The sequence below is a fragment of the Mauremys mutica genome, chromosome 26, assembly GCF_020497125.1.
Source record: "Mauremys mutica isolate MM-2020 ecotype Southern chromosome 26, ASM2049712v1, whole genome shotgun sequence".
NCBI classification, from domain to species: Eukaryota; Metazoa; Chordata; order Testudines; family Geoemydidae; genus Mauremys; species Mauremys mutica.
The window spans coordinates 5,070,966-5,213,190 of NC_059097.1; the positions used below are offsets into that span (position 1 = coordinate 5,070,966).

Genomic DNA, 142,225 nt, shown 5'->3' on the forward strand with positions numbered 1-142,225 from the left:
ATTCAGTCCTTTGTACTAGAAACCACTTCAGTTCTCAGCTGAGTCATGGTGACAGGCTGTCGTAGATACGAGCTTCAAGTGTCCCTGTGATGGAATGTAAATGTCATCTTCACACCTTGCCCCTGGTGGAGAATGGCTATTTGACCAGCTGTTTGCCTTGCTGTCTCTGAGGAACTTAAGGTTAGGGTTGCAGCTTTTTCAGTAATATCATACCGTAAAATCTCATCACTTTCCATACAATGTTGCTACACATTGTAACAGGAGTATCAGAGGGGTAGCCGTGTTAGTCTGGATCTGTAAAAGGAGCAAAGAATCCTGTGGCACCTTATAGACTAACAGACAATTAGCAGCATGAGCTTTCGTGGGTGAATACCCACTTCTTCAGATGCAAGTAGTGGAAATTTCCAGGGGCAGGTATATATATGCAAACAAGAAGCAAGCTAGAGATAACGAGGTTAGTTCAATCAGGGAGGATGAGGCCCTGTTCTAGCAGTAGAGGTGTGAAAACCAAGGGAGGAGAAACTGGTTCTGTAGTTGGCAAGCCATTCACAGTCTTTGTTTAATCCTGAGCTGATGGTGTCAAATTTGCAGATGAACAAGCTCAGCAGGTTTCAGAGTAGCAGCCGTGTTAGTCTGTATCCGCCAAAAAAAAAACAGGAGTACTTGTGACACCTTAAAGACTAACAAATTTATTTAAGCATGAGCTTTCGTGAGCTACAGCTCACTTCTTCGGATGCATAGAATGGAACACACAGACAGGGGATATTTATACATACAGAGAACATGAAAAGGTGGAAGTATGCATACCAACAGGCAGAGTCTAATCAATTGAGATGAGCTATCGTTAGCAGGAGGAAAAAAACTTTTTGAAGTGATAATTAAGATGGCCCATAGAAGGTGTGAGGAGAACTTAACATAGGGAAATAGATTCAATTGGTGTAATGACCCAACCATTCCCAGTCTTTGTTTAACCCACAGTTAATAGTATCTAGTTTGCATATTAATTCAAGTTCAGCAGTTTCTCTTTGGAGTCTGTTTTTGAAGTTTTTTTGTTGCAAAATTGCCACCTTCAAGTCTGTCACTGAGTGGTTAGAGAGGTTGAAGTGTTCTCCCACTGGTTTTTGAATGTTATGATTCCTGATGTCAGATTTGTGTCCATTTATTCTTTTGCGTAGAGACTGTCCGGTTTGGCCAATGTACATGGTAGAGGGGCATTGCTGGCACATGATGGCATATATCACCTTGGTAGATGTGCAGGTGTATGAGCCCCTGATGGCGTGTCTGATGTGATTAGGTCCTATGATGGTGTCACTTGAATGGATATGTGGACAGAGCTGGCATCGGGCTTTGTTGCAAGGATAGGTTCCTGGGTTAGTGTTTATGTTGTATGGTGTGCGGTTGCTGGTGAGTATTTGCTTCAGGTTGGGAGGCTGTCTATAAGCGAGGACTGGCTTGTCTCCCAAGATCTGTGAGAGTGAGGGATCATCTCTAAGGATAGGTTGTAAATCTTTGATGATGCGCTGGAGAGGTTTTAGTTGGGGGCTGTAGGTGATGGCTAGTGGTGTTCTGTTATTTTCTTCTTTAGGCCTGTCCTGTAGTAGGTGGCTTCTGGGTACTCTTCTGGCTCTGTCAATCTGTTTTTTCACTTCAGCAGGTGGGTATTGTAGGTTTAAGAATGCTTGATAGAGATCTTGTAGGTGTTTATCTCTGTCTGAGGGATTGGAGCAAATACGGTTGTATCTTAGAGCTTGGCTGTAGACAATGGATCGTGTGGTGTGTCCGGGATGGAAGCTGGAGGCATGTAAGTAAGTATAGCGGTCAGTGGGTTTCCGGTATAGGGTGGTATTTATGTGACCATCGTTTATTAGCACAGTAGTGTCTAGGAAATGGACCGCTTGTGTGGATTGGTCTAGGCTGAGGTTGATGGTGGGATGGAAATTGTTAAAATCTCGGTGGAATTCCTCGAGGGCTTCTTTTCCATGGGTCCAGATGATGAAGATGTCATCAATGTAGCGCAAGTAGAATAGGGGCGTTAGGGAACGAGAGTTAAGGAAGCGTTGTTCTAAGTCAGCCATATAGATGTTGGCATACTGAGGGGCCATGCGGGTACCCATAGCAGTGCCACTGACTTGAAGATATATATTGTCCCCAAATGTGAAATAGTTGTGGGTGAGGACAAAATCACAAAGTTCAGCCACCAGGTTAGCCGTGATATTATCGGGGATACTGTTCCTGATGGCTTGTAGTCCATCTTTGTGTGGAATGTTAGTGTAGAGGGCTTCCACATCCATAGTGGCCAGAATGGTGTTTTTTCCTCCTGCTAATGATAGCTCATCTCAATTGATTAGACTCTGCCTGTTGGTATGCATACTTCCACCTTTTCATGTTCTCTGTATGTATAAATATCCCCTGTCTGTGTGTTCCATTCTATGCATCCGAAGAAGTGAGCTGTAGCTCACGAAAGCTCATGCTTAAATAAATTTGTTAGTCTTTAAGGTGCCACAAGTACTCCTGTTTTTTTTTTTTTTTTTTTTTTTTTTTGAAGCTCAGCAGTTTCTCTTTGAAGTCTGGTCCTAAAGTTTTTTTGCTGGAGGATGGCCACCTTAAGATCTGCTATTGTGTGGCCAGGGAGGTTGAAGTGTTCTCCTACAGGTTTTTGAATATTGCCATTCCTAATATCTGATTTGTGTCCATTTATCCATACAAACGGACTTCACTAAAATAAGACAGGAGATCTACGTTACTCACTTCACCTCTCTACAAAGGAAAAAGGACTGTAAGCTGTCTAAACTCCTACCTGCTATGTGGGGCCACAACCGTGGTACCCCTAACCCACCCAGCAATATCGTCAATCTATCCAACCACACACTCAGCCCAGAAGAAAAGTCTGTCCTATCTCGGGGACTCTCTTTCTGCCCTGCCACCCCCACCAACATGATACAGTTCTGCGGCGATCTGGAAGCCTACTTTCGCCGTCTCCGACTCAAAGAATACTTTCAGGACAACACTGAACAACGCACTGATACACAGTTACCCTCCCACCAACAGCACAAGAAGAAGAACTCAACATGGACTCCTCCTGAGGGTCGAAATGACAGTCTGGACCTATACATTGAATGCTTCCGCCGACGTTCACAGGCAGAAATTGTGGAAAAACAACATCGCTTGCCTCATAACCTAAGTCGTGCAGAACGCAATGCCATCCACAGCCTCAGAAACCATCCTGACATTATAATCAAAGAGGCTGATAAAGGAGGTGCTGTAGTCATCATGAACAGGTCTGACTACCAAAAGGAGGCCGCCAGACAACTCTCCAATACCAAATTCTACAGGCCACTTCCCTCAGATCCCACTGAGGAATACACTAAGAAACTGCATCATCTACTCAGGACACTCCCTACGCTAACACCGGAACAAATCAACATACCCTTAGAGCCCTGACCAGGGTTATTCTATCTACTACCCAAGATCCACAAACCTGGAAATCCTGGACGCCCCATCATCTCGGGCATTGGCACTCTCACTGAAGGACTGTCTGGATATGTGGACTCTCTACTCAGACCCTATGCCACCAGCACTCCCAGCTATCTCTGTGACACCACTGATTTCCTGAGGAAACTACAATGCATTGGTGACCTTCCAGAAAACACCATCCTAGCCACCATGGATGTAGAGGCTCTCTACACAAACATCCCACACACAGATGGAATACAAGCTGTCAGGAACAGTATCCCTGATGATGCCACAGCACAACTGGTTGCTGAGCTCTGTGCCTTTATCCTCACACACAACTATTTCAAATTTGATGACAATATATACCTCCAGATCAGTGGCACCGCTATGGGCACCCGCATGACCCGACAATATGCCAACATTTTTATGGCTGACCTGGAACAACGCTTCCTCAGCTCCCGTCCACGCACGCCCCTTCTTTACCTACGCTACATTGATGACATCTTCATCATCTGGACCCATGGGAAGGAGACTCTGGAAAAATTCCACCATGATTTCAACAGCTTCCACCCCACCATCAACCTCAGCCTGGACCAATCTACACGGGAGGTCCACTTCCTAGACACCACGGTGCAAATAAGTGATGGCCACATTAAGACCACCCTATACCGAAAACCTACCGACCACTATGCCTACCTTCATGCCTCCAGCTTCCATCCTGGACACACCACATGATCCATTGTCTACAGCCAAGCACTGAGGTACAACCGCATCAGCTCTAACCCCTCAGACAGAGGCCAACACCTACAAAATCTCCACCAAGCATTCTCAAAACTACGATACCCGCACGAGGAAATAAGGAAACAGATCAACAGAGCCAGACGTGTACCCAGAAGCCTCCTACTGCAAGACAAGCCCAAGAAAGAAACCAACAGGACTCCACTGGCCATCACATACAGTCCCCAGCTAAAACCCCTCCAACGCATCATCAGGGATTTACAACCCATCCTGGACAATGATCCCACACTTTCACAGGCCTTGGGTGGCAGGCCAGTCCTCGCCCACAGACAACCTGCCAACCTAAAGCATATTCTCACCAGTAACTGCACACCGCACCATAGTAACTCTAGCTCAGGAACCAATCCATGCAACAAACCTCGATGCCAACTCTGCCCACATATCTACACCAGCGACACCATCACAGGACCTAACCAGATCAGCCACACCATCACCGGTTCATTCACCTGCACGTCCACCAATGTAATATATGCCATCATATGACAGCAATGCCCCTCTGCTATGTACATTGGCCAAACTGGACAGTCCCTACGTAAAGGATAAATGGACACAAATCAGATATTAGGAATGGCAATATACAAAAACCTGTAGGAGAGCACTTCAACCTCCCTGGCCACACAATAGCAGATTTAAAGGTAGCCATCCTGCAGCAAAAACACCTCAGGACCAGACTTCAAAGAGAAATTGCTGTGCTTCAGATCATCTGCAAATTTGACACCATCAGCTCAGGATTAAACAAAGACTGTGAATGGCTTGCCAACTACAGAACCAGTTTCTCCTCCCTTGGTTTTCACACCTCAACTGCTAGAAGAGGGCCTCATCCTCCCTGACTGAACTAACCTCGTTATCTCTAGCCTGCTTCTTGCTTGCATATATATACCTGCCCCTGGAAATTTCCACTACATGCATCCGACGAAGTGGGTATTCTCCCACGAAAGCTCATGCTCCAATACGTCTGTTAGTCTATAAGGTGCCACAGGACTCTTTGCTGCTTTTACAGATCCAGACTAACACGGCTACCCCTCTGAGAATTGGAGATAGTTCACCTCCCAATGACTTCAGAAATATCTACTTCAATTATCTTTGGTAAACGAAATAACCAGTCATTTATTTTCTGATATAGCTGTAAAACTCATCTGAAAAGTTTTCAAAATAAATCCCTGTTTAAAAATGTATCGTGTGTACGGTACCTTCTACAAATGAAACCGACAGCTATCTCTGAGTTGTGAAGAATATGTATTAAGCTTATAACAACCAACGAGAATGCACTTTTATGTAGAAAACCATGATTAAATCGAGTCTTCCTGACCAGTGGTTTAAATACTGATTTCAATCAAATCCACCCTGCCCGCTGTGTTCTTTCCCCTGGCCCCTTCATTCCCCCAAATATGTTTGGCACCGGGCCCACAAAAGGTTAATCCAGCCCTGACTGGGCTGACGGGATTTTGCAAGGGCTGCCCGGCGAGGCATTGGTGGAGAAGATGCCCCCCACTCCCCAGTTGCTCGAAGCAGACACAAGACGTCTGAGGCCTTCGCCAGAGCACGGCGTGTGCGTGTGCGTGTCTGTGATAATCCTCTTTGCCAGATCTTGGCTCAGGTGAGTCTCTTCACAGGTGCGTGGGTGCTGGGAGGGGCCCCACTGGAGCCAGCTTGCACCTGGCCTACAGCTAGATGCAATTATCCAGGAGCGAGTCAGCAAGCCAGACGTGGTCTGCAGGGCGGAGCTGCCAAAAAACAATCTCCTTCGCCCGCTGGGAGCTGCTCTTAATGTCCCAACTCATCGGCTGGAGGGAGCGTGAGCAAACCACCTCCTGACATTGCCCCATGGCCACCTACACCGTCTGGGTGACCACCGGGCAGGGCCTGGCGGCCAGCACCTGCAGCGCTATCTCCATCACCCTGGTGGGAGCTCACGGGGAGACCCCCAAGCACCGGCTGGATCATGAAGGAAAGGACTTTGCTCCCGGAGCTGTGAGTATGAGTCCTCCCTCCTCCACAGCAGCTGTCTCCTGAGGATCTCCCAAGGGGGAAATTTCCGAGAAGAACACCTGCAGCTCTGCATTCAGGCACTCTCATGCTTCAGGGCTTCAGATGGTTTTCCATAGGGGTCAGGAACAACCTCCCCCCCTTCCCTGCTCAATAACTGGTCGGGTGCATTCTGCTTTTTTTTCCTCCCCCACCTTCCTCTGAAGCATCGATGCTTGGACACCCGGCGGGGTGGCCGGCACCCAGAGAATCCTCTTCCTAGCTGCCTGGCTGGTGTGTCTCCCTCACATGTTGGGGTCCGACCAATCACCACATTGGGGGTCAGGAAGGAAATTCTCCCCCAGGTCAGGTTCCTTGAGGGCGTTTCCATCCTCTGCGGCATGGTTCATCTGCTGGCACCATCTGGGCACACCAACCTAATCAATCCCCTGCCATTGCAGGGACTGGCCAGAGCAGCGGATCCAACCGGGCCACTGTCCAACAGTGGCTGACACCGGCTGCTTCATAAGAAATTGCAAAAGACCCCTCAATGAAGGGCTAAACTGCCCCCATTTCCCTCCTGTCCCCTATTGTTCAGAGCTCTGAAGCATGATGATTTCTAACCCATACAAAGCCCTTAGAAACTAATGAACTAGGGAGGATAATAATTTGCCTGTTTAGACTGTGGCTTTTCGGTATGTGTCCGTGCAGCACTGGACGCAAAGGGGGCCCTGATCTCAGTCGAGGTTTGTGCAGCGCCTGGCACAACAGGGGCCTGACTCCTGATTGGATCTCGCCGTGCTACTGCTCTACCCACAATAGTGCTGCCCTAGATCTCTTGTTCTCCCCCCTCCCCGCTGGGAGCAGAGGCGTGGGGCTCTCGACCTTTTGCCAGCCGTTGGCTGGGTTAGATCTGGCAATACTGCTGCGCTGACCCCCAATCTCTGGGCTCCGTCTGAGTGGTGCCCCTGGAGGTCACTTCAGGCAGAACCCCCATGAGCCAGGGCGGTTCCCCTTTTGCCCCAGAAGCCGGAGCAGAAGAGCAATGAGCCGTGTGCAGGAATTAGGGGCAATCCCTGGCATCCCCCAGCGCTGTGGGGGGGTCTAACCCTGCTCCCCTGGCCCTCTCCCTCCCCAGGTGGACATATACCAGGTGCCCAGCGCACAAAGCCTGGGGCCGATCGTGCTGATCCGACTGCACAAGGAGCCCTATTCCTTCTTCCCCTCGGACGGCTGGCTCTGCAACTGCGTCCAGGTGACATCGCCCGAGGGGGACACCTACCGCTTCCCCTGCTACCAATGGATCGAGGGGTACCGCACCGTGGAGCTGCGAGAAGGGGCAGGTAGGTCCCCCACTTCACACAAGGGATCACAGGCCCTGCCTGCCCTCTGCCCCCTCCTCTCCACGCCCCCAACCCGAGCGCCTCCCGTCCACTCAACAACTGGTCAGCGGCGAGCCCTGGCGCGCCCTGTCCCCCCGAACATGGTGATTCTGGGGGGCGGGGGAAATTTCCCTGTTGACTTGATGGATGTCACCATGTCTCCCATGAACGTTCATGGATTCTCACATGGATCAGTAACTGGTTAATAGCTCGACAACGGAGGAGGGATGAATGGGCAGTTTTCCCAGTGGGGAGAGGTAAATAGTAGGGTCCCCCTGTCACAGAGTGTGGGGGAGTCAGGGCCCTGCACCCCTCCACTTCCTGCGATTCACGGTGACTCTCAGCCAGCCCGTAACACAGAAGGTTTATTAGACGACAGAAACACAGTCCAGCACAGAGCTTGTAGGTACAGACAACAGGACCCCCTCAGTCAGGTCCGTCTTGGGGGGCAGGGAGCTTAGACCCCAGCCCTGGGGCTCCCTCCGTTCCCCCAGCCAGCTCCAAACTGAACCCCCCCCCCTCCAGCCGTCTCCTCCAGCGACACATCCCGGCTCCTCCTCCAGCCTTTGTCCAGCTTCCCAGGCAGAAGGTGTCACCTGGCCCCATCCCCCTCCTGGCTTGGATTACACGCTCCGGTATCATCCCTCAAGTGAAGTCACCCCCCTGATATCCCATCCCCAGGGCAGACAGTACCTGCAAAACTCCCCCGCAACATCCCCAGCTCAATCCTCCCTGCTCTGTCACACCCCCGAGGGTCTGTCCTGGGACCAGTGCGGTGCAACACATTCATAAATGATTTGGAAAGGGTGTATGTGGGGAGGGGGGGGCGGAGAAACAGAGAGGGGGCGGCATTTGCAGCCTCTGTCAGGGAGGTCACAGGCTCGGTGCTCTGGTACTGCTCTGGCATACTCTGCTAGGGGAAGCATCCTTGGCTTCGATGCCTCCTGGGACCGACCTCGGAGCCTTCAGCACCCTGGTCTCGCCGGGAGCTCCCTGAAGGATCCAACCCTGATTTCTCTTGCTAAACAGAATCCATGGGCTGACTGGGTGTGTTGTCTTCCCTACCAGCTATTAGCAAGTTTCAGGGCGGCAGCCCTGTTAGTCTGTAGCAGGGAGGAGTCCTTGTGGCACCTGAGATGAACAAAGCCAAATAAATGTGTTTGTCTCTAAGGTGCCACAAGGATTCCTCCTTCTTTTAGCTATTAGTAAGTCTTTCTTCTCCCTGCCAGCCAGGTAATTTGCATCAACTGAGACAGGAGCCTGCTCCCGACTATTCAGATCCTTAACCACTACCACTTCCAAGGCAGTTCTCTGTTGTAAAGAGATACCATCCATTTTCACCAGCAAGTTAGACTCAAAGTTCTGTGGTCCTTCCCTTACCGACCTCTGCTTCCACATGGAATCCGACGTTAATTCCACTGAGCGACGACGAGTCATATCCAAAGTGTCTAGGGATGAGCGTATACCTGCCCGTCCCTGCATTCTCCAGAGCAGGTCCAACTTTAGGCCGATTCCCCTGAATCAGGCCCCACGCCTGCACCCTAAAGAAGAGCACCTAACTTTTTAATTTTTACTCACCGCGGCGGTCCGGGCGGCAGCATTTTGGCAGCAGGTCCTTCCTTCACTCACTCCGGGTCTTGGGTGGTGGGTCCTTCAGTGCCGTGGAAGACCCGGAATGAGCGAAGGACCCGCTGCCGAAGACCTGGACCGCCGCAAGATATTCGAATCGGGCCCCCCCACTTCCTAAAGCCGGCCCTGCTCCAGAGATTAACTGCCCAGCCGTTCTGCTCTGCAGACTCAACTGCCCTCTGAACCCGAGACACAGACTGTCCACCCACCGAATCAGCATGGAGACATTCCTCTCTCAACAACCTTGTTTGCCCAGCAAACTGGTCGAGCACAGCCACTTGGTTATAGGGCTGTTCAACTTTCTTAACAGCTCTTAGGTTCATCTGAGATCTTCTCAAAGCCATCCCCACTGGATCTTTCAACAGGAAAGTCAGTGGATCCATTCACCACAGAACATTTCTGGCTGTTAGGAACTGAAACTGCCTTGGTCAAATCACTTCCACACTTTTAGTTCCAGCAAACTGCTTGCACAGATTACCGTGAGGATTCCTTTCCCTGGGAGCTTCTCAAAGCATCAATTCACCCCCTCACAGAAATTCTGCCCTTACCCTCTTCACCTAGGGCTTGCTCGAAAGGATCACTTTCCTGAGCAGCAACAGACTCTTTCTGGGTTTCACTTAAATCCAGGATCACCTTTGGCTCATCGGCAGGGTGGTTTCCTTTACTCAGGCAAACCAAAGCAGCCAAACAGAGAAGACTCGGTCTCACCCCACTGGCTGACCATAAGTCACACAAACAATTCCTGTAGACACTCCCGTTTCCCAGTGCCACTCACTATGGTGACGAATGGTTATGAATGCTAATGGGAAGGGGGTAGGTTTGGAAGATAAAATAAAAAAAGACCAAGTTAAAAATCACTTTAAAAAGTTAGATGTCTGCAAGTCACCAGGGCCTGATGAAATGCATCCTAGAATACTCCAGGAGCTAACAGAGGAGGTATCTGAGCCTCTAGCTATTATCTTTGGAAAATCATGGGAGACGGGAGAGATTCCAGAAGACTGGAAAAGGGCAAATATAGTGCCCATCTATAAAAAGGGAAATAAAAACAACCCAGGAAACTACAGACCAATTAGTTTAACTTCTGTGCCAGGGAAGATAAATGGAGCAAGTAATTAAAGAAATCATCTGCAAACACTTGGAAGGTGGTAAGGTGATAGGGAATAGCCAGCATGGATTTGTAAAGAACAAATCACGTCAAACCAATCTGAAAGCTTTCTTTGCTAGGATAACGAGTCTTGTGGATAAGGGAGAAGCGGTGGATGTGGTAGACCTAGACTTTAGTAAGGCATTTGATACGGTCTCGCACGATATTCTTATCAATAAACTAGGCAAATACAATTTAGATGGGGTTACTATAAGGTGGGTGCATAACTGGCTGGATAACCGTACTCAGAGAGTAGTTATTAATGGTTCCCAATCCTGCTGGAAAGTTGTAACAAGTGGGGTTCCGCAGGGGTCTGTTTTGGGACTGGCTTTGTTCAATATCTTCATCAACGACTTAGATATTGGCATAGAAAGTTCGCTTATTAAGTTTGCAGATTATACCAATCTGGGAGGGATTGCAAGTGCTTTGGAGGACAGGGTCATAATTCAAAATGATCTGGACAAATTGGAGAAATGGTCTGAGATAAACAGGATGAAGTTTAATAAAGACAAATGCAAAGTGCTCCACGTAGGAAGGAACAATCAGTTTCACACATGCAGAACGGGAAGAGACGGTCTAGGAAGGAGTACGGCAGAAAGGGATCTAGGGGTTATAGTGGACCACAAGCTAAATATGAGTCAACAGAGTGATGCTGTTGCAAAAAAAAAAAAGCAAACATGATTCTGGGATGCAGTAACAGGTGTGTTGTGAGCAAGACACGAGAAGTCATTCTTCCGCTCTACTCTGCGCTGGTTAGGCCTCAGCTGGAGTATTGTGTCCAGTTCTGGGCACCACATTTCAAGAAAGATGTGGAGAAATTGGAGAGGGTCCAGAGAAGAGCAACAAGAATGATTAAAGGTCTTGAGAACATGACCTACGAAGGAAGGCTGAAAGAATTGGGTTTGTTTAGTTTGGGAAAGAGAAGACCGAGAGGGGACATGATAGCAGTTTTCAGGTATCTAAAAGGGTGGCATCAGGAGGAGGGAGAAAACTTGTTCACCTTAGCCCCTAAGGATAGAACAAGAAGCAACGGGCTTAAACTGCAGCAAGGGAGGTTTAGGTTGGACATTAGGCAAAAGTTCCTAACTGTCAGGGTGGTTAAACACTGGAATAAATTGCCTAGGGAGGTTGTGGAATCTCCATCTCTGGAGATATTTAACAGTAGGTTAGATAAATTTCTATCTGATCTAGACAGTATTTGGTCCTGCCTTGAGGACAGGGGACCGGACTCGATGACCTCTCGAGATCCCTTCCAGCCCTAGAGTCTATGAAAACCAAGACCCCAGTAAAAGAAAAATGGTTCTCCCGATCCCAAAAGACCAAGCCCCAGACGCAGGTCAATATACAAGTCAGGTCTTACCCACAAATCACGCTGCTGCCAATCCTTTAGAATCTAAAATCTAACGATTTATTCATAAAAAGAAAGCAATATATACGAGAGCTGAAACTGGTTACAGGAATCAATTACACCCAGTAATGGCAGAGTTCTTGGTTCTAGAACGCTGGACGGCAGCCCGGGGCGCGCTCGAATGCTGGGAGGCGGCTGGCGCCCCCCCCCCCATCCCAAGACCTACACCAGCAATGCTAGCGCCAGGAACTCAGCACACGCCCTGCAGCGCCCCACCTGCACCAGTGCACCGCAGTGCTGGGGGCTCTCGTGCCCCAAAGCCCCCTGCATGCACCCCCCCCGCATGCACCCTGATACTCCCATATACCGACCCTCCTGGATACCCCATGTAACCCACCCCCTCCGCATCTCCCCAGACCCATCTATTGCCAGGGCCCTGCAGGCACCCGGGTGCCCCCTGCACGCACCTTGACACCCCCACGTGCCCCGGGCCGGGCCGAGCCGCGGTGGGGTCCGTGTCCCTTTAAGAGTGGGGCTGGGCTGAGCCGAGCCGGCGGGGGGTGGCTGCGCTCCCCGCTGCAGGCTGATGCCGGAGCCTGGGCTGAGCGCCAGGCTCATGTCCTGCACCAGCTCCGGGCAGGGCTTTGCTGCGGCTCCCCCAGTCCCCCCGGGCCGGGCCGCCCCCTGCACCTGCACGGTAGGGGCGGGTTGCATGAAGCGGGGGAGGACCCGGTGGTGCCGAGGGCTGAACTGGTGTGGGGGCTGCTGGAGGGGGAAGCTGGGGAAGGGGTGGCACGGCCTCAGCCCCCTGGGGCTGCCTGCCCCACGGAGGAGGCAGAGGGGCGCAAGCCGCAGCAGGACCCCAGCCTGGGGAGGCAGGAGCAGCCCCAGGGGTGCTGGGTGCGTGCTGGGCAGAGCCCCGGGAGAGCCCCAGCCCCACTGCAGGCAGTGCTGTAGAGAAAGAGCCCACGCCCTGTGGCGGGCGAGGGGAGCCCCAGGCAGGGGGAGCCGGGCCACCTGCACCCACCTCTCACGGCCGCTCCATGCTGCTCCCAGTACCAGGGCTGCCCAAAGGATTCCGGGGTCTTCGGCGGCGGTGGGCCCTTCCGTTCCGGGACCTGCCGCCGAACTGCCCTGAAGACCCTCGGTGGGGGCCCCCCCCCGCCGCCGAATTACCGCCGAAGCGGGACCCGCCGCCAAAGTGCAGCTCGGTCTTCGGCGGTAATTCGGAGGAGGGGGACTCCCGCCGCGGGTCTTCAGGGCGCTTCGGCGGCGGGTCCCGGAACGGAAGGGCCCCCCGCCGCCGAATTACCGCCGAAGACCGGGCTGAACTTCGGCGGCGGGACCCGCTCCGTCTTCGGCGGTAATTCGCCAGCAGGGGGTCCTTCCGCCCCGGAGCGGAAGGACCCCCTGCCGGTGAAGACCGGGAGCGGAAGAAGCTCCTGCGCCCGGCCCCGCAAGAGTTTTCCGGGCCCCCTGGAGCGAGTGAGGGACCCCGCTCCAGGGGCCCCGAAAAACTCTCACGGGGGCCCCTGTGGGGCTCGGGGCCTGGGGCAAATTGCCCCTCTCGCCCCCCCCCGGGCGGCCCTGCCCGGTACCAGCCCCCCTGCTGCAGTTCTAGCACTGCCACTTTCCACTTCCTGTGCCCGGTGCTGCCCCGCCCCACCGCAGGGACCAGCCCCCGCCCTTCCCCTTGCTTGTAGGAGTTCAGCGCCGGCTGGCAGGCCAAGCTTCAGAGCGGAGCATGGGCCCCGCCCGCTGGCACCATGGTAACCCCTAACTAAGGCACTGCTTTTGGAAAATGTGCTGAGGGGAAGCGGCTGCTTCCTTTGAACCCCACTAGCTACACACCTGGTTCCCAGGGCCTTTTATATTCTCTCTCTTATGGGCGGAAACCCCTTTGTTCTCCTGTGCAAAATCACAGCAACAAGATGATGTTTGTAGCCACCTGGGCAAGTCACATGTTCATGCATGACTCAGTTTGCAGGTAGAGCAGCCATTGCTCACATGCTACCTCGAACGTCCCAGGAAGACTTCTCAGATGTGGATTGGAGTCTCCCAAGGTCCATTGTCAGTTAAGAGTTTCTTAACTGGGCACTTAATCTGCAAATTCCTTTCTTGAGAAGCTGACCAAATGCTTCCCTAATGCTACTTAGCATCAAACACACTGAGATACAAGTGCATAGCCAATATTCATAATTTCAACTGCAAAAATGAGACACACATCCAGATAGCCAGCAAACCATAACCTTTCACAGACACCTCACACGACAATCTTTGTACAAGATTTGCTGCAAAGATATAACAGTGGTTGCAACCATGATCGATACGGTCACAGTTCATGTCAATAACATCACAATAGGCACTGACTTTTGTTTTTGCTGGTGAGTGCTTTCGAAGAGGTGTGTGTGGGGGCGGGACTTTGCTAGCTTTGGGGAGAGGTTGTTTTCAACCTCTTTATACACATCTTTCTTGTTCTAGTTACTGAATGTGTCTATTGTTGGTATCTTTACTATTTTAATAATGGTTACGCTCTTATGAACTACGTATTTACGTTCTCCTGAATTATACTATATTGATATCATTGCAGTCACTTACAAGCTGTCTTCACCAACGTCCCGGTTTAAAGACATTACATCTCACCGTAGCTTTCTGAATGAAACTGTCAGCAATTTTATTTACATCTAGTTCCCTGGTATGGTCTTCATGCACATTAAGGACAGCTACATTATTCAGTTGTGTCTGTCCCGTTGATGATTGGAGATTATTTTTAAGTCACCTGAAGCTGGAGAATGAGTTCAGGATGATACAGGCCCAGTGAGCACGATACTTATAACTGTGCATGGGGCTGCCAGGTTACTGCAAGTGACTCCAAGATCTCTTTCCTGATGAGGGGTAGCAGGTAAGTTAGACCTCATCATTTTGTATGCGTAGTTGGGATGATATTTTGCCATGTGCAGTACTTTGCACTTAACATTGAATTTCATCTGCCATCGTGTTGCCTAGTCACCCAGTTTTGTGAGATCCCTTTGAAACGCTTCGCAGTCAGCTTTGGGCTTAACTCTTTTGAGTAATTTTGTATTGTGTGCAAATTTTGCCACCTCCCTGTTTACCTCTTTTTGCAGATCATTTAGGAATATGTTGAATACGACTGGTCCCAGAACAGACTTCCGGGGGACACCATTTGACACCATTCTGAAAACTCACCATTTATTCCTGCGCTTTGGTTCCTGTCTTTTAACTAGGGTGCCTGGGAATGCTTTCAGGATCATCTAAAGATCCTTAATTTAATTTAATGAGAAGACTTTTGTGATCTTAGTCACCCTGCCTCTGTTTATAAACAAACAATCTCACTGCCCCCAGGGCAGAATGGGGAGCAGCACAGCACAGATCACATTCCACACTCAAGCTCCACCTGGGGCTAGGGCATGTGCTGTGACCAGACCACAGGTACAAAACTCCGGGGGTGGGGGGGCAGGAACCACTATGGCTCATGGGTGCTGAGCACCCCTATGTTTTTTGGCATGGGTGCTTGAGCCCCGGAGCACCCATGGAGTCGGCACCTATGGCTCCTCTCATGGATCAGTAACTGGTTAAAAGATCGACAACAGAGCAGAAATGAATGATCAGTTTTCACAGTGGGAAGAGATAATTAGCGGAGTCTGTCCTGGGACCTGTGCTGTGCAACATATTCATAAACGATTTGGAAAAGTGGGGGAGCAGGGAGGTGGCAAAGTTTGCAGCCACCACTACATTACTCAAGATAGTTAAGTCCAAAGCAGACTGCGAAGAGTTACAAAGGATCTCCCAAAACCAGGCGAGTGGGTGACAAAATGGCAGATGAATTTCAGTGTTGATAAATGCAAAGTTAATGCATGTTGGAAAACAATCCCAACGATAATTCAAAATGATGGGGGCTAAATTAGCTGTTACCACTCAAGAAAGAGATCTTGGAGTCATGGTGGATAGTCCTCTGGAAAACATCCACTCAATGTCCAGCGGCAGTCAAAAAAGCAAACCGAATGTTGGGAACCATTAGGAAAGGGATAGATAATAAGAAAATATCATATTGCTTCTATATAAATCCATGGTAGGCCCACACCTTGAATATTACATACAGTTCTGGTTGCCCTATCTCAAAAAAGATGTATTGAAATTGGAAAAGGTACAGAAAAGGGCAACAAAAATCATAGAATATCAGGGCTGGAAGAGACCTCAGGAGGTATCTAGTCCAACCTCCTGCTCAAAGCAGGACCAACATCAACTAAATCATCCCAGCCAGGGCTCTGTCAAGCCAGGCCTTAAAAAGCTCTAAGGAAGGAGATTCCACCACCTCCCTAGGGAACCCATTCCACTGCTTCACCACCTGCCTAGTGAAACAGTTTTTTCTAATATCCAACCTAAACCTCCCCCACTGCAACATGAGACCATTGCTCCTTGTTAGAAGTAGACATTCATAGAATATCAGGGCTGGAAGGGACCTCAGAAGATCATCTAGTCCAACCTGCTGCTCAAAGCAGGACCAATCCCCAGACAGATTTTTGCCCCAGATCCCTAAATGGCCCCCTCAAGGATTGAATTTACAACCCTGGATTTAGCAAGCCAATGCTCAAACCACTGAGCTATCCCTCCCCCCTTCTGTCATCTACCACCACTGAGAACAGCCGAGCTCCATCTTTGGAACCCCCCCCCCCCCCGTCAGGTAGTTGAAGGCTGCTATCAAATTCCCCCCTCACTCTTCTCTTCTGCAAACTAAAGAAGCCCTGTTATCTCAGCCTGTCCTTGCAAGTCATGTGTCCCACCCCCCTGATCATTTTTGTTGCCCTCCGCTGGACTCATGAGGAGTATGGAACAGCTTCCATATAAAGAGAGATTAAAAAGACTGAGACTGTTCATCTTAGAAAAGAGATGACTAAGGGGGGATATGATAGAGATCTAGAAAATCATGACTGGGGTGACTAAATCTAGAAAGTGACTACGGAAGTGTTATTTACCCCTTCACATAACACAAGAACCAGGGGTCACCCAATGAAATTAACAGGGAGCAGGTTTAAAACCAACCTAAGGAAGTATTTCTTCACACAACGCACAGTCAGCCTGTGGAACTCCTTGCCAGAGGATGTTGTGAAGGCCAAGACTATAACAGGGCTCAGAAAAGAACTAGAGAAGTTCATGGAGGATAGGTCCATCAATGGCTATTAGCCAGATGATCAGGGGACAACCCCATGCTCTGAATGTCCCTAAACCTCTGACGGCCAGAAGCGGGAACTGGATGGTAGGGGATGGATCACTCGAGAAATTGCCTGTCCTGGTCTCTCTGTCTGAATCTCCTGGCACCGACCACTATCAGAAGACAGGATATTAGGCTAGATAGGCCATTGGTCTGACCCAGTCTGGCCATTCGTATGTTCCTATGTAATGGCTCTTGATTGTCATCTCCTGGGCTGGCTAATGGATGGTTACTTGGAACTGGTTTCGTGTAAACACTTGGCTTGGGAGGTGGCCTCTCCTGGCCTGTTTTGCTTCCCCGCCCTCACACGAGGTGATGCTAACGTTGCATCATGGTTACAATTGACACTTCTCTCTGTATTCGCATACACATGTTCACAACCACAGCCTGGATGCCTTGCTCACAAGGGCCGGGCAGTTCAGAACATCACACGGTTGCATAAAATACCTTACTCAGGATATTTTTATGGTCAAATAACACTGTATACAAACAGTTGATTGAACTTATGGGGGGGGGGTATTCAAACCTTCTGTTCTCCCCGGGGAGGAGCACCTGGACCCTGATTCTTACACCCCATCCATCATTCATGCATGTCTGTCCTCAGGTTTGCACTGTGCACATCTGGCCAACATAAGGGCTGTCACCTGCACATCTGTCCCTCCAGAGGTTCGCCCCATGCAATATCTGTCCACATATACTGTGAGGCTAGCCGGCCCCGTCCACATCCGTCCACAACTATATTTCATGAGGTTTGCCATGGGCACATCTGTCCCCATCTGTCCTGGCCCTGGTTTGCCACAGGTCCTCCATGAGGTTCGCCACATCTGCATCCGTCTATTTTCAGGTTGGACACATGCGCATCTGTCCCTGATAACATTTGGCACCCTGCACATCTGGCCACATCTGCCCCAGGGCAGGTTTGCCCCATGCATAGCTGTCCACATCTGCCCTGCGAGCATCTGACACTGCCCCTGCACCCCTGCTCCCTTCTCAGTACCCTCCCCCACATCAGTGAAGATGTAACGATGCTGGCTTTGGTGGGACCCAACTGAGAGTGCCAATTCAGGACAAATTGCTTAGAGCAGGGCAGTTACAGCACAAGGCTGGGGGTCCTTTGCACACCCAGTCAAACCAAACCAGCCCAACAGAGAAGACTTCGGGTTTACTCCACTGGCTGACCACAAGTCACACAAGCAATTCCCTTAGACACTCCCGTTTCCCAGTGTCCCCACCAGTACCGCTCGTTATGGGGACGAATGGTTATGAAAACCAATATCCCAGTAACAGAAAAAGGTTCCCTCGATCCCAAAGGACCAAGGCCCAGACCCAGGTCAATATACAAGTTAGGTCTTGCCCACAAATCACGCTGTTGCCAATCCTTTAGAATCTAAAATCTAAAAGTTTATTTATAAAAGGAAAAAGATCTAGATGAGAGCTAGAAGTGGTTACATGGAATTAATTACATGCAGTAATGGCAAAGTTCTTGGTTCAGGCTTGTAGCAGTGATGGAATAAGCTGCAGGTTCAAATCAAGTCTCTGGAACATCCCCCGCTGGGATGGGTCATTCAGTCCTTTGTTCAGAGCTTCAGTTTGTAGCAAAGTCCCTCCAGAGGTATGAAGCAGGATTGAAGACAAGATGGAGATGAGGTAACATCACCTTGTATAGTCGCTTCCAGGCGTAAGGACACTTCTTTGTTCTTACTGTGGAAAATTACAGCAAAATGGAGTTTGGAGTCACATGGGCACATCACATGTCCATGCATGACTCAGTTCTTTACAGGCGGCAGCCATTGCCCACATGCTGTCTTGAGCGTTCCCAGGAAGACTTCTTATGTGGATTGGAGTCTCCCAAGGTCCATTGTCCATTAACTGTTTCTTGATTGGGCACTGACTGAGAACAGTCCCTTCTCAAGAAACTGGCCAAATGCTTCACTGAGGCTTCTTAGAATCGAACACATTGAGATACAAGCACAGAGCCAATATTCATAACTTGAACTACAAAATTGATACACCCATCCAGACAGCGTAATCCTAAGCAGCAAACCATAACCTTGTCTTAGACACCTTATCTGACCCCCTTTATACAAGATTTGGTGCCAGTACAGGACCTTGGTTGCAACAATGATCTATACGGTCCCAGTTCATGTCAATAACATCACAGAAGAGAACCTTTTTTGGGGGGAGGCAGCCTGGTACACCCCCATTAGAGAAAGCAAGCGTCCTCCCTGATTCCCTGGGGGAGCAGCAGGAGGTGCTGTTTCTCACTCTGTTTGGGACCAGCCATCCTCCCGCCCACACACACAAACACGGCAGGATGGGCCCATGATGTGGCTAACACCCAGGTGTGCCATTGGCTTTCAAACTCCCTCTTCTCCCTCCAGCCAAAACCGTGTCTGAGGATGCCCAGCACCCGCTGCTGCTGCAGCACCGGCAAGAGGAGCTGAAGGCACGGCGGGAGGCCTACCGGTGAGCCGGGCGGGGGCGGCAGGGCTGGTGAAGGGGGCTGGGATGCACCCAGGCAGGACTGGGGGATGAGGAGGGTCAGGCTGATAGAGTCATAAGCCCTGTCCGGGGGAGGACGATAATAAGCTCCGGTTCTGCTTTCACTCCCTTCCCCTGCCTCCCACTTTGGGCTCTCAACTCCCCTGCTCTAACCACTAGACCCCACTCCCCTCCACAGCCGGGGAGAGAACCCAGGGGCTCATGGGGACCCTGATTCAATCCTACACCCTCCCCTCCCAAATGTCAGGATCAGCCCGGCTGTGCTGCAGCCTGTCTCTGTTCTCAGCTGCTGCAGCACCTCCTATCAGTGACCTCTGGAAGGGCAGGGTCTTTTCCTTTGGTCTCCACCTGGGAGGGGTGGGCAGGCTCCAGCCACTGGCAGAAGGTGGGCGAAGAGCTTATGCTGGGCGAGACTCATCTAAAACCATATCTCTGCCCCATCTTACCCCCCTGGGTAGGCCTTACCACCCCCCACTCTCCATCAGTCTCCCACACCTGCTCTGGGGAGACAATGGAAGAGTTAACCCTGTGGCATCGGCAGCTCAGGGCTTCTCTGAAAGCCCCAGCACCCAGAGTCACGGGGTTATCCTGGGGAAAAACTCAGCTTCTGTATTAAAAGCCAAGTCACTCTCCAGACATTGTGTGTGGGGAGAGCAGCTCAGAAATCTGACCCCCACCTACAGGGATTGACTTCCAGATCCTGAGATTTCACTCAATAACCATTTGGGGTCTTACTTATTCAGGGGACGGGGCTGGTGCATGATCTACGAACCCCTGGGGTTTGCAACACTATTTAAACGAGCCACTTAGGGCATTTGAAGGGAGTCGAGGCAGTTCTTGGAGCAATGGGCTCAGGCTCTCTGCAGACGCAGGCAGTGCTGCTGAGTCGGTCACACTGGCTGCCCATTTTGGATGGTTCCTCTGTAACTACACAAGCTGCAGACGGTTTTATTTTTGCTAGGAAGCTGAGCAGGCGAGGGGTTTCTTTGCCCATGGGGAGCCTCCAGCCATGCCTGGGTGAGGCAGAGGAGGTCTCTGGAGGGGCCCCTGTCTGCGCTCTCTCGGGCATGGGATGGTGAGCCCATGTGTGTCTCCCGGCAGCTGGAAGGAATATGCCCCCGGGTGGCCAAGGTGCCTGGACGTGGTGACCGTGGATGAGCTGGACTCCAATGACAAGTACAGCCTGACCAAGACCACCATCTTCATCCTGCGCACCATTAAAACGTGAGTGTGGGGGGAGGGGACGCTACCCTGGGGCCGGCCCTGAGTGGAGCAGCCTGGGGCAGTGGGGATTTGGAGAGGGCTCAAAGGGGACCAACCCCCTCCCTAGGTACCCCAGCGGGGATGGGTTGATCTGAGAGTCACTCCAAAGAGGCCATCTTCTAGCTCAGATCCTGCCCCCAGAGCAGGACTCACGCCTGCCTCTGTACCGGACATCCCCAGCCATTCCTCTCGGTCGCTATGTTATTCCGGGCCCTGGTGACCCACAGTGAGAGACAACCCATGCCCCAAAGTCCTCCCGGTCTAAACCCTCCTCTCTGACTTAGTTTCCCCTCTGACCCTCTGTTTAGACCTCAGGTCACCAGCTGCACAGTGGTGGGAATAGAAATCATGGCTCCCAAGTGACCAACCAACTGAAAACCAATCTATCTATCTATCAGACTGGGGGCATGATCAGATACCTCTAGTCTGCTGCTATTCCCTGCCCGACAGTGCCCAAAGGGGGTGGATTGGGGCCATGGCTGGCACACATTGTGGTTATGGGGCCTGGCAATACCCTCCCTTCAGTTGGGTATTTGGCTGCGTCTCCTTTCTCTTGACTGGCCGGGTCCATCGGTCTCTCCTCTAAGGGTCTCTCTTGTCCCCAGGGAGCTGGAGCTGAAGCTGAAGGGTTTCTCCTTATGCACGGGCTCCTGGGAGAAGCTGGAAGACATCCGGAAGATATTCTGGTGTAACAAGAACCCCACTTCAGGTCTGTGCTCCCCCAGTGCACGGGCATGTCCTGCCCCCGGCCCCCCGACACAATCTGACCCTGTGCCCACAGACATGGGGTGAGATGGCCCTGCTGACTCCACCATGGGCAGGGCTGAGGGCTGAGACTCATTGTTCCTCCTGGGCTGACCTGAGCACTGGGGCTGGACGGTGAAGGACAAATGGGCTTTGTGAGCCCTCTGCAGCCTCCCTGGTTCCATCTGTAGTAAGAGGAGGCCCTAAGATATAAACCTTGGTATCAGAGGCCTGGTATGAGGGCTGAGGCCTGAACTAAAGTAATGGTCAAGACTTTGCTAACATAAAGCTGTGAGCCAGAGGCAGGCCCTGCTCACAGAAGTTGGCATGAAAAGGGCTGATGTTGCATAAACATATCTCCACATAGCGTATTGAAGCGTAAACACGGTACCAGGACACACCAATACTGCACATTCCACACAGATAACGAGGAACAGACGGACCCATCCCAATGACAGGGGCAAAAGGGTAATATGATGGATAGGGTTGTTTTGTTCGAACCAACGTGTACAAGGTGTGAGGCGGCACCTGACTACGTAGAGCGGTTGTATCTTGCTGCGTAGAAGGGTCGCACCTCAATACGTCAGGAGTGATGTGTAACTTGTTTGTACCTGTGTATAAGAATGTACCCCTGGGGCGGTGTGTCCTGGTACCGTGTTTATGCTTCAAGGTACGACCCCTCTACGTAGTCAGGTGCCGCCTCTCACCTTGTACACGTTGGTTCGAACAAAACATCTCTATCCATCATATTCCCCTTTTGGCCCTGTCATTGGGATGGGTCCGTCTGTTCCTTGTTATCTGTGTGGAATGTACAGTATTTCTGTGTCCTGGTACCGTGTTTATGCTTCAATCCACTATGTGGATATATGTTTATGCAACATCAGCCCTTTTCTTGCCAGCTTCTGTGAGCAGCTTAACTTTGCTTTATGTTAGCAAAGTCTTGACCATTACTTTAGTTCAGGCCTCAGGCCTCATACCAGGCCTCTGATACCAAGGTTTATATCTTAGGGCCTCCTCTTACTACACCATCCACATGGGAGACTGGAGGGCAGCTCTGGCTGGAATCAGGATCTGTCCCCCAGCAGCTAGTTGGGGATCCCACCACATCTCCCATAGCTAGAGGGGTGTTGCATCTCAGTGCATCTCATGCGGGCCGGGATAAAGCACAACAACCAATATGATTGCAAGCAAAATCGTTTATTGTGTACAATGCATCATATTATATAGGCTTCTCCATATTAGCAAACGTCAGACACACCAACATCACATTGCTGCTGATTGGTTCTTTGTCTGATACACACACTTTTCACATGCATGGCCCTTTGCTTACTGGTTTCCCATTTCCCATGCAATCCATCTGATTATGGACTTGTTTATCACCTTGAAACCGATCCCAGCTAGGCCACCTGGCATCTGTCTCCCACGGGCTAGCTCTCAACTTTCTCATAACAACTTTATCTAACTCCTCTATTCTTGTTGTCCTGCTGCTGTAACTTTCCACCAAGGCAGCATAGGGATGATGTAACCCCACATCTCCCCCTCTTTTCTTAAAAAGACATCCAATAAACCTCTCCAAGCTTCATTGCAAAAGGCGTACAAAACAGGGCAAGCAAATAAAAAAAACAACTCCCAACGCAATTATTCCCATATGGAGAAGAAAAATAACCTAAGTGGGCCAGCCAAGGCCATTAAGCCAATCCCACAAAGGATTATAATCACGCGTAAGCTTATACATATTATCCTGCAATTGCTAAAGCAACGCATACATAAAATGCAAATAATCAAATAAATTTATACAACACATACCTTCAAAATTCTTACAACCATGTTCTTGCTTTCCAAGACTATTGGTATGCAAATTTTAATAACCATTCTAAAACAAAAAAATTGGCCAATAAAATTTCTCTCTTACTTAAAAAAATGCTTTAAACTTTAGCATATCACATTTTTCTTCTGATGTATCCAAACACTTTGTATTCTAAATTAAATAAAACCAGTATCTGCATTTCAATCTAACTCTTTAGCTTAATTTCAAATCAAACCATCTCATAAAAATATTAAACACAACAATTCTGGCTACAAAACAAACATCACAAAACAAAACATAAAACACAAAACATAATTTTTACTCTATTAATAAATGCATGGTATATTAAATGCTGTGCAGGTGGCATTAATTTTCTTTAATTATCTAAAAAACAAAAACAAATTTACCCCTACTGGGTAATCAATCATTACTTAAAATATACAAATACTCTTATTAATTTTAGGCAAAACAGGGGAACAATTAATACAAATGCTCTTTGGCTTACTCTTTACTTTTAACTTCTGCTTTTAAACACTAAAAAAAAAAAAACATTACCATTTACAGTGCCCTTAAAACCTAATACAATTTTAATTACATAGCACTGTATACATTCTTTAATTAATTTAACAAAATTGTTCATAGCCAAACAATTGCAAGCTAATTTCTTTGCCTAAACTTATTTACAAACATTTCAAAAACACCAAAAACTTTTCTCTTTAGCATCTTTACAAAATTCAACTGCTGTTCCCTCTAGCAACCACAGAGTTAACTTTTTACTCTGCCTTAAATTACTCGCTTGTACTCCAACAACCACCTTTCTCAACTAAATCACCATTCCAAGTATCCTCCCGAATATTTGAAATTCCCAAGCTTGTGCTTAACTACCTTTTCTTTCCACTACACCCTCAAAAGTTTCCAACCTGCTTTCCAAGCTTTTTGTCTGTTGCCTGCCCGCCTGGGCCCGATCCTTTTTTCCACTGAACCGTTCCCTTTCAAGGACACAAACTTGTTCCACTATCAGTATAACTAGGAGGGTGTGCTTTTTAACTAGCCCCCACCCTTCTGGTCTCTACTGTAAACAGTTATCTGTACTTTCCCACCGTGGGGGCTACATTCTCATGCATGCAACTTTAATCACAGCATCTATTTTCCGCCTATCTCATTTAATATTGGCTACATCTAGTATCAAACAGCCTTGCAACTGCCAATAGTCAGCACATAACACATAACACAAGAAATTACAAAAATCTAGTAAGGCTAACAAAAGCACTTTACATAAAGGTACTTTGGGTCACATAGGCCCAAAGCCATTCTCCCGAATTACCTAGATTTATGCCTAGTAACACCAACAACTCCCCCTTTTGAGAATACTCAACAAACTTTTGGCTAAATTTTCTCAAACTTTAAAAACAAAAAGCAATTAAACTCTAGGGAGCTGGGGTTAATAATGAGAGGGTAATTAGTTCCACATTCATCCTCCCCATGGACCCGGCAGGATTCGGTATGTGAGAGCCCACACCCACCCTAACCGGTCCAAATGCTTGGCCTCCCCAGAACAGATGGTACTCCTGATGTATCTGTAAGGGCAGTGGGCCATCCTGGTGCTCAAGATCACTCCGAATGGCCATCAGCTGGTTATTCAGGATTTTAAACGTACTAAATCCCACAGCAATGCTTTCCCAGCCTCAGTAATAGCCCATACCATCTCTGCCAGTAGCCTTTGGATCCTAAAACTAATGGCGAAAATTATATGTAACTCACCAACTCCACCCTGTACTTGAATTAGCGGAGCTCCAACAATAAAAAACTAAATAAGGGCAATATCATTTACAATCCAATTAGGGAGGGCAATACATACTGAAGGATTTATCCAAAACACAGGGCGCAGCCTGTAAAATAAACCCCAAAATCCAATCAATACCACATTTCTCAGCAGGAGTCCCACAAATTTCTTCCTGCCAGTGTACAATTCTTTGTTTCTTCACTGGGGTCAGTTCTTAATGTCCTTTTAGTCAGGAATTTCTGGACGTTGGCAATGTCAGTGATGTGAGTGTTTTTTCTTCTTTTCCACCACCGTCGTGGTTCAGCTTCTATGGGGGAGATTACCAGGACATCATCCTGTAGTGATTTTGCTTCTTTCAAAAGAATCCAATGACACAATGGGGGCTGCCAAAGGACAAGGGAGAGGTTAACCAGCACGTCACCTTGTCCTTTTTTCCTGCTATCCAGAAACACAGTAGGACTAGAAAAATAAATAGGCCAATCATCAGTAGGAAAATTCTTCTGATGTGAAGGGGTCTTTTTGCAGTGAAAATCATGGGTCCAAGCAGTCAGTCTCCTGGTTCCAAGGAGTGGCAGGGCTGCTAGGATCTTTGGGCAGCTCTTCCATACCTGTGAGAAGAGACAGCTAACACATTCCGTTAGTGCCTGGCAGGGTTTTTCAGCTCTCACAGCTTTTTGGGCCCAGTCAAGCCCCCCTTTTCCTTGGCTGTCCGCCAAGTCTTAGCTGAGCGGCGTGTCCTTGACTGGGGCCAGAAAGATTTCTTCGGTTAACTCATTCTGTTCTTTTTCCTTCCCTGCTTGGCTTCTTTTAATCTGTGCATCCTGTGTCAGAACACCCAGCTGTTGCTGCTCATACCGGAGAAGCATAACGGTTTTCCCGGCACTGTCCCAGGCTTGGTCATATCAGAGGGTAGTGGGACCGTAACAGGGGCAAAATCATCCAGATCGGGAGCCAAAGGTATTACCGTGTCCTCGCCACCGAAAAACTCCCTGGCTCCAACCGGCAACACAGAAGGCATTTCGGGCGTTGGGCGGAGGATCTCATGAAGGGCCGCCTGCACTCCCGCCTCGGCTGCGAGAGTGTCTACTATCTTCCTTGTTTTACTCCATACTTGACTCAGGGAGAAGGCTTCCTTATCGCCCTGAGTCACCGACTCCCAAAGCTCGGAGCCTAGCCGCTCCCAGACAGTTTTATCGAAGATTGTACTCGGCTTAACGAAAAGTCCCCTTCTCTGTCCCCACCGCAGCAGGCGGGACAATGTATCAGAGGGGAGCTTTTCTCCCTGCCATTCCGCGATGCGTATCAAATATTCATGCACCGTTTTTTCTTCCGCTGATGCAGCGGTACCCATGATTCGCTAGCCGCTCACCTTTGAGCTCAATGCGTCTCCCTCCGGACGCCCAGGAGCTGGCTCTTCCCCAGTACCTCCTGCCGCGGCTGTTCTCCCGCCTGTTCAGGACAACGACTCGATCCGATTCGAATCACGTCGGGGTCACCATTTGTTGCATCTCAGTGCATCTCATGCGGGCCGGGATAAAGCACAACAACCAATATGATTGCAAGCAAAATCGTTTATTGTGTACAATGCATCATATTATATAGGCTTCTCCATATTAGCAAACGTCAGACACACCAACATCACATTGCTGCTGATTGGTTCTTTGTCTGATACACACACTTTTCACATGCATGGCCCTTTGCTTACTGGTTTCCCATTTCCCATGCAATCCATCTGATTATGGACTTGTTTATCACCTTGAAACCGATCCCAGCTAGGCCACCTGGCGTCTGTCTCCCACGGGCTAGCTCTCAACTTTCTCATAACAACTTTATCTAACTCCTCTATTCTTGTTGTCCTGCTGCTGTAACTTTCCACCAAGGCAGCATAGGGATGATGTAACCCCACAGAGGGGGCTCATGCTCCCCCATCTATTGCCTCCCATTGACATCAGCTGAGGATCTGGCCCCATTGACTCCAACGGAGAGACACCCATTGACTCCAGCTGGGGGTCTGGCCCCATTGACTCACCTGTTGTTATCTGTGTCCCCAGAGTACGTCTCCGAGCACTGGCAGGAAGATTCATTCTTCGGGTACCAGTTCCTGAATGGGGTCAACCCGGTGGTGATGCGGAAATGCACATCGCTCCCGGAGAACTTTCCTGTGACGGAGGAGATGGTGGCCAGCTCCCTGGGGGAGGGCACCACCCTGCAGGACGAGCTCAAGGTAAGAGGATCCTGCTGGTCTCCCGAAAGCCGTCTGTGGGGATGAGTTCTGTGGGTGCCCGCAACAAAACCCAGCAGCCTGTTTCATGTGAGAGATGAACCCTTCTCTCCGCCTTGCAGAAAGGGAACATCTTCCTGACGGATTACAAGATCCTGGAGGGGATCCCCACCACGCAGCTGAACGGGAAACAACAGTACCTGGCCGCACCGCTCTGCCTGCTGCACCTGACACCTGGCGGGCAGGTTATACCCTTGGCCATCCAGGTAATGAGCATGCCCGGCCTCTGCCTGGTGCTCACAACCGCCCAGGGAGCCCTTTAGCCCTGCCAGGCTAATCCAGAACAGAGGAATTGCCCCCGATCCAGACCAGTGGGCCCTTCCTAGTGAGCAGGTACCTCAACATTTGGGGGGGTGAAACATTGTCCCATGAGAAACCCTCCAACATGGGTCCTCCCATACAGGGTAATTTTGACAGAGCCTTTCTGTTATTGGATCCAAACAGGAAGTGTGATTGGACTCAAAAGGTTGGTGGGGGCGGGTTCAGAAAGTGAAAAATGTTGGATTTGGAGGTGGGGAGTTGCTCTCTCAATTTCCTTTCCTCTTTATTCTCTTTTTTTCTCTTTTCCCGTCTTCTGCATTTTTCATCACTGAAACGTTAAAAAAAAGAAAGAAAAAGAAAGACAGAAAACCTCTGAAAGTGGGGCTGGAAAAGGAGAAAATCCACTTTTCACCCTTTAAAAAAAAAATTTTTACAACGGGGCAGGAAGGCCAGACAGATGGACATCAGGATGGATGGGCCGAGTAGACCAGAAAGACGGGAGGATGGATGGGAGGATGAATGGGCTGAGGAGACCAGAGGGACGGGAGGACGGACGGGAGGACGGACAGGAGAGTGGATGGGCCAAGGAGACCAGAGGGACGGGAGGATGGACAGGAGAGTGGATAGGCCAAGGAGACCAGAGGGACGGGAGGATGGATGGGAGGACGGATAGGAGGGTGGATGGGCCAAGGAGACCAGAGGGATGGGAGGATGGACAGGAGGGTGGATGGGCCAAGGAGACCAGAGGGACGGAGGACGGATGGGAGGATGGACAGGAGGGTGGATGGGCCAAGGACACCAGAGGGATGGAGGACGGATGGGAGGACAGACAGGAGAATGGATGGGCTGGGGAGACCAGAAGGACAGGAGGACAGATGGGAGGATGGATGGGCCGAGGAGACCAGAAGGATGGGAGGACAGACGAGAGGATGGACAGGAGAATGGATGAGCCAAGGAGACCAGAGGGACGGGAGGACGGACGGGAGGACAGACAGGCGGATGGATGGGCCGAGGAGACCGGAAGAACGGGAGGACAGACAGGAGAATGGATGGGCTGGGGAGACCAGAAGGACAGGAGGACAGATGGGAGGATGGATGGGCCGAGGAGACCAGAGGACGGGAGGACGGACGGGAGGATGGACAGATGGATGCACAGTCACTGACTTTGATATTTCCCAGTGGCTGCTCCACCCCTGTTCTGCGCTGAGGCCCTGCCCCCACTCCGACCCTTTTCATGAGGCCCCACCCCTGCTCCACCCCTTCCCCCGAGGTCCCCCACCCGCCAGCCACTCACTGCTCTCCACTCTCCCCCCAAGTGCCTCCCGCCAGCCGCCAACAGCTGATCTGCTGCCCCGCTGTGGCTGGTGGGTGCTGAGCACCCCCTATTTTTTCCATGAGCGCTCGAGCTCCGTAGCACCCGGATGGACCGAGGTGCTGGGCAGGAGGGATGGACGGATGGACCAGAAGTCTCACAGGAGGGCTCTGATTCCCCCTTTCCTGCTCCATGTACTCATTCAGGAGTGGGGCCCTCCTGGGTGGGGCAGCCCCCGCCCCCCGGTTCCCACCCACTGGTGTCTCGGGATGTCACAGCCCACAAGCCTTAGTCCCACCTCCAGCTGCAGGGCTCCCAGCACGTGGGCCATGCAGGAGGCTTACTCCTTTCCCCGCCCCCCACAGCTCAGCCAGCGCCCGGGCCCCGGCAGCCCCATCTTCCTGCCCAGCGACCCCCAGTGGGACTGGACCCTGGCCAAGATCTGGGTGCGCCTGGCCAACGTCCATGTCCATGAGGTCAACACCCACCTGCTGGAAGCTCATCTCCTCTGCGAGGTCTATTGCATGGCCACACTGCACCAGCTGCCCATGTGCCATCCTGTCTACAAGGTGAGGGGCGGGGGAGAGGGACCGAAATTGGGGAAGGGTCACCCCCTCATGTCCTTCCTGTGTCTTTGGCCAGGAAACAGCCATGTGCCAGCTGTGCCCAGCTGTGTGCCCCAGATATGCCCAGCTGCATCCGTGCCCCAGAAGCGCCCCACTGCAGCCATTCCCTGGTAGTGCCCAGCTGCGTGCCCCAGGTGTGTCCGGCAACATCTGTGCCCAGCTGCATCTGTGTCACAGATGTACCCAGAGGCATCTGATAGCGCTTCAAAATGTGCCCAGCTGTCCCTGCTATGGCCCATCAGTGTCTGCAGGGTCCAGGGGCACCCAGGTGTGTGCCCAGCTGCAGCCTCTGCCCCAGATGTGCCCGCAGTGCCTGTTCCCCAGCTGATTGCGAAGGTGCCATCTGCAGCCAAAGGGGCCCACTCCCCACCTGGATCCACGCCCCAGTTATGCCCAGCTGCTTCTGCAGGTGTCGTCTGGATAACACCCAGATGTGCCCTGCCCCAGCTATGTCCGGCTGAGCCTGTGCCCAGCTGTGTGTGGGCACGTCTCTGCTTCACGCAGCCGCGTGGGGCCAGTCGCCCCTCGATGGGCCCTGTATCCCACAGGGGCTGTGTCACGGGGGGTGGGGGATTGGATTTAGAGTTAGCACCAAGGCCCCAGTGTAGCCTGATTTGGGGAGGGTTAGTAGGGACAGTGGAATTTATCCACTTAATTTAGTTGTATCTAATAATTAATTTTCTAATTAATTAATAATGTTAGTAATAATTAATAGATATTAATAATATGGGTATGGCTCGCCAATATGTGTGATCAGAAGATAAAAGTTCGTCTTGAATCAGGCTTCACAGAATTTATACAAGGAGATTGGGTTATGTGACAGAAAAACTATACTGAGACAGAATTTAGTCAAACAAGACCTTTTATTTAAAATCAATAAAACAAGAAGTAAATGTAAAATGTTAAAAGCAGTATGAGATTACAAAGTTACAAAATATCACAGTTCTTTAAGAGATATGATATGATATTACACAGTTCTAAATGCACTCTGCAGCAATAGCACTCAGAAGATTTCACACCTTTGCTAGAGGAAGAATAGTTATAAAGAAACTGGTTATGAATTAAACCCTTCTTAGCATAGATGCTTTAGAGGTGAAGTAGAAATTAAGAATTATTTCATACTTACAGCTGTGAAAGGACAGAACACTACGATTTATCAGTAGTTGACAGCTTTCGTAGGTGTAGGCAGGGTGAGGCGATGGAGAATAGAAGGATGGGTGTATCGCCTGCCCTAATGGAGGATTGCCACCCTTTTTATAGGGAGAAATCCTTCCTCCTATGCCCAAATTTGTCTTTCCCCCATGGAAAGGTGAGGGTACCTGTTTTCATTGGCTGACCGTTTGTGTGCGTACTAATGACAGCTTGCGGGTGTATGTGTTACATTTGTGGTCAAAAATACCCTCCTTTGTACCCTAACTAGGTGAAAGGTTAGTAAACATTCAAAAAGTCCCTAGACATTTGCGTAGGTTTGTCTCCTATTATTACTTTTTTGAGTAAGGGTCTTAAAGGTTGCTTTCAGCGTCACAGAGGAAATAGGCCAGGATGTCTGGTCTAGAAATTTCTAGGTATCTTCATTACAGCTTATTGCAAATTCTATTAATCTATGCAGCCTACACACTTTTATCAAAAAGACATTTTATACAGACCAACAGATTAATCCTCAGGGCTACACCAGCTCAGCCCCACGTCGCTCTGCTCCCCACAGCTCCTGATCCCCCACACCCGCTACACACTGCACATCAACACCGTGGTTAGGACCAGTCTCATCCAGCCGGGAGGGATCTTCGACAAGGTGAGAGGTGACTTGCCTGCCACTCCTGTCCCCTTGGCTAGAGCAGGGTGGGGGCTGGGAGCCAGGACTGCTGGGTTCTCTCCCCAGCTCTGGGAGGGGAGTGGGGGCTGGTGGGTCAGAGCAGGGGGGGCTGGGAGCCAGGACCCCTGGGTTCTCTCCCCAGCTCTGGGAGGGTAGTGGGGCCTGGTGGTTAGAGCAGGGCGGGCTGGGAGCCAGGACTCCTGGGTTCTCTCCCCGGCTCTGGGAGGGGAGTGGGGGTAGTGGGTAGCAGAGCCATAACTAGCTATTTTTGTGCCAGAGGCAAGAATATAAAATTGCACCCTCCCCCCTCCATATAATTTCATAGCAGTTACTTTGTGAAAAAAACAGAAAAATATGTAATTAACAAGAAGAATAATGATAATAAAACGTTTATTTATTTTAATCATAAGATCCGTGTACAAAATCAACTAATACATATAAGGTGTGCATCATAGTGCATCATGAAGTATGGGGGTAGGGGCTCGCAGCCCGGTGCAGGAGTCGGGGCTCAGAGCTGCACACTAGGGTCAGGGTCGGGGGTTGCAGTCCGGCGCAGGGGTCGGGGTCGGGGATTGCAGTCCGGAGCAGGGGTCGGGGTTGGGATTGCAGTCTGGCGCAGGGGTTGGGGATTGCAATCCGGCGCAGGGGTCGGGATCGGGGGTTGCAGTCCGGCGCAGGGGTTGGGGATTGCAGTCTGGCGCAGGGGTCGGGGTTGGGATTGCAGTCTGGCGCAGGGGTCAGGGATTGCAGTCCGGCGCAGGGGTCGGGATCGGGGGTTGCAGTCCGGCGCAGGGGTCGGGGTTGGGATTGCAGTCCAGCACAAGATGTCAGACCTGCACTGCCGCCAATAGAACAATGCTGATTTACACCTGCTGGGGATCTGGCCCCATTGACTCCAATGGAGAGACGCCCATTGACCCCAGCTGGGGTCTGGCCCCATTGACTCCAATGGAGAGACGCCCATTGACACCAGTTGTGGTCTGGCCCCATTGACTGCAGTGGAGCGACGCCCATTGACACCAGCCGGGGTCTGGCCCCATTGACTCCAATGAAGAGAGGCCCATTGACACCAGCTGGGATCTGGCCCCATTGACTCCAGTGGAGAGACGCCCATTGACACCAGCTGAGGTCTGGCCCCATTGACTGCAATGGAGAGACCCCCATTGACACCAACTGGGGATCTGGCCCCATTGACTCCAATGGAGAGACGCCCATTGACACCAACTAGGGTCTGGCCCCATTGACTCCAACGGAGAGACGCCCATTGACACCAACTGGGGTCTGGCCCCATTGACTTCAATGGGGAGACGCCCATTGACACCAGTTGGGGATCTGTCCTTTCAAGATTTCTAGATTCTTGCCTCTCTTCCAGGCCTCCTCGACGGGTCGGGCCGGGATGCTGAGGCTGCTGGCCAAGGGCATGGAGAATGTCAGCTACGAGGCGCTCTGTCTGCCGGACGACCTGGAAGCTCGTGGGGTCACCTTGCTCCCCAATTACTACTACCGGGATGATGGCATGAGGATCTGGACAGCGGTGGAGAGGTGAATCCAGGGGGCGGGGGCTAGTGATGCCTCAGAGGCTGGGGGTGGAGGAACCACAGTGGAGCTGGGCAGAGCAGTGAAGCTCTAGGAGAAAACAGAGGTAGTGCTCTGTCAAGCCCCACCCACAGACCAAGCCCAGGGCTGGTGCAACCATGTAGGTGACCTAGGCGGTCACTTAGGGCACTGGGATTTGGGGGGCGCCATTTTCTTCGGCAGTGACCGCGGTGGCCGGATCTTTGGCCGCCCCAGTCGCCGCTGGCATTTAGGCAGGGAGGGCCGCCTGCAGCAAGTAAGGAGGGGGGGGGGGCAGCACGCAGGGGAACTCCCCGCCCCAGCTCACCCCTGCCCCACCTCCTCCCCGAGCATGCCGTGGCCGCTTCACTTCTCCCGCCTCCCAGGCTTGCGGTGCCAATCAGCTTAGGCGCTGCAAGCCTGGGAGGCAGGAGAAGTGAAGCGGCCACGGCGTGTTCGGGGTGCTCGTGCTCATGCGTGGAGCAGGGGTGAGCTGGGGTGGGGGGTGCCTCAGGGGGGAGGGTGGGGAGCTGCTGCGGGCGGGGGGGCACCTCAGGGCGGAGGGTGCAGGGGGCACAAGGTGGAAGTTTTGCCTAGGGCACGAAACGTCCTTGCACCGGCCCTGACCAAACCCCCTCCACACATTCCCCTTCAATGAGGTGCTGCTCCTAGTAGAACATCACAATGGGGGTCATCTCTTTCCTCTGTAATGTGCTTTCATCAGCACTGATGTAGTCATTGGGAGCTGGAAATTGTTGGCCTTATGTGTCAGAGTTAATGGCACATATGGGGAGCAACTCACCACCCTCCTCTCAAAGCAATGGGCTCAGGCTCTCTGCAAACTCAGGCAGTGTCGCTGCATCAGGTCACATTCAGGTCACAATCTGAAGGTTTTCTTCACGTCCATGAGGTCTGAAGATTCGGGCTCGATCCACAGCTGATGTGAATCTGTGAGACTTCAATACACCTGTGTTTATTTACACTCACTGAGGCTCTGGTCCTATCATTTTTATTTATAGATTCTAAGGCCACAAGGGACCATTGTGATTATGTACTCTGATCTGCTGTCTCACATAGGCCAGAAAACCTCCCTAAAATAATTCCTAGGGCTGATCTTTCAGGAAAAAAACAGCCATCTTGATTTTAAAATTGCCAGTGAGGAATAATCCTCCATGACCCTTGGTAAATTGTTCCAATGGTTAATTACTCTCGCCTTTAAAAAAAGGCACCTTATTTCCTGCCTGAGTTTATCTAGCTTCACCTTCCAGCCATTGAGCCCATTTTTATATATTTGTTCCCCATGTAGATACTTATGGGCTGCTATCAAATGATTATAGTTTGCTACAGTCAGGATTAGAACTCCACTGTGCCAGGTGCTGCACAGACCCAGACAAAGATCAGAGCCCGCATTGTGCCAGGCGCTGCACAGACTCTGACCGAGATCGGTACTGTCAGGGTGCTAGGTGCTGCAGAGAGAGACACCCATGGACAGAAGGTTCCTGCCTCAACCAGCTCGCAATCTAAATAGACAAAGGGTGGGTGAGAGAACCAATGGAAATCCCTTGACACAAGCTGGGAAACTGATCTCACTGAATCCAATGGAGTGACAACCAGTTACACCAGCTGGGGATCTGACCTACTCCTCTCTCTTTCCTCGTCCCTAGTGCAGGGGAAGATTATGGGGCAGGACAGGGGTTCAGGCCTTTTCCTCAAGCTGCTGAGACATGGACACGTTCCCGTGGGCAGCTGGGAAAATGCAAACAGCCTGGGCGTGATGGAGGCTTTCCGAAGCTAGTTGATCCGCTGACGCTGAATGTGGCTTTGGAAAGAGGTTTTTGCCAACAGAATTGGGGGTTGTCTCAGGGACGCAGGGGAGGGAGCACAGAAAATGCTGCCTGGGTGAAATTCGCCTCGGCCGAAAGCTTCTAAAAGAGTCAGATGCTTTCTGGGACGTCGCCCTTCCGGCTGGGCAGGAGTGTGGGACCATCCGGCAGGGATCAATATTAACCGTTGACCCTCACGCCGATCCTCGTCAGATCTCAAAGGGGTTTGCAAAGGTAGGCCAATAGGGTGAGTCCCCTTTGAGGGAAACTGAGGCAGGCCAGATTCACAAGGGGAGAGTTAGGCATCAAAGAAGCTACAGGCCACTAGGCAGAGGTTTGGGTGCCTAATTGAAGGCTAGAGGGCGGTGCCTGACTCAGAGCCACAAATCGTCCCCTGGAATGAGGCCCTGAACACAGGCCAGTGCTTTCCTCACAGGGAACCTCTCCTGCCCCCCAGTTATTGCACAGGGGTTGGGGCCCTGTGTTCACATTAACAGGCTGCAGAGTGGGGCTTCAGATCTGGGTCTGCCACACTGCAGATTACTGCACTAACTACTGGGCCATCAGGGACACGGGCCTTTCAGAGCTGGCTGCTGTTTGTAATGTGAGGCCTGATCCCGTGGGTCTTATGCCCCTCAGATCCCAGCTGGTGTCAATGGGCGTCTCTCCATTAGTGTCAATGGGGCCAGACCCCAGCCGGTGTCAATGGGCGTCTCTCCACTGGAGTCAATGGGGCCAGACCTCAGCTGGTGTCAATGGGCGTCTCTCCATTAGTGTCAATGGGGCCAGACCCCAGCCGGTGTCAATGGGCGTCTCTCCATTGGAGTCAATGGGGCCAGATCCCAGCTGGTGTCAATGGGCATCTCTCCATTGGAGTCAATGGGGCCAGACCCCAGCTGGTGTCAATGGGCGTCTCTCCATTGGAGTCAATGGGGCCAGACCCCAGCTGGTGTCAATGGGCGTCTCTCCACTGGAGTCAATGGGGCCAGACCCCAGCTGGTGTCAATGGGCGTCTCTCCACTGGAGTCAATGGGGCCAGATCCCCAGCAGGTGTCAATGGACGTCTCTCCATTGGAGTCAATGGGGCCAGACCCCAGCTGGTGTCAATGGGCGTCTCTCCACTGGAGTCAATGGGGCCAGATCCCCAGCTGGTGTAAATCAGCATTGTTCTATTGGCGGCAGTGCAGGTCTGACATCCTGAGCAGGACTCCCGGAACTGTGAGACACCCTGTTACCCGTCAGCCTCAGCAAGGACTTGCTGAGTGAGATTTTGATGTCTGGGCTGGGCAGGGGGGTCAGTATAGGTGACCAGAGCAGGGTTAACTTCCAGGAGTCATTGAAATCACATCAGTGCTGTGAGCAGCCTCCTGCCACTGAAACAAAAATCTCTGTGTGTGGCAAACGGCTTACAGTGCGTGTTCCTAGTCAATGCGTGTTCCTAGTCCTGTGGTGCCATCTAGTGACTTTCCCATAACATTTCATTCTCAGTAATTTATTATCTCGTTGGGGTTTGATTCCTTTCACGCTGCCCCCTTGTGTAAATTGGGAGTAACTCCCTTGGAGTCACTTGGGCTGGTTCCCCTCTCGCTCACCCTGGTGTGACTCCGGAGTGACCCCACTGCATACCCGGCTCACTGGTTTCTCCTTTAACCCCCACAGCTTTGTCTCTGGCATCATTGGGCTGTACTACCAGAGTGACGCCACTGTCGAGAAGGACTCCGAGCTGCAGGCCTGGGTGGCAGAGATCTTCACCGAAGGGTTTTTGGGCAGGAAGTCGTCCGGTACCATCCTCCACTCCCTCGCTCACCCTCTCCAGCGTAGCCAGTGGGGGTCTGGTTAGAACTCACTTAGGGCTGGGTGAGGCTTAAAGGTACCAGGGTGTGGCCGCATTGCCCAGGGAAGGAACCGTGCAGGCCTCTCCTTGTGGCCTCGCTGCTCCAGGTAGAGGCCAAAGCAGTGTATAAGAACCCACGTGGGGAAAAACAATTTGATGACGGGCTCTTCGATCTAGCAGAGAAAGATCCAGCGGCTGGAAATTGAAACCAAACCAATTCCCACTGGAATGAAGGTGTAAATTTTTACCAGCGAGGGGAATCAGTCATTGGAATAACTCCCCGAGGGCTGCAGTGGGTTCTCCACCACTGGTAATTTTTAGCTCAAGAGTGGATGTTTTTCTGAAGCCTCGGCTCTAGCTGAACCAGGAATTAGCTCCGGGAAGTTACGCAGGTCAGAGTAGACTGTCACGGTGGCTTTAGCATCTAGGAAAAGTTCCATTTCAACATTCTCCAAAGGAAACATTTTGATTTTCATGATGACCTTTCAGTTCATGAAAAATTTCAGTTTTGGTTGGACCCAAAATTATTTTTTTCCCCTTGTCTGGCCCATGAACCAAAAACTCCATTATTTGCCCCATTCCTCTTAGCAGGGAATCATAGAATCACAGATTAGGGTTGGAAGGGACCTCAGGAGGTATCTAGTCCAACCCCCTGCTCAAAGCAGGATCATTCCCCAACTAAATCATCCCAGCCAGGGCTTTGCCAAACCTGACCTTAAAAACCTCTAAGGATGGAGATTCCACCACCTCCCTAGGAAACCCATTCCAGTGCTTCACCACCCTACTAGTGAAAAAGTTTTTCCTACTGTCCAACCTAAACCTCCCCCTCTGCAAATTGAGACCATTGCTCCTTGTTCTGTCATCTGCCACCATTGAGAACAGCCGAGCTCCGTCCTCTTTGGAACCCTCCTTCAGTTGAAGGCTGCTATCAAATCCCCCCTCGTTCTTCTCTTCTGCAGACTAAACAATCCCAGTTCCCTCAGCCTCTCCTCATAAGTCATGTGCTCCAGCCCCCTAATCATTTTCGTTGTCCTCCGCTGGACTGTCTCCAATTTATCCACATCCTTTCTCTAGTGGGGGGCCCAAAACTAGATGCAATACTCCAGGTGCGGCCTCACCAGTGCCGAATAGAAGGGAATAATCACGTCCCTCGATCTGCTGGCAATGCCCCTACTTATACAGCCCAATATGCCCTTAGCCTTCTTGGCAACAAGGGCACACTGCTGACTCATATCCAACTTCTCCTCCACGTTAATCCCCGAGTCCTTTTCTGCAGAACTGCTGCTTAACCAGTCGGTCCCCAGCCTGTAGCAGTGCTTGGGAAGGGGGCATTGAGGCAGCTGTGTGTGTGTGTGTGTGTGTGTGTGTGTGTGTGTGTGTGTGTGTGTGTGTGTGTGTGTGTGTGTGTGTGTGTGTGTGTGTGTTGTTCCCCAGGGCAGAGAGGACTCTTGGTGTTATCTCACTGCCTGTGTCATTTTGTCCACCCATCAGGTGTCCCCTCCACATTGCAGACCAGAGCTGAGCTTATCAAGTTCCTCACCATGATCATCTACTGCAGCTCGGCCCGGCATGCGGCTGTCAACAGCGGGCAGGTAGGAGAGAGTTGGGGGGAGCTGGGTTTGAATAGCCCTGAAATATGCTGCTTTGCCGGTTCCCACTCCTCTTTGGCACCCTGGGAAGCTCAGCTGATTTGGTGGGTGTATCTCTGCACTGGTCCAGAGGGCGTTTCCATGGCAAGGGAAATCAGTGTCACTCCATTGAGAGCAGCTGGGATCTGTCCCCATTGACTCCAATGGAGAGACGTCCATTGATACCAGCTGGGGTCTGGCCCAATTGACTCCAGTGGGGAGATGCCCATTGACACCAGCTGGGATCTGGCCCAATTGACTCCAGTGGAGAGACGCCCATTGACACCAGCTGGGATCTGGCCCCACTGACTCCAATGGAGAGACGCCCATTGACACCAGCCGGGATTTGGCCCCATTGACTCTAAACTGGAAGTAAAGTGCCCAGGTTTAGCAGGGTGGATAATTCACTAATGGACCATGAAAACCTTTACCCAGGATCATGCATCTGGTTCTAGCCCCTCCAGAGGTTGTTGGCCTCCATTCAGGGATCACTGGGCTAGGCAGGTCAGACTAGGGGCTCATAATTGTCCCTTCTGGCCTTAAAAACCCTGCCAGCCCAATGTGCTTGGGGTGAGCCATCTGGGGAACAGACCTACCCAGCGCCCGGCTGAGGGATTTCCCCCGGGTCACACAGGAAGTCCCTGTGCATTGAACCCAAGCCACCTCAGGGCTAGGTGGGTTCTCCCGCTCTGGGCCCATGAAGACATGGGTGCTGCACCGCTAGTGCTAGGTTTACACTGTTGCACATTTTTGAGCCGAGTGGCTAGTCAAGTTTCAGGCCCCTTGGTACGTTCCAGATAGATGCAGAAATCGATGGAATCTGGTATCCTTTTGATGCCGTCTGATTTATGTACCAGCAATGGATAAACGCCGCTGCTGCGAAGGCAGGAAGAACCCAGGCTTCTTTAGCAAACAGTCCCAAACCCCTCTCTCTCTCTCTAGCTTTTCCCAGGGACACACTGGGTATGTCCACACTGCACATGCAGCCCGGGGTGTGACTCAGGTTTGAGGCCAAGCCCTCCTGTCGTCCACACACAGACCAATCTGACTTGGGTCAGGACCCAGATCCTCGGACTTCGCTGGTGGGGTAGGTCAGAGCCCGAGTCCTGCTGCGAGTCAGATCCAAGCCCTGTCATGGGGCAGTGTGGACGCAGCTCAAGCCGCAGATCCGAGTCAGAAGGTCTGTGTAGTGCAGTATGGGCTGGAGACTGGGTAAGCCGGCTGGTGGAAACACACTAAATCCTGCAGCTCGGCAGGGGGGGGTTCAACTCGATGACCCTTGCGGTGCCTTGTAACCCTGTGGTTCTATGGCTGTGCTGGCCTGGCTGAGACCTGGGGCCAGCAATTCTCAGCCCAGTGCGGATGCTCAGGCGTGGGCTAGGGTACACCAAGTCCATACACCAGGGTCCCACTGCCCCAGGTTCATGCTGCACTGTAGGCGCTCAGGCCGTGTTTGGCTTGCTGGCTTTTGCCTCTGCCTCTCGCTCCGTTCTCCTCTGGTCACCATTTGCGTTCGCTGTCGCACAGTGGATTCCCCCACACACACACATGCAGCTAGTTTCTGAGCAGACTCTAACAGGCCTTGTTTTAGGGGTGGCCCCTTGACTGACTCTTAAAAACTTCCCACGGCAGTTTGACAGGCTTTCGCCCGGCTCCTAGCAATGCCATTCCTCTGAGCACGGCTCAGCCACTCAACTGCCCTGGTGCTTCGGTGGCACCCCATGTTCTGGGTGTCTCCAGCCTCGGAGTGCCAGAAGCTGGGAGTGGATAGCAGCGTGTGGCTCACTCAATGATTCCCTGTTCTGTTCATTCCCCCTGAAGCACCTGGCATTGGCCAGTGTCGGCAGGCAGGATACTGGGCTAGACGCACCATTGGTCTGCCCCGGTGTGGCTGTTCTTATGGGGAAGTTGAGGTTGGTTGGATTATGTTAAATCTGTTGCTGCTAAATTGTATCGTCAATTGCTTGACCACACGTTGGTTCATTATGAAATACACTCAAGAGACCAAATAGCCAGTGTCAGTCAGGTTTGTGAATATGGCACAGGAAAAAGGCTCTGCACACGACCAGCCTCCAAGGAGCCAGCCCGTGCAGTGATGTTACGTTCACCTCATGCTCCCCAATTTACACATTTCCGCTGCTATCATTGCTATGATTCTACAAGTGACACATGTCTTTGCACATCACAAAAACCCAGCCCATCGGTTCATTCCAGTTCTCTAACGTCTTGCTCTGTTCGTAGCTTTGTTCTGGAGGCTAATATCCCCGGCACTGAGCTGCGAAGGTAATTCCCTGGCTTGTCGTAAGACAGAGAACAAATGTATCTTGATTTTTGACAAGTTTCCTATCTGTGACAAACGTTTACTTCACGAGCTGCAAGGTGTTGTGGGACACAGCATCAGTGACCAGGATGATGGTATTAGGCCAGTTTGAGTTAGATCACTATTAAAATAGTTGTGCTTAATGTTATTGGTGCTTAATAGACACTAATACATGGGGTAGATAATATACACTATGAATATGAAGCTATAGGACCACCTAAATGCTGTGCCTTTAAGGTCTAATGAGGATCCACATCCTGGCTTTGTAGCCACTAGGACTCCTGGGTTCTCTGGGGTAGCTTCCCTCCCGCAAGGGGAGGCGCTGACCCACCTGGGTGTGTCTGTACCACAGTACGATTTCGCCGCCTGGATGCCCAACACACCATCGACCTTGAGAGCTCCCCCGCCCACCTCCAAGGGCACCGCGACCTTGCGCAGCGTCCTGGACACCCTGCCCGCGGTGAACGCCACCTGCGCCCTCCTCTCCCTCCTCGCCGTTGTGAGCTACGAGCCAGGAGACCTGGTGAGTGAGGCGGCCCCATGGATGCTGGCTGAGAGCTCTGGGCATGGCTCGGGGAGACAGAGGGACAGATGTGCGCAAGCGGGGGGACAGAAATGGCTGGGGAATGCTGGGAGAAAGAGGGTATTTATGGAAATGAGGCCATGCATATTCATCAGCCCTGCAAATTAGGGTGGTTGCGAGGGACCCATCCTAGTGGATCTGGGTCCCACGGAGAATTTCTGCCATTTTGAAATTGCTTCCTTTCGTGCTTCAGAGCTGGGCGCTCAGCCAGCAGCGGCCACTCTCTGGCCGCCCAGCTCTGAAGGCAGAGTGGAGAGTTAGGGAAGCGCCGAAGGAAGGGTGGCATGCTATGGCATTGCCACCCTCCCTTCTCTTGAATCCATTCATTGTGCGCCATCTTCAGTTAATATCGGTCTAGCTTTTTCATCAAAAAAGGCCAGGTGGTACCAAGTCAAATGCCTTACAGAAGTCTGTGTCTATTACATTAGTACTATCACCATTCTCAGCCACGCTTGTAATCTCACCCAAAAAAGATAGATCAAGTTAGTGTGACAGGATCTATTGTCCATAAACCCATGCTGAGTGGCATTCATTATAGTACTCTCCTTTCATTCTTTATTAAGTCCCTTATCAGCTGTTCCATTATATTGCTCAGGATCGACATCAGGCTGACCAGCCTGGGAAATCGCATTTACTCTTTTTAAATATTGGCACAATGTTAGCATCCTTCAACTCCTCTGGAACTTCCCCAGTGCTCCAAGACCTACTGAAAATCAGCATTAGCAGCCCAGTGAGCACCTCAGCCAACTCTTCTAAAACTCTTGGTTGCAAGTTATCTGGATCTGCTGATTTAAAAAATGTCTGTCTTTAGTAGCTAAGGTTTAAATTCCTCCTGAGAGACTAGTGGAAAGGAAAGAGTGTTCTCATCCTTGGATGATACGACTGCAACATCTGGTTTTTTCCCCCAGTTACAGAACAGAAATATTTATTGAACACTTTTGTGTTACAGCATGTTAAATGTTAACTATAATATATCTACGCTATAATATTTCAAAGTTTTGTTTCTCTAATGGTATAACACTGTAATTTAGTATTAAATAGACTCTTTACAAATATATTAAAATATTTTGAACACATCAAAACACTACAGGATAATATAGACTATTAAATATAATAGAATATTAAAAGAATATAAAAGTTTAAATGAAGTGAGAAAGTCAAAACAAAACATTTTCACCGGATCAAAGTGCAACGAGAAAATCTAAACGATTTCCACTTTTTCCCATTGGAATTGACGCGTTCCTGTGAAACATTTACATTTTGACAAAACTCCATGTTCGGATGGAAAACAATTCCTTGGAAATTTCCCTAGTGACTTCCCTCCCCAGGGTAAAACCCAAATCAGGTGAGGACAATCTCACCAGACTGCATTAGGGCTCTGCCTGTTTCTCTGAGCACCTCCCGCAGCTCCGTCCTCTCCGCTCCCTCCCCCCGTCACGCGCCCTTAAGGCAGGAGGGGGCAGAAAGGAGCGAGCGGTGGGTGGGAGACACTTGGGGAGGCTCAGAGAAGAGTGAGCACCAAGCAGGCAGGGGGAGCCTCGGGGGAGGAGGTGGAGAGAAGCGGGCGTCAGGCGCCTGGGGATGGATCACTTGATAATTGCCCTGTTCTCTTCATTCCCGCTACAGCACCTGGCATTGGCCACTGTCGGCAGACAGGACACTGGGCTAGATGGACCATTGGTCTGACCCAGTGTGGCCGTTCCTATGTTCTGCTGGAAGCAGATATTGGAGTTGTTCTCGTGGGTGGCTCGTGAGAGATTCCCTGGTACCCAAAGGGCAGGAGAAAGCACCACTTCTGCCTGAATGTCCATTACCCAGCAGCATCAGAAGGGATCCAAGAAGAAGGACATTCGGGCCAGCTCGGAATGGACCCTGGTTCTTCCCCTTTGCCGAGCGGGATCTGTGAGTTCAGGGCCTCCCTAGTCACTTCTCTCTTCGCTCCTTTCCAGAGACCCCTGGGCTGCTACCCTGAGGAGCACTTCACTGAGGCAGAGCCCAAGCGGCTTATTGCCGCCTTCCAGGCACGTCTGGCGGAGATCTCCAAGGAAATCCAGCAGAGGAACAAGTCGCTGCCCATTCGTTACCCTTACCTGGACCCTGCGGAGGTTCAGAACAGCGTGTCCATATAACCCCGCAGGGCATCTCCTCCCGGCGCTCAGAGCACTTTCCACCTGACCTGAGAGTGTCTCGACGGAGCCAGCGGGAGGTTTCAGAGAGATTTGGCTGGCAGTGCTCAAAATGTGACCCCCGCCCTAGGGGCACCAATACCAGAAGGCAAATAAATAGAACCTCACATACGTTATGATTAATCTAATAATTTTTCAGCCATTCTTGTGATTTTGGAGCGCCTGGCTCATGGGACTTGAACACTAAAGACTTGCATTTAAAGTGTGCTCACTGGGCAGCTGAATTAGATGACAGAACAAGAAGCAATGGTCTCAAGTTGCAGCAGGGGAGGTCTAGGTTGGATATTAGGAAACACTATTTCCCTAGGAGGGTGGTGAAGCACTGGAATGGGTTCCCTAGGGAGGTGGTGGTAGAATCTCCATCCTTGGAGGTTTTTAAGGCCAGGCTTGACAAAGTGGTGTTGGTCCTGCTTTGAGCAGGGGGTTGGACTAGATGACCTCCTGAGGTCTCTTCCAACCCTAATCTTCTATGATTCTACGATTAGCACCCACTGCTGTGAATCTGGGAAGTAGCCCATTCTCAGGGTAAGGGACTCAGGCTCTCGCAGATTCAGGCAGCATTGCTGTGTCAGTTACACTCGGGGCAGCACTCCCCTCTCAGAGCAATCAGATCAGGCTCTCTGCTGACTCAGGCAGGCATCTCTGCATCCATTACACTTGAGGCAGTTCCCCTTCTCAGAACAATTAGCAGAGGCTTCCTGCAGACTCAAGCAGATGTTGCTGCATCGGTTACACTAGGAGTAGTCCCCCCCCCCCCTTCAGATTGATTGGTTCAGGCTCTCTGCACTCTCAAGCAGACATCACTGTGTAAATTAAATTCAAGGCAGTTTCCCCTTCTCCGAGCTATCGTCTCAGGCTGGCTGAAGACTCAGGTAAGCACCTCTGCATCGCTTACACTGCTTGGGAAGTTTATCCCCAACTATATCAATTTAATTCTTATGATTATCAAGCCGATCTTATGATTTTTTTGCAGAGAAGGGCTTATTACTCTTGAACACTGGTTGCTGGCACACTTGGAAACCTTCAAACCATATCGTGTCCCAACACCAACGCTCCCTCCTTTTGAGGTCCCTTCCAGTCCTAGGAGACTGGTATATCTCCAGTTATTACCTAGGGAGAGAACCCAGGAGTCCTGGCTCCGAGCCCCACATGATGTACCCCACTAGACAGAATCAGCCATTCAGAGTGGAACCAGTCTGTGGTTTATTGCCCCCGGACAGGATCGCTGGGACAGCGTTGCCAGCGGCCACGTGGGGCCCGTCCCTGGGGCTTGCCGGTCGGGCTCAGATGGACGTGCTGTTCTCGATTTGGTGGGGATCCAGGTAGCGGTAGGGGATGGGCAGGGATTTGTTCCTCTCTTGGATCTCCTGGGAGAGCTGGGCCAGGCGCCCCTGGAAGGCCACGATCAGCCGCTTGGGCTCCTCCTCCGTGAAGTGCTCATCTGGGTATGTGCCCAGGGATCTCTGCAAGGGAACGGGAGAGTGGTAAGGGACAGCACAGAAGGGCTCCCTCGCCCAGCGCTGAGATGCAGCCACCTCTGGGGCGAGGCGGCCGGTTACCCAGGGACCCCTCGCCCGGCGCTGAGATGTGGCCACCTCTGGGGCGGGGCGGCTGGTTACACAAGGATCTCTCATGTGCCCTAGAGCGCAGGGCAGATGTTTAACAGCTGTGTAGCAACACTGGGAAGAGTTCAGGCCAGGGAGGGAAGGAGAATCCTGCGGCCGGTTGAAACAACACAGTGGAATTTATGGGTGTTTGAACGGAATCCCCCAAAGTGCAGCTGGGCCGGGACACCTGGGTTCATGCCCCAGCTCGTGGAAAATGTCAGCGGGTCCTTTATTGTTACCACAAGGGGGGGGGGGAGAACTCAGCTGAAAGGCTCATTAAAGAGACACCCCCAGCCACAACCCAGTGCCCCCTAGCGCCACCCTGGGGCCAGCCCCGCCTGCCAGGGGAGAGCGTCACCTGCCGAGCCCCCCGCCCTGCCCCACAGCGCCCCCCACTGCCGGCCCCGCCTGCCAGGGGATAACGCCCCCTCCTGCCCCTGCTCTGCTCCCTGCCCCACAGCGCCCCCTAGCTCCCGTGTCCTCATCGAGTCCCCCGGCTCGCAGCAGAGGACCCAGAGGGTGAAGAGGATGGTGCTGGTGCTGTTGACCTCCGGGATGGTGTCCAGGTAGCTCTCCAGGGAGGAGGTGCCCTTGGCCTGGGGCGGGGGGTTCCTCATGGAGGCCGGGAAGTTGGGCATCCAAGCGCCGAGCTCGTACTGCGGCCCAGAGAGAACCCCCCAGTCAGAGCAGCCGGGGACCCCCCAGCCCAGCCAGGGATCCCCTCCTCACCCCACCCAGGGGGCACCAGTACAGGGAAGGTCTGGCTCAGCCAAAGGTTCTGGGCACCCGGGGCTTGGTCGGAATCTCTCCCACGGCCAACGGGTGGGAGAATCAAGGGTGAAGGGGCATTGGGGTACTGAGTGCGGCAGTGGGGGAGGGTCCTGGGGGGCTGTGGCAGGGTCCTGAGGTGTCCAGGATCTCACTGGGGTTGGGTGCTGGGTGGGGGATTGGCCGCTAGAGCAGGGTCCTGGGGATTGAGGTGTCATTGGGGTGGGATGCAGGGTGGGAGTGTTGGTGGCGGGATCCCAGGTCCCCATGCTGGCTGCCAGGATGTCGGTGGCTGGACCCCAGGGCCCCGTGTGGGGGGTGCAGGGTGGGGGTGTCGGTGGCTGCACCCCAGGGCCCTGTGGGGGGTAGGGAATGAGCCCCCCCCACACAAGTGCCCAGGATGGCCTCTCCCTACCTGCCCGTTGTTGAGGGCGGCGTGCTGGGCCGAGCAGCAGTAGATCCACATGGTCAGGTACTTGATGAGCTCAGGGATGCTCTGCAGGGACGAGGGGAAGCCTGCAGGATGGAGGACAGGTGTCACTGACCTGGCCTGGCCCTGCTCTGTGGCCTTGGGCTGGGACCCCTAGAGCCCAGTTCGATGCCTCCCTCTGCCGGAGCCTCCCCCGGTGAGTCGCTCCCCTGCTCCGGGACTCAGCTCAGCCAAGCGCCATCTCCCTGCCCTGCCTGTTCCCACGGTGGGGCCGTTCCCAGTCACCCCACAGCCCCGTCCCACCACCGTGATCCAGGCCACCCTGTCCCTATGGGGTTGGACACCTTGCTCCCCATCCAGGGGTCAGGACCCCTGCCTGCAGGGCCACTTGATATGAGCTGGGGTCTGTCCCCATTGACTCCAATGGAGAGACGCCCATTGACATCAGCTGGGATCCGGCCCCATTGACTCCAGCGGAGAGACGCCCATTGACACCAGCTGGGATCCGGCCCCATTGACTCCAGTGGAGAGACGCCCATTGACACCAGCTGGAGTCTGGCCCCATTGATGCCAATGGAGAGACGCCCATTGACCCCAGCTGGGATCTGGCCCCATTGACTCCAATGGAGAGACACCCATTGACACCAGCTGGGATCTGGCCCCATTGACTCCAATGGAGAGATGGCCATTGACATCAGCTGGGATCCAGCCCCATTGACTCCAATGGAGAGACGCCCATTGACACCAGCTGGAGTCTGGCCCCATTGACTCCAATGGAGAGACACCCATTGACACCAGCTGGGATCTGGCCCCATTGATGCCAATGGAGAGACGCCCATTGACACCAGCTGGGGTCTGGCTGACAGACACGCAGTCTGGAGATGTCCCCCAGCCACCCCTGCATAGAGCCCAGTGACCAGCGGCTGCAGAGCTCTGGGTTCACATGGCCCTTACCAGATGCCTCGTTCCCCAGGAAGCCTTCATGGAAGATCTCATCTGCCCAGGCCTGCAGTTCGCAGTCGGCCAGGACGTGGGCGTCGCTGCGGTAATAGTGTCTGACGATGCCAGAGACGAAGCTGGAAAGAACAGAGATGTGTCATCTTGGTGGGTCAGTGCAGGCCACATCGCTCCCCAGTGCACCAGCATCACAGCCAGCGTCTGCAAACAGCCCAATGGTACCATGCACCCTGGCCGTTACCTAGTGTCTCCTCCTCTTCGCCCTTTCCTAGCTGTGGGAGCATGGCCTGGTGGCTAAGCCGCTGGCCTGACCTCCAGGTGATCTTGGATCTCGTCTACAGCAGAGCTGAACTTTTGATTTCAAATTGCACTTGCTCTTGTGGAAGTTAATACATTAAATAAGCATCGCCATTGACACAAAACATCTTGGCTTGACTGAAACCTAGTGTTTCCATTCACCCCCAATGAGACCTTTTCCTGGAATTTGGTTTTGGGCAAAATTCCCAAAAGTTTGACTTTTCCTCTCCATTCTTGTGTATTTACAAGTTTTCATTCATTTTTCCTAAGCCAACCAATCTACCACACAAAGTAAGTGATGGGGGTTAGGATAAAGGTAGAGGAGGGGATGTGACATATCTATCTTCAGTGTCTACATTGATCATAGACCTCTAATAAGTCAGCCCAAATTGTTTTGAATTTTTCATGCATTCCTTTTCTTCGCAATGCCAGCCATTCGTCAGCCAGATCACCAAGCCAGGCATCAATATTTGATGGGGGTTGACTTTTCCACTGTGGTACTTTTTTAGTGCCCAAAGCTGACCGTTGGCACCACACTGCCTTGTTACCAGGGAATCTCCAGGTATTGGGAATAGAATCTGTGACACACTGTACCTCAAAATAGCTCCCTGTAAAACCCATATGCATCATTCATCAGAAGGGACCATTATGATCATCTAGTCTGACCTCCTGCACAATGCAGGCCACAGAATCTTACCCACCCACCACTGTATCAAACCCCTAACCTATGTCTGAGTTACTGAAGTCCTCAAATCGTGGTTTAAAGACCTGAAGGTGCAGCGAATCCTCCAGCAAGTGACCCGTGCCCCATGCTGCACAGGAAGGCGAAAAACCTCCAGGGCCACTGCCAATCTGCCCTGGAGGAAAATTCCTTCCCGACCCCAAATATGGTGATCAGTTAAACCCTGAACATGTGGGCAAGACCCACCAGCCAGCACCCAGGAAAGAATTCTCTGTAGTAACTCAGATCCCATCCCATCTAACATCCCATCACAGACCACTGGGCATACGTACCTGCTGAGAATCAATGATTGCCAAATTAATTGCCAAAATTAGGCTATCCCATCCTACCATCCCCTCCATAAACTTATCAAGCTCAGTCTTGAAGCCAGATATGTCTTTTGCCCCCACTACTCCCCTTGGGAGGCTGTTCCAGAACTTCACTCCTCTGATGGTTAGAAACCTTCGTCTAATTTCAAGTCTAAACTTCCTAGTGTCCGGTTTATATCCATTTGTTCTGGTGTCCACATTGGTACTAAGCTTAAATAATTCCTCTTCCTCCTTGATATTTATCCCTCTGATCTATTTATAGAGAGCAATCGTATCTCCCCTCAGCCTTCTTTTGGTTAGGCTAAACAAGCCAAGCTCTTTCAGTCTCCTTTCCATTCCTCGAATCATCCGAGTAGCCCTTCTCTGTACCTGCTCCAGTTTGAATTCATCCTTCTTAAACATGGGAGACCAGAACTGCACACAGTATTCCAGATGAGGTCTCACCAGTGCCTTGTATAACGGTACTAACACCTCCTTATCTTTACTGGAAATACCTCGCCTGATGCATCCCAAGACCACATTAGATTTTTTAACAGCCATATCACATTGGCGGCTCATAGTCATCCTGTGATCAACCAATACTCTGAGGTCCTTCTCCTCCTCTGTTACTTCCAACTGATGCGTCCCCAATTTATAACCAAAATTCTTGTTATTACTCCCTAAATGCATGACCTTGCACTTTTCACTATTAAATTTCATCCTATTACTATTACTCCAGTTTACAAGGTCATCCAGATCTTCCTGTAGGATATCGCGGTCCTTCTCTGTGTTAGCAATACCTCCCAGCTTTGTGTCACCTGCAAACTTTATTAGCACATTCCCGCTTTTTGTGCCAAGATCAGTAATAAAAAGATTAAATAAGATTGGTCCCAAAACCGATCCCTGATGAACTCCACTAGTAACCTTCTTCCAGCCTGACAGTTCGACCTGTTGTAGTCTCCCCTTTAACCAGTTCCTTATCCACCTTTCCATTTTCATATTGATCCCCTTCTTTTCCAATTTAGCTAATAATTCCCCATGTGGAACCGTGTCAAATGCCTTACTGAAATCGAGGTAAATTAGATCCACTGCGTTTCCTTTGTCTAAAAAATCTGTTACCTTCTCAAAGAAGGAGATCAGGTTGGTTTGGCAAGGTCTACCTTTTGTAAAACCATGTTATATTTTGTCCCAATTACCATTGACCTCAATGTTCTTAACTACTTTCTCCTTCAAAATTTTTTCCAAGACCTTACATACTTCAGATGTCAAACTAACAGGCCTATAGTTACTCGGATCACGTTTTTTCCCTTTCTTAAGAATAGGAACTATGTTAGCAATTCTCCAGTCGTACGGCACAACCCCTGAGTTTACTGATTCATTAAAAATTCTTGCTAATGGGCTTGCAATTTCCTGTGCCAGTTCCTTTAATATTCTTGGATGAAGATTATCTGGGCCCCCTGATTTAGTCCCACAGTGAGGGAGGGGCGGACTGGGAAACTGGCCAGGCTTCTGACCAGGGCAAGGTGGTATAGTCCTGGTGTGCAAGCCTGGCCAGTACTAGCTGGTGCCCTTCTCTGTGTGAGTCATGAGTGGCTCAAGGAGTTTTCATGCAGGCTAGCTGGGTGCGTGGGGGCAGGTGTCTGAAAAAGTGCCTTTTGGGCAATTCCAGTTTTTTTTAACTCTGAATTCTTTACGTGGCAGGAAAGCCGTGTTTCCAAGCAACTCTGAGCCGGTGGGAATTTTCCACATGCCATCTGCTTCCTCGCCACCCTCTGCCCCGGCTCCTGCTCCTTACCTCTCAATGGCCGACCAGATCTTCAGCCCATCATCCCTGTAGTAGTAGTTGGGGATGCAGTCAACCCCGCGCTCTTGGATGTCATCAGGGAAGCAGAGGGAGGCGTAGGTCAGGCAGGCCATGCCCTTGGCCATCAGCACCTTGGTCCCCTCGATCCCCGAGCCCCTGCCCTGGGAAGGGACCAGAGACAGAGCCTTCAACCTCTGAGCCAGCGGGCCAGGGGGTGGGCTAGAATGAAATACCACCACGACCTATTTCAGCGCCACGAGACAACTGACAATACGCCCCATGACAAATGTGCCTCCCCGATGTTTCGCTTTGCGTTGTACCCCAGAAATGACCAATCCCTCACAACCTCCGGTGTTTGTCCAACCAGTTCTTAGAAACCTCCAATGCTGGAGATTCCACAACCTCTGTGCTTGCTCCAGAGTTAACTATCTTTAGAGAGAGAAAGCTTTTCGTAATATCTAACCTAAATCTCCCTTGTTGAAGATTAATCCCATTTCTTCTTCTCCTGCCTTCAGCAGGACCAGAGAACAATTGATCATCGTCCTCTTTGTAACATATTTGAAGACTATCAGGTCCCCACTCTCGGTCTTCATCTCTCAGGACTAAATGTGCCCTTTTTTTTTAACCTGGCCTCATAGATCAGGGTTTCTAAACCTTTTATCATGTTTGTTGTTCTTTTCTGGACTCTCTCCAATTTGGCCACTTCTCTCCTAAAGTGTGATGCCCTCCCCCCACCCAGTTCTCCAACTGAGGTCTCACCAGGGCCAGACAATGACCTCCTGGGTTTTACTCACAACACTCTCGTTAATACAGACTAGAATGATATTATCCTTTTCCCCAAGTGTGTCTAATTGTTGCCTTATATTCCACTATAATTTCCAGATCCTTTTGAGCAGTACGACGCCCCAGCAGCCAATTATGTCCCAGGTGGGCATTGGATTTTTCCTTCCTCATTGGTGCACTTCCCACTTGTCTTCATGGAATTTCAGCTTGTTGATTTCAGCCCAATTTTCCAAGCTGTCACAGTCGCTTTGAGTTCTAATCCTGCCCATTGAAGTGCTTGCAACCCCTCCTGGCTTGATGTCAGCCTCAAATTATATCAACAAACTCTCCTCTCCGCAGTCCAAGTCATTCATGACAATAATGAATATTGCCGAACCAGGCCTGACCTCTTGTGGGACCCCACTAGATTCCCTGTTTGACAGCTGACCATTGAGAACCCACTCTTGGTGTCTGGTCTTTCAAACACCCATAGTAACTCCATCCAGCCCAAATTTCCCTGGGATGTGTCAAAAGACTCAAATCAAGATATAAATCAAGATATATCACGTCTACTGCTTCTTCCCAGCCACAAGGCCAGCAACACTGTCCAAGAAGGAAATTAGGTTGGTCTGGCATGATTTGTTCTTGGCAAATCCATGTGGGCCATTCCTTCTAACCCTATGATCCTCTGGGCACATATTGATTGTTTAATCATTTGTTCCAGCATCTTCCAGATAGATCGACTGGTTTATAATTCCCTGGATCCTCTTTGTTCTTCTTTTCGAAGGCAGATGCCGTGTTTGCCCTTCTTCAGCCCGCTGGGACCTCACCCGTCCTCCAGGAGTTCTGGAAGTTAATTGCTAACAGTACCGATGAGCTGAAAGCAGAGGTTGCGTCCGCAGAGCCGTATGGTGCAAACACCAGGACCAACTGAGTTGGAGGCTGGCTCAAAGGATCTGCTCTCCAGAAGGTTCCCAATGTGGTTTTCATGGTGAGACAATACGGGAAGAGAGCTTCAGGGGTTCCAGATGAGGCTGGGACCTCAGAAACAGGCACATTTTACTCCCAAGTACATGGCTCTGGGTGGGGAGTGGGGGCTAGTGGTTAGAGCTGGGAGCCAGGACTCCTGAGTTCTGTCCCCAGCTATGGGAGGTGAGTGGGATCTAATGGTTAGAGAAGAAGGGGTGGGAGCCAGGACTCCTGGGTTGTTTCCCTGGCTCTGGGACAGGAGTGGGGGCCTAGTGGTTAGAGCAGGAGGAGCTGGGGCCCAGGAGGGGGGATTGGGAGCCAGGACTCCTGAGTTCTCTCCCCAGATATGGAAGGGGAGCGGGGTCCAGTGCCCCTGACCGTGGGGTCCTCTCACCCTTTCGATGTTCCCTCCGCCTCCGAGTAGCAGGGTCCTGCCCACGATGTTGATGTGCAGCGTGTAGCGGGTGTGGGGCAGCAGCAGCTATGGAGGGGAAGAGACAGGGATGGGTGAGGGCAAGCAGGGAGCCACCCCCCACCCCCGCCCCTGCACGTATCTGGGGGGTGGGGGGCAAGGACCTGGCCCCTCCAAGAAACCAGCAGCAGCTCCTTCTCCCCCTTCTTCCATGAGGTCAGGAAGGTGCTGGACCGCGATGGGTGGAACACGGCCAGCGTGGGGCACGCCCAGCCTGGCACGCCAGGCACGAGCACCCGCCAGGCACACGCATGTGCGGCTGGGCACAACTGGACGCCGGCAGCGGGGCCCGGCTGGCATGCTCCCCCTGCTGGGCTCTTCTCTCCCGCACATCTGGGCACAGCTGGCTGGGGGTGGGGGTGGGGGCAGCCCGGCCCCTCTCTCACCTTGAAGAGCGGGTGGCACATGGGCAGCTGGCGCAGGGTGGCCAGGGCGAAGGCCTCGTCGATCAGGTGGGTGAGCAGCAGGTGGCTGACGGACTCGTGCACCAGGAACTCGGCGTAGCGCACCCAGGTCTTGGCCAGGATCCAGTCCCACTCGGAGTCGCTGGGCAGGAAGATGGGGCTGTCGGGGCCTGGGCACTGGCTGAGCTGCGGAGGGTAGAGGCACAGGAGGGCTGGGGGTATAGATTGGCGCAACCCAAGTGTGTGAATCCTGCTGCTTCCCCCAGGGGAGCCCAGGGGCCAGGATGAGGGGACATGACAGTGCCACAAATCCAGTGTTAGAAAGAGGAGACCCACAGAGCTGGGGTGTGTGTACACACACAACTGGGCACACACGCAGAGCTGGAGTGTGCATATACAAGCAAGTGGGCACACGCACGCACACATAGAAGGGTGTAGGGGGATAAGGGAACCAGGACTCCTGGTTTCTCTCCCTGGCTCTGTAAGGGAAGAAGTGGGGAGGTCTAGTGGTTACAGCGGGGGGGAGGGGCTGAGTGCCAGGACTCCTGGATTCTCTCCCCGGCTCTGGGAGGGGAGTGGGGGCTGGTGGTTAGAGCAGGGGGGGCTGGGAGCCAGGACTCCTGGGTTCTTTCCCTGGGCCAGTCCCTTAGATGACAATGCCCAGCCCTGGGACTGTGTAGGGGTGGGGGCTGCATGGGGGCCCTGCCAGGCAGCGTGTGGGGGCTGTTACCTGAATGGCTATGGGGACGAGCTCCCCGGAGGGCTGCAGGTGCAGCAGGCAGAGGGGTGCGGCGATGTACTGCTGGTAGCCGTTGATCGTGTTGGCCGGGACGCCCTCCAGGATTTTATAGTCAGCAAGGAAGATGTTCCCCTTCTGCAAGGCACAGGGGGAGAAGAGCAGAGTGCGGGGGCCAGCACATCCCAGGGTGCAGAGCGGGGACCCCAGGGAATGGGGGAAAGCCGGGATGCCAGTGCTGTGAGCTTCCCCACAGCAGTGCACTGGGACTAGCCCCTGGAGCCGAGTGGCCAGTGCGAGCGCAGCCACTGGCTCTGGAATTGGGCCCGCTGGACACCGCTGACCCGTGGCTGCTGGTGCCCGGAGTGACGCTGGGGAGGGAGCCAGAGCGAGAGCTCAGACCACTTCCAAGTCCCCCCAGGGGTGTCCCCGGCGCCCCACTTACCACCAGCTTGTCCTGCAGGCTGCAGCTCTCCCCCAGGGAGGAGGCCACCATGGCCGTCGTGACAGGGAAGTTGCAGGGGAGCTCCGTGCAGCGCCAGATCACCATGGGGTGCATCCCGTTCAGGAACTGGTACCCGAAGAACGTGTCCTCTCGCCAGTGTGCCCGCACGTACTCTGGGGGGACACGGGCAGGGCAGCCGCGGGGTTAACGGGCCGGGACTCAGGGGAGCCGGGTTCGAGTCCTACCCTGGGTGCCTGGAGCAGCTTGCGGCGTCTCTCGGGCCCACGGCCTCCCCACACTGGAGAACGGGGCTAACGGTCCAGCATGAGAGGGGGCCTAATCTCGGAGGGAGTCTGGGCAGCACCTGGCACAAGGCTGGGGGGCGGGTCCCTGATCGCAGTTGGGAGGCTCTGGGCAGGGCCTGGCACAAGCAGCGCTGGGGTCTCCAGCCGCTTGCGTCACACCCGTCCTAATCACCCTGCTCTGTGAGGGGGGGCTCCGGTGGTCCCAGGCGAGCAGGGCTCGGGGGGGGTCACCCACCTGTAACCGGGGTCTTGTTGAAGCAGAAAACCTTGTTGATGTCGTCCAGCTTCGCCCACGAGTTGGTGCAGCTCAGGAAACCCTTCAGCCGCAGCTCCACCTTCCTGGGGGGCAGAGAGACATGCGAGAGCCCCTTGGCGGGGTGAGATGGGGATGGCCCTTTCTGCCCCCGACAATAACAAATAGGGCTCCCCTTTGCCCCCCCCAGAGATGCACTGGTGGCAAAGTGGAGCCACGCTCGGAGCAGCTGCCCCCTGTCAGAGCGATGGGCTCAGGCTCTCAGCAGAGTCAGGCAGCATGGCTGCGTTGGTGACACCTGGGTTTTCAAGCTCTTATCCCCTACCACAAGGACTAGAGTGAGTAATATGGGTTGAGGGTGTTGTGTATGCATGGGCGCCAACTTATATGGGCTCTTGGAGCTAAAGCCCCAGGAATATTCATAATCAGGGGCTCTGCTCCACCAATATTTGGAAATATTAGATTTTTCCCCCTCCCCAGAGTTTTCCTGCCTGAATGTAAAGAGAGCGCACAGCACGTCTCTCTCACTCTCCTTTGCTGCTGCTGCCGGTAGCCTAAGGGCTGCAGCATTAGCATAAGAGGAATGTGCTAAGCATTAGCATAAGGGGAATGTGCTAACGACCGATCGAAAGGGAGTCGGGTTCAGATCCCCGAATCCGGAGTGGCGGAGACGGGCGTAAGAGGAATGTGCTAACGACTGCTGAAGCACTCAGGACCTCCCCTCCCCTCCCCTTACCTGGAGGAGACACAAACGGGCCAGGAGACAGACATCATTCACCTATCACCTTAGCAGCAGTTGGGGCTTCCGTGAGTGTTTGACCCTATGATTTTTTATTATGTTTGAGTGTTTGACCCTATGACTCCCCCCCTGCCCCAGCCCCAGTCCCAGCCCCCCAGTGAGGCACAGCAGGCTGCACAGGGGAGGCAGGAAGCCACATGTGAAGGCAATGCCCCCTCCCCCAGCACCCACCAACCCACCCGCCAGAGGAGGGATGGGAGAGGGAGGCTTCCTAGACCTGAGCAGCTGGGGCTTGGGTGAATTTTATGACACCCTGCTCCCCCACCCCATAGCCAGCCACCACCCTGCCTACCCCACTTCTGCCCCATGCTGGGCAAGGGGCAGCCCCATCCCCCATCCACAGTGAAGTTATGGTGAGGGGCAGCAACATGGAAGGCCACCTGTGCCCCCCCCAGTACCCATCATAGGGGAGGGGAGTGAGCTTTCTGGACCTGAGAGGGGCTCTAGGAGCATGTGCAGAGTGTGTGTGCCATGGGGGGCAGGAGGGGTCCCTCCCCTGGAGCTTGCTGCTGCCAGTGGTGGTGATGGGGAGTCCTCTCTGGCCCTAGCCCTGGGGCAGCCTGTCTGCACCCCAAGTTCCTCATCCTCAGCCCTGCCTCACCCCAAAGCCTGCACCCCCAGCACCGAGCACGCTCCTGCACTGTGAACCCCTCATCCCCAGCCCCACCCCAGAACCCTCACCTGAGGGGAAAAACATGCAACTTAAATTTGGTGGTCAGTTTGGAGTATCATTGTATTTAGCACAATATTTGATTATTTTACACCCTTCAAAGTATGTAACTGGTCGTATACAGGTGTTTTCTCTGAATACTGTCTGTGTGCCTCAGTTTCCCCAATGCATTTCTTAAGGCTCTAGATGGTGGGATAAGGGGGTGTGATTGTTGTAAAGCCCTAGAGGGCCAGTGTGATGCTGTCTGCACAGAGAATGGCCGACACCCTGTCTCCAGGCAACTGATGGCCTGGGCCACTCTCCTGCAAGGTGCCAACTGAAGGTGTTTGGAGTATCATTGTATTTAGCACAATATTTGATTATTTTACACCCTTCAAAGTATGTAACTGGTCGTATACAGGTGTTTTCTCTGAATACTGTCTGTGTGCCTCAGTTTCCCCAATGCATTTCTTAAGGCTCTAGATGGTGGGATAAGGGGGTGTGATTGTTGTAAAGCCCTAGAGGGCCAGTGTGATGCTGTCTGCACAGAGAATGGCTGACACCCTGCCTCCAGGCAACTGATGGCCTGGGCCACTCTCCTGCAAGGTGCCAACTGAAGGTGTTGGAGAACAAAGAGATCAGGTGGCCTCCTAATGCTTGGAAAAGAGACAAAGGCCAGAGGAGGGAGTGTCAGTGCCTGTGCAGACTTCCGGGAAGCGCATGGTGTGGAAGGGGATGCTGGGATGCTTTGGAACAACTCCATACAAAGCCAGTCAGGACTCTGGGGGAGCCTCCTCTCAGCATACTGTCTCCAGGGCAAGAAGCTTACACCTTCCTGGGTCTAACCTCGGAGCATTCAGCATGCCCTTCCACACTGTGCACTTTCCGCAGCGAGTCTGCCCAGGCAGGTCCTGGGGCAACCAGAGGTCCCTGCACCCCAACTCCGCAGTCAGATGTGACTCTCAGCCAGACAGTAAAACAGAAGGTTTATTAGATGACAGGGATACAGTCTAAAACAGAGCTTGTAAATACAGAAAACAGGACCCCTCAGTCAGGTCCATCTTGGGGGGTGGGGAGCCCAGACCCAAGTTCTGGGCCTCTCCCGATTTCCCCAGCCAGCTCCAAACTGACACTCCCTCATCTGGCCTTTGTGTCTCTTCCGGACAAGGAGGCCACCTGATCTCTTTGTCCCCAACACCGTCAGTTGGCACTTTGCAGGGGAAACTGAGGCACCCACACAGTATTCAGAGAAAACATTAAGAACATTCCCACTTTGTCACAACAGGTGCAACAAAATTTAATACCGTATATTCGGTATTAATAGGCAAGTGCTGCTTCTGACTTTCCACTTTTAATTGACCCTTGTAATCTTGTGGTGCTGACGCATTGTAGCTTCATTTTATATCAGCTTACAGGGTGAGAGCGGGGGGGGGGTGGGACCACCATTTTGGGCCCCACCAAAAATTATACGAACCTGCCGCCTATGCCTGTGATGAGCAAGATGGAGTTGGGACACCTGTTCTGCTTCAATCATTGATTGTCTCTCTGTTCGCTCCTTCGCCCCCCAATTCCTCGTCTCCAATGTCTCTGCCTTTCTCCTCTTGCTCCCTCTCCCCTGCCCTTTCCAGGAACTCACACTCTACAGCATTTAGGACAAGCCAGAGCTCCCATGTTCTGCACATGAGCCTGTGTCAGAGGACGTGTGACCCCGGTCAGAACCAGTCACCAGATCAATATGTCCCTTTATGGGCGACTTCTCTGCCTGCTCTGCAATTTACACCCCCCCCCCACTGAAGAGGGTGGGGTACAGCTCTGACTGAGAGGCCTAACAGGAGAAACTTCAGCCCAAAGACAAATTTGTGTGAAATGCTGAGAAGTGAAGAGCCCCCTTCCCTTCCCCCCAAATCCCCAGAACTCTAGTGTCACCCCGATGGCACCAGCACAGGGAACCCAGTGAGATGGGGTTACAGAATACAAGGGGGAGGGAGCAGGGGAGAGAGGTGACAGGGAGTCTCTCTCTTTCCTTCTCTCTTCACTTTCTGTTCTTCTCTTTCCTTCCAGGAACTGCAGTCACAGCAGGGAGGGGTTTGTCTCTTTATTAGGGACCCCTCTGTGTCACGGACGCTGCAAAAGTCATAGATTCTGTGACTTCTGCAGTGGCCACTGTGGCTGACTCCGTGGCTGCCCCAGCAGCTGGCCTGGGGGCAGCCTGAGCAGTGGTTCCAAGGGTGGCAGGAGCAGCCACAGCTCAGAGGCTCCTGGCATCTGTCCCGAGGTGGCCGGAGCAGGGCTGGCCTCTGGGCTCCCCTCACCTGGCAGCATCTGGAGTGGCAGTGGGTCCCCGGGGCTTCTCCCCCAGTACATGGTGCCACGGGCCCCCTGGACTCCCTGCGCCCACAGCTGGTGCCACGGACCCCCTGGGCCTCCCTCCCCACGATTCAGTGAGGGGTATTTATGGTATAAGTCATGGCCGGGTCATGGGCAATGAGCTTTTGGGTTTTGCCCGTGATCTGTCCATGACATTTACTAAAAATACCTGGGATTAAATCTTCGCCTTCCTCATTATCGATCAAATAAATCGAAACGCCTCCACCTGCAAGTGGATTTAGCCCAGGACCCTCAGAGTCAGCAGCTGTTACGCCCCCACGGAGCTCTCTGGTCAGGTGTCCTAGCGCTGGAAGCCTCCTGTTTAGATCCTAAAATAGCGTTTTTGCACCAGGGGGGCTGAAATTTTGGACCGGACATTGTAGCTCCACCGTTATTTTACTGAATTGCTTCAAAACAGCAAGTCAAGAAAGTCTCCTAAGTGCCAGGCTCTCTGCCATGGAAACAGCTGCCCCTGCTCTGCAGGAGTCTGTGCGTTCCACCCAGCAACGTACACACCTGCTCCGCACTGAAGGGGGGTCAGACAGTGACAGGGTTGGTAACACAAATACTTCAGACTATTAACTCCAGGTCCCTTCTTTTCTTTAACCCAGGATGTGCCAGTCACCTGGTAACCATGGTGTTATCTTCACCTTAAAATACCGCTCAGGACATTTTCAGTGAGCCCTCCACCCCCTGCCCTCCCTGCAGCCAGCCCCTGTCTCCAGCCAGCCCCGCACGCCCCGGCTCCAGCCAGCCCCTGCTGCACCCCCGTGCCCTGCCTCCAGCCAGCCCTGCACCCCCTGCCCTCCCTGCAGCCAGCCCCTGTCTCCAGCCAGCCCCGCACCCTCTGCCCTGCCCCCACCAGCTGCATCCTCCCTGCCCTGCCTGCAGCCAGCCCCTGCCACACCCCCTGCCCACAGCCAGCCCCTGCCACAACCCCTGCCCTGTCTCCAGCTAACTCCTGCCGCACCCCCTGTGGCCCCGCCCAAAGCCAGCCAGCCCCCACACCCCCAGCCATGGACACCCTGCCCTGTCTCCAGCCAACTCCTGCCACACACCCCTGCCAGAAGCCAGCCAGCCTGCCCCACACACCCCTGTCTCCAGCCAGCCCCGCACCCCTTGCCCTGCCTGCAGCCAGACCCTACCTCCAGTCAGCCCCTGCCCTGCGTCCAGCCAGCCCCATGGCCGCTGGTGCCCTGCAGTTCCCAGGGCAGGAACCCTGCACACCTGCTTCAATGAGGGGGGCAGGGAGCAGCTGGGACCCACACACGTGCACACCCGAGGGTGACCGGACAGCAAGTGTGAAAAATCAGGACAGGGAGTGGGGGGGTAATAGGATCCTAGATAAGAAAAAGACCCCAAAATTGGGACTGTCCCTATAAAATTGGGACATCTGGTCACCCTAGCACACCCCCAGGACTCCTGAGTTCCATTGCTGGGTTTCCTATTGGTTCCACTGCTGGTTGTTTTCCTTTTCCTGGGGGACTCTGGGCAAGTTGCTCCCCCCTCTAGGGCTCCGTCCCCAGCAGGCAAATGGGGATTTCGTACCTTCCCGCTATTGGAAAGTGCTGGGAGAATCCCCCAGCCAAAGCTGCTCTGACAGCGCTAAGCAGCATCTGACCATTCCAGGTCGTAGCGCGCTGCCCAGGAGGAGGAGTGTCTGGCTCTGGGGTTTCACTTCAGCCCAGTCTAGAGAGAGGGGCCCAGCCATGGGGTTTGGCTCAAGAAGACCAAGTCTCCAATTCGTTAAGGGCGTTTTGAATTCCAGTCCTGAGCTCCAAAGTGCTTGGTGTCAGTTGCACATTTTAGAACGATACTCTCCACTCCATTTTCCAACTCATCATTCATACTGTTTACCCACCTCCACTAGGCCCGGAACCCTGCCAAAGAAGGAAAGAGGCTGGGTTTGGGATGATTTGTTCTTGACAAATCCATGATCCTTCGTGCTAAGAACCAAATTATCCAGTAGGTGCTGCTGACAAACTGAGTGTTTAAGAATGTATTCCAGTATCTTTCCAGCTATGGAAGTGAGGCTAGCTAGTCTGTAAGGCCCAGGGGTCTCTTTGTTCCCCTTTGAAAGATAGGTCCTGTCTTGTTCATGGATGGGAAGATGTTCTTTTTCAGGTATCTCAGACGAGAACTGGGGCACAACTCCTGGTTTGTTAAGGCCACAAAAATGGAGGCAGGAACCTCTTCTCTCCTGCTGGCAAAGAACCCCAGGTACCGAAAAGACAGGGACTCACACCCCTGAACGGGATTTAGAAAAGGCAATGGTTAAAAAGTTTGGCCCCGACCATTTCTTGTTTCCACAGACTAGACATTTTAGCAAACTTTAGAATTCCTTGGTGCTAAACACCGTGAAACTCTCCTTTCTCCTTCACAGAGGGCTTTAACGCCCCTTCTCTCAATCAGGCTCACGACTGCCCAGAGTTCGAGAACTGTCCCTGTTCCTATTGGACAGATGGGGAGGAGTCTGAGGTACAGAGAAGGGAAGTGACCTGTCACCAGATGGATCAGACTGAACAGGTTTCAGACCTCGAGGAGGCTCTTACCTTCTAAACAGGGACGGCTGTTTTCTAGTAAAATCACTAAAAGGGAAGGAGAAAACTCGAAAGAGGTTCCTCCTGGCGCTCACATCCGTGAACCCGAATACTCTCTCAGTCCTCAAAGAGAGACCTGGAGAAGGAGATTTGCTGCAGCAAAGCCACAGGGGTCTCTGAGGTTTCCCTGGCCCCTCGCCCCTGTCCTGCCTGGCTGATGTCAGCATCTCTCTGTGAGGTCACCACCTCCCCACCACCTTGGACCAATAGGCTGAGGTCCTGCAAAAGGCCTTTGTGATGTCACTGCCACACCCCTCCCTTGCTGGGCTAATGTCCTGCCCCTGGCCAGGCACTTTGCAGGTTTGAGCTACTTTCTGTGGATCACCCCACTCAAGGAGCGTTCATTCTAGGCAGCAAGCCGGCTAGACAGGGAAACATAAGACGCTGCTCCCAATGCTACACTCGAGTGTTCTCGTGAGATGCAGACCAAAACTGATCCCTTCCTCTCTCCTCTGGGGAAGGGTTTGGGGAAAATCAGCACCTGATAGGTTTGATCTCTCCCACACTTATTTTGGATTGTTCATCCCATTTACCATTCCTCTGTCTGAGATTTTCTTTCTTTCCGGCAAAGGGAGTGACCTGTGTCTGGATTCTCTCTGTCTCCCATCAGGTGATGGGATGGTGAGTCAGAATGAGGAGGAGAAACCCCAGCAGGAAGATGCTGAGCAAGGAGAACCACATGGAACTTTATCAGGAAGATCCAAATGGAATGTTTCCGGGAGTTATGCACTCCCAGAAAAAACAAAAGCCTGTGAGACTCAGCAGAGGCCAGAGGAAAACTTTAGTAGCCACTCAGACCTTATTTCAAGTGACAGAATTAACTTGGAAGACACACGCTACATGTGCCATGAGTGCGGGAAAAGCTTCAATTGGAGCTCTGCCCTTATCAGACATCAGAGAATCCACACAGGGGAGACGCCCTACACGTGCTCTGAGTACAGGAAAAGCTTCAGTCAGCGCTCAAACCTTATCACACATCAGAGAATTCACACAAGGGAGACGCCCTACACATGCTCTGAGTGTGGGAAAAGCTTCAATCATCGCTCTGCCCTTATCAGACATCAGAGAATCCACACAGGGGAGACACCCTACACGTGCTCTGAGTGCGGGAAAAGCTTCAATCAGAGCTCTGCCCTTATCAGACATCAGAGAATCCACACAGGGGAGACACCCTACACGTGCTCTGAGTGCGGGAAAAGCTTCAAGCGGAGCTCTGACCTTATCAGACATCAGAGAATCCACACAGGGGAGACGCCCTACACATGCTCTGAGTGCGGGAAAAGCTTCAGTCAGAGCTCTGTCCTTATCAGACATCAGAAAATCCACATGAGAGAGAACTGTAATAAATCTCTTGACTAGGGCTGGGCAAATTTAAAAAAAAAATCACATTTTCTAATTCCCACATTGTGATTTTCGCACCATCTTCACTGTGGTCTCTCAGCTCTCCCAGATGAGTTACCTGCTTCTGCCTTTTGCAGCTCACCCTTCTTTGAGGTCAGTCCTGTGATCTTTCCTATCAACTCCTTTCCTTTTGAGCCAGGAATGTTCATCAGCTCCTGGAGGTTTGATCCCAACAAGGTACACTGAGGCAAAATCTATCTGTGCCTGACATCCACTAGGGCTGTACATAGCGTTGGCTGCTCAAGTTAATGATCTTGATGTAAAAAGACAATTACAGTTGTAGAACAGATGCAGCCCAGGTGCAGTGGTTGGCATTAGCTTTCCCCTTGACCTGACCTAAACTCCATCACTTTTCCTAGTCTAAACAAACCCTGAGCATCACGGTTATACTGTTCCCCCATTTCACAGCAATCGTTAGTCATCGAGTTCACTCTTGGGGAAGAAGTTGTTTCATTCCCAGTTACTCAGATGTTGGTTCAGATTGTGCTGCAGAGCAGATATTTTTACTACCATTTTTCTCACTTAAAATATATTGAACTATAACAAAGAGCCGGAACAGGGCAGGGATAGGAAAAATTGTCATTTCACCCTCTGTAAAAATGATAAATCAGAGGGATTCCCAACGAGAGGCGTACAGCTTTCTGCCCCGGGGCTACAGCGCCACGGTACCAGTGTAGACACCCTGGTCGATTACAGTGCTGTGATTGGCCTCAGGGAGGTGTCCCACAATCCCTGTTCTCGCCTCTCTGGTCTTTGGTTTGAACTCTACTGCACTCCCTCAGGTGACCAACCGTGAACCCCACCCCTTAAATTCCTTGGGAATTTTGAAAGTCCCACTTCTACAGAGACTAATTATGGTTACAGACCCATCCTGAAATCAGAGCAGGATATTGTAAAGCTTTATCTCATAGTACAGTAACACAATTCAAACCTGTCAGCACAGAGGAGAAAGCACTCCTTCACTTCACATTTATTGTTACTGATCTCACTAACAAACTTTCTTTTCTCAGTGCTGCTCCAGGTGTTTTCCCTCTGTTCCCTTCTAGCTGTGGTTATGAGACTGCAGCAGATCCCCAGGGCCAGCTTTGCTCTTTCACTTACATCCTTCACTTGTTTGGATAGAGCTGTGTCTGCCCCCAGTTTAATTCATATCTGAGAGCTCAGGTACCAACAGATCGTTACAAAGGCTAAATTCCCATCACCATCAGTGGGAGGTTATCCTGGGCTGCCAGGGTTGCAGGATTTACCCGTGGTCAGTCAAGATGCTACAGCAGCTGCACTCTTACATTGTGAGTCCTGCAGCTTCATACCAAACTGCTCTGCCATAGTCTGCAGGGGGTCTGACTTGCTGAGAATCTGGCAGAAGAGAGACCCTGGAGTAGAGAAGGAAAATGTCCTCAGCAGTCACAGCCGGCAGGAGCAGGGAAGGTTCAGTTTCTTTTTAAATTGCTCTCCCTGCTCAAGCCTGTAATCATTCCTGTGGCTCTTCTCTGTACCCTCTGCAATTTACCAGGGAAAGCAGCCAACCCATGAACCAACCAAACCAAACCAGGCTATTCTGCCCAATGTAACAATCTATTGCCTTCCAAGGTTGAATACAAATCAGCTTGGTCTATTCACCCAAGAGTTCCACTTTAAGGGCTTTTTGTTTTCTGGTTCCAATCAAATCCTGTGCAACAGCATCATTGTTAACTCACCACTTGGTCACTTCACATTCACACGTTCAAAAAGTGGGCAGGTCTAAGTCTTTCCTCCCACACCAAGATGAAAAAAATCAGGTGACAGAAAATGCCATAAAGCGCCTCTGCTGCCTTGCACAACAGCCTGGGGAAATACACGAGGGGAAGTGCTTTCCTCTCTCCTCCTGACACTGGGTAACATTTCTGTCTGTCCTTGAGATCCTGCCACAGGGACAAGGCTTGAGGATCAAATGACATGTTAAGGCTTCATTGGTTTGCATGTTCCTTTACTCCTTCATTAGTGATAAGGGTGCGTGAGCGTGAAATAATCCCGCTCTGACTTTCACACTGGAGGCAATTTTCAGGCTCACAATAAAAAAACCCAACTTTCTAACCTGAGCAAGTTGAATCGAGTCGTTGCGAGATGATAAATCCAGAGCCCCAGGCTGACTTTCTTTCATCACATGTTTTTAGAGTAGATCACATTCATGGGGTGGGGCTCCTGCTAGGAAGTGTCTGTCCAGTAGCAGCACCCAGTGCACATTCCCCACTTACAAACTCATCTTCAGTATATTGGCCACTGAACCTAGTGAGGGGGGAGGGTCCCAGTGGTCAGGCTCCAGCCCCTGGATCCCGAGGCTGGCAAGCCCGAGTCAGCCGGCCTGGGCCAGCTGTGGGGTTTAATTGCACTGCAGACATACACGGGTGTCACAATCCCAGCTTTCTCCTCAGGGAATCAAGCCCTCATCCCCCCCGTGACAGGCAGGGAGAGTCACCACTGTACTCGTGAGGTCGGAACTGACACTGCCCCTGCACAGGGACCCAGGGGAAAGGCTCGGGCAGCTCCTTGGCCAGCTGTGGCTGGCAGGAGACCCAGCGAGGCAGGAGCTGCTCTGGGTTCTGTGCAGGGGAGAGTAACTGGGAGAAGGGGGGAGTTTGTCTCTGATTTACAGGGAGCTTTGCCAGAGTGGAGCCTGTAGGTCACATGCTGGGGGGCTCTGACGGGCACACAGGCTCCGTGCTCTGGAACAGCTCGGAGTCAAACCCAGGCACGATCCTCCTCAGTGTGACACCCCCCAGGAGACGCCCTCACTGGGGGAAGCCTCCTTGGCTTCAGCCCCTCCTGGGACTGACCTTGGACCTTTCAGCCCCCCTGTTCCACACCAGGAGCTTCCTGCAGTGAGTCCACCTGAATCGGACACCTCGGAAAGCCTCACACCCCCGCCCCCCCGAAGGGGAGTCCTGCACCCCCAACTTCCACAGTCCCCAGTGACTCTCAGCCAGCGCTGTACAACAGAAGGTTTGTTAGGGGTCTGGAATCCAGCCTGGGAAAGTTCTGTGTTCGCACAGGAAGCAGGAAGATTCAGCAACGTCCATCTTGGGGAGACCCCGAACTCAGAGCCTGGGCTCTCCCCTCGAGTCCCCAACCCAGCAGACTCCTTGCTCCCAACAGCCCGACTCAGCCAGGCCCTTTGCCCCTCGTCTGTCCTCTGTCCTGTTTCCCTGGCAACCTGCTCAGCTGGCCTCCAGCTCGTTCTTTGTTCTCCGACTCCTCCCGGCCAGCTGGCCTCTTGCAGCAGGTGCGCCCCGGCCATCGGTTGCTAGGAGACAGAATTTGTGGCCATTATCTGGGCCCAGGCAGCTCAACAGCAGCCACACCTGCCCTTTGGGGGTCTCTGCCAAGATTTAACCCCCTTGTCCCACCACCGAGATCCGTGATCCCAAAACACTTCAGGGTCATGCCCCCCACCCCGTCCATGCTCCCCCCGAGTCGTGGCTGTGAGTGGGGCCGCAGCTAAGGGGGAAGGGACACAGACAGGGGTAAGGGGGCTGAGGCAGGGGCCAGAGCTGGGGCTGGAGCCAAGAGTGGAGCTGGGTGGCTCCTCCTCCCCACCCCAATGGGGGCTGGCCCGGGCCCAGCTGCATCCCCCTGAATGTTACTCCATTCCCCCTGGCAGGGTGCACCCCACATTTTGGACCTTTAACCTAGATAATCGTGCAACAAATAGGGGAAACTGAGGTACACACAAGATGCAAACAAAACATCCAGAAAATTCCCACTTCGTCACAGGGGTGTCAGTGGGGTCTGAGCTGGGCAGCAGCACAGGAAAGTGGGGAGGTTAAACTGCAAAACATCCCCCTGTGTTCCTGCAAAAGCCTCTCGTTTATCCCCTAACCCCCTCCCCATGAAAATCTCCACCCCTGCCCTGGCCCACACAGACCCCCTCACTCCAACGCAGATTTTTAATTTTTCTTACTTGTCCTTGGCCTTCCACAAACATTGTTCCCATCAAAATGGTCCAGGGCTTTTACAATGAGAATGAGAAAACAAACTAAATCAAACCCAAAGAAACCGCTATCGACCTCCCCACCACACACAGTTTGGGTCTGAATTTTTCTACTGAAATGTTGAGGCAATAAAACTCTCACTGCTCTTGTCCAGAAACAAACCTAAGCCCCCCATGCAGTACCTGGGGCATCTATGTCTGACCCACCAAGGCTTCAGCTCCTTTGGGGAGATTTCCAGCTGCCCAGTCCTGCTGCTATTCCAGGGGAGCAATTCCTGACTCCTGTCAGCATTTATCTCAGCCCCGTTCTGGGCATCACAGGTTTCTCCGGGAAAGGGCAGGGAGTGCTTCTAGGGCCCAGTGATCCTCCTCCAAATCGAGCTAGAACCTGAGACTCCTTCCCCTTCCCCAGGCTGTGGGCGGGGAGGCATTTCACAGAGCTCTCGGAGCTATAGCCCGTGGCTAAGGAGAGAGAAAAAGCCTCCTATCCCCTCTGCTCTGGGGGCTGGGTTTCCTCCTGAAGCCTCTGCTCCCCGACCTAGTGCCCTAAGGCGCATCCCTGACCCTTGCTGCTGCTCCTTGCTATAGACTGTGAAAGGAGCGGAGGCAGTGCAGGAGCCTTCTGGGGACGCAGATCTGAGGCTTTGGGGAGACACATTGTCTGAGACATCAGAGCGCTGCAAACCCTGCAGCCAACCCCTCAATCCGGGGCCTGTTCCAGCCCTGAGTCTGGGCTACCGTATCCCTCCCCCAGAGCAGGGCGCCCACAGATTACAGCCTGGAAATAGGTGTGTGAGACTAACTCCTGCTTTCCCTGACAGGGCCTCCCCTAGACCAAGTGGCGTCCCAGGCAAGAACTGTCTTCAGTGCCCCCCAGCCCCACTCCATATGTTAAACCATTGAATACCTTATTTTTATCGCATTTGTAGCTCATTTCATGATTTTGATGCACAGTTAGGATGCAGGATTTTCTCTATCATATAAGACAATAAATGTTCATGCTAGGATGTGTAAATCTGTATTTATTCATGCCATATATAAGCAAATTAAAAATCATTTCCTTTAAGCATATAGAAACTTAATTTTGACAGTAACTGAAATGTACTAACATCTAGAAATGGAGCACTCACCAGCACAGGGTGGGCCGGTATTAAATAGTGTTACAGTCGGAGACAGACAGCGTTAGGATGTTAACCCTAGGCCCTTTGTTCAAAGGTCGCTTCTCTCGCCTTTCCCCCATGAACTAAAGCGCAGCATTCGAGAGATCCAGAGACTAGTTGATGACGTTTCCAAGGGCTAAAATAGCAAGCGATGTCCATCTTGCATTGGCCAGTGTTGACTGGAGAGATGGTTTATGGAGAATAAATGCCAAGGTGAGAAGCAGCAGCCCAAAAAAGCCCCCTTGCAGGTGCTGAAGTAGCTCAGTTGGGAGAGCGTTAGACTGAAGATCTAAAGGTCCCTGGTTCAATCCCAGGCTTCAGCAGGCTGTTTCATCCCTCTTGCTGCAGCAGTGGGCTCTTTCCTGGGAGCACAGCACTGCCTCTACTCAATGCAAGTCCCTCATTTTGGGCTTCCCTGCAGGAAAAGGCAGCATTGGCTTCTGCACCCAGTTGGCCCACCGGACCTTTCTTTCTTCTCTTGCTGCTTCTCAGCAAGGGGAAGAAAAAGAAGCTCCCCTTCAAGCTAGAGTCACAAAGGTGATGTTAGGACGACTTCCTGACAGGGCCGGCTCTAGGTTTTTTGCTGCCCCAAGCAAAAACATTTTTGGCTGCCCCCCCGCCCCGAATTTTTTTTGCTTTTACATGTTTGCACTTTGCAGTTTTGTTTTGACTGTTTAAAATTAAAAAAAAATGAAAACAGAGAATTTGTAGTTAGTGAAACAAAACCATTTCCTACTAATGTAATTTTAACAAAACCCTCCTGCCTGGCCCAACTCTTACCTTGCTGCAGATCTGGCCCGAGGCGGATTCAGCTCCAGTCACCACCGCTCCCAGGGCCAGGGGTTGGGGCTGCTGCTGGATCCCAGCCCCGCTCATCCTTGGTCTTCGCCTTGGCCCTGGCATGAGCTGGGCTCAGCCCGGGCTGCCACTCTGCTCCCCTCTCTCGTCCCCTGGCAGGAGGCGGCGCAGAGGGGAGGAGGCGGGGACAAGCCAAGGAGGAGCGGCCCGCCCGGGCATCATGTCCCTCCCGTCCTCTGCAGCCGGAGCAGGGACGCACTACCGGCTCCTGCCTGGGGGGCAGCCGCTGCCTGTGGGAGAGCGGCGGGGACAAGCCGAGGAGGAACGGCCCATCCTCTGCAGCCGGGGAAAGGTCGCGCTACTGGCTCCTGCCGCTCTTCCGCGATCAGCGGCCACCACCCCCAAGGCAGAGCCGGTAGCGCGGCCCTGCCCTGGCTGCAGAGGACGGGCTGCTTCTCAGCTTGTTTGCGCCACTCTCCCGCGGTCAGCGGCCACCCCCACTCCCTAGGCAGGATCCAGTAGCGCGGCCCAGCCCAGCTGCAGAGGACAGGCTGCTCCTCAGCTTGCAGCAGCACGAACCAGGGCTGCCCAGAGGATTCAGGGGGCCTGGGGTGAAGCAATTTTGGGGGCCCCTTCCATAAAAAAAAGTTGCAATACTGTAGAATACTGTATTCTCGTGGGGGCCTCTGTGGGGCCTGGGGAAAATTGCCCCACTTGCCCCCGACCCCGTTTGCCCCGGGAAAAATAAACATTTAAAAACCTTCTGCATCTCAGCACAAACCCAGTTTTGAGAATTTCTTTTCAAGTCACCTTTACAAGGTATCACTGGTTCTCAGCATCAGCTAGTGCTAAAAAGCACTAAAGCTCATTAAAAAGCTTGTACAAATATTTTCCGTCAAAACTTTTTTTGGATCGAAAACTAGGGGTTTTTAAAAAGCAGAAACAAATCAGACAATGTCTGCTTTCCTTCAAAATTTGTTGTGGTTTTTCTAATTGAAAAAGCTGAAATAAATCTGCCAAAACCTGAACATGATTTGGGGTTTCAGAAGTGTGTGGCCAAATATTTGCTGCTTGCTGTGTTTGATTGTTTAAAGGAACAATAAAAAAATTCTGCTTAAAAAAAAATCCAAACCTTTGGAACCACCTCAGCTTGTGACCCAACGCCTGAGCCCATCCAAGCAGAGATTTTTCCAGGTTTCTGATACTCTGCTGGCTTCCTTGACTCATATCTGGCTCCATAACTTTGGGTTCATTTAGGTTAGAACATAAGAACAGCCATACTGGGTCAAACTAAAGGCCATCCTGCCCAGTATCCTGACTACTGACAATGGCCAATGCCAAGTGCCCCAGAGGGAGTGAACCTATCAGGTAATGATCAAGTGATCTTGCTCCTGCCATCCATCTCCATCCTCTGACGAACAGAGGCTAGGGACACCATTCCTTACCCATCCTGGCTAATAGCCATTCATGGACTTAATCTCCATGCATTTATCTGTTTCCTAGAGACTGGCTCCATGGGGTCCCTCACAAACTGGAGACGGTTACTGTGGATTTGTCTTTAGTATAAACTATGTACATACTCCACGAACTGAGCATTTGAGCTTGTTCCAGAATCTGGAATGAGCCTATGTTGTCAAAACTGAAATAGCACATGCATGTGAATGGACACAGGGTGCTAAAATTAAATTAACCCAGGGGTTCTCAAACTGGAGGTCAGGACCCCTCAGGGGGTCACGAGGTTATTACTGGGGGTCATGAGCTGTCAGCCTCCACCTCAAACCCCACTTTGCCTCCAGCATTTATAATAGTGTTAAATATATAAATTAAAAACACTTTTATATAAGGGGGGGTCACACTCAGAGGTTTGCTATGTGAAAGGGTCACCAGGACAAAAGTTTGAGAACCACTGAATTAACCCCTCTGAAGCCTCAGGGAATGCAGGGGATGGGGAGTCTCCCTTGGTAGGGTTGCTCTTCTCATGTGATCCTTCCCCGCAGTGGCTAATTTTAAATGAAGCTACCCTCCCCTGACACGAATCTCCCTATGGCACTGAAATTACAAATAGACTATAATTTGGCATTTGAGAAGTGAAAGGGATGGGAGCCCTAACGGAAAAGCTAACAGCTTGGCTCTTCTGCAAGCCTCAAACTGCTGAATGAGCTGTAGGGTAGGGCAGGCTGTGCCTCCCAAACAGCCTGGCCCTGCCCCAATCCGACCTCCTCCCATTTCCTACCCCCCGACAGCCCCCCTCAGAATCCCCGACCCATCCTGCTCCTTGTCCCCTCACTGCCCCCCAGAGACCCCCCACCACCACCCTGGGACCCCACCCCTGCTCCCCATCTGCCCCAACCCCTATCCACCACCCACGGGGTCCTGACAGACTCCCCCCAGAATGCCCCCAATCCAACTCCCCCCATTCCCTGCCCCCACCACCGCCCCAACCTCTGCCCCCTCCCTGTGCCCTGACTGTCCCCAGGACTCCCTGCCCCTTAGCCAACCCCCCTGGCCCCAGCCTCTTACCCCCGGCTCCCTCCTCACCCGGAGCCTCAGCGCCTCCTTGAACAGCTGCAGCATGTGGCCGGCGGGGCCTGAGCCCCTCCCCGCTCCAAGCCGCGTGGGGAGGGGGTGGGGCTGGGAGCTCACGCCGAGCGGAGGGAGCTGATCTCAGCCTGGAGCTCGCAGCCCCACCCCCTCATCACGCGGCTCGGAGCAGGGCGGAGCTCAGCCCCCCACTCCCCCCCCGGAGCCACGCAGCTGCAGTGGAGGAGGAGCGGCCCGTCTTCTGCAGCCAGGCAGGGCCGCGCTACCGGTAAGGGGCCATCCCTCTCCCCCAAGCGGAGCCGGCCCTGCCCCGGCTGCAGAGGACGAGCCGCTCCTCGGCTCGCAGCGGCAGGATGAGCTGGGGCCCCAGCCTTATGCCGCCCCCTACATTTTGCCGCCCTAGGCACCTGCTTGTTTAGCTGGTGCCTAGAGCCGCCCCTGTTGCTGAGCCCGGGCTCCGCGTCACAATGTGCCAGAGCCTCATCCCCAGGAGCTGCCCCGCCCCCGGGCTGTGCCAGAGCCCCGCCCCTGACCTGTGCCAGAGCCCTGCCCCCAGGAGCTGCCCCTCCCCCGGGCTGTGCCAGAGCCCCGCCCCCAGGAGCTGCCCCACCCCAGATCTCTGGGTTTTCTTCTCCCAGCTCCTGCCTCCTACTTCCCAGCACTCCCCGCTCCCAGCTGCTCCCTTCCTGTGTCTGCAAACACCCCCCGGGGCAGGCTGCAGCGCTCGCTGGGGCTGGCTCCAGTGGCTGAAGTTGCCTCCATCTCTGATCACCTGGGGGTGGGGGCAGGACAAAGAGAGAAGATGGGCCCAGGGTGTGAAAGCAGAATCAGGGGGCGGGGAAAGAAGGACAGTTTGGAAAGGTGGGTTTTTGTGGGGGGAGGGGGGTGATCCAGATGGAGTCAGAAGAAGTTGGGCAGCAGAGGCTCAGGGAAATTGAGGGGAACCCCCTGGGTGTCCCAGTGTTGGCCAGGGATTGTACAGCACCTAGCACAATATGGGGGTCCCAGAGCAGTAACAAGCTATTTTTACACCCAAGGCAAGAATATAAAATTGCGCCTCCCCCCGCTGTGCCACCCAGCCCCCTTGAAACACCCCCCCAGTGCCACCCATCCCTGTGGAAACAACCCCCCCCCCAGCGCCGCCTAGGGTGACCAGACAGCAAGTGTGAAAAACCGGGACGGGGGTGGGGGGTAATAGGAGCCTATGTAAGAAAAAGACCCCAAAATCGGGACTGTCCTTATAAAATCGGGACATCTGGTCACCCTAGCGCCGCCCACCCCGCAGAAACAAACCCTCCTTCCCCAGCGCTGCCCCACCGAAACAGCTGTGGGCCGAAAAGGAAAGTTTGGGGGAGGGAGAAGAAATGGCCCCCATAGGGTGACCAGATCTCACCATCACACCCCTCTTCACCCCCTAGCCCCCCACTGGCCTGCTGCATCTCCTGCTAGTCAGTCCCCCACCCACCACTCACCTCCTTTCACCTCCTCCCTCCCCTGCCAGAAACCCCCGTGCCCACCCCTAGAGCCCCTGCTGGCTCACTGCTCACCTCTGTGCCCACCTGCCACTCACCCACCCGCTCGCCCACCTGCTCCCCACTTGCCCCCTCACCCCCCCCAAGTGTAAAGCCTCATTCAAAGCCCCAGGGGTCACTATATCACTGCACCCAGCAGTCACTCACTGCAGCACCAAACATTAAACTACTGAAAATGGCGCCCCCCCTCCAGCCACCAACGTTTTGGACTAGAAAGCTTTGCCCCAGACATCCCCTTCAGAAGACACCCCCAGACGGGCTGAGGGATACTGGTGTGACCTCACCTGGCAGCCCCCAAAGAAGGAATTGGGGGGACTAAATGGACAGGGCCCCTCTCTAGCTGAAGCCTGGCAAGGGAGGTACGTGGATCCCACCAGAAGTTAAAATGAAAAGTGAGGGAGGGGAGGCTCTACTGGACCTGGGCAGCTCTAGATACAGCACCAGGCACGTAGGAGGATTTCCACTCCTGAGCCATGGAAGCAGAAATTGACTTTTCCTTTCCAGATTTAGTTAATGTTCAGAAGGGGAATCTAGCACCTGCCTTCCAGATTTGAACACCTCAACATTCAGGAGGGCTCCAGCTCAGTTTGGGCAGCTGTTACTTCATTTCTCCCAAATCAAATATGCTGATCCACTGTCATTTGCTGTAGAAAAGGTAGGATAAAATTGAGCAAGAAATGCTTCCCAGGGGTTATTAGGACTGGAATTGCAATTTTCAACAGCCATTGCCGTTTTGTTTGTTTTTGTTTTATTTGTTTAAAAGGAAGACAGTGATATTGCATTGGCAAATTCCCCATAGAAAGGAAGAGTGGAACAAAAGAATAATAAAGACACCTCAACTTTTCCTCATTTATGGAGGATAGTCTTATAATATGCATCCAGATCTCCTCCAATCACACAAGCTGAAAATTGTTCCACTTTACTGCAGCTCTGTAACCCTATGGGAACCAATCCTGTCTGTGTTCTGTGCACATCCAAAATTCCTGCTGAATGACCCATCCTGGGAGCAAGTTACCAGTGACCCAGGGCTGGGGTGGAAGAAGAGTGCAGGGGTGTGTGTGTGTGTGGGGAGAGCCCAGGGCTGGGGTGGCAGGGGTGTGTGTGGGGGGGGGAGAGCCCAGGGCTGGGGTGGCAGGGGGTGTGTCAGTGGGGGAGCAGTGGGGGGGAAAGGGTGGAGCCAAGAGCTGGGGCAGCATGGGGTATGTGTGGGGGAGAGCCCAGGGCTGGGTTGGCACGGGGTGCGGGTGGAGGGGGCAGAGCCCAGGGCTGGGATGGCAGGGGGTGCGGGTGGGGGAGAGAGCCCAGGGCTGGGTTTGCAGGGGGGTGCGGGGGGGAGGCCAGGGCTGGGGTGGGGGCAGCCAAAATTTTTTTTTGCTTGGGACGGTAAAAAACCTAGAGTCGGCCCTGCCTCCACGCACTGTGAGGTAGGTAGGAGCGGATCATTATTATCATTATTATCCCTACTCGAAAGAGGGAGAAGCTAAGGCTGAGAAAGGAGAATTGACTTGTCTGAGGTCACACGGCCAGTCAGGGGCAGAGTTGGGAATAGGACCCAAGAGCCCTGATTTTCAAACTAACCATCGGATCTTGAATTTCAAGATCCAAGCACATTGGAAAAAATAACCCCAACTATACATACAACATGATGGGGGCTAATTTAGCTACAACGAGTCAGGAAAAAGATCTTGGAGTTATCGTGGATAGTTCTCTGAAGATGTCCACGCAGTGTGCAGAGGCGGTCAAAAAAGCAAACAGGATGTTAGGAATCATTAAAAAGGGGATAGAGAATAAGACTGAGAATATATTATTGCCCTTATATAAATCCATGGTACGCCCACATCTCGAATACTGTGTACAGATGTGGTCTCCTCACCTCAAAAAAGATATTCTAGCACTAGAAAAGGTTCAGAAAAAAGCAACTAAAATGATTAGGGGTTTAGAGAGGGTCCCATATGAGGAAAGATTAAAGAGGCTAGGACTCTTCAGTTTGGAAAAGAGAAGACTAAGGGGGGACATGATAGAGGTATATAAAATCATGAGTGATGTTGAGAAAGTGGATAAGGAAAAGTTATTTACTTATTTCCATAATACAAGAACTAGGGGTCACCAAATGAAATTAATAGGCAGCAGGTTTAAAACAAATAAAAGGAAGTTCTTCTTCACGCAGCGCACAGTCAACTTGTGGAACTCCTTACCTGAGGAGGTTGTGAAGGCTAGGACTATAACGATGTTTAAAAGGGGACTGGATAAATTCATGGTGGCTAAGTCCATAAATGGCTATTAGCCAGGATGGGTAAGAATGGTGTCCCTAGCCTCTGTTCGTCAGAGGATGGAGATGGATGGCAGGAGAGAGATCACTTGATCATTGCCTGTTAGGTTCACTCCCTCAGGGGCACCTGGCATTGGCCACTGTCGGTAGACAGATACTGGGCTAGATGGACCTTTGGTCTGACCCGGTACGGCCTTTCTTATGTTCTTATGTTCTTATGTTTCATACATTGAATAACCTGAATAAAGTGCTCTCAGATGAGCTCCAGACCAACAACAGTGACAGTAATTATTCAGCAAGTATTTGAGGAGAACTGCAATGTCAGAGAGAATCATGAACTGCTCAGAGACCATTAATGGAGAGAAGCAGCAAAATTCATCAAACACAGAACTGGTTCTGACTTATTTCCTTGGTCTCAAAAGAGAACAACAAGGACCTGAGTCTCCTCCCTGTCAATAACCCCCTGCTCAGCCAATCAGGGTAGAGACTGAGGATGGGAGGCTGAGGGTTCTCACCAGAGAGCCCAAAGGATGGCCCAGGTCACCGGTGGGGATCACTGCCCGAGCACTATTTCAGACCCACATTTTTGAGTGGACCTCCCACAGTGGGAGCTGCAGAGCACACCCCCAAAACACACACACGCACACACACACACACAGGTGGTAGTGGGAGGGGAACAGGAGAAAGGACAAAAGAAGCAAGACACGAAGAGAAAGAAGGGAGGGATGGATGGAGGAAACGGTGAAACAAAAAGCACAAACCCCAATGTCTCCAGTGATTCTAAGGGACAAAATCCCACGTGCGGAATAAAATTCTGCCTCCTTAAGCTCGTGTTTTCCATGCCTAGAATTCAACTCTCACCAGATGGATCAGACTGAACAGGTTTCAAACCTCCAGGAGGCTCTTACCTTCTAAACAGGGACGGCTGTTTTCTAGTAAAATCACTAAAAGGGAAAGAGAAAACTCAAAAGAGGTTCCTCCTGGCGCTCACGTCCGTGAACCCGAATACTCTCTCTCAGTCCTCAAAGAGAGACCTGGAGAAGGAGACTTGCTGAAGCAAAGCCACAGGGGTCTCTGAGGTTTCCCTGGCCCCTCGCCCCTGTCCTGCCTGGCTGATGTCACCATCTCTCTGTGAGGTCACCACCTCCCCACCACCTTGGACCAATAGGCTGAGGTCCTGCAAAAGGCCTTTGTGATGTCACTGCCACACCCCTCCCTTGCTGGGCTAATGTCCTGCCCCTGGCCAGGCACTTTGCAGGTTTGAGCTACTCCCTGTGGATCACCCCACTCAGGGAGCGTTCGTTCTAGGCAGCAAGCCGGCTAGACAGGGAAACATCAGATGCTGCTCCCAATGCTACACTCAGTTTTTCAGAAATTAGTCGACTTTATGGCCAGAAGAGACCATTAGAGCATCTAATCTGACCCCCTGCGTATCACAGGCCTCCTGTATGACACAAGAGCTACTTTTGGGGCAAACACATTCCAGAAAGGCATCTTGTCTTCATTAAATGACATCAAGAGATGGAGAATCCACCCTTCCCTTGGTAGCTTGTTCCTGTGGTGAATCATCCTCGCTGTTGAATCTTTGCGCCTTAATTGTAATATGAATTTGTCTCTTTTCACCTTCCAGCCACTGGGTCTTGTTATGCCTTTCTCTGCTCGATTAAAGAGCCCTTTAATACCCAATCTTTTCTCTCCATTAAGGCACTTCAGCACTTCAATGAAGTCGCCTTTCAATCTTCTTTTGATCAGCTAAACAGGTTGAGCTCTTTCAATAGCTCACTAGAAGGCATTTTTCTCCAGTCCTCAGAACATCTGGTGGCTCTTTGCTGTCCCAAACTCTAATTTCACAACATCTTTTTCAAATGAAGACACCAAAACTGGAGGCTATTCCAGTATCAGTCTCACTGATGCCGTGTCACCTCCTGTGACGTTATTGTCATAATCTGTAACTGTATAGATCACTGTTGCAACCGCTGCTCTATATTTGCAGCCAATATTGTAGAAAGGTTGTTGTGTAAGGGGTCTATGGAGAGGTTCTGATTGGCTGATAATGATGCTATCTCTAGATGTGTATCATTTTTGTAATTGAAGTTATGAATATTGGTTCTAAGCTGCCGATATTTCAAACTTGTGCTCTGCTTAAAGGAAACACCCCAGACAAGTTGGTGTCAGTTCTGCCTAGCTGGCTTGATGCAGGTTAGGCAAATGTGATAACCACTACACTACAGAAACTCCATTACAGTGCCCTGCCCTGCCCTCAAATTCCCTGCACTATGGTGGTGCTCACCCTGGTACACACTGATTGGCGAACCTGGAGAAACTGGCAGCAGCTCTTTGATGGGTCAGCTGGAAGAGCAGAGAACTGGAGCCAGGGATCAGGAAGTCGTCCTTACATCACCCTTGTGACTCTAACTTGAGGGGGAGCTTCTTTTTCTTCCCCTTGCTGAGAAGCAGAAAAAGAAGAAAGAAAGGTCCGGTGGGCCAACTGGGTGCAGAAGCCCATGCTGCCTTTTCCTGCAGTGAAGCCCAAAATAAGGGACTTGCATTGAGTAAAGGCAGTGCTGGGCTTCCAGGAAAGAGCCCACTGCTGCATGAAGAGGGATGAAACAGTCTGCTGAAGCTTGGGATTGAACCAGGGACCTTTAGATTTTCAGTCTAATGCTCTCCCAACTGAGCTACTTCAGCATCTGCAGGGGGCCTTTTTGGGCTGCCTTTCCTCACCTTGAAGTTTATTCTCCATAAACCATCTCTCCAATCAACAATGGCCAAAGCAAGATGGACATCGCTCGCTATTTTAGCACTTGGAAACGTCATCAACTAGTCTCTGGATCTCTCGAATGCTGCACTTCAGTTCATGGGGGAAAGGCGAGAGAAGCGACCTTTGAACAAAGGGCCTGGGGTTAACATCCTAACGCTGTCTGTCTCCGACTGTAACACTATTTAATACTGGCCCACCCTGTGCTGGTGAGTGCTCCATTTCTAGATGTTAGTACATTTCAGTTACTGTCAAAATTAAGTTTCTATATGCTTAAAGGAAATGATTTTTTAATTTGCTTATATATGGCATGAATAAATACAGATTTACACATCCTAGCATGAACATTTATTGTCTTATATGATAGAGAAAATCCTGCATCCTAACTGTGCATCAAAATCATGAAATGAGCTACAAATGCAATAAAAATAAGGTATTCAATGGTTTAACATATGGAGCGGGGCTGGGGGGCACTGAAGACACTTCCTGCCTGGGATGGCACTTGGTCTAGGGGAGGCCCTTTCAGGGAAAGCAGGAGCTAGTCTCACACGGCTATTTCCAGGCTGTAATCTGTGGGCGCCCTGCTCTGGGGGAGGGATCGCGGCAGCCCAGACTCAGGGCTGGAACAGGCCCCGGATTGAGGGGGTGGCTGCAGGGTTTGCAGCACTCTGATGTCTCAGACAATGTGTCTCCCCAAAGCCTCAGATCTGTGTCCCCAGAAGGCTCCTGCGCTGCCTCTGCTCCTTTCACAGTCTATAGCAAGGAGCAGCAGCAAGGGTCAGGGATGAGCCATAGGCACTAGGTGGGGGGCAGAGGCTTCAGGAGGAAACCCAGCCCCCAGAGCAGAGGGGGATAGGAGGCTTTTTCTCTCTCCTTAGCCACGGGCTTATAGCTCCGAGAGCTCTGTGAAATGCCTCCCTGCCCACAGCCTGGGGAAGGGGAAGGAGTCCCGGGTTCTAGCTCGGTTTGGAGGAGGATCACTGGACCCTAGAACCACTCGCTACCCTTTCCCGGAGAAACCTGTGATGCCCAGAACGGGGCTGAGATAAATGCTGACAGGAGCCAGGAATTGCTCCCCTGGAATAGCAGCAGGACTGGGCAGCTGGAAATCTCCCCAAAGGAGCTGAAGCCTTGGTGGGTCAGACATAGATGCCCCAGGTACTGCATGGGGGGCTTAGGTTTGTTTCTGGACAAGAGCAGTGAGAGTTTTATTGCCTCAACATTTCAGTAGAAAAATTCAGACCCAAACTGTGTGTGGTGGGGAGGTCGATAGCGGATTCTTTGGGTTTGATTTAGTTTGTTTTCTCATTCTCATTGTAAAAGCCCTGGACCATTTTGATGGGAACAATGTTTGTGGAAGGCCAAGGACAAGTAAGAAAAGTTAAAAATCTGCGTTGGAGTGAGGGGGTCTGTGTGGGCCAGGGCAGGGGTGGAGATTTTCATGGGGAGGGGGTTAGGGGATAAACGAGAGGCTTTTGCGGGAACACAGGGGGATGTTTTGCAGTTTAACCTCCCCACTTTCCTGTGCTGCTGCCCAGCTCAGACCCCACTGACACCCCTGTGACGAAGTGGGAATTTTCTGGATGTTTTGTTTGCATCTTGTGTGTACCTCAGTTTCCCCTATTTGTTGCACGATTATCTAGGTTAAAGGTCCAAAATGTGGGGTGCACCCTGCCAGGGGGAATGGAGTAACATTCAGGGGGATGCAGCTGGGCCCGGGCCAGCCCCCATTGGGGTGGGGAGGAGGAGCCACCCAGCTCCACTCTTGGCTCCAGCCCCAGCTCTGGCCCCTGCCTCAGCCCCCTTACCCCTGTCTGTGTCCCTTCCCCCTTAGCTGCGGCCCCACTCACAGCCACGACTCGGGGGGAGCATGGACGGGGTGGGGGGCATGACCCTGAAGTGTTTTGGGATCACGGATCTCGGTGGTGGGACAAGGGGGTTAAATCTTGGCAGAGACCCCCAAAGGGCAGGTGTGGCTGCTGTCGAGCTGCCTGGGCCCAGATAATGGCCACAAATTCTGTCTCCTAGCAACCGATGGCCGGGGCGCACCTGCTGCAAGAGGCCAGCTGGCCGGGAGGAGTCGGAGAACAAAGAACGAGCTGGAGGCCAGGTGAGCAGGTTGCCAGGGAAACAGGACAAAGGACAGACGAGGGGCAAAGGGCCTGGCTGAGTCGGGCTGTTGGGAGCAAGGAGTCTGCTGGGTTGGGGACTCGAGGGGAGAGCCCAGGCTCTGAGTTCGGGGTCTGCCCAAGATGGACGTTGCTGAATCTTCCTGCTTCCTGTGCGAACACAGAACTTTCCCAGGCTGGATCCCAGACCCCTAACAAACCTTCTGTTGTACAGCGCTGGCTGAGAGTCACTGGGGACTGTGGAAGTTGGGGTGCAGGACTCCCCTTCGGGGAGGATGAGGCTTTCCGAGGTGTCCGATTCAGGTGGACTCACTGCAGGAAGCTCCTGGTGTGGAACAGGGGGGCTGAAAGGTCCAAGGTCAGTCTCAGGAGGGGCTGAAGCCAAGGAGGCTTCCCCCAGTGAGAGCGTCCCCTGGGAGGGTCCCACTGACGAGGCTCCTGCCTGGGTTTGACTCCGAGCTGTTCCAGAGCACGGAGCCTGTGTGCCCGTCACAGCCCCCCAGCATGTGACCTACAGGCTCCACTCTGGCAAAGCTCCCTGTAAATCAGAGACAAACTCCCCCCTTCTCCCAGTTACTCTCCCCTGTAGAGAACCCAGAGCAGCTCCTGCCTTGCTGGGTCTCCTGCCAGCCACAGCTGGCCAAGGAGCCGCTCCCCTGGGTCCCTGTGCAGGGGCAGTGTCAGTTCCGACCTCACGAGTACAGTGGTGACGCTCCCTGCCTGTCATGGGGGGGACGAGGGCTTGATTCCCTGAGGAGAAAGCTGGGATTGTGACACCCGTGTATGTCTGCAGTGCAATTAAACCCCACAGCTGGCCCAGGCCGGCTGACTCGGGCTTGCCAGGCTCGGGATCCAGGGGCTGGAGCCCGACCACTGGGACCCTCCCCCCTCGCTAGGTTCAGTGGCCGATATACTGAAGATGAGTTGGTAAGTGGGGAATGTGCACTGGGTGCTGCCACTGGACAAACACTTCCCAGCAGGAGCCCCACCCAGTGAATGTGATCTACTCTAAAAACATGTGATGAAGGAAAGTCAGCCTGGGGCTCTGGATTTATCATCTCGCAACGACTCGATTCAACTTGCTCAGGTTAGAAAGAAAGTTGGGTTTTTTTATTGTGAGCCTGAAAATTGCCTCCGGTGTGAAAGTCAGAGCTGGATTATTTCACGCTCACGCACCCTTATCACTATTGAAGGAGTAAAGGAACGTGCAAACCAATGAAGCCTTAACATGTCATTTGCATCCTCAAGCCTGTCCCTGTGGCAGGATCTCAAGGACAGGCAGAAATGTTACCCGGTGTCAGGAGGAGAGGAAAGCACTTTCCCTTGTGTATTTCCCCACGCTGTTGTGCAAGACAGCAGAGGCGCTTTATGGCATTTTCTGTCACTGATTTTTTTCATGTTGGTGTGGGAGGAAAGACTTAGACCCGCCCACTTTTTGAACGTGTGAATGTGAAGTGACCAGATGATGAGTTAATAATGATGCTGTTGCACAGGATTTGATTGGAATTAGAAAACAAAAAGCCCTTAAAGTTGAACTCTTGGGTGAATAGAATGAGCTGATTTATAGTCAGCCTTGAAAGGCAATAGACTGTTACATTGGGCAGAACAGCCTGGTTTGTTTGGTTGGTTGGTTTCTTTGATTGGTTGGTTGTTTTCCCTGGTAAATTGCAGAGCATTCAGAGAAGAGCCACAGGAATGATTAAAGGCTTGAGCAGGGAGAGAAGTTTAAAAACAAACCGAACCTTCCCTGCTCCTGCCGGCTGTGACTGCTGAGGACATTTTCCTTCTCTACTCCAGGGTCTCTCTTCTGCCAGATTCTCAGCAAGTCAGGCCCCCTGCAGACTATGGCAGAGCAGTTTGGTATGAAGCTGCAGGACTCACAATGTAAGAGTGCAGCTGCTGTAGCACCTTGACTGACCATGGGCTAAATCCTGCAGCCCTGGCAGCCCAGGATAACCTCCCACTGATGATGATGGGAATTTAGCCTTTGTAACGATCTGCTGGTACCTGAGCTCTCAGATGTGAATTAAACTGGGGGCAGACACAGCTCTGTCCAAACAAGTGAAGGATGTAAGTGAAAGAGCAAAGCTGGCCCTGGGGAGCTGCTGCAGTCCCGTAACCACAGCTGGGAGGGAACAGAGGGAAAACACCTGGAGCAGCACCGAGAAAAGGAAGTTTGTCAGTGAGATCAGTAGCAATAAATGTGAACTGAAGGAGTGCTTTCTCCTCTGTGCCGACAGGTTTGAATTGTGTTACTTTACTGTGAGATAAGGCTTTACAATATCCTGCTCTAATTTCAGGATGGGTCTGTAACCATAATTAGTCTCTGTAGAAGTGGGACTTTCAAAATTCCCAAGGAATTTAAGGGGTGGGGTTCATGGTTGGTCACCTGAGGGAGTGCAGTAGAGTTCAAACCAAAGACCAGAGAGGCGAGAACAGGGATTGTGGGACACCTCCTGGAGGCCAATCACAGCACTGTAATCGACCAGGGTGTCTACACTGGCACCACGGGGCTGTAGCCCAGGGGCAGAAAGCTGTACGCCTCTCGTTGGGAATCCCTCTGATTTACCGTTTTTACAGAGGGTGAAATGACAATTTTTCCTATCCCTGCCCTGTTCCTGCTCTTTGTTATAGTTCAAAATATTTTAAGTGAGAAAAATGGTAGTAAAAATATCTGCTCTCCAGCACAACTTGAAGCAACATCAGAGCAACTGGGAATGAAACAATTTATTTCCAAAAGGGGAACTCAGTGACTAACAATGGCTTTGAAATGGGGGAACAGTATAACCGTGATGCTCAGGGTTTGTTTAGACTAGGAAAAGTGATGGAGTTTAGGTCAGGTCAAGGGGAAAGCTAATGCCAACCACTGCACCTGGGCTGCATCTGTTCTACAACTGTAATTGTCTTTTTACATCAAGATCATTAACTTGAGCAGCCAACGCCATGTACAGCCCTAGTGGATGTCAGGCACAGATAGATTTTGCCGCAGTGTACCTTGTTGGGATCAAACCTCCAGGAGCTGATGAACATTCCTGGCTCAAAAGGAAAGGAGTTGATAGAAAAGATCACAGGACTGACCCCAAAGAAGGGTGAGCTGCAAAAGGCAGAAGCAGGTAACTGATCTGGGGGGAGCTGAGAGACCACAGTGAAGATGGTGCGAAAATCACAATATGGGAATTAGAAAATGTGATTTTTTTTTTAATTTTGCCCAGCCCTAGTCAAGAGATTTATTACAGTTCTCTCTCATGTGGATTTTCTGATGTCTGATAAGGACAGAGCTCTGATTGAAGCTTTTCCCGCACTCAGAGCATGTGTAGGGCGTCTCCCCTGTGTGGATTCTCTGATGTCTGATAAGGACAGAGCTCTGATTGAAGCTTTTCCCGCACTCAGAGCACGTGTAGGGCGTCTCCCCTGTGTGGATTCTCTGATGTCTGATAAGGGCAGAGCTCCAATTGAAGCTTTTCCCGCACTCATGGCACATGTAGCGTGTGTCTTCCAAGTTAATTCTGTCACTTGAAATAAGGTCTGAGTGGCTACTAAAGTTTTCCTCTGGCCTCTGCTGAGTCTCACAGGCTTTTGTTTTTTCTGGGAGTGCATAACTCCCGGAAACATTCTCTTTGGATCTTCCTGATAAAGTTCCATGTGGTTCTCCTTGCTCAGCATCTTCCTGCTGGGGTTTCTCCTCCTCATTCTGACTCACCATCCCATCACCTGATGGGAGACAGAGAGAATCCAGACACAGGTCACTCCCTGTGCCAGAAAGAAAGAAAATCTCAGAGAGAGGAATGGTAAAAGGGATGAACAATCCAAAATATGTGTGGGAGAGATCAAACCTATCAGGTGCTGATTTTCCCCAAACCCTTCCACAGAGGAGAGAGGAAGGGATCAGTTTTGGTCTGCATCTCACGAGAACCCTTGGGGGAAAGCGAGATCAGGGAGGGACCTGCTGCCAGTTGTCAGTCAGAATAGGAGGGAAGCCATGAGTGAGATCTGCCATAATGATTCCACATCTGCAGGGAACAATCCTGAACTTGGAGAGCTCACAGGGTCTTTGTAGGTCATCCCAAATGTTTCCTGCATTCCCACACAGTTGTTGAGTTGGTTTAACCAAGTCCTCACCTGTGCAGGCAGCTCTCGGGACCACTTCTTTCTCAGAGCCCTGGAGGCCTGGGACCCACGGCTCTTCCCCTCGTTCCAGCTGTGAGATCACATCAGGTTTGGAATTTGGAAACCCTACTGCAGGCAAAGAAAACGAGGGAGGTCAGTGGAATTTGTGGGATACTTGTCACAAAGAATAGTCCATGGTTTTAACCCCCCGCTCATTTTAAAGAAGTAACATCCCAAGGCCAGCTTCCTTGGCTCAAAGTGGCAGGAGAGTTATTATAATAAATCATATTCATTACCTTAGTGCCTAAGGACCAACTAGCAGTGGGTCCCCATTGTGCTAGGACAAGTACAAACAGAGAACAGTAGATGGCCCATGCCCTGAAGAATTTACAATCTGAATAGACAAGCCAGACACAGAATGGGGGAAGGGGTAGACCCCACTGTTAGAATAGAGATATTCAGGCCTGCCTGTAAAGCCTATAGTTTAAGAACTTAGGTGTATTTTTATCTCTTAGCTACTTACAGGAGTATGAAAACAAAGAATCAAAATCACTGTGTGTATTTGTAAGGGCCTTCTCTTACTGTGACCGTCTGAGGCCTTGTTCTTAGGCTAAGGCCTTTGGCTAAGCAGCAGGGGCAGCCATAAGCTGGGAAGCGCAGGGTCACATCCTCACATCCCAAACCAGTCACACTGAAATAAGGTGCTACTGGGCTGTTAGGAAGATGATCCTGTCCTGATAGTGCCCATCACCACCAGATAAAGAAACAGATCTTAAGATGGTTAAAGAAAACTTAGTTTGACAGCAGCCTGTCTGGCAAGAAATCACTTACTTATGCTTGTGGTTGTGAAACCCTCATTTCCGTATTATTCTATCTTTATGGCCACCACTTTTACATTGTTAATCAGTCTGATTCTCTAATTGTTTCTATCTGCTGTATAATTAATTTTGCTAGATGTAAGTTAATTAGGGTAGTGGGATACAATTGGTTAGAGAATTATGTTTCAGTGTGTTAGGATTGGTTAGTTACATTTCAGTACAATGATTGGTTAAGCAAAGGTGTAGCTGAGCGTATTACTATATAAACTGAGTCAAACAGGAGGGTGAACAGGAACAGGGACACAGGCAAGGCTCTGCGGTGTCAGAACTGGTAAGGGGGACACGGGGAAAATGCTCTGCGGTGTCAGAGTGGGTAAGGGGGACACGGGGTAAACACTCTGCGGTGTCAGAGCGGGTAAGGGGGACACGGGGTAAATGCTTTGCACCATCAAAGCTGGGAACAGAGCACTGGGGAACAGACTCAGAGATAAGCCCGACTGGTGTGAAGGGCTTCGGAATATGGTTGCTTGGAAATTAACCCCAATAAACATGGCATTGTCTGCCCTTCGGACTTCTGGTCTGTTGCTGCTTGCTGTCTGCGTGACAAAAACTAGGGAAGTAGGAGGGTGAAGGGAAAACCTCTAACAAAACTGACATGACCTGATAACCAAGAGGTGAGCCTTAGAGGACGGTTTTAATACACACTGGAACTGATCAGCGATTCCCCTGAGGACTGACAGGAAGCAATGGTAAATATGCATTTAGAGCCTTTTCTTGTTTGATATCTTTTCCCCATAAGGCTGAACCTCTGGCACTGTCATGGATCCATAGGATCTCTGCAATGCCCTGGCTTTTAAACAGTCCTTGGGAGGTGCCCCTTGAGTGCACTAGACCCCCAAGGGGTCCCACTCTTCCACAAGGACAGGCCATGTAGCTTCAACACCTGAAACTGAGCCTCTGGCTTCAACAATCCTACTTCAACCTGTGAGCTCTGCCAGCAGGTCCAGCTGAACGACACTCCTGTTCAGTTTGAAAATTCTTGTGGATGCTGCTGCAATACTGACGGTCCAAAACCGCTATTAAAATGCTTCTGAGTCCTTAACTTGGCGGTGAGCTTGGTCACGTGGCATAGGAATGCGCTGTCAGCGAGGTGGCAAGTGCCGCAGTGGCAGATGAGGGACCCAGAACCCGAAGTGGAGGGGGAGATGAAAGCTGAACCAAAGGGGGGAGTTTCAGGGCAGTGCTTGCTCTGGTCAACGGACGTGGCCTGGGGTGGGGCTTTTCCTGCGGATCTTGGATCGAGACCCCACAGAGTTTGCAAGGTGTCGGTGCGTCTGGGTGGGGAACGAAAGCATCTATGTCAGTCTAAGAACTGAATTCTGTTCAGTGACGGTTCCTCAGTCAATGCACAGAGCAAGTTTTTGCTGTGACACTGGGCAGACTTTAAAACATAGCAGGGTTTATTAGTCAACTGAAACGCAGCATTGGAAAGTCCTTAGATTAGCACAGGGAAGCGAAGAAGACAATATAGTCCATACTGGCGAATGCCCTTGAGCCAGGCTGCTGTAGAAAACGCTTTGGTTTCCTTTCCCTGTGCCTGTCCATTAGCCCTCACTCCAGTAGAGCTCCCTGCGCCTGTGAGCCCAGTTCTTCCTGCTCCCAAAAAAGGACGGTTACTCACCGTTGTAACTGTTCTTCTTCAAGATGTGTTGCTCATATCCATTCCAGTTAGGTGTGCGCGTGCCGTGTGCACGTTCGTCGGAAGATTTTTACCCTAGCAACACTCGGTGGGTCGGCTGGGCGCCCCCTGGAGTGGCGCCGCTATAGCGCCGGATATATACCCCTGCCGACCCATCCGCTCCTCAGTTCCTTCTTGCCGGCTACTCCGACAGTGGGGAAGGAGGGTGGGTTTGGAATGGATATGAGCAACACATCTCGAAGAACAACAGTTACAACGGTGAGTAACCGTCTTTTCTTCTTCGAGTGCTTGCTCATATCCATTCCAGTTAGGTGATTCCCAAGCCTTACCTAGGTGGTGGGGTCGGAGTGAGACGTCGCAGAATGCAAAACTGCTGAGCCAAAGGCTGCATCGTCTCTGGATTGTTGGACCAATGCGTAGTGTGAGGCAAAGGTGTGAATCGATGACCAGGTAGCCACCCTACATATTTCCTGGATGGGGACATGAGCCAGGAAGGCGGCAGAAGAGGCCTGCACCCGCGTAGAATGGGCAGTGAGATGGCTAGCAGGAACGTGAGCCAGTTCGTAGCACGTTCGGATGCAGGATGTCACCCAAGATGAGATCCGTTGGGAAGAGACCGGCATGCCCTTCATGCGGTCTGCCACTGCTACAAAGAGCTGAGGTGAACGCCGGAAGGGTTTTGTTCTCTCTATATAAAAGGCGAGAGCCCTACGGACATCCAAAGTATGTAGTTGTTGTTCCCGGCGCGATGAGTGCGGCTTCAAGAAAAAAACTGGGAGGAAAATGTCTTGATTGACATGAAAAGCAGACACCACCTTAGGGAGGAAAGAGGGGTGTGGCCGCAGGTGTACCTTGTCCTTATGGAAGACCGTATAAGGGGGATCAGCTGTCAAGGCACGAAGCTCTGAGACTCGCCTCGCCGAGGTGATAGCGACGAGGAAGGCCGTCTTCCAGGAAAGGTACAGCAGGGAACAGGTGACCAGAGGCTCGAAGGGGGCCCACATAAGCTTGGTCAACACCAGGTTTAGATCCCAGGTGGGGGCTGGGTGACAGACTTCGGGGTACAACCGTTCCAGTCCCTTAAGGAACCTGGAAACCATGGGGTGAGAAAAAATTGAACGCCCACTTTTGCCTGGGTGGAAGGTGGATATAGCTGCCAGATGAACCTTTATAGAAGAGACCGCCAGGACCTGCTCTTTGAGGGACCAGAGGTAATCCAGGATAGTAGGGATGGAAACCTGTCCTGGGACCAAGTTATTCTGATCGCACCGGAACGAGAAACGCTTCCACTTGGCGAGATAAGTCGTCCTAGTGGAAGGCTTCCTACTTCCCAAGAGGACCTGTTGTACGGAAGCAGAGCAGCACAACTCCGATAGGTTCAACCACGCAGGAGCCATGCAGTGAGATGAAGGGACTGCAGGTCTGGGTGGTGAAGCCTGCCGAAGTCCTGTGTTATGAGGTCCGGCCACAGTGGCAGGGGAATCGGATCTGCCACTGAGAGGTTGAACAACAGGGTGTACCAGTGCTGCCTCAGCCATGCTGGAGCAATGAGGATCAGGTTGGCTCTGTCCCTGCGGCGCATGAGTAGGACTCTGTGAACAAGAGGAAATGGGGAAAAGGCATAAAATAGGTGCCTTGTCGACGGGAGGAGGAATGCATCTGAGAGGGAGCCCGGGGAGCATCCTTGGTAGCAGCAGAACACCTGGCATTTCCTGTTCTCGAAAGCCCCACCTCCGGAAAACAGAATGGATGACGTCAGGACGAATCGACCACTCGTGAGACAGGAAGGATTTGCTGAGGCGATCTGCCAGAGTGTTCTGGACTCCTGGGAGAAAAGACGCTACCAAATCGATAGAGTGGGCTATGCAAAAGTGAGTGGCTTCTTGGCAAATTAGGGAGGAGCGAGCCCCACCCTGCTTGTTTATGTAAAACATGGTCGTCGTGTTGTCTCTGAACACAGATACACAGTGGCCTTGGAGATGGACCCGAAACACCTGGCATGCTAGACTGACTGCCCTCAGCTCCCTGACATTGATATGCAAGGCCAGCTCCTGGGGCAAACAGAGGCCTTGAGTGTGAAGGTTCCCGAGGTGGGCACCCCAACCCAGAGATGATGCGCCTGTGGTTAGTGCCACCGAGGGCTGAGGAGGGTGGAACGGCATCTCTGCGCAAACTACAGTGGACTCCAAGTGAGGGAGTCGAGAACCGTCCTGGGGATAGTGATCACCGAGTCTATATTGTCTCTGTGTGGACGGTATAGAGAAGCAAGCCAGGTTTGGAAGCACCGAAGTCGCAGCCTTGCGTACTTGGTCACAAAGGTGCAGGACGCCATGTGACCTAATAGACCGAGGCAGGTGCGCACCGACGTTGTCGGGAAGGATTGAAAACTTCAAATGATCAAAGACATTGCCTGAAACCGTGGCACAGGAAGGCAGGCCCTGGCCAGATTGGAGTCCAGAACTGCTCCAATAAAGTCTATTCTCTGCGTTGGAGTCAGGGTAGACTTTTCTACATTGATCATGAGGCCAAGCCTCCCAAAGAGGTCTTTGATGACACACAGGTGCTGTGATACTTGCAACTGGGAAGTCCCTCGAATGAGCCAATCGTCGAGGTACGGGTAGATGTGTATTCGATGACGGCAGAGGGAGGCAGCTACTACGGCCATACATTTGGTGAAGACTCTTGGGGCTGTAGAAAGACCGAAGGGAAGCACCGTGAACTGGAAGTGCTGTTGGTTGACCACAAACCTGAGATACCGTCTGTGCGGCGGGAAAATGGCGATGTGGAAATACGCGTCCTTCATATCGAGGGCAGCATACCAGTCTCCTGGATCCAGGGATGGGATGATGGTCCCCAGGGATACCATACGGAACTTGAGCTTTATCATGAATTTGTTGAGTTCTCGCAGGTCCAGGATCGGTCGTAGACCCCCCTTTGCCTTGGGGATTAAAAAGTAGCGGGAATAGAACCCCTTACCCCTCATGCCCTCTGGCACCTCCTCTATGGCTCCCAGATTTAGGAGCGCATGGACCTCTTGTAAGAGAAATTGCTCGTGAGAGGGGACCCTGAAGAGGGACGGGTAGGGCGGGTGGGATTGGGGTGGAGAAACAAATTGGAGGTGGTATCCCGTTTCCACCGTGCGGAGGACCCAACGGTTGGAGGTCAGCTGGGACCAGGCAGGGAGGAAATGGGAGAGGCGGTTGAAGAAGGAGGGAAAAGGATCCGGCAGGGAAACTGGTGGGCCGTCCTCGGACATCCCATCAAAAGTTTTGTTTTGGGCCCGTAGGTGGTTTAGGGGGCGCTTGACTTTGGTTTCCCTGAGAGCCAGACTGTCTCCGCCGATTCCCCCTGCCGCGCCGTCTGGTCGTATCCTGACGCAGCCTAGGCTGGTTATAAGGGCGGTATAGTTGGGGCCGGAAGGACCTACGTTGGGTCACCGGCGTGTGCATACCCAGCGAGCGTATTATGACTCGATTGTCCTTCAGGCTCTGCAACCTGGGGTTGGTTTTGTCCGAGAAAAGGCCCTGGCCCTCAAAAGGCAAATCCTGAATTGTCTGCTGCAATTCTGGGGGAAGGCCTGAAGCTTGTAGCCAGGAGATGCGTCTCATTGTTACCCTGGATGCAAGCGTTCTGGCTGCCGAGTCCGCTGCATCCAGAGAGGCCTGGAGGGAAGTTCTCGCCACTTTTTTACCTTCCTCTAGTAGGGCCGTAAACTCTGCGTGGGACTCCTGGGCAAAGAGTTCTGCAAACTTCCCCACAGACACCCACGTATTAAAATTATAACGACTTAGGAGGGCCTGCTGGTTTGCCACCCTAAGTTGGAGGCCTCCAGCCGAGTAGACCTTACGGCCTAGGAGGTCCATGCGCCTAGCCTCCTTCGCCTTAGGAGCCGGTGCATGCTGGCCATGACGCTCCCGTTCGTTCACAGATTGGACAACCAGGGAGCAGGGAGGTGGGTGGGTGTAGAGATATTCATACCCCTTTGCGGGAACCATATATTTTCTCTCTACTCCCCTAGCTGTAGGTGTAATAGAAGCTGGGGATTGCCAAATTGTGTCTGCATTGGCTTGAATAGTGCGGAGGAACGGGAGAGCCACTCGAAGGGGCGCATCCGCCGATAATATGTCTACGACAGGGTCCTCTATTTCAGCAACCTCCTCCACTGGCAAATTCATGTTTTGTGCTACTCTCCGCAAGAGGTCTTGATGGGCCCTGAGATCAATAGGCGGAGGACCAGAGGAGGATGTTCCTGCCACTGCCTCATCAGGAGAGGAGGAGGAGGAGAGGCCCGGTACCAACGGGTCCTGAGGTGGGTCATGGACCGGTGGAGCACCATCTGCATCAGGTGGAATCTCAGGGTCTGCAGATTGAAGTGGATCCTCGTCCGTGCCCACGGGAAGAGGATGGCTTACAGTCGCTTCAGGAACCCTGTGCTCTGAGGGGCTGGAGTGTTGAGCCACAAGTGGGGCACCTTGGGCCTCGTGATATGCCCACGGAGTCCAAAAGGCCCATTGATGAGGACCTTGCTCCTGGCTTTGTGCCTCCGGATGGTGGCACGGAATATCAGATGCCCAGTCCTGGTGGTAAGAAGCACTCCCAGCCTGGGACGACATTGACATGTGTCTCGAAGGCCACGGCAGGGCCGAGAGACCCTGGTAGGGTACTGCTGTTCCTGACGTTCGGTCCCGGGGCGGTACCGGTGAGCGGTACCAGTCTTGTCAGTGCCACGAACGAGACCGGGACCTTCTACCGTGCCAGTGCCGGGAGGTCGACCGGGATCTTGAGTCCCTGTGCCGGGAGTGACTGCGGCACGCACGGTACTGAGATCGGTACCGAGAGCCGGATCGGTATCAGTGACAGAGATCGGTATCAGTGACAGAGAGCCGGATCGGTATCCGGTGACAGAGATCTTGAAAGTCTCCGCAAGTACGAGAGCCGGATCGGTATAAGTGACAGAGATCGGTATAAGTGACAGAGAGCCGGATCGGTATCCGGTGACAGAGATCTTGAAAGTCTCCGCAAGTACGACCGGTACCGCGATGGAGAGCGGTGCCGGGACTGCAAGCGGTGCCGGAATCGGGAAAGGCAGGAGTGGGAACGTCTCCGAGACTGCGACCTGGAAAGACGTCTCTCCGGTGGACCGACGGAAGGAGGCCTTATCAGGGCCAGCTTGCTGATGGATTGGATAACCCGCACCGGCGGTGCCGGGGGTTGAGGCTGCATCGACTCCGTCAGCGCGATGAGCTCTCTTGCCGTTGAGAAGGTGTCCGGCGTACAAGGGAGAGTGAGATCGACCACAGCATGAGCCGGGGAGCTATTTGGCACCAGACTCAATGCGGTACCGGAATTGATGGTGCCGCGCTAGGAGGAGCTGCCAACTGCGGTGCCGGTGTTGGCGGTGCCGCAGCAGTTACCGGGGTCCGACGGATGGACTTTGATGTGTGCTCCTTCTGTGAGGATGGGGTCAGAGCAGTACATCATTTCCCAGTCGGGGAAAGGGAGCAGTGCCGGGAAGCCGGTGCCGGCAGGTGCCGGGAGTCCTTTTTGGTACTGGAGCGATCCGGTGCCGAAGGTGCGCTCCTCACCGATGCGGGTTGGGTGGACGGTGCCGGCACCACAGGACTAAGGGCCGATTCCATAAGGAGCTGCTTTAGTCGGAAGTCCCGCTCCTTCTTCGTTCTTGGCTTGAACGACTTGCAAATTCGGCACTTGTCTGTCAGGTGGGATTCTCCTAAGCATTTTAGGCAGCAGTCACGAGGATCCCCCACCGGCATCGGCTTCTGGCACGCCAAGCAGGGTTTAAATCCCGGTGCCTTGGGCATGAGCCCACACCGGGTTGGAGGAAAGGGGGCTACTCCCCCAATCTCCCGCTTAACTATATACACTAACTATGAAAATACGTACTAAAATTAACTATAACTACAAGAACTTGAACTATATACACGATAAAGAGTAAATAACTACGAGAAGCTAGGGATGTGGAGGTCAGCAAAGCCACTCTCCACTGTTCCAACGACCGTCACGGGCGGTAAGAAGGAACTGAGGGGCGGATGGGTCGGCAGGGGTATATATCCGGTGCTATAGCGGCGCTGACCCACCGAGTGTTGCTAGGGTAAAAATCTTCCGACAAGCGTGCACGCGGCGCGCGCACACTTACTGGAATGGATATGACCAAGCACTCAAAGAAGATCTATATTTACCCTGAGGATATGACCCCTGCTAGGGACAATAATGAACTGAGAGACCTCCCAAGGGCTTTGTTAGGCATCCCAGATGTTTCCTTCAGGCACTTACAGATTCTGGGTGGTTTAATGTTTCCTCACCTGTGCAGGGAGATCTCAGGATCTCTCTTTCCTCTGAACCTTGAAGGTCTGGGACGCATGGCTCTTCCCCTTGTTCCAGCTGGGAGATCACATCACGCTGGAAAACTAGAAACCCTGCTCAGATGAAAGAAAACAAAGGAGTTCAGTTGATTTCATAAGACTTGGTCATAAAAAAACATTCTATTACTTTAACTTCAGTGCTTAGTGTGACCTGGTGGGCCAGGGGCAGTTCTCACTGAAAATGCCAAAGTTAGGGCAGGCTGAAAAAGGGAGAGCAGATGCTCCCCAAAATGGTGGTTAACACTGAAGTTAAACTCACCGACCAGTCACAAATACGGGTTATCGAGAAGCTGAAAAAAGAAATCATGCAGCCCCCTTTATTGCATCCCAGTTCTCTGGCTCCTAATCAGCAGCTAGGTCCACTACAGTGAGAGGTTATTTAAAAACTCTGCTCACATAAACAAAGTGTTCTTCTGACCCCAAAGGGTCAGCCACATCACCAGGTCAGTATAGGTTTGGATATTACCCAAAATTCCATCCTTCCAGACAATCCTTTAGCATCTAAACTAAAGGTTTAAAGGAAAGAAAGACAGAAAGAAGTTAAATGGGAAAGCAGTCAGATACATTCCAAAATGGATATATCAGGTTCTTAGCAGTATTGGTGAGTTGCTGGCTTGAAAGTCTGTCCGGAACACATCCACAGCTTGGATGGGTCATTCAGTCCTTTGTTCCAGGGTTCAGTTTGTAGAGAAGGTGCTCCAGAGGTAGGAAGGGGGATTGAAGACAAAATGGAGATGATGCAGCTGCCCTTTATATTCCTTTTGCCATGTGGCCTGTACTTCCTGAGTCCCAAACACAAGCTTCACAGCACGTGGCATGGAAAAGCCTTGCAGTTCTCATTACACAGGCATACCCCGGCATGTCTTGCTGACTCAATAGGTGTATCCCCTTGGTCCTTTCCATGGGCTCATTGTACAGCTGATGACCCTCAATGGGCCATCAAACAGGCTAGGCAGTGTTGATGCTAATATGTCTGGGGGTGTCACCCAGAAACACTGCACAAGTCTGGAAATACAGATATACCCTACATATCTATGACTCACAATACAAAGGTGATACAAACATAGAAACAAAATTATCATACGTGGAAAATCATAACATTTTCACTGACACCTGGCATGGCATATCTAGCACGATTCATTGCAATTTTATCAGATTATAATATTATTTTATTATTAATACCAAAGTGTCTCACAATTCCATCAAGTGTCACACTTGGTAAACCAGTGAATTTCCAGGACCAGTTCCCCAGGTCCTTGAAGATGCCGAACACTGTGCTTGTGAGGGATTGAAATACCCACATATCTGCTGGGAACACACACACAGACACTGTATCTGTCTACACCCCTGTGTTCACTCTTCTAGAAAATTATGATCAATTTTGTACACAGTATGGCTTGTGAGGTATCATTTGAAAGAACAGAGGGAACAGGAACCCTTACCCAGCGAGGTCACATTCTCATAGTTCTCCTGCATTACGTCCCAGTAGAGGGCTCTCTGAGTGGGGTCCAGCAGAGCCCACTCTTCCCTGGTGAAATGCACAGCCACCTCCTCGAAGGTCACTGGCCCCTGGAAGAGCAAGAGTCCAACACTCAGCACCTGCTTCCCCACTCACAGCCCCACTATTTGTGGCAGAGAGGAGCGAATCAAATGGAAGCTCTGGGTGGATCGCAGTCAACAGAGTCCCACCCCCACCCCGCTCAGAGTATCCAACAAATACCAGGGTGAGGGGACGAAGAGAGAGCCCCTTGTCTCTCCCAGCAGATCCATCACACACCTACCAGCCACCGACTGATACAGGAGATGGAGCCCCTAGCAGGGTCCAGGGAGAGCTCCCTGGTAGGAAGCCCAATAACCTCCTCATTGAGAGGAGCAGGATATGAAGGGAGAGGCAGCTCCAATAAGCCTGACTCATGGGTGCCCCCTTCATATCTCACAGCAGCCGCTGGTTAGTGAGGTTAGGCTCCAGCACTGGGAGTCTGGTCAGTTTGACTAGCTCCATGTAGGTGGGCTATTTTCTTTCTTCACAAATTAGGGCATTTCCACCTCCGAACCTCCAGGGTCTGTTCCTAGAATCTAGGCCACTTATTAAATAACTCCCAGCAGGTTTGCCACACCCTGGCCTCCTCCTTTCCCCATGCTGTGAATTTCCTGCCCCGCTTCAACCTCCAGACCAGACTGTGCAAACCTTCCCATCTCCGGTGTATTTGCTCTCCCTCTTCTCCAGCAGGAACCCACCAGCAACCCGCCGATAATCGCTACCTGAGTTGGCTCCACTGCAGCCATTTCTCTTCTCTGTCCCATGCCAGGCTGGGATGAGCTGGAGCAAAACATGGACGTCATTCTGCAGCCTGTCTGGGGGAGAAGGGCAGTTGTGGGCATTTCAGAACCGGTTTTAGTTAATTTCACATCAGAATTCCCCCAGGCCCCTTCCCTGCAGACAGACACCCTAGATTCTGCCATGCTGGGAAATGCTCAGTCTGTTTATTACAATGTAGACCTGGCCCCTCCTGCCAGGCTAAGCCTTGACACATTTTTAACCTCCCTTCTCCCTCCCCTCACCCCTTAACGAAGTCTCTGAACACAAGGCTAGAAAAGAGCAAAGGAGTCACTGTGGGGGATTCCCTCAGACACTGACCCCACGGCAGCCACACCCCAGCACAGGGATTATGGAGTCAGGAACAGGCTTTTCCTCTGTCTGATCCTTGTTTTGTCCACTGGAAAGTGGTTCTGCCCAGGGATGCAGCAATACATGTGTCTGGGTGGACTAGAGAGCTGGAAATCTCTCCCCCCTCATTTCTACCACTTCCCCTTTCAGTCTCTCCTTCCCCTGTCCTCTCTCCCTGCCCCTCTGGCTAGGAAAGTCCCATTCCTGGGGGCTTTTCTCTCCCATGGCTGGATTTTCTCCTGGCAATTGCTACTGGGAGGAGAAATGAGGAGGGGCTGTTTGTGCAGAGTCAATTTCTTGCCAGTCCCCAGCACTTTCCCTGAGGTCTTTCAATTACCTGCAGACTCTGGCTCAGAATTTAGTATTAACAGGGCCCAGGGCTGCCCTAGGGGGCTAGGACCAGCTGGAGAAAGTCATCCCCTGGGCCGGGCAGAGAAGCAGCTTTAATTCAGGTCACATCCCAGCACAGAACCCCACTGGGGGAGCAGCAGCTGCTAAGCCTGATCTCCCAGATCACAATGGAGGCTGCAGCGTCTGACCCAGGAAGCTGAACCCCAATATCCTGAGCAGAGAGGGACAGAGCGTTTGAGCAGCTTCCCTCCTTTAGCTCTCTGTGGAGAGCAGCTAATGAGAGCCCCTCCTCACAGGGAGAATTGCTGATCTCATTTGTCCCACTGTCGATCCAGAGTCACTCCTTGTCTTTCCATACAGTGATTCTGGATTAACAATGGTCTCAATGAAACCAGAGTTCAGAAAGAATGAGTCCAGAATGCTGTGGAAGGGACCATTGTGCGGCAGTGCTGACCCCCTTCCCACCTCCCTCACCCCCAGATCCAGGACAAGGACTGGACAATCTAGGACAATGGAACTGGAAGTTCTTGCAGTTTTCAAGAAGGGAGAAGAGCAAAAATCTGTGATTTCACCTCACAGTGTTTGATAAGTTTGATAAGTAGCTAGAAAGTTATCACAGTGACTGGGCCTGGCCGGGGAATGTCGGGCAGTGCTTGGAGCCAGGATTCTGGCATAAGCTAATCAGGGAGAAGAAGCGAGGTCAGGAGCAGCCCCCAGAGCCCCAGCCAGACCCCAGATATTTCCTGGGACCCAGCCCCCAGAGTCCCTGGTCAGGGACCTCAGATACCCCTCAGAGCCCCACCGGCCAGAGAACCCCCACCAGATCTTCACTGCCAGGTTGGGAATCCCAAAGGGTTCCCCCCACCAAGAGACTCCAACAGCCAGAGAGCCCCCAAAAGGGACCCCCACTGGGAACTCAGTCCCTCACTGCCTGCCTAGGATCCCCCCCCCCGCCCTCCAGGAGGACCTGCCCTGCCCTTTGCCTGGCACCCCCTCCTCCCCCCTGCGGGATCCCCTGATGCTTTACAGGGGCACCCCCTGGCCTAGCACCGGGGATTCTCCCACACACACTCTGTGCACTGGGCACGGCAGCGATCCCAGGAGTCTGCGGGGGAAACCCAGACAGAGCCCCTGGCACAGCACCAGGCTCCCTCTAACCCCCTGTCCCGCCTCCCCAAGAGACGCCCACCCGGGCTGTTCTGCAGCCAACAGGCCCCCAGCGATACCCACCTCCAGGACCCACAGCCTCAGGGCTGGGCACATCACACCCACCCCCTGAAACCCCAAATCTCCAGAACCCACCAACCTCACTAGGGTACCCCCTGCCCAGCCACCCAGAGGCCTCCCCCCACCACAATCCCCCTTCAGCTGCTATCAAAGAGAGACCTGGAGAAGGAGACTTGCTGGAGCAAAGCCACAGGGGTCTCTGAGGTTTCCCTGGCCCCTCACCACTGTCCTGCCTGGCTGATGTCAGCATCTCTCTGTGAGGTCACCACCTCCCCACCACCTTGGACCAATAGGCTGAGGTCCTGCAAAAGACCTTTGTGATGTCACTGCCACACCCCTCCCTTGCTGGGCTAATGTCCTGCCCCTGGCCAGGCACTTTGCAGGTTTGAGCTACTCCCTGGGGATCACCCCACTGAAGGAGCATTCGTTCTAGGCAGCAAGCCGGCTAGACAGGGAAACATCAGACGCTGCTCCCACTGCTACACTCAGTTTTTCAGAAATGAGTCGACTTTATGGCCAGAAGAGACCATTAGAGCATCTAATCTGACCCCCTGCATATCACAGGCCTCCTGTAGGACACCATAGCTACTTTTGGGGCAAACACATTCCAGAAAGAATCAGAGGGGTAGCCGTGTTAGTCTGGATCTGTAAAAGCAGCAAAGAATCCTGTGGTATTCACCCACGAAAGCTGCAAAACGTCTGTTAGTCTAAAAGGTGCCACGGGATTCTTTGCTGCTTTTACATTCCAGAAAGGCATCTAATCTTCATGAAATGACATCAGGAGATGGAAAATCCATCACTTTCCTTGGTAATTTGTTCCTGTGATGAATCATCCTCGCTGTTGAATATTTGTGCCTTAGTTGTAATATGAATTTGTCTCTTTTCACCTTCCAGCCATTGGGTCTTGTTAGGCCTTTCTCTGCTCGATTCAAGAGCCCTTTAATACCCAATCCTTTCTCTCCATTAAGGCACTTCAGCATTTCAGTGAAGTCACCTTTCAATCGTCTTTTGATAAGCTAAACAGGTTGAGCTCTTTCAATAGCTCACTAGAAGGCATTTTTCTCCAGCTCTCAGAACATCTGGTAGCTCTTTGCTGCCCCAGCTCCAATTTCATTGATGCCGTGTCACCTCCTGTGACGTTATTGACATAATCTGTAACTGTATAGATCACCGTTGCGACCACTGTTCTATATTCGCAGCCAATATTGTAGAAAGGCTGTTGTGTAAGGGGTCTATGGAGAGGTTCTGATTGGCTGATTATAATTATGCTATCTCTAACTGTGTATCATTTTTGTAGTTGATGTTATGAATATTGGCTCTATGCTGCCCGTATTTCAAACTTGTGCTCTGCTTCCAGGGAACACCCCAGCCAGACAAGTTGGTGTCAGTTCTGCCTAGCCTGCTTGATGGCCCATTATGGACCATCAGCTCTACAATCGACCCACTGAGAAAAGGCAGATATGCCTTGTGACTCAGCAAGCTATGCAAGGACCTGCCTATGGACAGAACTCTAAGGTTTTTCTATGCCATGTGCTTAGGGAGATGTATTTTCCATGCCCTGGTTCCTCGCTGACCCGGGGAGAACAAAGGAACATGAAAACAAAAACCTTCCCCCACCGATTTGAAAGTATTTTCTTCCCTAACTGGTCCTTTTAGTTATGTGCCAACCAGGTTATCTGAGCTTTTTAACCCTTTACAGGGTATTTTATGCTACCTGTAGCTATACGTTTATGACATCCTGTAAATAGCAATCTGCAGAACCTGATTATGAGAAAGGGCAGGGTGAAGGGAAGTGGCTTCAGCAGATTTACTGAGCATGCTCAGTTCATGTGAGCATGCTCAGTGCACCATAAGTAGCAAATTCCTCCACACAGCAGTTTCTCACAGTACACCTGACGCAGCATGAGGCAGGGGCTCCATCGCTGTACAGACCCCACCCAAGAGCAGATCCCCAGGGGCTGCGAGACCCTCAGCTTCTGGGACCTGTGTGTGGAGTCTCTCTTCTGCCCACCCAGGGCTGCCCCTGGGGTCCCTCTGGCCCCTGAAGCCCCTGGCCAGGGGCAGCAGAGCCTGGGACTGGGTCCAGCTGGAGAAAGTCCCCACCTCGGATGGGCACAGAAAGTGCTTCAGTGAAAGTCTGTTCCTGGCCCAGCCCCTCTGGTGCTGCAGCAGCAGCCCGGAGCTCAGCCCTGGCTCCCAGCGCACACTGGAGGCAGCAGCACCAGCAGCGTCTGGTACCTTACAAAGCCCGGCCACCAGGAGCTGCCCCACGGCTCTTTTCCTTGTTTTTCCTGCTTCCTTCCTACCAGCCCCCCACTGCTCCAGCCCCTTCCTGGCTCCTTCAAGCCCAACCCAGGCTGCAGCTGCCACACTCACCGGGCCAGGGACTGTCTGAGGTGGGAACTAGCCCCATCTCTGCTCCTCCTCCTGCCCCTGTGTGTCCCAGAGCCACTGCAGGGACTGACCCGCACCCAGGCTCTTGCTCCTATTAGCACTCACAGGGGCCAATCCAGCTACGGGAGAGTGAGCGCCCCTGGGAGCAGGGAAGTGACCGAGTCTCCCTGCCAGAGGGTGGGGGAGGGGGAAGAAAGGGAAAGAGGAGAGACTGAAAGGGGATAAGGAGAAATAAGTGAGGAAAGCAGCACCCAGCTCTTTTCTACTGCATCACCCCTGAACAGATTGCTCCTGAGCTCTGGGTAAATAGCCCCCAGTGTCCCCCAGATCCCCCTGCTCCCAAGGCAATGCACATAGGGATCTCCTTCCTGCCAGGCGTGATTACAAGCAGGTGTAGGTGTCACCCTTATGCCATGATTGGAGAAAGACAGCAAAGCTTGGGAACACGCGTCTGTATTTCCAGTCCAGTGTGACAATCCCGGCTCCAGGAGGGGTTTGTTCTCTGCTCCTGCTGGATGGGCACAGAATGGGGCAGCAACAGGTTTGTGTCAGTTTTTGTTGCTCCATGTTCCTTAACTTAGAACAGTGTGAAATGAAGAAAATGGAGATTGAATTAAAGGGAAATACACAAAGAAAAGTTCCAGCCCCCGTTGCTTATTGAAAGAAATGACTCAATTTCCCAGTTACAGGTTTTATTAACATGAACAAAATAAAGCCAAGAGCGCACGTCACTAAGGCTAAATGACTATAGACACCACTCAGCTAAGGGTTAAACAACACAGTGATAAAGTTCAGGTCAAATCAGGAAATCAATGAGATAACAAGGATATTGCGCTGGAATCAAGTCGTCAATTTAGTCCAACTGTCAGATTAATACAGCAGAAAAACCAACCCCTATAAATCCTGAAAGAGCAACCCAAGGAGGCAGGTGCACATTTAGTGATGCCGAAACCCCAGAGATTTTTCACCCAGGCCTTGCAACCCAGATTTACCCAGCTGAATATTTCAATGCCGAAACCTAATTATTGCTGACATTTAGCCCACAAGCTCAACGCTAATTACAGTTTTCTCCTTAGATTTCACTATTCTGTAGCTAATACTTCTCTTCACCCTCTCGCCCCAAAATACATACAGACCTTAAGAGAGACATTAGTAAAAGAAGTTCAGACAGCTCTCGCTGAACAATACGTATCTGACCCCTCAATTCCTTGCAATGCTTGCACAGGTGAGGCGCATGCGTTCAGTCATTCCATAGGGCAGGGTTTTAAGGCTATTAAGATTTGGGGAAACTATTCTTCCTAACATCTTCCCATTGTAGATTTCAGAGGTGTTCACACCCTCACCAAGCTGCACTGTTACATCCCAATCGAATAGAAAGGCCGGGAGGTCTCCAACTTCATAAAAAGAAACAGACAAAAAATAGAAAAGGGAACAAAACGTTTCTAAGATAATAAGGGGTTGGATCTCTGCACCTCTCGGGCTTTGGATTCGCCCGGAGTAGGAACTGTAGCTGCAGTTTAGGAACCAGGTACTGGCATAGATTTCCTTTCTCTCAAGTGCAGGGCGTGACCTATGTCTCATTCTCTCTGTCTCCCATCAGGTGATGGGACAGTGAGTGAGAATGAGGAGGGGAAACCCCAGCAGGAAGATGCTGAGGAATTAGAACCACCTGTGCTCTATTTTCACACTTTCTAATTTTTCAAAGAAGCAGGAGGCAGAGAGGTGATACAAATGCATTAGACTCAAGAGAAAAACTAATGACAGGTCTACACTAGGAGGGGGGATCGATCTAAGATACACAACTTCAGCTACGGGAATAGCAGAGCTGAAGTCGACGTATGTAGGTCGATTTACCTCGGCATCTTCACGGCACTGAGTCGACTGCTGCTGCTCCCCTGTCGACTCCGCTTGCGCCTCTCGTGGTGCTGGAGTACCAGAGTCGACGGGAGAGCGCTCAGGGATTGATTTATCATGTCTAGACTAGATGAGATAAATCAACACCCCAATAGATCGATCGCTACCCACTGATCCGGTGAGTAGCATAGACCTGCCCTAAGAGACCAAACCACAGACTCTGGACTCAGCATTCAAGTATCCTGCAGTCTGAACTTCGCATCTGATACATTCCCTCATTGGCTACCATTGTTTGGCCAGCAGGGAAGTGCTTCTTGTCCAGCAAGGCAGCCAGATTGGGACCCATAGGCATGGAATGGCTCTGAAGGAATCAGCTGTTTCTCTCTGTGCTTCATCTAACTTTGGAGCCAGATGGTAAAAGACAGTTGTGCCCAGTTTAATCATGGCGTCCTTTAGGAATGTGATCAATGCCACTTAACTAGGGAGCAGGATTCTAAAAACACCATAGCTTCCATATCTGGGGTGAAAATCAACCACCACTACCTGCAGTTTCTACCTGAGTTCTTGTCAAATCTTTGACCTTGGAGTAATTTGACACTTCTCTGGCGTAGAATTCTTCACCAACCACACAACAGATCAGTAGCGACAGTGAGGTACAACTCCCCCTACTGTGCCCTTTTATTTCTTTAATCTGGTGGCACAGATTTAAATTAGGGACTAAATTCAGGTGCGGCTTAGAATCCCTGTAAGACAACAAATCTCGGGTCTCTATTAAAAATAGGTATCTTTCTGCAGATATATCACATTCAACATGGGTTTCAATTTCTACACATTTGCAGCATCCCCCAGGGATGAGCTGAACAGAAATGTCACCTCCATTTTTCCCCATCTCTACCTAGATAGGGATTGTGTTTCCCAAATAATAGGCAACATACACCTAATTAGGAAGGAGATCTCTTCAGGAACGACAGGGCCTGGGCCACAACGGCTTTGGGAGCCCAATGCATGGGTATTTTGCTTAGTTCCAAGTCATTTACTAGGGTATCATCTTCCCAGCCCTTTAGAAAAAAGATTGACCTAATCAACTGCACAACAGGGGGATTGGGATGGTGATGGGGAATAAGGGAATCCCTCTGACTTACCCCATCTTCTTCTGTAGTTACAGAGGGTGAAAAGACATTTTCCCCTATCCCTGCCCTGTTCCTGCTTTTTGTTATAGTTCAATATATTTTAAGTGAGGAAAATGGAAGCAAAAATATCTGCTCTGCAGCACAACCTGAACCAACATCAGAGCAACTGGGAATGAAACAATTTGTTCCCCAAGGGAGCACTCGATGACTAACACTTGCTGTGAAATGGGGGAACAGTATAACCGTGATGCTCAGGGTTTGTTTAGACCAGGAAAAGTGATGGAGTTTAGGTCAGGTCAAGGGGAAAGCTAATGCCAACCCCTGCACCGGGCTGCATCTGTACAACAACTCTTTTTACCCCAAGATCACTAACTTGAGCAGCCAACGCCATGTACAGCCCTAGTGGCTGTCAGGCACAGGTAGTTTTTGCCTCAGTGTAGCTTGTTGGGAATCAAACCTCTCCCCCCACCTGGAGCTGATGGAGCTTGGCTGTTCTCAGTGGTAGCAGATGACAGAACAAGGAGCAATGGTCTCAAGTTGCAATGGGAGCCATCTAGGTTGGATATTAGGAAACTAATTTTGCTAAGGTGGTGGTGAAGCACTGGAATGGGTTACCTAGGGACGTGGTGGAATCTCCATCCTGAGAGATTTTTAAGGCCTGGCTTGACAAAGCCTGGCTGGGTTGATTTAGTTGGGGTTGGTCCTGCTTTCAGGAGCATGGCCCATATACCTCCCTGAGGTCCCTTCCAACCCTGATATTCTATGGTTCTATGACATACACTCCTACGACTCAATAGAAAAGATCATAGGACTGACTCCAAAGAAGGGTGAGCTGGAAAAGGCAGAAGCAGGCAACTCATCTGGGGGAGCTGAGCTACTAGGATGAAGATGGTGCAAAGATCACTATGTGGGAATTAGCAAATGTGATTTAAAAAAAAATCTTTGCTCAGCCCTAGTCAAGGCATTTATTACAGTTCTCTCTTACGTGGATTTTCTGATGCCTGGTAAGGTGTGAGCTCCAACTGAAGCTTTTCCCGCACTCAGAGCACGTGTAGGGCGTCTCCCCTGTGTGGATTCTCTGATGTGATATGAGGGCTGAACTATCAGTGAAGTGTTTCCCGCACTCAAAGCATGTGTAGGGCGTCTCTCCTGTGTGGATTCTAAGATGTGTGATAAGGTGTGAGCGCCAACTAAAGCTTTTCCCACACTCAGAGCACGTGTAGGGTCTCTCTCCTGTGTGAATTCGCTGATGTGAGATGAGGGTTGAACTATCAATGAAGTGTTTCCCACACTCAGAACATCAATAAGGTTTCTCACCTGTGTGGATTCTCTGATGCATGATAAGGGCAGAGCTTTGATTGAAACATTTCCCGCACTCAGAGCACATGTAGGGTTTCTCTCCAGTGTGGGTTCTCCAGTGTGTGATAAGGGTAGAGCTCTAACTGAAGCTTTTCCTGCACTCGGAGCACATGTAGGGTCTCTCTCCTCTGTGCATTCTCTGATGAGTGACAAGGTCTGAGCTCCCATTGAAGCTTTTCCCACACTCACGGCATGTGTAGCGTGTCTCTTCCAAGTTGATTCTCTCGTGTGGAATAAGGTCTGAGAGGCTACTTAAGTTTTCTTCTGACCTCTGCTGAGTCTCACAAGCTGTTTCTTTTTCCGGGAATGCACAACTCCCGGAAACATTCCCTTTGGATCTTCCTGACAACATTCCATGTGCTTCTACTTGCTCAGCATCTTCCTGCTGGGGTTTCTGCTCCTCATTCTCACTCATCATCCCAACACCCGATGGGATACAGAGAGAATCCAGACATAGGTCACTCCCTGCACCGGAGAGAAAGGAAATGTCAGAGAGAGGAATGGAAAAAGGGATGAACAAACCAAAATATGCGTGGGAGAGATCAAACCGATCAGGAGCCGGTTTTCCCTAAACCCTTCCCCAGAGGAGAGAGGAAGGGATCAGCTTTAGTCCGCATCTCACCAGAACACTCTGTGGAAAGCTACATTGGGCAGGGACCTGCTGCCACTTGTCAGAGTATAGGTGGGAAGCCATGAGTCACATCTGCCTAATGATTCCACATCTGCAGGGAACAATCCTGAACTTGCAGAGCTCACAGGGTCTTTCTAGGGCATCCCAAATGTTTCCTGAATTCAGAGACAGTTTTTGAGTTGGTTTAACGAATTCCCTACCTGTGAAGGCAGCTCTTGGGAGCACTTCTTTCTCAGAGCCCTGGAGGTCTGGGACCCACGGCTCTTCCCCTTGTTCCAGCTGCGAGATCACATCAGGTTTGGAATCTGGAAGCCCTACTCCAGGCAAAGAAAACAAGGGAGGTCAGCGGAATTTGTGGGATACTTGTCACAAGGAATAGTCCATGGTTTTACCCCCAGCTCATTGTTAAGCAGTAACATCCCAAGGCCAGCTTCCCTTAGCTCAAAGTGGCAGGAGAGTTGTTAATCATATGCATTACCTTCGTGCCTAAGAACGAACTAACAGTGGGTCCCCATTGTGCTAGGCAAAGTACAACAGAGAATAGTAGCTGGGCCATGCCCTGAAGAATTTACAATCTAAATACACAAGACAGACACAGAACGGGGGAAGGGATAGACCCCACTGTTAGAATAGAGATATTCAGGCCTGCCTGTAAAGCCTAGACTTTAAGAACTTAGGTCTATTTTTATCACTTAGCTACTTACAGGGGTATAAAAACAAAGAATCAAAATCACTGTCTGCCTGTGTAAGGGCCTTCTCTCACTAGGATAGGCTGAGGCCTTGTTCTTAGGCTAAGGCCTTAGGCTAAACAGCAGGGGCAGCCATAAGCTGGGAAGCGAAGGGTCACATCCTCACATCCCAAACCAGTCACACTGAAATAAGGTGCTACTGGGCTGTTAGGAAGATGATCCAGTCCTGATAGCGCCCATCACCACCAGATAAAGAAACAGATCTTAAGATGGTTAAAGAAAACTTAGTTTGACAGCAGCTGGTCTGGCAAGAAATCACTTCTCAATGCTTGTGAAACTCATTTCTGTATTGCTTTATATTTACGTCTCACAATTTTCCATTGTTAATCTGTCTGGTTCTCTAATTGTTTCTGTCTGCTGTACAATTAATTTTGCTAGGTGTAAGTTAATTAGGGTAGTGGGATATAATTGGTTAGAGAATTATGTTACAATCTGTTAGAATTGGTTCATTAAATTTCAGTACAATGATTGGTTAACGTATAGCTGAGAATATTACTATATAAACAGGAGGGGGAAGGGAAATTGGAATCATGTTTGTTAACGGGGGGAACGTGGAATAGGAACACAGGCAAGGCTCTGCGGCATCAGAGCTGGGAAGGAAACACTGGGGAACAGACTCTATGGGCGTATAGAGATAAGCCCGACTGGTGTGAAGGGCTTCGGAATATGCTTGCTTAGAAACTAACCCCAATAAACATGGCATTGTCTGCGCTTCGGACTTCTGGTCTTTTGCTGCTTGCTGTCTGCGTGACAAGAACCAGGGAAGCGGGAGGCCTCTAACATAACTGACATGACCTGATAACTAAGAGGTGAGCTTTTAAGGAAGATTTTAATACACGTTGGAAATGATCAGGGATTCCCATGAGCACTGATGAGGGGACCATGCAAAATATGCATTTAGTTCCTTGTCTTGTTTTATATCCTTTCCCCATTAGGCACACTGGCACTGTCATGGATCCATGGGATCTGTGCAATGCCTGGGCTTTTAAATAGTCCTCTGGCTTCAACACTCCTACTTCAACCTGTGAGCTGTGCCAGCAGGTCCAGCTGAACGACACTCCTGTTCAGAGACTGTTCCTCAGTCAATGCACAGAGCAAGTTTTTGCTGTGGCACTGGGCAGACTGTTAAAACATAGCACGGTTCATTAGTGAACCGAAACACAGCACTGGAAAGTCCTTAGATTAGCACAGGGAAGCAAAGAAGACAATATAGTCCATACTGACCAATGCCCTTGAGCCAGGCTGCTGCAGAAAACGCTTTGGTTTCCTTTAACTGCACCTGTCCATTTGTCTTTGCTCCAGTAGAGCTCCCTGCGTCTGCGAGCCCAGTTATTCCTGCTCCCAAAAAATGTAACGAGTCCATGTGTGCTTCACTCAGCCAAGCGGAGATCCTCCCATGGACAGGTGACAATCATTCCCTTGTCTCTGTTGGGTATTCCATTGATGTAGGTTGGTCCCAGCCTGTCCTTAATGCCCCATTCATATCACTCCATGACAGCTACGTGACAAAACACCCCATGTCTCCTGCTTTTTATAATCACAGCAATACCAACCATACATGGAAACTGAGGTGTGCATTGGCATCATACAAGTATCACCAAAATTCCCACCTCTCTCACACACACACTGCTCACAGCCCCTGGAGAGAAAGCAACGCACAGGAACTGGACGTTAGTCCAGTGAACACAGTGGAGGACAAGCTGCAATCCTCACACCCTGGTGAAAAAGGAGAGGCATGCGAGTCCCTATCCAAGCGCGTGCCCGGGATGGCAAGCCGCGAGGGCTGCCCTGGAGGTCCCTGTGAGGGCGGCAGTCAGGCAGCCTTCGGTGGCTTGCATGCAGGAGGTCCGTCGGTCCCGTGGATTCGGCAGCAATTCGGCGATGGGTACATTATGTAGATTGATCCTTGCCTATGATTTCAGTTATAACTGTCTCCATTCAATCAAGTTTCTGTGTTTCTCACCCAATTTCATCTTCTCAATTAACTGTGAGTAGCCATGTACAAGGGCAAGTTATGCCCCAATATGTAATCTTATAGATGTAAAAATTGTACAGGCTACACCACCAGGCTGTGACATCATCAACAAAGTGCCCATTTGTGCCTGGGTAGGGGCCCTGCTGTGGGAGGGAGGATGCAGCAAGGACTCAGGATCGGTGGCCGGGGTCTCTGTGCACAGAGATGGGGAGGTTATACGGGGAGGGCGTAATGAGTGGGAGAGGGAGGTCAAGAGTTAAGATAATAATATTTGGGGAAAACATGTATATAAGTGAAACTGAACAGAAAGAAAACTGGAGTGTAGGCTCTAGAACAAGGCTTGGGTAGGGATTCGGGGTTAAAGGTCTGGGATCCCCCACAGCTCTGGATCCCCAAACCTCTCCTCCCTCCCACTGACCCACCCAACCCATTTCCTGAGTGCCCTTCCTCCACACTCCCCTCCCCTTCTTCCCTTTACTCTCAACTGGCATCACCTCCCGGCACCTTGGGAGCATCTTCCGTTCCCTCCTCGTCTCTCACAACCTCATCTCTCCTTTCTCCATCTTACCTCTATCCCTGCACACACCCGCCCCATGTCCTGGCACCCCAGAATTATCTACTCCCCCCCTTCTCCTCCTCTCACATGGCTCTGTTCTCCTTTCACCTTTGGGCTCCTGAATGACAACATTATACTCTCTTCTATCAAAAGAGGAGCTCATCTGACTGTCACACAAGCCATGCATGAGTCACACACCTATTTACTCAATTTAGAATTCTACAGGAGGCATATTTTCCTCTTAAAATGAGGAAAAGGCATGAAACCTACAGTTATTGATGTAGCCAATAAGGACACATTAAATGCAATTTTAAAATGACTGATGACAAATGTCTAAAAATTATTCTAGTGGGTGGGAGATAAGGCAAAAAAGTGGGGGCAAGGAAACTTGTATGACGAATAAAGGTATAAAGTTATTACTTCTCAGGTTCTTTAGAGACCCCACAGCTTCTAATAACTGAGCGGACAGGACTCCTTACCCAGCGAAGTCACTGTCTCATAGTTCTCCTGCATGACATCCCTGTAGAGGGCTCTCTGAGTGGGGTCCAGCAGAGCCCCCTTTCCCCTGGTGAAATACACAGACACGTCCTCGGTCACCGGCCCCTGAAAGAGCGAGAGTCCAACACTCGGTACCTGCTGCCCCACTCACAGCCCCACACTCATGGGGGAGAGGAGCCAATCAAATGGAAGCTCTGGGTGGCTCACAGGCAGAGTCCCACCCCCACCCCGCTCAGAGCAGCCAGGAAACGCCAGGGGGAGGGGACGAAGCGAGAGCCCCTTGTCTCTCCCAGCAGATCCATCCCCCCCTACTAGCCACAGACGGACACAGGAGATGGAGGCCCTGGCAGGTGCAGGGAGAGCTCGCTGGCAGGGAGCCCAGCGCTGTTCTCATTGTGAAGAGCTGGACAGGGCCAGACTCAGTGGGGGGCAGATGACATGATGGTCCAGGGGGGCCTTGCTGAGGGGGTTCCTCCAGCAGGGGTGTCCTGTCTCTCCTCCCCCCACTTCTCCTCAGCTGCCTCCCCTGCAACTGTTCCTGCAGCCCTGCCCCCCCTCCCCACTTGGAGCTGCCCCCGGCCAAGTTGCTCCCAGGAGCCTCCTGTGTGCTGACATAAGTAAACGGCTGAGGAATAACCCGATGCCCTAAGATGATGGGAAAAGAGGTACCAAGGGGTAACAGGGTGAACAATTAGCCGGAAGATTAATTTTAAATAAAAAAATTCTGGAAAGGCCCCTCTGTTTCCAAATGTGCCGTAACCACAGGATACAGGTCGTGTGTCAATGCTAATGAGGTATAATCAGAATCACATTATATAAAGGGGGTCCCCAGAGCGGGAAAATTGAGCTCCCTGCATGAAACTCCAGCAGGAACCATCCCTCTACTGATGATCAATCCATGAGAGACACATCAGACCCTAATACTATTGTCAGGATGTGAGTGGAACTAGAGTTGTAACTTTTGCACAGGTCTTTATAGAATTTCTGTGCGCTTGGGGCGTCATAACCTTAACTGTAACTTTAATAAAACTTGTAAAACCGACTAGACCTTGTGCTTGTGAGTGTCTGTGTGGTCACTACCCTTGGTCTCTGTGTGTTCCTAGAGACTGTACATTTGAAGCAAGTAGCAGAGGCGACTTTCACTCTGTTAAGCTTGAAATTGCCGCCACCAGAGCCGACCCCGCGGGGGTGAAATGCCACATTACAAACTGCACTTTACATAAAATAAAAGGCTGCACAATACACCACACACCAGGCCACCCTCACTTCTGCGCTGCTGCTGGCGATGGCATGGCCTTCAGAGCTGGGCGCTCGGCCAGCAGCCACTGCTGGGAGGCCGCCCTGCCAGTGCTGAATTTGTGCCAGGGCTGAGCTCTGGCGCCTCTTTCAATACAAATTAAGCCCTAGAGGGAGGCACCAGGGTCTGGACATGATGGTGGGGAGCCCATGGGGGCCGGGGGGGGGGGTGGGGGGCACCAAATTACAAGTTCACCCAGGGCCCCATTTTCTCTAAGGCCAGCCCTGGAGCTGGGTATGGGGGAGGGGCACATCCCCTAAGGCCGCGGTTCTCAGCTAGGGGTCCCTGGACCTCTGGGGGGCTGCGAGCAGGTTTCAGGGGGCCTCCAAGCAGGGCCCGTGTCAGACTCGCTTGGGCCCAGGGCAGAAAGCCCAAACCTCCCTGCCTGGGGCTGAAGCCTGGGGGCCGTGAGCCCTGCCACCAGGGGCTGAAGCCAAAGCTTGAGCAGTTAGCTTTGCGGGGGGGCCTGTCACATGGGGCCCCAGGCAACTGCCCTGGTTGCCGCCCCTAACGCCAGCCCTGGCTTTTATATGCAGAGAACCAGGCACATGCAGGGCCGTGGAGTTTTTATAGCACGTTGGGGGCCTTAGAAAGAAAAAGGTTAAGAACCCCCCCAAGCCTCCCTGGTGGGTGCCCCTCACATCTCACAGCAGCCGCTGGTTAATCAGGTCGGGCTCCAGCCCTGGGAGACTGGCCAATTTTCCTAGCCCCACCTAGGGGGGTTGTTTCCTGTTCCACAAATTAGAGCATTTCCACCCGCTTACCTCGTGGGTCTGTTCCTAGAATGGAAGCCACATATTCAACAAGTCCCAACAGGTTTGCTACACCCTGGCCTCCTCCCATTCTCCACCCTGGGAATTTTTTGGCAAACTCCAACCCCCAAACCAGGCTGCCCAAGCCTCCCACCTCCGGTGCGTTTGCTGTCCCTCCCCTCCAGCAGGAACCCACCAGCAACCCCCCCATAATCCCTACCTGAGAAGGCTCCACTGCAGCCGTTTCCCTTCCCTGTCCCATGGGAGGATGGGATGAGCTGGAGCGAAACATGGACGACATCCTGCAGCCTGGCAGGGCGAGAAGGGCAGTTGCGGAGGTTTCAGAACAGGCTTTAGTTCATGTCACATCACGATTCCCCCAGGATCTTCCCCTGCAGGGACACAGCCTAGGTTCTGCCATGCTGGGAACATGCTCCAGCTCTTTATTGCAGGGGAGACCTGGCCCCTCCTGCCAGGCTAAGCCCACAGGGAGATTTTTCAGCCTCCCCAGTAATAAAGTCTCTGAACAAAATGCCGGAAAGGAGCAGAACCAAAGGGGCTGGGCAGGCTCCATAGGGACACTGGCTCCTCCCTTCCCCTCCTGTGCGGCCATGTCCTGTCGCTGGCACAGATCAGCCACCCCATCTCCGCCCCGCAGAGGCAGCCATGTCTGCGGGCTCCCCAAGCCAGCATCTACTAACCACCACCCACGCTGGGGGAGTGACACAGGACAGCAAATTCCACCTACCCAAGGACAAATTGCTGCAGATAAACGTGCTGGGTTCACATCCCAAAGCTGAGGAGAATTTAAGAATTATGGAGAAAATAGGGAAAATGAGAGACTAGAGAGTCAATAATTTTAGGGAAAATGAGGGAATCTCCTTGGATTTTCTAGCCACATGTGGGGAGGGGAGAGAGAAGGGGAAGAACCAGAGAGAATTGTTCTCTGGTTTTGAGATGGAAAGAAAAGGCACAAACAGGAAAAGGATGCGAGTAGCTCACCCCTGTGACCATAGGCGTGTGCAGCACATTTCATTAGGGTGTGCACCCAGGGAGCCCCGCCCTAGCCCCACCCCATCCACTGCCTCCCACTTCCTGCCCCCCTCAGAACCGCCAACCCCCCCTGCTCCTTGTCCCCTGACTGCCCTCTCCTGAGACCCCCCCACTGTAACTGCCTCCCTAGGACCCGTACCCCATACCTGTCCCCCTGACCCTTATCCACACCCCTGTCCCCAGACAGATCTCCGGGACTCCCACGCCCCATCCAACCACTCCCCGCCCCGACAGCCCCCAGAAATCCCGACCCATCCAACTCCCTCTGCTCCCTGCCTGCTCCAATCCCGCTCCACCGCCCGACAGGCACCCCCCGAACCCTCAACCCATCCAACCCCCCTGCTCCTTGTCCCCTGACTGCCCTCTCCTGAGACCCCCCCACTGTAACTGCCTCCCTAGGACCCTACCCGTCCCCCTGACCCTTTATCCACACCCCCGCCCCCAGACAGACCCCCGGGACTCCCACGCCCCATCCAACTGCTCCCCACCCCCTGACAGGACCCCCAGAACTCCCGACCCATCCAACTCCCTCTGCTCCCTGCTTGTCTCGACCCCCCACCACCCTCCACTAGGCACCCCCCGAACCCTCAACCCATCCAACCCCCCCCGTTCCTTCTCCCCTGACCACTCCCTCCAGAGACCCCCCAACCCCTAATCACCCCCAACCCCCCTCCCCACCTCCTGGCAGCTCTGTCTAGTGCCTGCTCCCACCCACACACTCAAAGTGGCAGAGGAGGTTCCCTCTCCTTCGGTGGGAAGGTTGACTAGTGGTTAAGGCACAGGACTCAGGCTCAGGTGTTCTGGGTTTGAGTCTCTGCTCTGCCACAGACTCCCTGCTTAGCCTTGGGAAAGTCACTTCACCTCGTTGTGCCCTAGATCCCACCTGCCCAAGGGGCCAACACTGACCCTGCCTCCTGGGCTAAATCCATTCATGGCTGGGTGATGGGGGGGGGGATGGAGATACCAACATGGGGAGATTTGGGCTGAATTTCTCCACAGCCGGAGAGTGAGAGCCAGCTCCACAGGGGGGATGGGAGCGAGAGGGGCTCAGGCCAGCTCCACACAGAGAGGGGTCAGGGCTTCAGCCCTGCAACTTCTGCCACTAAGGTGGCTGGTGCTCCCGAGCCGGGGACTTCAGCCCCACATCTTCTGCCACGGTCCGGGGTTCTCCTGCCTGCCCCAGGGTGGCTCCTCGCCCCCTCCATCGCCACCCCCCCCCACTGCAGCTCCTGCAGGGGCCCGGGGCTTCTCCTCCCCCCCCGCCAGCTCGGCTCCTCTCCCCCCCGCGGCTTCTGCCGGCATCTGGAGCTTCTCCTCCCCCCAACCTCCCCCAGCCCCAGCCCAGCTGGGCTCCCCGGGGCACCCGCCGCTGCTGTGGCCGGAGCCGAGCCTGGTGGCCAGGGAGCAGCGACTCACGCGGGGGCCCTGGCAGAGCCCCCAGCCCGAGCGGGGCGGGGCAGCCCCAGGGGAGCGGGGGGGCTCTGCTGCTGCTGGCCCCGCCCCCCCACACCGACCCCTGGGGCTGTTGGGGGGGGCTCACTCAGCCCCCCAGGAGCGGGGGGGGGGAGCAGCGGAGCGGAGCCTGCCCAGCAAACAGCTGATCGCAGCTGCGCCCAGGCCGCCCCCGGGGAAAAGCTCCGCGGAGGAGGCACCACAAGCTGCCGGCAGCGGGTCATTCCCGGGGGGGCCGAGCACCCGCCTGCAGCCGCCGCAGCCTCCTTCCCCCCCCCCAGCCCCCACGGGAGGGGGGGAGCAGCCTCCCCAGCCGGGGCTCAGGGCATTGGGGTGAAAGGGCTCCCCCCATGCGCACGCCTGGGCCCGGGACACTCACACACACACTCTGCCCCGGGGCTCCCCTGGTGCCCAGAGACCGATCAACCCCCTGCCTGCCCCCGCCTGCAGCTCCGGCCTCTCCCCTCCCGCCCCGCCAGCCGCACCCAGGGGAACCCCGGGCCCCAGGCTCTGTCCCCACCTGGAGCCCAGCGGGGCCGGGGGCAGCTCCTGCTGCAGCTGAGAACAGCGGCTCCGCTCCGGCCCGGGCGGCTCCAGCGCTGCTGGCAGCACGTGGCCACCAGGGAGCAGCTGCTGGGCCCGGGCTCCTGCGTCACAATGTGCCAGAGCCCCGCCCCCAGGAGCTGCCCCGCCCCCGGGCTGTGCCAGAGCCCCGCCCCCAGGAGCTGCCCCGCCCCCGGGCTATGCGGGGGGGTGTGTGTGATCCAGATGGAGTCAGAAGCAGTTGGGCAGCAGAGGCTCAGGGAAATTGAGAGGAACCCCCTGGGTGTCCCAGTCTTGGCCTGGGTGTGTACAGCACCTAGCGCAATATGGGGTCCTGATCTCAATCATGGTCTGTGCAGCACCTGGGAGCCCTGATGTCCGTTTCCTGATCACAGGCACTGGGAATGGATAGAGGGGAAACTTTAGCACCTGAAGGGTTAATGTAGCCCTGTGTGCAACCCCTGCTGGGTGGCAGTGCTGCTTTCAGGAGGGGTTGGCTTAGTAGACAAACAGCACAATCCCTCTCCTATGTGATCTAGTGATCTAGATACCTGGTTTTCACCTAGGTGGCCTGGGTTCAAGTCCCAGTGTGAGAATAGTGCAGAGCTTTTGCTCAGAGGAGAGGAAGGGAATGGGGAGGGATCCTGGAAGCAGGGCATTTGGACAGTGTGGGGAGGGGATCCCAGAAGTGGGGGTGGGGGGCAGAGGTCTGAGGGGAGATATGGGATGGATCCCAGCATTGTGGGAAGTGGGCAGCATGGAGAGCCCAGGCCTGGCATGGGGACCGGGAAGTGTGACTCTGTCCTTCTAAACTCACCAACTGCAGACTAGGCAGGACTGGAAGAATTACCTATTTGTTGGTAAATGTCAATTTCAGTGTAAACACACAACCCAATGGCAAAATATTTCCATTGATGATAATCAAAATTGACAGATGGGCAAAGTAAGAAACATGCTGCTTGAGAATTTATCCTGTTCTAATCCTATTGGGGTCCCTTCAGCCTTAGATGCCACCATGTGGGTGTTTCATTTCCCTCCCTATTTTCACACAGAGACACAATTTCCTTTGCATGGATCCATGAACAGCAAAATCTTCCTGTGTCGCTTGTTTGAGCCAGGGCATTTGATTCCATTGACACCTTCTCTCCTGCAATGGCAATGGTCAAACAGAGGGGACGTGGCCACCTTCACCCCTGGCAGTGAGATATTCACTCTCCTCTTTCTTCAGGCTGCTGCTGTTATTCCATGAATCATCAAGGATGGAATAAAAAGCTGAGTTTACTCCAGGGTGAGGAAAGAAAGGAGCCACCAACTCCTTGAAAAATCTCAGTGCCCAGAGAAAACCTGCCCCTGTTACTGGAATCCCTGATGTGTTGGTGGCTTGTTTATTTACACTGAGGATTGAGTCCTGCTTAGTGAACCGTGTCTGAGAATGAAAATACTAAACCGCCCTTTGAAATAACAAAAGCAGCAGGACGTGTTTCTGTCCCTGCCCCAAAGCAGACAGACCAATGGAGAAATGCCATGAGTCCAGGGTAATACTCCCCTGCGGTTTTACCATTTCCACTTGCTAAACTCCCTCCCAACCTTCTGGGCTCCTGGAGCAGGGGACTGAGCCTGAGCCGAGACACGGACACTGCAACTTTACAGCCCAAGCCACATGACCCTGATTAATGTGACACGGGCCAGTCGTGGGTGTTTCATTGCACTGGAGACGTAGCCTAATGTTATGTCTACACTGCGATTAACACACCCAGGGCACCTGTCGCAAAGCCCGGGTCAGCTGACTCAGGGTTATGCGGCTTGGGCTGCAAGACTATAAAATTACAGTGCAGACAGATGGGCTTGAGCCCAACCTCTGAGACCCCACGAGGGGTGAGGGTTTCCAAACCCAGGCTTCAGTGTGAACACAAATATCTGCACCACAGTTTTTAGCCTCTCGGCTTTAGCTTCATGAGCCCACGTCAGATGGTCCAGGCCAGCCCTGCTGCCATCTTTATCCCAGGAGAGATGGACTCTAAGGGTACGTCTCCATTGCCATGTCAGCCCAGGTGTGGCTCGCTGTGCTCAAAGCAGCACCCTGGAAGCCCCATATTCACTGCTCTCCTATAATGATGATACAGTTTGTACAAAGTCTGCCTGGTGAGGTATCATTTCAAAAGTCTTGGTCTGTTGAACATTACTATTGTGTTGGATTGTGTGTGTAGCATTGGCTGGGAAGTTTTGCTCTGTGTGTGTGACTGAGATGAGGTTGGGAAATGCCCACCACCAGCCTTTCAGGTGTGACAATAGAGGAGCCAGACTCGCTGCTGGCCCATTGAAGGGATCCACACTGCCAAGGACTATCCCAGGAACCGTATACAATGCAGACTTCTCCGAGATAGCACAGCGACAATGGGCACTGCTTGCTCACATCCTAGCAAAGGTACTTCCTAGCCAGTTGGAAGAAACTATGACAGGTGGGGTAGAGACATTATGAGTTGGCCTCTCTCCCCCACAACTCAACAGCTGGAAACACACCTGGATGACAAAACTGATTCAGAAATCAGAAGAGAATAATAATAGTACATTCAAACCAAAGTCCCCAAACAGACTAGTAGTGGTTTCTCAGCAGAAAATTTTCAGTTTGGGGAATTTTGTTTTCCCAGTCAGACTTTGCCAAGGGAAGCAGAGAGAAAATGGTTGAGTTGTCTCCTTCAGAACAGCTTGGCCTAGACACTAGCTCTGGTTCACTGTTGTGGCCTTGCTCAGGTTGGGGGTATTTTAATTATCTGGGGAGGTCCCAGGGTGTTTGGGGGAGATTATGAGGCTGTTCCCTTTTGAGATAAAAACTAAGAAATGCAGGACTAGAGAATTTTTTTAGAAATCTGGGATTTAGACATTTTATTTGAAGCAAGGAGGGGAGGCAGCTGAGATTCTGAAAAGGTTTTTGTTGGATCTATCATTGTACTAAGGGGGGAGATGGTTGTCTATAAAGGAGAGTGAAGACTAAATGCATCTGATGAGTATGAGAGTTGAACCTATGCGTGGGGAGCATAATGGATTAGCAGCAGCATCTTAACCACTCAGCCACCTCATCTGAGCTGCTAAGACATGTACAGGAGGAGAAATCTAAGTCCGGCAGAGATAGGGCCACTAAGGAGTTTTTAAATACTAAGCGTAAGCAGGGGCTGAATGAGCTCCCCCCTCACATCTAGTGAGGAGCTGGGGGAAGACTTCAGGAACAGGCCGTGTTTGCATAGACACCCCTGCTCTGCCTAGCTATGCAGCATGGTGGGGCCGCTTCCCCAAAATGACCAGTTTGGGATGGTGGTGGGTAACAAATCACTTTAGCATTGAGTGGAATGAAATGTTATTCTCCTTCCTGTACGAGTGAAGGGCAGCGGAACGTACCTAGGCCGTCCTGACGGAGGGGTGGGTGGGTGAGGAATCGCTTTCATTGGACTGCAGAGAAGTGATTGAGGACGTCACCCTAACCCAGTGGTCCCCAAACATTTCACACTGCGCCCTCGTATCCATGGCTGTGGCCCCTCGGAAGCCGCGGTCGAGAACCGGGGCTGGGAGTGGGGCCGTTGCTTGCTGGGGAGAGGGGTGTGGACAGGGGTAAGGGGTAAGGGGGTCGAGGCCGGGCTGGGAGCCAGGGGCCCAGGCTGAGGGTGGGGTTGGGGAAGAGCTGGGACAGAGTGGGGCTGAGTGGGGCTCCCTCCCTGCCCTCCATGGGGGCTGGCTCAGGCCCTGAGGTGCCCCCATCAATCTTCCTCTGTGTCCCCCTAGGAGTCACGCCCCACATTTTGGGGACCACTGACCCCTACTCGCTCAGCAGGGGCTGGTGATGCCAAAGCCCAGGGAAAGGGAGAACAAGTGCGGGGGCCCCAGCACCGGAACCCTGCCCCCCCCACTTCTGTGTGTGGCTCCGCCCCCTTCCACACCTTCCACCCACGGCCCCATCCACTGTCACCTCTGCTCCACCCCTTCCCCCACTGGCCCCACCCTGTCACTCCTTTACCCCGGCCCCGCTGCGGCCCCGAGACCAGAGAAGCTCTGTGCCCCTGCTGCAGCCCCCGGGCCGTAGCAGGGAGTGGGAGCTCGTGCAGCCCTGGGGCCACCGTGGGGCAGATTTTTCCAGGGGGGCCTAATTTGCCCAGGGCCCCTAGTCATAGGCCCCACTGTCCCCTTGGCAACGCAAGGTTTGGGGAGGCTGAGCCCCCCCGAGCCTCCATTACGAGCCGCCCAGGCTACCTCTGCTCAGTGTGTGGCCAGTTTCTGTGTGTCTCTGCTGTTCGTGCTGGGGAGCCCGGCCGGCCTTAGGGGTGGGGCCCCCGGCAGCCGCCCAGGGCTCCAGGGGGTCAAAGGGCACCGTGTGGCCGTGCAAAGGTGCTCACTGCTCTCCCCTGCCCCAGTGCTCCTCCGTGGCCCCACAGAGGGTGGGGGGAGCGAGGAGCAACACTATGTGCTCCCTGCGTCCTGGTCACTTTCCCCACCTGGGCTGGGCTGTGAGGGGAGCATCAGAAGCTGCTGCTCTCTGCCCTCCCCTGATGCAGCCCGGCTGAGGAAAGTGACCTGGATGCAGGGAGCTCGGATGATGTCGCTTCTCGCCCCCCTGCCCCTGCTAGGGAAGGCTGCTGTGTGGTGTCTTTATGGCTGCACTTTCAGTGATGCAGGTTTCTCGATCCCATTGTTCCAGGGGCATCCTACTAGATAAAATTGAGCAAGAAATGCTTCCCAGGGGTTTTTAGGACTGGAATTGCTATTTTCAACAGTGATTGCCATTTTTTTTCTAGTTTTGTTTGTTTGAAAGGAAGACAGTGATATTGCACTGGCAAATTCCCCATAGAAACAAAGAATAATAAAGGCACCTCAACTTTTCCTCATTTATGGAGGACAGTCTGATAATATGGATCCAGATCTCCTCCAGTCACACAAGCTGAAAATTGTTCCACTTTACTGCAACTCTGTAACCATGCGGGAACCAGTCCTGTCTGTGTTCTGTGCACATCCAAAATTCCTGCTGAATGACCCGCCCTGGGAGCAAGTTACCAGTGGCCCAGGGCTGGGGCGGAAGGAGGGTGCAGGTGTGGGGGGGAGCCCAGGGCTGGGACAGCAGAGGGTGTGTGGGTGGGGGAGCACTGGTTGGGAAGGGGGAGCCCAGAGCTGGGGCAGCAGAGGGTGTGTGGGTGGGGGATCACTGGTGGGGAAGGGGGAGCCCAGAGCTGGGGCAGCATGGGGTGTGTATGGAGGAGAGCCCAGGGCTGGGGCGGCAGGGGGGTGCAGGTCGGGGGGGGCAGAGCCCAGGGCTTGGGCGGCAGGGGGTGCGGGTGGGGAGGGGCCCAGACCTGGGGCGGCAGGGGGGGGCGGAGTCCAGGGCTCGGGCAGCAAGAGTTATGGAGGGGAGCCCAGGGCTGGGGTGGGGGCAGCCAAATTTTTTTTTCCTTGGGGCAGCAAAAAACCTAGAGCCGGCCCTGCCTCCACCCACCGTGAGGTAGGCAAGAGCGGATCATTATTATCCCGACTTGAAAGAGGGAGAAGCTAAGGCTGAGAAAGGAGAATTGACTTGTCTGAGGTCACACGGCCAGTCACTGGCAGAGTTGGGAATAGGACCCAAGAGCCCTGATTTTCAATATACCTGCCCCTGGAAATTTCCACTGCATGCATCCGACGAAGTGGGTATTCACCCACGAAAGCTCATGCTCCAGAACATCTGCTAGTCTATAAAGTGCCACAGGACTCTTTGCTGCTTTTACAAACTAACCATCAGATCTTGAATTTCAGAGACTGAATGACCTGAATAAAGTGCTCTGTGATGAGCTCCAGACCAACAACAGTGACAGTAATTATTCAGCAAGTATTTGAGGAGAACTGCAATGTTAGAGAGAATCATGAACTGCTCAGAGACAATTAATGCAGAGAACAGCAAAATTCATCAAACATAGAACTGGTTCTGACTTATTTACTTGGTCTTAAAAGAGACCAACAAGGATCTGAGTCTCCTCCCTGTCAATAACCCCCTGCTCAGCCAATCAGGGTAGAGACTGAGGACGGGAGGCTGAGGGTTCTGACCAGAGAACCGAAAGGATGGCCCAGGTCACTGGTGGGGATCACTGCCCGAGCACTATTTTAGCCCCACATTTTTGGGTGGACCTCCCAGAGTGGGAACTGCAGAGCACTCCCCTGCAACAGATGGATCAGACTGAACAGGTTTCAAACCTCCAGGAGGCTCTTACCTTCTAAACTGGGACGGCTGTTTTCTAGTAAAAATCACTAAAAGGGAAGGAGAAAACTCGAAAGAGGTTCCTCCTGACGCTCACGTCCGTGAACCCAAATACTCTCTCAGTCCTCAAAGAGAGACCTGGAGAAGGAGACTTGCTGAAGCAAAGCCACAGGGGTCTCTGAGGTTTCCCTGGCCCCTCGCCCCTGTCCTGCCCGGCTGATGTCAGCATCTCTCTGTGAGGTCACCACCTCCCCACCACCTTGGACCAATAGGCTGAGGTCCTGCAAAAGGCCTTTGTGATGTCACTGCCACACCCCTCCCTTGCTGGGCTAATGTCCTGCCCCTGGCCAGGCACTTTGCAGGTTTGAGCTACTCCCTGTGGATCACCACCAATGTACGTTCACCAACCAGCCCTGAGAACTACGACCCTTACCCTCTGCACTCAACCCTCATCACCATGCAGTATAGCCATCTTGAAGTGCAGCAGTCATTGCACAGCACTCCAGACAGGACATATTCAAACCTGTGACTGCACAGTTCCCCACCCCACCCCCCTGCCTTTTCAGATTTTCAAAAAGTTGTGTGTCTTTCAATAAAGTAATTTTCTTTTCAATAAATGAATTCTTGGCTTTGAAAACAGTCTTTATTATTGCATAAAGTCAAAGATACCTTAGCCCAGGAAAGACACAGGCACTGCAAATCAGCTTAGCAAACATAGATTCCCACTAACATTGTAACCACTGCACTTCACTCCCGTGCAAGGCACCAAACATTACTGTTGGTTTTCAGCCTCAAATTCCTCCCTCAAGGCATCCCTAATCCTTGCAGCCCTGTGCTGGGCCTCTCTAGTAGCCCTGCTCTCTGGCTGTGCAAATTCAGTCTCCAGGACTTGAACCTCGGAGGTCCATGCCTGACTGAATCTTTCACCCTTCCCTTCACAAATATTATGAAGGGTACAGCACACGGATATAACCGCAGGGATGCTGCTTTCCCCCAAGTCCAGATTCCCATACAGAGATCGCCAGTGCCCCTTTAAATGGCCAAAAGCATACTCCACAGTCATTCGGCACTGGCTCAGCTTGTAGTTGAACTCTTCCTTGCTACTGTCAAGGCACCCTGTGTTCGGTTTCATGAGCCACGGCATTAACGGGTAAGCGGGGTCTCCAAGGATCACAATGGGCATTTTGACGTCCCCTACTGTGATCCTCCGGTCCGGGAAAAAAGTCCCGGCCTGCAGCTTACTGAACAGGCCAGTGTTCCGAAAGATGCGTGCATCATGCACCTTTACGGGCCAGCCTGCGTTAATGTCAAAGAAATGCCCACGGTGATCCACAAGCGCCTGGAGAACCATAGAGAAATACCCCTTCTGATTAACGTACCCGGATGCTAGGTGGGGTGGTGCCAAAATAGGAATATGGGTCCCATCTATCGCCCCTCCACAGTTAGGGAAGCCCATTTGTGCAAAGCCATCCACAATGTCTTGCACATTTCCCTAGAGTCACAGTTCTTCTTAGTAGGATGCGATTAATGGCCCTGCAAACTTGCATCAACACGATTCCAACGGTCGACTTTCCCACTTCAGACTGGTTTGCGACCGATTGGTAGCTGTCTGGAGTTGCCAGCTTCCAAATTGCAGTAGCCACCCGCTTCTCCACCGGCAGGGCAGATCTCAATCTCATGTCCTTGAGACGCAGGGTGGGGGCAAGCTCAGCACACAGTCCCATGAAAGTGGCTTTTCTCATCCGAAAGTTCTGCAGCCACTGCTCGTCATCCCAGACTTCCATGACAATGTGATCCCACCACTCAGTGCTTGTTTCCCGAGCCCAAAAGCAGCGTTCCAAGGTGCTGAGCACGTCTGTGAATGTCACAAGCAATTTCGTGTCGTACGCGTTATGCGACTCGCTATCATTGTTGGACTCCTCACTGTCACTTTGGATCTTAAGGAATAGCTCAACTGCCAAACATGATGTGCTGGCGAGACTCGTCAGCATACTCCTCAGCAGTTCGGGCTCCACTTTCCGCAGACCGAAACGGAACACAGAATTGCGCTGCACAGAAAACGTTGAAAGATGCAAGATGGTGCCAAACATGGACGGAAAAACAGGGATTGCTCGGATGTGAAGCGATGCATCACAGGGCATTGGGAGAGGAACCAGAATGATCCACACCCTCCGTACCCTTCCCACAACCCACGGCACCAGAATGGGAAGAGGTGCTCTGTGGGATAGCTGCCCATAATTCACCACTCCCAACACCACTGCAAATGCTGCAAATGTGGCCACACTGCAGCGCTTTCCCTACACAGCTATACGAAGACAGCTTTAACTCCCAGCGCTGTACACCTGAAAGAGTAGCCAAATCCCCAGTCTCACTGATGCAGTATCACCTCTTGTGATGTTACTGACATAATTTGTAACTGTACAGATCACCGTTGTGACCACTGTTCTCTATTTGCAGCCAATATTATAGAAAGGTTGTTGTGTAAGGGGTCTATGTGGAGGTTCTGATTGACTGATTATAATTATGCTATCTCTAGATGTCTATCATTTTTTGTAGTTGATGTTATGAATATTGGCTCTATGCTGCCCATATTTCAAACTTGTGCTCTGCTTCCGGAAACTCCCCAGACAAGTTGGTGTCAGTTCTGCCTCGCCTCCTTGATGGCCCACTAAGGACCATCTACAATCGACCCACTGAGAGAAGGCAGATACACTCTGTGACTCAGCAAGGTCTGCAGGGACCTGCCTATGGACAGAACTCGAAGGTTTTTCTGTGCCACGTGCTGGATAGAGTGTCCTTGGGACAAAGAAAGCAAAGACCACATGGCAAGAGACTATAAAAGGCTGATGCCTCATCTCCAGTCCTGCTTCTACCACTGGAGGACTTTGCTACAAACTGAAGCTCTATACAAAGGACTGAATGACCCATCCCAGCTGTGGATGGACTCCAGAGACTTGATTTGAACCTGCAGTTTATTCCATCACTGCTACAAGCCTGAACAAGAACTTTGACATTACTGCAGGTAACTGATTCCTTTAACAATTTTAACTCTCAGCCATATTTCTTACTTTTTATGAATAAACCTTTAGATTTTACATGCTGAAGGATTTGCAAGAGCGTGATTTGTGGGTAAGATCTGACTCATCTATTCACCTGCATCTGGGGCTTGGTCCTTTGGGGTCCTTTGAGAGAACCCATTTTCTTTTTCTGGGGTATTGGTTTTCATAACCATTCATCCCCATAAGGAGCGGGGCTGGTGGTGATAGAAGGGAACTGGAATAGCTGAGGGAATTGATTCTATGATGTCCAATTAGCCAGTGGGGTAAAACCAAAGTCCTCTCTGCATGGCTGCTGTGACATGCTTTAATAGTAAAGGGCACCCAGCCTTGGGCTGTGACTGCCCTGCTCCAAGCAATTTGTCCTGAATTGATACTCTCAGCAGTGTCCCGCCAGAGGCTGTATTGTTACAGGGGTCATCTGGGATTACAGCAGGGAACTCTCCGAAGCTCAGGATGCGCTTCCTCAGCTAGGGGAAGTATGTAACCCACACACCTCCAGGGTGTGGTGGAGCGTCCCAGCTAGTGGCACCGGGATCACTTAGAGGGAGAGATAAAATGAGTCTTTTCTACAGTCTTAGCCAGCAGCCAGGTGGCTTTTAGTTCATGCTGTGGAGGCCCACGCACTAAGCTCCTGAGTTCCCAGTTCGATCCCACCCACCGACAAGTCACTGACCCGGATCTGTCAGCGTAACAGACACAGCTGCCATCCCAAGAAGGAGAGAGTTGCCTTGCCATACCTGGCTGCAAAGAGGTGCCAAGCAGTGAGCTGACACCGTTCAGAGCTTCCAGTGATAAACTGCAAACTTTGGACAATAGTGAGGCATCAGGAAGTGTGGTCCTCAGAGTGGCCCTGGGCTCCCCCGCCATCTGCTGCGTCCTTCCACCCCGAAGGACCGAAATCCTGACCACTAGTCAATTTCCCCAAGAGCGAAGGCCATCACGAGGCATCTGTCTTCGAAAATTTGCAGAGGATGCGGGAGCAGAAAGGGGAGAGAGGATGAGGGTGGCTCTTGGGAAGAGGGAGGGAGGGAGCCTTATGGGAATCTCTTGTTTACCGCCATCAACCCAATGATCAGATCATTGATGCCTAGAATCTTCCCTGACATGTTGTAATTGATTGGATCTAGGTTTTTAAAAAGTTACCACATTTGCAGACGGAGAAATGTCAGCGAGTTGAGTGGAAGGCCATTGCAAGCTCAGCTAATTAGGCAACGTGGCTTATGCCCCATCTAACAAGCTCCTTAAACAATAGCTCCCAATTTTCATTTACATTCTTCTGTTTAGTGTTTTTCTCCAAAACACTTTCACTAATCATTTGGGTCAGCTTTGGAAAGTTGGCCCTTTCAGTGCACCAAATATAAATATTGCTGGTGGGGACTGGCCTCTATTGGTCATAAGAACGGCCATACTGGATCAGACCAATGGTCCAGCCAGCCCAGAATCCTGTCCTCCCACAGTGGCCAATGCCAGGTGCCCGCGAGGGAATAGACAGATCAGGGAATCATCAAGCAACCCATCCCCTGTCGCCCATTCCCAGCTTCTGGCAAACAGAGGCTGGGGACACCTCAAGAGCATGGTTTTGTATCCCTGCCCATCCTGGCTAATAGCGAATGATGGACCCATCCTCCATCAACTTATCTAGTTCTTTGGTGGACCCTGTTAGTCTTGGCCCTCACAGCATCCTCTGGCAAAGTTTCCCCAGGTTGACTGTGTGTTGGGTGAAGAAATACTTCCTTTGGTTTATTTTAAACCTGCTGTCTATTCATTTCATCGGGTGACCCCAGATCTTGGGTTATGAGGAGTAAATAGCACTTCCTTACAGATCCAGACTAACACGGCTACCCCTCTGATACTTCCTTATTTACTTTCTCCAAACCCATCATCATTCTATAGACCTCTATCCTAGCCCCCCCTTAATCATCTTTTTCAAGCTGAAAACTCCCCTCAGTCTTACTAATCTCACCTCACATGGAAGCAGTTCCACACCCCAATCATTTTGGTTGCCCTTTTCTGTACCTTTCCCAATTCCGATATATCTTTTTGAGATGGGGGACCAGCTCCAGTATTCAAGATGTGGGCATACCACAGATTCATAGACAGGCAATATTATATTTCTGTCTCACTAGCCATCCCTTTCCTAAGGACTTCCCAACATTGTGTTGGCTTTTTTGACTGCCAATGCACATTGAGTAGATGTTTTCAGAGAAGTATCCACAGTGACTCCAAGATCTTTCTTAAGTTGTAAGAGCTAATTTAGACCCCATCAGTTTAGATGTAGAATTGGGATCATGTTTTCCCATGTGCATTACTTTGCATTGATCCACATTGAATTTCATCTGCCTTTTTGCTGCCCAGTCACTCAGTTTGGTGAGATCCCTTTGTCACACTTTGCACTCTCTTTTGGACGTAACTAACTTGAGTTGGTTTGTATCATCTGCAAATGTTGCCACCTCACTGTTTACCCCTTTTTCCAGATCACTTAGGACTATGTTGAACAGTGCTGGTCCCAGTACAGACCTCAGGGGGACACCACTATTTACCTCTCTCCATTCTGAAAATCAGACCCTTTCGTTCTTGTCTTTGAACCAGTTACCTAACCCAGAGAGGACCTTCCATCTTATCCCATTTTGCTTCAGAGCCTTCGGGGAGAGACCTTGTCAAAGGTTTTCTGAAAATCTAAGTATACTATATCCACGGGATCACCTTTATACACATGCTTGTTGACTCCCTCAAAGAATTATAGTAGATTCGTGAGGCATAATTTTCCTTTACAAAAACCATGTTCATTCTTCCCCAATGTAAGCAGGGGCAGACTCACCCGGCGGCGCCTCCTGCTGGTCGTCTTGGGAATTAGCTCTCCAGCCGTCAGAGCACACTCTGCAGGCCGGTGATCTGCCTTACCGCAGCTGGCCCCCTGTCCCTCCCAGGACCCCAGTGCCCCTTTTACCCTGGCAGTACCCCCACAGTTCTGGGTCTCCCCCTCCCAGGGGAACCGGACCCACTATCCCCACTTCACGTCAGTCTTGGCTACTGCCCAGTCTCCATCCAGCCCCCGTTCACTGGGGCAGACTGCAGTATGAGCCACTCATCACAGGCAAAGGGGTTTGGACCTGCCGCCTCTGCTTCCCCCTGGGCTGCCCCCATTGCAGCCCTGCACCTATTCAGCCTATAGTCAGGCCTGCAGCCTGGGGCTTTCCAGGCCAGAGCTCCCAGCTCTTCTGGCCCTTCCCCAGCCCTGCTCCCAATCTAGGTGTCTTGCTTAGGTCTCTGCAGCCAGGCCCTTCTCTCGCTACAAGCAGAGGGAGACTGACTGGGCTCCTGGCTCACAGCCTCTTCTAGGGGCCAGCTGGGCCTGACTGGGGCATGGCCACAGCTGAGCCTGTTTCCCCCAATCAGCCCAGGCTCCTTGCCCCAGCCCCAGCCCTCTCCTGGGCTGCTTCAAGCCCTGCAGGGCAGGAGCAGGGGACCGCCCCGCTACACCCAACAAAGTGGAGACCCTGGCGCACGTTTATTTAGAGTGCGCCAGGCTGCAGCCCTTATACCGGCTCCTCACCAATATCCTATTGCATTTCTGGCTGCACTTTTCCCCCTACCCCCTTCTCCATGCACTCCCTATCCGTGGCCCCAAAAAGTCGCGGGATCTCCTGGTCAACCTCCTCCTCGCCCTGGCTAAAATGGCCATCTACACGACCAGGGAGAGGCGGTTGGCCAACAGAGACTCCTGCGACTGTGGGGATTGTTTCCGGTCCTTAGTCTCTTCCAACCCTGAGATTCTATGATTCTATGATTCTATTTTTAATTGGTTCTAAAAAAAATTACCTCACCCACCTTGTCTCTCCAAGAGATCTGAAAGTGGCAGGAGGAGACAAACAGGAAGACAGAGCTCAGGACTCTAAACCAAACATTTCAACCCCCTGGAAGAAACTACATTTCCCTTCTGCCCCTGGGTATGTTTGTATCCTCTATGAGGGACCACCCCATTCCCCTCACAGCAGCAACGGGAGACTGCAGCCAGCCCCAGATGGTCTTTCCCAATCCTGGGATGTTTGTTGTCACAAAGATTGTGTGTGGTGGGTGCACGGGCTGGGGACACCCGGACTGATCTGTAGATTGGAAAGTCAGGGCAACTCTAGCACAGCTTGGGAGCTGTGGGCAGGGGGAGCAGTTCTGGAGCTGGGCCTCTGTCCTCTCCAGGTCCCATGGCAGATGGCTCTGGCAGCATCAAGTGGGTCCATCACTGCAGGGGAAGGTGAGGTAGTGTCTGAGATCAGGGTGAGAATTGGAGGGGGCTCTATGCCCAAGAATGGGGGATGGAATTCACCTCCCCACCCCTCTGCAGAGCTCAGCAACTAGGGATTTATCCAGTGAAGTGAATTTCACTCTGGGTGACTTTGAGTCAGTCACTGAAAGATCCTTGTGCCTTCAGTTCATAGAATCATAGAATCTCAGGGTTGGAAGGGACCTCAGGAGGGATCTAGTCCAACCCCCTGCTCAAAGCAGGACCAAACCCAACTAAATCATCCCAGCCAGGGCTTTGTCAAGCCTGACCTTAAAAACCTCTAAGGAAGGAAATTCCACCACCTCCCTAGGTAACCCATTCCAGTTCTTCACCACCCTACTAGTGAAAAAGTTTTTCCTAACGTCCAACCTAAACCTCCACCTCTGCAACTTGAGACCATTACTCCTTGTTCTGTCATCTTCAACCACTGAGAACAGTCTAGATCCATCCTCTTTGGAACCCCCTTTCAGGTAGTTGAAAGCAGCTATCAAATCCCCCCTCATTCTTCTCTTCTGCAGGCTAAACAATCTCAGTTCCCTCAGCCTCTCCTCATAAGTCATGTGCTCCAGCCACCTAATCATTTTTGTTGCCCTCCGCTGGACTCTCTCCAATTTCTCCACATCCTTCTTGTAGTGTGGGGCCCAAAACTGGACACAGTACTCCAAATGAGGCCTCACCAGTGCTGAGTAGAGGGGAATGATCACATCCCTCGATCTGCTGGAAATGCCCCTACTTATACAACCCAAAATGCCATTAGCCTTCTTGACAACAAGGGCACACTGTTGACTCATATTCAGCTTTTCGTCCACCGTAACCCCTAGGTCCTTTTCTGCAGAACTGCTGCCCAGCCATTCGGTCCCTAGTCTATAGCAGTGCATGGGATTCTTCCGTCCTAAATGCAGGACTCTGCACTTGTCCTTGTTGAACCTCATCATATTTCTTTTGGCCCAATCCTCTAATTTGTCTAGGTTCCACACTGGCCACAGGAGTTGACTAGTTCTCCCTCCCCACACTGCCGGGGGCAGCTAGGGATAATTAGTGGGTTATGGGAATTAGAAGATGAAAATTCACTAAGAACAATGATATTTGTGTGTTTATTATTAAATCCCCAGACACCCACCAAACCCCGTCCTCCTTCCGATGAGCTATAAATATCTAAAGGGACTCAGCTACTGATCCTGCAGTCAGTTCCAGCCCTTCCCCACTTTCTAAAGCAGCACTTTTAAGAACAGGGCAGGGAAACATGTAAATACTTTGAACCAAATTCCAGAAGCTGCTGAGCATGGAGAAGTTAAAATGAAACCAAGGTTCCATCTCTCCAAGGACCTGGCCCCTAGTGCAAAATAACAGACACTCCCCAAAAATCTGAAATGGCCACTTCATAGCTGATAAAATGTTATTAATCTGTTCACTTCTGGGAATTATCACTAAGAGAAACAACCCAGTGACGGTGATATCCTGAGGAAAAGATCTCATGTGTCTTTAGATCATACCGATTTGTAAGCTGGAACGATATACACTAAAATGCCTAATTCGTAGCCCTACGGCAATAGCCTGGTGTCACTACAGGGCAGAATTAAGGTTGGTGCCTTAGTTGTGAATTTCCATCCCCTAGCATATTGCAATTGCTGTTAAGTGGGTTTGACAAAATTCATTGTGTCTATTTCTTTCTTTTAATTTCAATAGAGAGCGATATTTATTTTTAAGCCCTTTTTTCAATGTTTACAATTTCAATGTTCAGAGCTGTGGGAAGTTACGGGGGTCGTCAGACAACAATTATTTAATAACAGTAACTGTTGAGATTCCAAAAGCCAAATCATATAACTGTTCAAAGAGAAATTGTCAATGTCACAGGCAAAATATACAGTGTAAATAGCCTTAAATCAAACTCCTTTCTCCAGAAGCATTTCTGTATATTACCTATATACATATTTTTTCATCTCTGTGTGTGTGTACAGTGAAATTAACATTTACTGCAATTTATTCATAAAAATCCAATCCTTTCAAGCATAATTTTGAGTAATGAAGTACTTGAAGTCTTTCACTTCCTAGACTGGAATGTTTCACTTCAGGATAATTACACCCTCCCTGTGATGTATTTTACTCTCAGTACTGTAACCCTCTCGTGATGTAGCTCCTGTCTGGGAGCTCTGCTGAAGCCAGTGGCATTATGATCAGGTGACACTGACATGAGCAGAGACACATGGGGGAGGGTGGAGGGTGAGGTAACATGGAGGCTACCAGAGTTGAACGTGGCCGTAAGAGCAAACGCTCTCTCAGCCTCTCCTCTCTCCCACCTCCCAGAGTCAGTAATTCTGAATCGTTCCCTGAAATCTAAATAGCCCTAGTATGAGAGACAGTGATTAACGCAGGTACCTTAGGGGCTGCAGCGCCAGCCCCCTGCCTGAATGAGGAGGGTGAAGAATTGCAGTAGAAATGGGTTATGTTGGGAGAGGGCACAGCTGATGGGGGTCTGGGAGCTGAGTTGACCAAGAGGCCAGAACTCATGGGGGGTTTCGGAGAAGAAGTCAACAGGACTGGGTAGAGGCATTTCAGTGTATGTATTTAATTTAGAAACTTTTCATTCACATCTAAACACCTTGGAGCTAAGTTGGGTTGATACATTTCCACTTACAGTGGTACAGTTGTAATTAGGTGCTTAATCAGATGCTCATGCAGCACAAAGCAGTCAATAATGGGTGTGCTTTCATTCATTAACTTGACTGTGTGCTGTGCATCGCTTTTAAAAAAAGATGCTGTGAGGGAGTGCCAAAATTTTAGGCAGTAAGAAATGGTAAGTAGGTGTCAGTTCCTTTCTCATGCGTTTCTCTCCTAATTTTAATTTCAGGTTTGAATCAGTATTAATACCATGTTGTTTTAACAGCAGTAGGGTCCATTTGTATAATTGTTTGCAAGATTTCATTGGATATTGTGACCCAGCCGTCTTCACCTTTTATTTTCAGATTCCTAAATACACCCCAGCGCACCTCTCCTGACAGACTGCAGGCCTTGGCCGGTGACATGTTCCTTAGAGAGCAAACACCTGACAAGCCCTTTCGCCCTCAAACGCGCATTTGGCTCTTTGACGTTGCTTTATCCGCCCCACCAGAAAACGCTGTAGGAAACCCGGTCATTACAGCCGACCGCACTAGGTACCGTTCTACCAGCTCTGGGCCAACATTCAAATGGTTCTGTTTGTTTATCTTTCATTCAGCTTTGCAATTCTTAGATCCCATTTAAAAACTGGAAGTGAAATAACCAAAGCAAGTTAAGAAGGGAGCGGCATCTGGCATCGGTGGGGGTAAAACAATAAATGGAAAGAACTGACTATGCAAAAAGGAACATCGCAAACTATCAGAGCCCCAGACCCCCACCCAACTGAACCCACCCCAGCCAGGCATATCAAGCTGGGTCCCTGAAAAATCACCCAGCCCGTCTGGCAGTGAACGCTGCGTGTTCCAGGCAGAGCTACGGTGTGTGCGTCTGCTCTGCTGACATGCTGCTTTGGTACAGAATGCACCACGGCCACAGGGAGCAGAGACATGGACTCCTACAAAACACAATCCCAGATACACCTCCAATGCCGCATCCTCCTGCCTCCCCACTGTCTGCCATCCCCTCCCCCACCTCCACATGGCCATTCTCAGGCCTGGTCTACACTAGGCGTTTAAATCGGTTTTAGGAGCGTAAAACCGATTTAACGCCCAACCCGTCCACACCAAGAGGCCCTTAATATCAATATAAAGGGCTCTTTAAACCGGTTTCTGTACTCCTCCCTAACGAGAGGAGTAGCGCCAATATCGGTATTAACATATCGGATTAGGGTTAGTGTGGCCGCTGATCGACGGTATTGGCCTCCGGGAGCTATCCCACAGTGCACCACTGACCGCTCTGGACCGCAATCTGAACTCAGATGCAGTGGTCAGGTAGACAGGAAAAGCCCCGCGAACTTTTGAATATTTCCTGTTTGCCTAGCGTGGAGCTCCGATCAGCACGGGTGGCGATGCAGTCCAAAATCAAAATAAAAAAAGAGCTCCAGCATGGACCATGCGGACGTGATCGCTGTAAGGGCAGGCAAATCCGTTCTATCAGCGCTCCGTTATAGAAGATGAAATTCAGAATCATTTTTTAAAATTCTCCAGACAGATGCCATAGCAGGGACTCAGCGCACTGCTGCGTGACAAGCGTAACGGAAAGCCAAAGAATCAAATGGACGCTCATGGACTGGAGGACTCAAGCTATCCCACAGTTCCTGCAGCCTCCGAAAAGTATTTGCATTCTTGGCTGAGCTCCAAATGCTTCTAGGGTCAAACACAGTGTCCGCGGTGGGTCAGGGCATAGCTTGGCAATCTACTCACCCCCACCCCCACCCCCAGAAGCGAAAGGGAAAACAATCCTCTGACTCTTTTACATGTCACCCTATCTTTACTGAATGCTGCAGATAGATGCGATGCTGCAGCCGTCAACACCAACATCCTCACTCCCCCCCCGCCATGGGTGGCTGATGGTGCAAAAGGAGTGGTACCCATCCTCATCATCAGCCTATTGGCACTCCCCCTGCCATGGGTGGTTGATGGTGCAAAAGGACTGGTAACCGTCCTCATCATCAGCCTATTGGCACATGAGGCAGTAACCATGCTGACTAGCATCGGTCAGGTCGATCAAGGGCGCCTGGCCCTAATTTTTTCTGGTAGATGGTGCAATATGGCTGGTAACCATCTTCATCATAGCAACAGGGGGCTGAGCTCCATTAGCCCCCACCCTTCATGTGTAAAGAAAAGATTCAGTTGCCCCTGGACTAGCAGTGGGATGCTGGGCTTCTCTCCTACACCCTGCTTAATGTCCTGTCTGGACTATCATAGCAGCTGGAGGCTGCCTTCCACTTATTTCTCACTAACAGGTCACCATGTCTTATTCCTGCATTCTTTATTACTTCATCACACAAGTGGGGGGACAATGCTACGGTAGCCCAGAAAGGCTGGGGGAAGAAGAATGGAATCAACAGGTGGGGTTGTTGCAGGAGCACCCCCTGTGAATAGCATACAGATCATAATTTCTGCAGGATCTGACACAGAGCAGCTGTGCTCTCTGGTTCTATGATACAGTGGTTCTCTAGTACACTTGCCTATATTCTAGGCAGGACTGATTCAATGTTTAGATACCAAAAAGGAGAAATTGACTCAGGGAGTCATTCCCAATTTTGGCTTTTGCACCCCTGGCTGATTGGCCAGGGGCACTTATGACAGCAGCAAATGGTACAAAAGGACTGGTATCCATGATCATCTTAGTACCAATTTATGGTATGGTAGATGGTACAATATGGCTAGTAACCATCTCTGCTGTCATGCAAAAGCAAAAGCATGCTTCTGTGTAGCGCTGCTGAATCGCCTCTGTGAGCGGCATCTAGTACACATATGGTGAGAGTCACAAAAGGCAAAACAAGCTCCATGATTGCCATGCTATGGCATCTGCCAGGGCAATCCAGGGGAAAAAGGCGCAAAATGCTTGTCTGCCGTTGCTTTCCCAGAGGAAGGAGTGACTGACGACATTTACCCAGAACCACCCGCGACAATGATTTCTGCCCCATCAGGCACTGGGATCTCAACCCGGAAGTTCCAAGGGGCGGGGGAGGCTGCGGGAACTATGGGATAGCTAGGGAATAGCTACCCACAGTGCAACGCTCCAGAAACCGACGCTAGCCTCGGACCGCGGACGCACACCACCGAATTAATGTGCTTAGTGTGGCCGCGCGCACTCGATTTTATAAAATCTGTTTTACAAAACCGGTTTATGCAAATTCGGAATAGTCCCGTAGTGTAGACGTACCCTCAGCCTACTGCTAACACTTCCTCCCAGCCTTCAGCACTATACATAAATAAAACATGGTGTTACAAAAGGTAGATCGTGCCACAGAAACCTGATCTGGATGTCAGTAAGGCTTTTGATACAGTTCCACATGGGAAACTATTCGTTAAATTGGAGACGATGGGGATTAATATGAGAACCCAAAGGTCAATAAATAATTGGTTAAAGGGGAGTCTACAGGGGGGTCATATTGAAGGGTGAGTTGTCAGGCTGGAGGGAGTTACTAGTGCAGTTCCTCAGATCAGTCTTGGGACCAATCTTACTCAACACCTCTATTAGTGATCTTGGCACAAGAAGTGGGAGTGGGACACAGAGCCGGGAGGGATTGCCAATATGGAGGAGGACAGGAAAATCATAGATGAAAATCTGCATGTCCTTGAAAGCTGGAGTAATTGAAATGGGATGAAAATCAATAGTGCACAAATTCGACTTGTTAGTCCCCAAGTGCAAAATTTTGCAATAAGCTGGGGGGGGGGGGGTTGTCCATTGGAAGTGACAGAGGAGGAGACTGGTTGATCACAGGATAATTATGAGCTCCCAATGTGATACAGCCGTGAAATAGGTTAATGCAGTCCTAGGATACATCAGGTGAGGGATTTCCAGCAGACACATAGAATCATAGATTATTAGGGTTGGAAGGGACCTCAGTAGATCATCTAGTCCAATCCCCTGACAGATTTTTGCCCCAGATCCCTAAATGGCCCCCCTCAAGGATTGAACTCACAACCCTGGGTTTAGCAGGCCAATGCTCAAACCACTGAGCTATACATGAAAGGGTTAGCACTGTTATAAAAGGCACCGATGAGACCTCATCTGACATACACCTCTACCTTCTGCCCTTCAAGTCTGTGAGTCTATAAGCTGTGCCTTGTGTTGCACAGACACTGATGGAGATCAGGGCCCCATCGTGCAGCACATGGCAGAGAACCTGACTGAGATCAGCACCCTCATTCTGCTGGGCTCTGCACAGACAGAGAGGGACAGTCCTTGCCCCAAAGAGATCACAATCCAAGTAGACAATGGGGAGGAGGAAAACAGAGAGGGGTTGTGACTTCTCCAAGGTCACCAAGCAGGTCAGGGACAGAGTCAGGAACAGACCCCGTTAACGCCAGAGCCCCGTCACCCACAGCTTGGAAAGATCCCACTGTATTAGGCTGCAGGAAGAGGTGGTTTGTCCATGGATGCACAGGCTGTCTTGGCAGGCAGCTCAGCTGCAGTCCCTGCACACGGCTGGGTGTGTGGGTCATGGGTCAGGAGAAGTCAGTGTCCAGTCCTGTGGGGCTGTGTTCCTGGCTCATACCTCCAGCACTCACTGCTGCTTCCCCCACTTACCAGCTGCACTGTTCAGCCACCCCCAGGCCTCAGTTAGGTCACTGCCCCCCCCCATCCCCTGCAAGCCTTCAAACAGGGACATGGTGCACCAGTACCAATCAGAGTGCACTAGTGTAAATTCTGTCTGTACTAAGGGTTTGCACCAGCGCCTAAAACACCAGGGTGGCAGAGACCTTCAGTGCCCAAAACAGCAGTACGGTCGCACTAGCACTGGGATCTAGTTCTAGCTCTGTCACAGACCGCCTGGGTGACCTTGGACACGTCAATGTTTCTCCTCCCAACTTCAGTCTCTTTACCCAGCTGCCACTCACTGGGGTCTCCTCTCTCTCCAGAGCTGCTCACCACTACAATCTCTGTGGGTGTCCCCAGAGCTAAGGCAGTTCAGCTCTGGAATAGTCTTATAAGGGGGGCTGGGGAATCTCTTTCCCTGGAAGTTTTTAAGAACAAGTAGGACAAAGCTCTGTCGGAGATAATCTACATATACTTGGTCCTGCCTCAGCAGAGAGCTGGACTTGATGACATCTTGAGGTCCTATTTAGCCCTACGTTTCTAGGATGCCATGAAATATATACGTATAAAACACAACATCCAGAGTAAAACCCACCACAACATAATGTCTGGAAACTCAGAAAAAAAAAAGGAAAAAAGAAACAACAAAAGCCACAGCATAAAATGACAATACAGAGGAAAAGAAAACACGATGCAAACTAACACACCCTAGGACAATATTACACAATGAAAAAAAAAAAAAAAGAGCGCATTTCAAACCAGCACAACACAGGCACCAAACATGCTGAGGCAAAACAATGCACCATAAAACCGCTACACAACATGGTGCGATCACAGTTCCAAATGGCACCATGCAAAACAGCTCAGCGTAGAACAGGACACAGCACAAAAGAGAATTATTTCAGTGTAGGCCTGGAAGGGACCTTGAGAGGGCGTCTACTCCAGCCTCCTGTGACGAGTCAGGACCAAGTATCCCTAGACATTCCCAGACTGGTGTATCTCTAACCTGGTCTTAAAGACCTCCAGTGAAGGAAATTCCACAGCCTCCCTTGGAAGCCAATGCAAGGCAAACACTGACCAAAACAACGCTGTACACACACAAGCTGGGCTTGGGGTTAAGGGGAGAGGCAAGAATTCAAACAATCTGGGTTCAGATCCCAGTTTTGCCCCAAATTCTCCATGCAAACTTGAGCAAATTACTTCAGCTCTCTGAGCTTCTGTTTCCCCACCTGTAAAATGGAGAGTCGCCTCCCACCATTGGCCTATTTAGCCTTTGAGCTTTTTGTGGTGAGGCCTCTCTGTCCCTGTGGGCATGTCCACACTGCAGTCAGACACCGGCGGCTGGCCTGTGCCTGCTGACTTGGGCTCACACGGCTCAGGCTGTGGGGCTGTTTAATTGTGGTGTCGATGTTCTGACTGGGGCTGCAGCCCAAGGTCTGGCACCCTCCCACCTCGCAGGGTCCTACAGCCTGGCTCCAGGCCGAGCCCAGACATCTACATTGCAATTAAACAGCCCCTTCACCTGAGCCCGTGAGCCTGGGCCAGATGGGGGGTTTTAGTGGCAGGGTAGAGATACCCTTGGTGTCTGTTCAGCACCTGTCACAATGGGGACCCTGATCTTGCTCAGTGTCTATGCAAAGCCCTGCAGAACAGGGGCCTGATCTCAGTCGGGGACTCTGCAACTCCCAGCATTGCAGGAACTATGATTTTGTTTGGGGTCCCTGCAGCATCTGGCAAATTGTGGGGGCAGGATCTCTGTCAGGGTCTGTGCAGTGCCCAGTACAGTGGTGGGGCATGATCTGGGTCGGGGTCAGTGCAGGGCCAGACACAACGGGGACACAGATCTCAGTCGAGGTCTCTGAAATGCCCAGCACAATGGAGGCAGCGGTTTGGGTCACAGTCATGCGCTGCCTGGCACAAGGGGGGGCCATGATCTCGGTCCAGGTCTCAGTTTTACCTGGCACAACAGTGGAGTCTGATCTCACCTGGGGTCTCTTCAGCGCCTGGCAGAACAGGGCCCAGATCTCAGTTGGGGTCTCTGCAGCAGCTGTCAGAACAGGCCCACGCTCAGTACGATAAGAGCCCTGATCTCAGTCACACACCTGGAGAGAAAAGTGGGAAGATTTTTGAGCATTAGATATCAGTATTTCAGAACTGAGGAGAAAATGGGGCACAAACTAAATATTTGCCAATATAAGGGACAAGCATCATGTGGGGAGATTTTATGTCACCATTCAACCACTCAAGAGGAAAGAGGGGAAATTTGAAGGGATTATACAGCGATATTAAATCAACAACAGAATGGGATGGATTCTTCTCGCCTCACATTCACATGGCCGGCAGGGATCCCTGGGTGATGTGGCTTTCACAAGGAAGTGGAGTGGGGCTGGAGTGAGGTCACTGGCTATGGGGAGGGGCTGGCAGTGGGGTCTGGGAATGTGACTAGTACAGGGGTCAGCAACCTTTCAGAAGTGCTGTGCCAAGTCTTCATTAATTCACTCTAATTTAAGGTTTTGCATACCAGAAATACATTTTAATGTTTTTAGACTGTCTCTTTCTGTAAGTCTATAATATAGAACTAAATTACTGTTGCATGTAAAGTAAATAAGGTTTTTTAAATGTTTAAGAAACTTCATTTAAAATTAAATTAAAATGCAGATCCTCCCCCAGACCGGTGGCCAGGACCAGGCAGCGTGAGTGCCACTGAAAATCAGCTCGTGTGCCATAGGTTGGCTACCCCTGGACTAGCAGTTGGTGGGTTGACGGGGGGCTGCTGGGTTGGGCAGGGTGGGGGAGGGGAAGTAGCTGGGACTGGGAAACCTGGGGGACACTTGCTCCTCCCTCCCCTTCCTGGCCCTTCCCAGGCCCCGTTGCCAGCAGAGAGTGGCCCCCCCAGCCCAGCCCAGAGGTGTCCCTGTCTCAGGCCCCCCCCAGCCTCTGCCCATTCACCCTCTGCCCAGCTCAGGAATCACTGGGGGGAACCATTTCCCACCCGCACAAGGACAAATCCCTGCAGGTGGAAATGGGGGAAACCCCCAAACCTGAGACCTGAACTGGCCACTGGCGAAGGGGAGAGAAAATGGGGCACAATCGGGGGGGGGGGGGACAGGGAACTTCTCAGGGGTTGGGGGAGGGGGGGTCACCCTGGGCGCTGCTCGTGGCTCTCTAGGGAGAAAGGGGGCAGGACGGGGGAGGAGGGGGGTCCCCACGGGAGGGGGCAGCGGTAAATCCGAGGGGATCTCAGCCCCCCCCTTTCTCTCCCCGCTCCTCGGGGGTCACCTGCCCCCCCGGCCATGTCCGGGCTGCACAGACATTTCCCGCCCGCCCCCAGCCCGGTCTCACCAACGGCACCGGGAGAGGCTCCAACGGCCCCGCGCGAGCCAGGCAGAGCCGCAGCGGCCCGCGCCCGTTTGCAGCTCAGATTGGTCTCTCCGCCCAACGTCACTTCCGGTCCAGGGCGAGTCAGGAACTACATCTCCCAGACTGCACCGGGGCAGCTTCCGCCCTCTCTCCAGCCCAGGTAAGGGAGGCCCCCAGGGCCAGCCAGACTCCCCACCCAGCGCTCATCCATTCCCCCAGCCCCGCCCCCTCTCCCAGCCGGTGCCTCTCAGACCCCCCCCCCGCCTTTTCCCGGGGAGCGGCAGAGCTGGGAGAGGCTTGTGACCCCCACGTAATAACCGGCCCCCCCAGCCCCATTCCCAGCCCCGATCCCGCCCCTGGCAGGATTCATGGGTGACAAGTTCGTAAAAATTTTGGTGGTGCCCAGAACCCGCCCCCCAACTCCGCCCCCCAAACTCCACCCCCACCTGCCTAAGGCTCTGGGAGGGGGCTCGGCGGGGGAGGTCTGGGGTGCAGATCCTGGGCTGGGGATTAGGGTGCAGGAGAGGTGCAGGGTGCAGGCTTTGGGATGGAGTTTGGGTGCTGGGTGCAGGCTCTGGGCTGGGGCAGGGGGTGGGTGTGCAGGAGGGGGTGAAGGGTGCAGGCTTTGGGACAGAGTTTGGGGATGGGAAGGGGTATGTGGGAAGGGGAGGGGGTGCACCTTCTGGGGAGGGAGTTTGGGGGTAGGAGGGAGTGCAGGGTGAGGGCTGTAGGGCTGAGGATGAGGGGTTCATGATGCAGGAGGGGGCTCAGGGCTAGGGCAGAGAGTTGGGCTGTGGGGTGAGGGCTGTGGGGCTGAGGATGAGGAGTTCATGATGTGGGGGGGGCTCAGGGCTGGGGCTGAGGATTAGGGTGTGAGGGGATGAGGGTTCTGGCTGAGGATGAGGAGTTCATGCTGTGGGGGGAGGCTCAGGACTGGGGCAGAGGATTAGGGTGCAGAGGGATGAAGGTTGGGGCTGAGGATGAGGGGTTCATGCTGCAGGGGCCCTCAGGGCTGGGGCTGAGGATTAGGGTGCAGGGTGATGAGGGGATCATGCTGTGGGGGTGCTCAGGGCTGGGGCTGAGGATTAGGGTGCAGGGTGATGAGGGGTTCATGATGTGGGGGTGCTCAGGGCTGGGGCTGAGGATTAGGGTGCAGGGGGGTTCATGCTGTGTGGGGGGGCTCAGGGCTGGGGCAGAGGATTAAGGTGCGAGGGGATGAGGGTTCTGGCTGGGGCTAGGGGATGAAGGGTTCATGATGCGGGGGGGGGCTCAGGGCTGGTGTTGAGGATTAGGGTGCGGAGGGATGAGGGCTCCGGCTGGGGCTGAGGATTAGGGTGCGGGGGGGATGAGGGTTTGGGGCGTTGGAGAGGCTCAGGGTAAGGGCAGCCTGCCTTGCCATTAGTGAATGGCAGGCACTAGGACCCTGCGGCAGCAGACAGCGGTTTTGCCCGGAGCCCTGCCGCAGCGCAGCACAGAGCAGGCAGGGGAGAGGCCGGCGGGGAAGCGACGCAGCGCGGCCGGGGGTGGGGGGACACGCGGGGGGAGGGGGTGGCAAGCGGGGACTGAGACCTGCTCCAGGCAGGGTCGCGGCGGCGGGGGGAGGCCTGTGGGGGCCGGGACCCGATCCAGGCAGGGCTGGGGAGAGACCCAGCTCCAAATATTGCTGGAGCAGGGCCCCTGGCCCTGAATATTGCTGGAGCCTGGGCACCGCACACAGATATCACCTGCCGCCTATGGGCAGGAGCGTGTCTACCCCACGCGTGTCCCCGCCCCCGCGCTGCCCCGCGGGCTGCAGGGCTGGAGCAGCCCCCGCGCCGCGCTCCCGGCCCTGGCCATGGCCCCGCTGCCGCACAGAGGGGCGGGGGCCGGGCCGGGGGGCAGGAAGGGGCGGCTCCTCCCTGAGCCTGGCCCCGCCCCCGGGCCCCAGGCAGGGGGGTGGGACACGCGGGGAAGCCGGTGGAGCAGCAGCAGCTCCCCCAGCCCATGCAGTGCCCGGCTCAGCAGAGGGTGTCAGCTGGATCCAGCCGCTGCAGCCCGGGGGCGGGGGGGAGTTGCAGGGCACAGGGAGGGGCTGGAAGCGGGGGAGGCGCCGGGAGGGAGAACAAAGAACCGGGACCATCAGCCCCGGGCAGCTCCGGAGAGACCAGACGCTGCTGCTGCCTCCATCGGGAGCTGGGCAGCTGCTGCTTCCCCAGAGGGGTCTGTGCGGGGGTGGGGAGCCCGGCATTAACCCCTCCGTGCCCGGCCGGGGGGGGGGGGCCTTCTCCGGCTGCAGTGGAGCCAGCTCAGGTAGGGGTTATTGGGGGGTTGCTGGTGGGTTCCTGCTGGAGGGGGAGGGGCAGGAAATACTGAAGAGGTGGCAACTTCTGGGGAGTTAGGGCTGGAGGGGGGCAGGGAATACCCTGGGTGAGGAAAGGGAAGGGGACAAAGTGTGACAAACCTGCTGGGACTTGTTTAACGTGGGCCTAGATCCTCAGAACAAACACTTGGGTGTTGGGGGAGAAAATTCCCTAATTTGTGAAACAGGAAACAGAGACACCAACCCCCTGGGCAGGGCTGGGAAAACTGACCAGACTTCCAGTGCTGAACCCTCAGCCTGCTAGCCAGGGGCTGGTGTGACATGGAAAGGGGGCACCCAGCAGGGAGGTGTAGAGAAGATGTCCCAGCCCCTCACATCCAGCTGCTGGCAGTGGGGAGGGTGTTGGGTTCCCCACCGTGGGGCTGTATCAGCCTCTGGCTAGTAGGGGTGTGATGGGTCTGCAGGCAGAGACAAGGGGTCCCTCTTTGTTCTCTCACCGTGATGCCCCCTGGCTGCTCTCAGAAGTGGGGGGATAGGACCCTGCAGACTGTTTCTCTGTCGGAGCTTCCATTCAATTGGTTCCTTTCCCCCACGAATAGTGGGGCTGTGAGTGGGGCAGCAGGTGCTGAGTGTTGGACTCTCGCTCTTTCAGGGGCCGGTGACCTTCGAGGAGGTGGGTGTGTATTTCACCAGGGAAGAGTGGGCTCTGCTGGACCCCACTCAGAGAGCCCTCTACAGGGATGTCATGCAGGAGAACTATGAGAATGTGACCTTGCTGGGTAAGGGTTCCTGTCCCCTCGGTTCTTAGAAGGGGAAATGCAGAATTAAGGTTCATGCCACTCCCCCAGTGCCACCTCCACTCTGTCCAGTTTCAGCAACACCCCGACATGCCAGAGACACCCACACTAGCCCTCTCCTCTGTTACAGAGCGCTCTGGGAACAGAGCAGTACAGCAGAAAGTCTCACAACTTCTCTTTGCTAAGATAATATTCGGGTTCGTCTCTGTCATAGCAAACAGAAGCTTCCTCCCCCTGGCCTGCTCTCCAGTACTGAACCTCCTGCACACAGGCCATCTGAGACTGCACAGTGTTACCACCCCCTTGCCCTCAACCTGACTTTTCCTTTTGAGTCGCTGCCTTCACTTACCCTCACTAAGCCCCACAGATCACTCGAACATACGCCACCAGGGTGCTGACAACCCCCATGGCAAGAACACGCCCTTGGGCACCTTTGCTGACCAAGCCTACAACACTCAGCACGGAAATGAGGCAGAATTGCCCCCCAAGTTTCACATGCGCCTCTCTGCATAGCACAGGTACAGCTCTGCCCAGCTGCTCCAACCCATCCCTCCATCAGCCAGTCACAGCTACAGCTGGCCCAGTGCACACAGCTGGAGGCATGCGGATAAATGCTGGGATTCCCACCTGTGAACACAGCACAGACAATGGCACGTTCTCTTAGTCTTCCCTCGGGTCGATTATAGGTTCATAGCTTTGAAGGCCAGATGTGACTATTAGGTCATCTACTCTGACGTCCTTTATACCACAGACCATAGAATTCATCCCGTTACTGCTGCATTGAGCTGAATACCTGAGTCCCTGTGGCAGTTTGTTAACCTTTGCGCGGCCCACACAGAACCATCCTCAGTGGTTCTTGCCAGCTGCGGGGTTAAGGGTTGGGGGCAAAGTTAAGGTTGCATTGGAGGGGGGCGTTTACATTAACTTCTCATTTCCTGGCTTGCAGAGGTTTAAGTTTAGTCACCATCTGTACCAGAGGTGGGCAAAGTACCCTCCTGCCTCCCTTGTTTTCTTTCCCTTGAGCAGGGTTTCCAGTTTCCAAACCCTCTGTGATCTTCCAGCTGGAAGGAGAGGAAGAGCCGTGGGTCCTGGATCTCCCTGGTTCAGAGGAAAGCGAGATCCTGAGAAGTCCCTGCACAGGTGAGGAACCATCAAACCAACCCAGAAACTGTAAGTGCCTGAGAGAACTGGCTGGGATTCCCCACACAGACTCTGTGAGCTCAGGACAGTCCCCAGCAGATCTCACTCCTGGCTTCCTACAGATGATGATTGACACCTTGGCTGGAGCTCCCTCCCTTCCTACGGAGTGTCTGGATGGGATGTGGGCAGGGCCGGCCTTGGGGATATGGCACCCAGGGTGCCCCTGGCTCCCATGGGCGTGGCACCCCCCCATTCCCTCTGTCCCCCATGGGCTCCCCAGGCTCCCCACCCTCCCTTCCACCCAGCCCCTGCACTGTGCCCCCTTTGCTCCAAATACCTGTTCCCCCTCCTGCACCCCTAATCCCTACACCCCCTTCACTCCCAACACCTGCCCCCTCCTGTGCCCCGAAGCCCTGCACTGTGCCCTTTCATCCCAACCCCTTCCCCTCCCTTATGTGCCCCTAATCCCAGGATTGTGCCCCCTTCACTCGTACCCCCTGCACCTCCCTCCTGCATGGTGCATACCCCCTTCACCCCAAACCCTGCCCCCTGCACCTCAACACCTGCCCCTTCCTGAGCCCCCAGCCCCTGCACTGTGCCCCCTTTGCCCCAAATGCCTTCTCCTCCTCCTGCACCCCAATCCCTACACCCCCTTCAATCCTAACTTCTGCCCCCCCACACCCAACTCCTGCCCCCTCCTGAGCCCCCAGCCCCTGCACTGTGCCCCCTTTGCCTCTAACCCCGGCATCCCCCTCCTGCACCCAAGTGGGGAACCTGACCTGGATGCACAAAGCAGCTGGCATTGCTGCTCGCTCCCCCACTGGACTGCTGCTCCCCCGCCCCACACAGCCCTGGGGGGCTGGGAGAGGGGAGCAAGGAGCGACGTCAGGGCTTCCTGCACCCA

At 52.3% G+C, this 142,225-nt stretch overlaps 2 protein-coding genes and 2 non-coding genes across 5 annotated transcripts; 2 read left to right on the forward strand and 2 right to left on the reverse strand.

The window, feature by feature from the left end:
- Positions 1-6,041: 6,041 nt before the first annotated feature.
- On the forward strand, positions 6,042-43,450 carry LOC123356743 (hydroperoxide isomerase ALOXE3-like). 2 transcript variants are annotated; one of them, XM_045000126.1, is made up of 15 exons: positions 6,042-6,222; positions 7,355-7,559; positions 19,331-19,415; positions 20,553-20,675; positions 21,320-21,423; positions 27,100-27,272; positions 27,392-27,535; positions 29,268-29,471; positions 31,234-31,320; positions 32,714-32,883; positions 36,378-36,499; positions 38,044-38,144; positions 39,123-39,267; positions 40,853-41,023; positions 43,033-43,200. In XM_045000126.1, the coding sequence occupies exons 1-15, from the start codon at positions 6,076-6,078 to the stop codon at positions 43,053-43,055; spliced, it is 2,004 nt and encodes a 667-aa protein (XP_044856061.1). In that variant the 5' UTR covers positions 6,042-6,075; the 3' UTR covers positions 43,056-43,200. The 2 variants fall into 2 exon arrangements, with proteins under 2 accessions (XP_044856061.1, XP_044856060.1); XM_045000125.1 differs by lacking the exon at positions 39,123-39,267 and having other exon boundaries at positions 43,033-43,450.
- A 1,101-nt stretch (positions 43,451-44,551) lies between these two features.
- Positions 44,552-88,904, reverse strand: LOC123356614 (hydroperoxide isomerase ALOXE3-like). Its single transcript, XM_044999974.1, has 11 exons — positions 88,849-88,904; positions 54,490-54,593; positions 53,950-54,122; positions 53,499-53,642; positions 52,751-52,954; positions 52,287-52,373; positions 50,153-50,322; positions 47,029-47,150; positions 46,060-46,160; positions 45,425-45,532; positions 44,552-44,732 (listed from the first exon to the last, which is right to left on the reverse strand). The coding sequence occupies exons 1-11, from the start codon at positions 88,902-88,904 to the stop codon at positions 44,553-44,555; spliced, it is 1,449 nt and encodes a 482-aa protein (XP_044855909.1). The 3' UTR covers position 44,552.
- Positions 67,701-67,773, forward strand: TRNAF-GAA. Its single transcript has one exon. It is a non-coding gene; the product is annotated as a tRNA-Phe (tRNA).
- TRNAF-GAA lies at positions 77,206-77,278 on the reverse strand. The gene has a single exon. It is a non-coding gene; the product is annotated as a tRNA-Phe (tRNA).
- Positions 88,905-142,225: the final 53,321 nt, after the last annotated feature.

Coding starts and splice junctions, on each gene's coding strand:
- LOC123356743 (XM_045000125.1), top strand. CDS start 6,076: ATGGCCACCTACACCGTCTGGGTGACCACCGGGCAGGGCCTGGCGGCC. Junction 29,472..31,233: donor TGTGCCATCCTGTCTACAAG/GTGAGGGGCGGG, acceptor TGCTCCCCACAG/CTCCTGATCCCCCACACCCG. Junction 41,024..43,032: donor GCTACGAGCCAGGAGACCTG/GTGAGTGAGGCG, acceptor GCTCCTTTCCAG/AGACCCCTGGGCTGCTACCC.
- LOC123356614 (XM_044999974.1), bottom strand. CDS start 88,904: ATGAAGGACGCGTATTTCCACATCGCCATTTTCCCGCCGCACAGACGG. Junction 53,643..53,949: donor GCCTGCAGGACAAGCTGGTG/GTAAGTGGGGCG, acceptor TGTGCCTTGCAG/AAGGGGAACATCTTCCTTGC. Junction 46,161..47,028: donor CCTGGGGAACGAGGCATCTG/GTAAGGGCCATG, acceptor TCCATCCTGCAG/GCTTCCCCTCGTCCCTGCAG.